This window comes from Anguilla anguilla, chromosome 9, assembly GCF_013347855.1.
Source record: "Anguilla anguilla isolate fAngAng1 chromosome 9, fAngAng1.pri, whole genome shotgun sequence".
Lineage (NCBI taxonomy): Eukaryota > Metazoa > Chordata > Actinopteri > Anguilliformes > Anguillidae > Anguilla > Anguilla anguilla.
Genome location: NC_049209.1, coordinates 40,307,734 through 40,451,912, shown reverse-complemented (window position 1 = coordinate 40,451,912; position 144,179 = coordinate 40,307,734). Strand labels below are relative to the sequence as shown.

Genomic DNA, 144,179 nt, shown 5'->3' with positions numbered 1-144,179 from the left:
ATTATAGGCATTTAGCAGACGCTCTTATCCAGAGCGACTTACACAACTTTTTACATAGCACAACGTTGTCATAAAATCTTTTCCAACCGTGAAAACTGCCTGACTTGTTTTCATTTTGGACAGATGTGGCTACAGAGTAAATCCATCATTGTTTCAGTCGCAGTACTTTCGACACAAGTAATATCGCAAAAATCCTAAAATTTCTTCTTGCGGTGAAGAGTGAGGTGAAACGCCACGGTTGAGGGTCAGGCACTCTTCACGGTAAGAAGAAATTTCAGGATTTTTTCGATATTGCTTGTGTCTAAAGTGCTGCGACGGAAACAACGATAGATTTACTCAGGAGCCACATCTGTCCAAAATGTAAACAAGTCAGGCAGTTTTCACGGTCGGGAAAAATTCAAGGAGGAAAGATAACCTACTGTAAAAGCCAAAAAACCTTAGACAGTTTTTTAAATGTTTAAATGTGCCCAGAATTCCATGGCTTGTTGTAAGATTCAGTATCCAATCAGGACTTGAATAAAAGTTTTTTGTAGAGTGCAAAAACCTTGATATTATTTATTTTAATTTAATTTATTTTGTTGTTGTTGAAATGTGCCCAGCATTCCAAGGCTGTAAGAATCAGCAGCCAATCAGGACTTTTTTCAAGTTTTTTGTAGGGTGCAAAAACTTTGATATTATTTATTTTAATTTAATTTAATTTCTTTTGTTGTTGTTGAAAACACAGCATTCCAAGACTGTACATTGTTGTCAGATTCTTTGTAAGACTCTGCTATGCTGTAAATAGTTGTTGATTTTTTTAAATGTGTGTTAAATAAATGACTTATTTATAACAACATTCACATTACGTAGTCATATTTTCAAATCTCCAGTCAGCTTTTAGCACTGACTTAAGTAGGGCCCTACTGAATCTGTGTTACAGCTTTTTTAAATCCTCAATTCCACGATTCCATCCGTGATTCTGTTATCACAGAAACTATAGGACCCTACCTTAATGCTGCCATCAGTCTGTCGCTGGCCCGCGCCGGGCCCCTGTCAAAAAAGACACTTGGCCGCTAGGCCGCGCCGGGCCCTGTCAAAAGATACTTGCCACTGGGCCTAACAACTTTTCTGGGGGAAACCCTGATACAATACACCAGAAAAGGAGACTCAGTCAGCAATGGGGATTAATCATAAATAAAGGCTATATTCTTGCATCTTTGCATGGAGGGAGAGCTTCACAGAACTTTGATCTGTTCTTCTCTAACTAGTTTAGAGAAGTGTAAAGTTATTATACCCAAATTGACATCACATCAGAAAATGTCTTCAAAACCAATAGAAATTTAACAAATACCTCGCATAAACCCAAAATTCAAATGATTTCACACTCTTCTTGAGTGGCAGCAAGATAAAAAAAATGGTGAACATATGCAGCTTGAGCTGTGGTCTTAATGCTGTACTGAGGTCAACTCAGCTGAGGCAAATAACACTAGTATGTTAAGTATAATGCACACATTGCAGGTTACAACAACAGAATATCATTAAAGGGTTAAGGTTTAATCCCTTCATTATGGATATAGTGTGAAAAAAGGTTTTCAAAGGTTGATTTCACATATACTGTCCTGTTTATAATTATCCAGCAGTTCTAAATTTTCTTATTCTTGTCAGTAGATGTTGCCTTGCAGAAATTAATTACCATGGTGACAGAGTTGGCCAGAGAGGTGAAGGACCTCCGTGAGGCCTTCACCTGGGCCGCCAGACCGCCAGTCCTCCAGCCCAGAACCTCTAGATGTTGGAGTTTTGCCTGTGGGTTTGTCTCTGCACAATATGGAGGAGCTGGACCGTGCAGAGGCAACACTGCAGTCTCCAGAGGCCAAGAAAACAATGGTAATTACTTAAGGGTTATAAAATTCTTCTGATTTAAAACTTCAGTCTCACTGATCTGCCCAATTTGGTTAAACTGCCTAATCTGCTGGAACACACAACACCAGGCTATCTGTGTTCCATCTGAGTCCCATCTAACGCTAGGATGCAAAAAACATTCCACTGACTTAAATACATCTCATGCCAAAACTGCTATTTTTTTGGTGAATCTTTATCAATCTCAGGCAAATTCAGCCTTGAAAATTGGCAGCCCTGCACAGAGCAACATATCATTACATCATTTTTGAAAATGGCTGGCGAAACAGGCCAAACCCTCTTCATCGTGTCAACACACACACACATCACTTAAAATAGTTCTATTTTTTATATTGATAGGTGAGACGCTTCTCTGTAATTGGAGGGACCACCCTGGAGGTGCAAGAGGTTGTTCATATTTGAGCTCAACAGCCAATCAAATTCTCCCTTCCGTGCTCCTGAAGCAACGTGTTGATTGGCTGGAATTGTTTATGGCTCGGCCCGAGCCACCATGTTTGTTTCCCATTTACAGCGCTTGGACTGTGTACAAACACCGGAGGTTTTGTTTGAGCGCACACACTGAACGGACAGCTAGAGCAGTATATACCCTAACCCAGGACCGAGGTTGAGAAACACTGCTCTAGCTGTCCGTTCAGTGTGTGCGCTCAAACAAAACCTCCGGTGTTTGTACACAGTTCAAGCGCTGTAAATGGGAAACAAACATGGTGATGAAGAATCAACATCGTAGTTTGACGTTAATTCAATGAAATTAACGTTGACAGCGGAATGTTGATTTAACATAGTTTCAATGATTGTTTGCTATCTGGGTTTTAATCCATAGCAACTTCCAAGTAGGTGCATCAAAATAAGCCAAGTGATAATATCAACTCTAGCCAACAACCTTAGACATTATTTACACAGAATGCTACAGTCAAGTGGGTAAATTGAGAGCATACCTAAGTGCAGAAACCTGTTGGGAGAAAGGGGGTTAGTATTTTATTTTTTATAAATTTATAGAAGATGCTGTTTGAATAGGTGAGTTTTTAGTCTGCAATGTAAGATTGAGCGGTTTCAGCAGTCCTGACAGCGGTGGGAAGTTCATTCCACCACCGCGGGGTCGGTACAGAGAATAACCTGCAGCGGAGTGAGCTTCCCCCAGGTCCTCAGAGTAGAGTGGCTCCAAGGGGCAACAACTCACCTCTATTAGTGAAGCCTTTTACCCCAGTGGCTACTGTGTAAACTGCAATGCCTGGTTGCAAAAAGAACTTGAAACCCTGCCCACCCAATGTTAAGTCAATGGGGAAAGCCTGAAAAGAGGCCAATTTTTTCTGAAGAAATATAAAGTCAATAAATTTTTTACACAAGAAATGATAATCCCATCCCTTGTAATGTCTCCCCTGGGTCTGATTTTTTTAAAATAACAAAATTCCCAAATCTGGGTTAATTTCAGTGCGTGCAATGTGGCTTGTCCTACTACCGTATGACCATATAAGGATTTCCCCATCCTCGCAGCCAGGCAGAGCGCTTCAGCGACAAGTGTGATGCTGTGTCATTTTATTCCGATTAGCTAGCCACATACGATCTCACCATTTAAAAGTCCAAGGTCCAAAAATGTTGTGTGCTGTACTAACCGCTATTCTAAGGATTCTTCTCTACAGTTCTTTCGGTTAATACATTTGAGACATTTTCAGATAAACAAGGTTCTATGAGAAAACGCAATTTCTGACCATTTCGGGGTTTCAGTTGATTCTCATAAAGCCTCGTCTTTTAGAATTTGTATATGTTGTTGGTGAAATGAGTTTTGTAAGCAGTTTTGAAGCTTCTTTAAGAAGACAAGCTATGGGGATTTACTTAGCTAAGGGGAGCAAGCTTACTGTCTTGTTATCGATCTATCTGTCTATCTAGCTAACTTGCTAGCTAGTTATCTTGTGATATATCTGTCTAGCTATCTAGAGGTCTGCTATCTATCTTTCTATATAACAAGCTAGCTAGTAAGCTAGTTAGCTAGTGATCTATTTTTCTATGTAAATATCTTAACACTAAACGTATCTTGCACAATTAACTTTTCTGAAATGTTATGTCAGTACGGTTCTGTGGTTGCAAGGCCACACTTGTTGTCCAGACATGGGCGCGTCTGCTTACCATGTAAGGTAGTCGGGGTGGATTTTCCTGTAGTCATGGACTCCACTCTTTCGCTCCACTGCACTTGCGTTGGATGCAACGGGCATCTGGGGCAACGTGGCTGCGCCCTAGTTTGGGCTTCATATGCCAGTGAGCACTAACCATAGCAAATCAGTGGGTGACGTCATGAAGCACTTCGTCCATATTTTTTATACGGTCTATGAGTGGTTCTCAGGTGCCCGGTGGAGGCAGAGTGTAGTGCCCGTGAAGGAGTATAGTTGGAGACCATAGTCTGGAGGGAGGATGGCGCCGTTCCCCTTGCTGCACAGAACGCCAGGTCTAGTGCCTTAAAGCAGATCCGAGCAGCAATGGGGAGCCAGTGCAGCTCAATGAGCAGTGGGGTCACGTGGGCTGACTTAGGTAGGTTACAGACAGGACGCTGCTACAACAGCGACGACAACGCCCACCACCAGCATGACACGGCCGCTGCTATCGATGCGATGAGCCAGGGCACCTGGCCCGTGACTGCCCAGCACCAGCGCCCAAGCCCCCGATCGCCACGGCCGGCGGGAAACGACGTGGGGGCGGCGCTGTGAGGAAACCGCTGTCCCAGGAACCCATCCTCCTCAATCAGGAGCAGCCTGCTGCGCCTGAAACCAGTTCGGTCTCACTCGCAAAAGCAAATATTCCATCTGCCTTTGTGAAGGCGGGAACTGAGCAAAGTCCTTCCATTACGAGAGCCAAAAGCAAATTCCAGCCCGTCCTTTTCAGGGCAGGAGAGCAGCCTGCCCTTCTGAGGGCGGAAGAGCAAACCATCCAACAGCGAGTGGGCCGACTGGGGGAGGCGGGCGGGCTATACGTGCATTGTAGGCTGGATGGGCAATCCTGCTGGGCACTGGTCGACAGGGGGGCCACCATCTCCCTGGTGCGACCAGGAACGCTCCCCAACACTGCCTGGTCCCCAACAACCACTCAGCTGCAGTCAGTGACGGGGCAGAGGCTCGGCATGGGGGGCAAGAAGATGGTGAGCGTGGAGGTCGGAAACCGAGAGGTGGTGACGCACGAGTTTTGGATGGCCGACATCAGCCCCACGGTGGACATCGCCAACGCCAGGCTCTCCATCGGTGCCACCACCCTCGCCCTCCAGGCCACCCCCAAGAGGAAACGCAGGTCCAGGAGGACCCGTCGCCGAGCAGCCTCAGCCCACCCTCACCAGCCGCCGCCCCAGCTAACCAACACAGAGCGTGGCTCGTCTGCCCCACTGTCACAACCAGCCCCCCCCCCCCTCTGTCGAGACGGTAAGTGTTGTCCGCGAGCTGTGGCGACGCAGCGGCCTCGACCCTCACCAATGCCAACAGCTTGAACGCTTGCTGAAGGACAATGCAGACCTCTTCGCTGCCCGCGATGAGTAATGCACGCAGACCGAGCTAGTGCAGCACGCCATTGACACTGGTGACGCTACACCGGTTCGTCTGCGCCCTCACTGGTTGTCACTCGCAAAGCGGCTGGGGGCAGAGGAGAAGGTTAGAGAGATGGCCGCTGCAGGCGTCATTGAGCCCTCCAACAGCCCGTGGGCGGCCCCTGCTGTCCTAGTACGGAAGAAGAACGGAGAGTAGCGTTTTTGCGTGGACTATCGGCGCCTCAACGCCGTAACGCGCAAAGATGCCTACCCTCTCCCCCGCATCGAAGAGGCGCTAGACCACATCGCGGGGTCCAGTTGGATCTGCTCGCTGGACCTCCGGAGTGGCTACTGGCAGGTCAAAATGGCCGAGGATGCTAAGGCTAAAACCGCTTTCATCGTCAGGCAAGGGTTGTGGCAGTTCCGCGTGATGCCGTTCGGACTGTGCAATGCCCCTGCCACGTTCGAGCGGCTGATGGAAAGGGTGTTGTCGGCCGTCCCCCGAAGCTGCTGTGTAGTGTACCTGGACGACCTCCTAGTACATACCAGTAGCTTCGAGCACGCCCTCGCTAACCTCCACGACGTGCTCAAGGCGATTCGCCAGGCTGGGCTCCGGCTGAATCCCCGGAAGTGCCAGTTGCTCCGGAGGGAGACGGCCTTCCTGGGGCACGTTGTGAGTGAGCGAGGGGTAGCCACCGACCCAGCTAAAGTGACTGCTGTGCGGGATTAGCCGACTCCAGCAAATGTAGGCGAGCTGCGCAGCTTCCTGGGGTTGGCGAGTTACTATCGGCGGTTTGTGCGGGGTTTCGCCTCCATTGCCAGTCCCCTCCATCGCCTCACCGACAAGTACCAGCCGTTCGTCTGGACCACCGAATGTGCAGAAGCCTTTGCCCGGCTCAGAACGGCTCTCACGGAGGCCCCCGTACTGGCGTATCCCGACGTTCACTGCCCATTCATCGTCGACACCGACGACAGTAACGTGGGGGTGGGAGCCGTCCTCTCTCAGGAGGACAGCGACGGAGAGAGAGCTGTCGCCTACTACAGCGGTGCCCTGAGCCGGGCAGAGCGAAACTACTGCGTGACCCGCCAAGAGCTGCTGGCCGTAGTCAAGGCACTGAGGCACTTCCGACCCTATCTCCAAGGTAGCCACTTCCGCCTCCGCATTGACCGTGCTTCTCTCACCTGGCTCCTAAATTTCAAGCATCCGGAGGGCCAAGTCGCACGGTGGCTAGAAGAGCTACAAGAGTGCGATTTCCAGATCAAGCACAGGGCGGGGCGGCACCACACCAACGCTGACGCCTTGTCCCGCCGTCCCTGTGCTGAGATAGATTGTCAGCACTGTCAGCGACAGGAAGATAAGAGCCAGGTGGAGCTAGCGGTGGCTACCGCTAACATCAGCGAGGTGGGGTGGCTGCCAGTGTCGCAGGAGCAGCTGCGGGAAGGCCAGGAGGCCGACAGCACGCTAAGAAAGGTGAGGGGCTGGCTGGAGGCAGAAACACCGAGGTCTCGGCTGAGGGGCCCGAGCTCAAGACCTACTACGGGCAAAGGAGGAACCTTGAGCTGCGGGACGGGCTGCTGTATCAGCGGTGGCAGGCACCCGGGCTTGGAAGCGACCTCCTCCAACTCCTCGTTCCCCGAGCGCTCCGCCCCCAAGTCCTCGGGTTGGTGCATGGCTCGGTGGGGGCGGGCCATTTCGGGAACAGCAAGACCTTGCGACGATTGAGGGGGCGCTTTTACTGACCTGGGTGCCGCCGGGACGTGGAGCTGCACGTCCTCTGCTGTGATTCCTGTACGGCATGCAAGGGGCCTACCAAGCGCTCCCGCGCCCCTCTGCAACGCTACATGGTGGGGGCCCCGATGGAGCGAGTGGGGGTGGCCCTGACTGCACAACTCGCCATCCTCGCCAGCCAGCACCAACGAGACTGGGACCACCACCTGCCCCTGGTCCTGTGGTCTTACAGAACTGCCGTACAGGAGTCCAGCCTCTGCACGCCCACCGCCCTGATGTTCGGGCGGGAGCTCCGGACACCTGTGGACTTGGTGTTCGGGGCCCCGCCCGAACACAGGGAATCAGCCCGTACAGAGACATGCTACTTCCGCCAGCTGCTGGAACGACTGCGAGTGGCACATGACTTCTCTCGCCAGGCCCAGGACACTGCGGGACTGCGACAGAAGCGTGCCTACGACCAGCACTGCAAGGGGCAGGCCTTCAAGCCAGGTGATAAAGTGTGGGTCCACTGCCCAGTGCGCAAGAAGGGCCTGTCCCCGAAGCTGCAGTCGCATTGGCGCGGGCCTGGCGAGATCTTGGAGCGGCTGAGTGAGGTGACGTATCGCATGCGCATACCAAATCAAGGGCGCCTGATGGTGCTCCACCAAGACCGACTCGTGCCTACCAACCACTCGCCACCGAAGACGCAGCTGGCGGACAAGAAAGACCGACTCGTGCCTTACCAACCACTCACCACCGAAGACGCAGCTGGCAGACAAGAAGGTAGCAGCCCTGTCCCCTCTACACCACCGGCAGCGGAGGAAACGGCACAGCCTACCACGGGCCGACCCACTCGGAAGCGACGGCTACCAAATTATTTAGTTGACTATGAGGTAAATCGTTTAGAAATTGTGGGTCGTTGGAGATTAGCGACCCTTTCGATGGGGGCTGTGTGGCGATCTTGCCTGTGTATAATGTTGTGGTGTGACGTTAAGGCTGCGTGATTGGTTTATCTACTGTGCCTTGGTAGCCAATCACGGCGAACCTGGGGTTTTGTCAGTCTACGAATTGCTGTTGAAGAGATGTCACAAATAAAGCGAAGCTCCCCGGGAACGATTCGAAAGCAGCCAAGCCCGTCTCCGTCTCTACTTCCTCGCGAAAACCACCATATAGACAGATAGATCGATAGGAAGACAGTAAAAGCTTGCTTCCCCTAGCTAAGCAAATCCTGCTAGCTTGTCTTCTTAAAGAAGCTTCAAAACTGCTTACAAATCTGATTTCACCAACAACATATACAAATTATAAAAGACGAGACTTTATGAGAATAAACTGAAACCCCAAAATGGTCAGAAATCGCGTTTTGACAAAGAACCTTGTTTATCTGAAAATGTCTCAAATGTATTAACCAAAAGAACTGGAGAGAAGAATCCTTAGAATAGCGGTTAGTACAGTTGAACGCAGCACACAATTTTGGACCTTGTACTTTTAAATGGTGAGATCGTATGTAGCTAGCTAATCGGAATAAAATGACACAGTATCACATCTGCTGCTGAAGCATTCTGCCTGGCTGCCAGGATGGGGAAATCCTTATATGGTCATACGGTAGTAGGACAAGCCACATTGCACGCACTGAAATTAACCCAGATTTGGGAATTTTTGCGGAATTATTTTAAAAAGAGACCCAGGGGAGACATTACAAGGGATGGGATTAACTAGATAAACCATCATTTCTTATGTAAAAAATTTATTGACTTTATATTTCCTCAGAGAAAATTGGCCCCTTTTTAGGCTTTCCCCATTGACTTAATATTGGGTGGGCGGAGTTTCAAGTTCTTTTTGCAACCAGGCGTTGCAGTTCACGCAGTAGCCACTGGGGTAAAAGGCTTCACTCATAGAGGCGAGTTGTTACCCCTTGGTTTGAATCAGAGACTGTAAAAAAAAATAAAAAAATGTTTGAATGCACGTCATTTAGCTTTGATAGCTACGTTAGGTTACCGTACTATGCTCACTTCTAAATTTGGAGGTGAATTACCAAGCCAGCAAAGCTGCAACTATAAACATTTACAGCAGTTCCCCAGGGGGAGGACATCTTGACGGGAGAACAGATTTAGATACAAAGGCTACTCAACCTCGGGCATCTAGCCGGCTAAGGTAACTAGCTAAAAGTAATGTTACTTACAGGTCCGACAGAAAACAGGCCAACTCTGTGTCACTTTGCATCCCCTTGGTGATGCCATCAAGCAAAAGCAATTCCATGCCCAGAAACATCCCAAACACATATTAGAATAACAAATAAAGGTACAAGGTGCATGAATTTGGCTAAAGTACATAAAGACTGAGACACGATCTGTTGCTAACCCTTTTCCGTACTGGTTTCCCCAGTGCACAACTCGATTCATTGAGCTTTGTGTAATTTTAGGAAGCTTTTGCCTCTGCCAGCATAAAATAATACAGCAGTGTGAACTCACATCTAATTTTATTGTTTTATTAATGGATTTCAGTAGTGAAAACATGGTTGAGAGCTATGTGCTCATGTTTTGACTAGCTATCTGGCTAGCACATTAAATAAATAAAATAATTAGGCCAGCTATCTAGATAGCTAGTTACTGATTGCCTAAATGTCCAGCTTGCTGGCTAGCTACGAATATAATACACAAAAATAATGGTTAAAAGTTCACTTGGCTCGAAGGGTGTTTTATATATCAAATATTCAGAGTAAGCTTATTTTATTAAGCATATTTTATTCTTATTAGATTTCATGGGATAGCAAGATCCACTTGCATGCTAGTTGTTAGCTGCTCTGTTATTTGTAAAAACTGTGTGCTTCAAGTTAGGAAGCATTATTACACTAGCTAGCTGTATATTTCAGTGATCAGTAACTAGCTAGCTAGCTGGTTCTGCTAGTAATGGCAGGAGGAGTCTAATTTGCCTTAGTGTTCTCGCCATTGCTAATTGAACCACCAGCTAGCCTAGCTCTTTCGCATGAGTTGTACTTACAGTAACGTCATAAAATGTCTTCTTACCATGAAGAACCCCTTGCTTGTTAACATTCTTGACAGATGTAACTGCAAGTTAAATCTATTGCTGTTACCATTGCAGCATTTTTTACACAAATGCAGTCCTAAACTTTCTTGACAAACATTGCATATGCTAGAGACAGCTAATGTTACATTTGCTAATGCCATCTAGTAATGTTGTTGGGCTAATCGCAATATGTCGACAGCCATTCTGTTCAAAAGTGTGCAGACTCGATAAAAACGGCACATTAAAAAAACTTAATATTATGCATCATTTCATGACTGCTAGCTACCCCCAGCTTTTTAGCTGACTAGCTTTGAGTTGCTAGATTGCTAACACATTGACATTGATTGGTTTGTGAGACCAAGACTAGGGAAATTGGCATCTGGGCTCACTTTAACAAGGAAATATACAAAATTGGAGTAGATAGAGCAATTATATCATTTCAAAAGTTCAGCAATGTTACTTTTTTACTTTAGAAATCAGGAATTATTATGTGAACTTGACTGTTTACGAGCATTTGTGCCTGCACCAAAATGAGTAGGCTCATTATTTAAAAAATCTAACCACATAGAAGGCATTATTTCTCATTTCACCACAAGAAAAACCCATTGTGAAATGTTTAAAATGTTAATTGGTTATTAGTTATTGATACGTTAGTATATTTAGGTGTCCTAAAAGCTTTACAGCAGCATCCTGAATGACTTCTACAGCCATTTCATGAGCAATATAACACCAAAAAAAAAAAAAAATGGTGCTCGCTATCTTATTCTGAAATGAAATATTAGTCAAATTGTAGCCAATCCCTATTGTTCAATTTCGATTTGTCTAAATTATGCCAAGGAAGAGGCCCTATGAAATGTTTTCTGGCATGTCTAGACAGCTAAATCTCGATTGAACAATAATGTTTTTATATTTATTTCTATGTCAAGACTTTATCTACATTGTGGTATAATGCATTTGCGTTTTAAGAATGGGTGTTTTTTGTAATTACGGTGAAAATTGATACATTCGCAACCCAGCAGCACGAATAGCCGCAGCTAGCTATTACCTGCTGCCAGCGTACATGTTTCTGGTGGCTACGTCACTCGGAAAACATTATATTTTTACATATATTGTTTCTCCAAGATTGTGTGTACAGTATGGTATAAAGGACTTTATTTTTACAAATGGGTGTTTTTTGTTTTATTTTTTTAAATTAGGGTGAAAATGGGGACATGAACCTGGTCGATTCCAATACCCAACTGCAATGGAATTTTGAAGCCACGGGGCCGCTATGTTTGAAACTGACATATTTTGGCACCTATTGCATTTTGAGAGTACACTTTTCATTAAATGACGCATCCCATTTACCAGTAAATGCATACAGTATATTAGTTTTACTTTACGAATACCACAAAATATTTGTTCATGTTATTGAAGTCAAACAGATAACCCCACCCTAAAAGTCGCACAGGTGATGATGCGTTTCCCTCCAACGACAGCGATTACGTGTGGAGGGACGTGGATGGATAATTTTTTAAATCGTATTATATAGGAAACTGTTATATTCTGGCAAATTAGCGATTTATATGTTGTTATTTGATTATACTGTAGCATTTATGACATTATGCATGAAAAATAAACTGTCAAAATATCTTTTCTGAAAGATCGCCAAAACAAGGTTTGACCTCCCTACTAAGACGCCATTTTAGCTTTTGCAAAATTTGGTGTTTGCTAACTAGCTCTTGCCAAACTATGTTCTCTAAAGCTAGCGCTCATCAAAATATAGATTCTGATGTACTTCGAAGAAAAAACTTAAGTAGTCAGACATTAAGCTTTACTTGTGGTTATTACCTTTCTGTCACACACTGAATTGAAACAGTGGTGGTTATTAAAAGAAAGGGCGTCCTTGAGGCAGACTCAAGACAAACAATCAGCATCCATCCGCCGAGATGCAACAGAAAAAGTTATGTCTTGTATTTAAGATCAAAACATGGTATTGTAAGAATCCCCCTGTTTTAAATGAACACCATTGTCTCCAAAACTATATACAGTGCAGACAGTAGTTGGAAGCTTGAAATAAAGAGCACATTTGTACCATAATGACCAAATACCCTGATCCAATGGGAGTTTAACTCAGTAAACATACAGGATATATTTATTCTGGAAAAACAACAAAGAAATCCCTAAATTGTTTTGTATTTTCTTTGTGACTTACATGTACTTCTGATACTGGACGAAACCATATTTCTTTTTCTGATCATACCCCAGGACCAGTGGCGTTGCTAGGGGGTGGGCTTCCGGGGCTGAAGCCCCGGATGTTTTTCGTCCAGCCCCAGACCTTTTGACGCCAAAAAAAAAAAAAAAAGTTTTTTTTTTTTTTTTTTACACCCGAAAAGAAATAGATACAGCACCAAATATCATGTCATTTAATGGCAACCTAACGTAAACAAATCACCCCCTTCAAATCGAGCAGTAAGCACAATCTAACCAACTAGTAGGCACAGTAGGTTGCAATCAGACGATTCGATGGCTAGCACTAGTACAGTAAAGTTCAGTCACAGAGTTCGTGAATCATGATTAACTAAAATTAGGCTATTAGCGAGCTAAAATATGATTTAGAAGTGTAACGTAATAATTATTTGTGATGCCAGCTCAGTAACGTTAGTACGGCTAACGTTAGCTAGCTTGCTAACGTGACTGGCTGGCTAGGCCAGCTAACGTTGTTAGCTATGTATTCTTTTTAGCTTGCCTGCCCAGTTCCCTGCCAGTTTACATGCTAGTATGAAAGATTTTTAAAAAGCCATTACATATCATCACTCACAGCTGCATAGGATAAGCAGCTAGGTAGTTAGCTAGCTATTTGTGGCTAGTATTTTGTTTATTAATTTAGTTAGAGTATATCTTATACATATTCTGGTAACTAAGTGTGTTTGTATAGCTAGTTATATTGAATCACGTAGCTATTTACCCTGTTAGTCTGTTTCTCTACTGTATCATAACCAGTTACATTAATTATGTAATTACATCTAGCTGTCTTCATTCTGCTTTGCGATATAGCCACATACGTACATGTACGGTCGTAATCAAAAGCAATCATGGAGCGCCCTCAGGTGGTCCTGAAGATTACCACATTCAGTTACCTGAAACAGCACTCAATTCCCTCAACAGGGATACTGAGTAGTCAATTAGCATTAAACGGCATCCATTAGCACAACCCATGACGCCGCACAGCAAACGGAATAAGGAACCATGACACAGCCCACATGGTCTTACCACATGGGATCCATGTCATCGAACCCACATGAGGCCCACACAATTTGTCCAGTTAGAGCTCATGCCCACTTGGTACCCACGTAACCCATATGTAACCCATACCGGGCCCATTTTGGCTGGGAACCTAACAGAAACCTTCACTTCATGCCATGAGTATACTCTGAGTGTGAGTGTGGAAAAAGAAGAGTATGTAGGCTCGATCAACACTTTTTCATAATGTTGATTGAAATATGCACAATGTATGTAGATTTTCATGTGTGACATAAGCTTGCCTGCAGAGGTGCTCCTCATCTTGGGAAGGGAAGTCTGATGCTCACAGTTGGTCCAGGGAGGAAAATGCCAGGGAAGAGTACAAATGTTGTACATTTTATGCAGGTACAAGGTCATGCACATAACAACATACGTGGCAACAACTGTTTGGGAACACAGTCCAAAGACAGGTCATGGGGGAACCCACTGCCCTTCACTGTCGGCTCAACTAGTGGAATAATTCAATTTTTTCTGGTACCAACAAGAATACAGAGAAGCATATCGAGCATTGCATTTATACTTCCTGGTCTTAAGGTGGGTGGTGTTTTGTTGTGGATTCCCTCTGCCTCTTTCTTGGTATTATCTTTAATTCTTATTACAGTTATTATTTATTACCAAATTATTGATGTCAGTGGCCATTTATTTGAGATTTTTTCCCAGCAATACTTCCCAATGTGACTTCCCAATGAGTTTCTTCCAAACCCAGTCAGTTTGCTGATCTACTTGAACCATTTTGACCAGCGATAGAGCAATTTTATAGGGGAAACAGTCCCATGCTGGTACCTTGTCACATTCATCATTGGATACTGATGGCATGGTATCTTTGCCATGTCATTCTTGGGCAGAACAGTCCTAGAATCACTAATGATCTCTCTAGGAGCCCTGGCCTTGTTACTGTTAGGTTCAACAGTCCCAGGGTCCCAAATGATCTCATTATAGGGACACTTCCTATTTGGAGCTCTAGTATTCTTGGACGCTGCCATTGTCTGCTTCAGATTTTGATATCCATTAGCCATTGTTGCTGATACTTTTCAAGGATTGCACAGCCCTGAGGTTGTGATGTCTTTGGCTTATCTGTCCCTGAGGTCTTTTTTTCTTTATGTTGTTGCTTTGGCACCACAGAGACTCCAGGGCTGTCTTTGCAGAGCTTTATTGTCAGTGGGTCTTTGATGTTCTTTTCACTATTGTCTTCTGATTCAGAGACCACAGTGCTGTCCTCATCAGAGCCATTTTTTCTTTGGCCATGGCACACTTATTAGGCCCTGCTGTCTGTGCCATTTCTGCAAGTGAACCATTCTCCCTGGGCTCTACTAGGCCAACGGCATTCTCAGTAAAGCGCACCACCTTTGGCACATGGGGATCTACCGTCTCTGAGGCATTGGGGGTCTCACCCAGCTCTACCACGTTGGGAGCATTGTTGGACCCACTGGGCTCAACCATTTCAAAGGTGGACTCACCAGGCTCTACCATCTCGGAAGCGTTGGTGATCCCTCTGGGGCTTGCCACCTCTGTTGCAACAGTGCTAACAGTGGGCTGTACCATCTCTGGAGCGCCAGGATTCGTGCTGGGTCCTGCTACCTGTGGAGTGGCAATGTTCTCATTGGAGCCTACTGCTGCTTTGGTTCCACTACTGGTCCCTTCCACCTCTGAGACAGGAGAATTTACAACATCTCTGAAGTAACAGTATTCCCAGTGGGCCCTGCCATCTCCAAGGTAACAGTATTCCCAGTTGGCTCTGCCATGTCAGAGGTAACAGTATTCCTAGTGGGTCTTGCCATCTCAGAGGTAACAGTATTCCTGGTGAGCTCTGCCATCTCCAGGGTGATAGTATTCCCACTGGGCTCTGCCGTGTCCAGGGTGTTATTATTCCCACTGGGCTCTGCCATCTCCAACATGATAGTATTCCCAATGGGCTCTGCCATCTCCAGGGTGATAGTATTCCCACTGTGCACTGCCATCTCCAGGGTGATAATATTCCCACTGGGCTCTGCCATCTCCAGGGTGATAGTATTCCCACTGGGCTCTGCCATCTCCAGGGTGATAGTGTTCCCACTGGGCTCTGCCATCTCCGGGGTGATAGTATTTCCACTGGGCTCTGCCGTGTCCGGAGTGATAGTATTCTCACTGGACTCTACCATCTCCAGAGTGATAGTACTCCCACTGGACTCTGCTGTCTCTGGGGTGTTATTATTTCCACTGGACTCTGCTGTCTCCAGGGTGATAGTATTCCCACTGGGCTCTGCCATCTCCGAGGTGATAGTATTCTCACTGGGCTCTGCCATCTCTGGGGTCATAGTATTCCCACTGGTCAATGCCTTCCATATGACTTTGGTCAAGATCAGCAACACTGAGGCTGAGCCCCGCCTGTAGCTTGAGGCAACACTATGCTGTGATCCTCCACTGGTTAAGATCCGCAACGTTACGGCAAGTCTTTCGGACACATTTACAGATGACAGGTGTGTGCTCGCATATGAAATATAAGGACGGATGCGGTTCAGTAAATCACTGAATTTGTTGGCCGACATTCTAAAATATTTGAAATGCGCGTCTTCATCTGCCATTTCATGCATTAGTTTAACGAGAATATACTCACCATGCGTTTTTTGAGAAAAAGTAAATTGAAAATTTCTTCCTCCTCCAAAATCTCAATTATTTCACCCAGCGCTGCCATATTTTCATAAATGTAACGTTAAACTGTCAGAAAAACTGTCAGGACTTTGGCGTATTGTCAGGAGTTTGGCGTATTGTTACCATAGAGACAATAGAACCCTGATCAGAGACATTCACAGAAGTATAAATGCAAAAAGTTGTGCAACATTTTAATTTTTGTCGCACTACTCTTGTCTCAAGGGTCGTGCGACGAAGTATAAATCAGGCTTTAGACAGCACTCTCCACCACCATCATCAAACCAGCAAATGACGGAATATCTTTTGGAAGAATGGTGTTCCATCCTTCCAGTAGAGTTCCAAAAACGTGTGGAATCTATGCCAATGTGCATTGAAGCTGTTCTGGCATCTCGGCCCAACACCTTACTAAGACAATTTATGTTGTTTTTTTTTTTAGTTGCCCCTTGTCCGTATACATTTGTGTGTGTGTGTGTGTGTTGGGACAAAGTTTTTTTTTTTGATTTGGCTCTGTACTGAACAATTTTAGATTTGTAATCAAACAATCACAAGTGGCTTCACAGGTGTTTCTGATTAGTCAGGTGTGTTCAATTGCTACCTATCTAATCTTGATTCTAGGCCTTTGATTGTCTTTGGTCCTCGTGTTGACAAATGGCAATAACAGACTCCAGAGTTGTGCCTATGAAAGTCAAGGAAGCCATTACGAGGCTGAAACATGCCAAACCTTAGGCTTAGTACTGGTGGGATCTATGGGCGAAGAATTTTCACCATAATGAAGAAATACCCCAAAACATCTGTCCGGCACATGAGAAACACTCTTTAGCAGGCAGACGTGGTTGTGTCAGTGACTACTGTCTGCAGAAGACACAAAAAGAACTACAGAGGTTACACTGCAAGCACCCGGTGATGTCTGTGGTTCACAAAATTCAAGCAGTCATTGCAGTCAAGCAGTTATGTTAGCCACTGCTACAATTCCATGCTTGTGAGCGGAAGATGATAGCCACCCAATGGCAAGTAAGGACTAACAGCAGCGCAGGATCAAGAAGTTTTTGTAACCTGCCGTAAAAATGTACACTTTGCATAACTCTAAATATGCCTCATACCAGCCTGACATTGTGTTTGATTAACATAAGGGTTAGTTTAATCATCTCCACAAAATATGGCGCGATTACATCGACCTGATCCTGCAGAAACGCCTTTGTTGTATTACAGCTGGCTTTGAACATCAGATTTATGCCACTATATATAAACGGTGGCCATTTTTTCAGCTATTTTTTGGGAAAAAAGTTTCTCAGGAGAGAATACAGAGATAATTTATTTGACTGGATACCACAAATAAACAGTGAAAATATCAATATTCTATTGTTTAAAAAAAATATGAGATCAAATAGTGATTTCTTGTAACTTTATACTGTTACGGAATGAAATATACCTGCGTTGCGATAACCAGGCGTACAATATCAGACGTAACACTAAGCCACTTAATCAACAACCACAACCCGAAAGGAGTACCAGTGAAGCAGTATTATAGAAATTATTAAATGTATATTTATTAATATGTACACATTTAATGATTAGTTCTCTCTATCTATAACTAAAGTCCTTTAAAAGACAGTAGTAGGCTGCGAGGTCTCACCGGGCAGCCAGCTAGCAGTTCCAGACCCTCGAAGATGACAGGGGAGGTCTTCTCCTTTGAGTTCCCAAATTAATTACGATTAGTAATAATAATAATTAATTATAATAGTTAATTAACAACTAGGCGGTCAAACAAAGTAACGCATTAACAAATCTGTAATTAACAATGTCGTAAAGGGAACTGATGGCATTCAGATGGCAACAGCTATATATAGTCCGGCATCTCCTAAAAGCTTCTCCTCGGCGACGGTAGTCAGAATCTGTAAACATGTGTCTCCCCAGTGACGTTGCCTAGCGATGTCCTCATCGCGTCACGTAGACAGCAGGGTTCCCCTGGAAACCACGTGTCTCGCTCCAGCAGGGCCGTGACGTCATCTCCACTTAAAGGGGACACACAAAGAGGCACGGCAGCACGCAAAACCAAAAGGAAAAAGGAAGCAGTGCTAATACAAAATAGAGGGACGTAACACTCCCACCCTTAAGACAATAAATAAATTAAACACCTCCGGTCTCTTAAACCCATACTGTACGTGTATATGAACATATTTACAATCAATCTGAACGTGATAATTTATTTATTGTAACATTCGTACGTCCGGGACAAGGCATCCGCGACAACGTTATCACGCCCGCGGATGTGTCGAATATCTAAATCATAACCCTGCAGAAATAAACTCCACCGCATGAGACGCTGATTGTTGTTTCGCATGCGGTTAAGATAAACAAGTGGGTTATGATCAGTCAACACCACTAAGGGACGAAAAGTGGAGCCTACGTACACATCAAAGTGCTGTAACGCAAGAACCAGAGCTAGTGTCTCCTTCTCAATTGTGGAGTATACCCGTTGATGTCGATTAAACTTCTTCGAGAAGTAGCAAACGGGATGATCAACCCCAAAAGTGTCTTCCTGAAAGAGGACCGCACCGGCACCGCACTCACTTGTATCGACGGCAAGTTTAAATGGCCGTCAGGTTTGTTAACTAACAGACAGGGAGAACTCCAATCGCTCGAACTGGGTTTAGCAACGTTATTCTCCAACATGTAAACTACCTCCTTCTTCAACTGCGCACGTTTCTCTGGGTTCACGCGATAAGGGTGTTGCTTAATTGGAAGATAAACACCCACGTCAATGTCGTGTTCTATCAGGTGAGTGCAACTGGGCACATCAGAGAACAGGGACATGTGCGCAAGAATAAGTTTAGTAATGTCGGCTCTTTCAGATTCCGACAAATGAGACAAATGCACCTCCAAATTTTCCAGAAACTCTGAATTCCGCAACCTCCCTTCTGTTACACTCTTTGGAGGCATAACCACAACCCCGTCTCCCTCATGTTCATCGGAGGGAGATGCAGGAACGCAAGACAACACCACGCCCCTCACCTCATGCGTTTCATCGACCTGACGGTCCCAGTAAAACTTAAGCATGTTAACGTGACAAAGACGGTTCCTCTTCCTGCGATCAGGAGTGGTAATGAGGTAGTCACGGTCACCCACCCGGCGTTCTATTATGTATGGCCCCGTATAGCGAGCCTGTAACGCGGACCCCGGGACGGGCAATAACACCAACACTTTATCACCTGGCGAGAAAGTACGCAGTGTGGCGCGCCGATCAAACCACGATTTCATCTTCCTTTGTGAGGACTCGAGATTTGCCCTAGCAAGCTCACCAGCCCGATGCAGTTTAAAACGGAAATTGCACACATAATCTAGCAGATTCGTGGCACTTCCGTCAGCTAACCACTTTTCCTTAAGTAGCTTCAAAGGACCGCGTACCGTGTGTCCGAAAACTAATTCAGCAGGGCTGAAGCCAAGGGATTCCTGAACAACCTCCCGCACTGCAAAAAGCATTAAATGAACGCCTTCGTCCTAGTCCTTTTCAAACTCCAGGCAGTACGTACGCAACATGTTCTTGAGTGTCTGGTGAAAACGCTCAAGTGCACCCTGTGACTCGGGATGATAAGCACTCGAAGTACAATGCTTAATCGCAAGCTGCTCAAGAACTTGAGCAAAGACCTTAGACATGAAGTTTGATCCCTGATCAGACTGAATAGTCTTAGGAAGCCCAAACAAGGAAAAGAACTTAACGAGTGCTTTAACGACAACTGGCACCGTTATTTTCCACAATGGAATCGCCTCGGGAAAACGGGTAGACGCGCACATTACAGTGAGGAGATATTGGTTACCCGTCTTAGTCCGTGGTAATGGACCAACGCAATCGATAAGTACCCTTTCAAACGGTTCTCCGATTGCCGGAATGGGGTACAACGGGGCTGGGGGAATTTTCTGATTCGGTTTCCCCGTAACCTGGCACACCGGACAGGTCTGACAATATCTGGCAACGTCCTTCTTCAACCCAGACCAAAAGAAGTGCTTCAGCACACGGTCATATATCTTATTCACGCCTAAATGTCCAGCAAGGCAGCTATCGTGAGCAAGGCCAAGTATCTCCTTGCGATAAGCAGACGGAACCACAATCTGATGGACAGTGCGCCAGTCGTCCAGAACTGAAGCGTCAACTGGTGTCCATTTACGCATCAGTACTCCGCCCCTGACAAAGTAACCAGAGGCCACTGATTCAATTTCCACCTCAGGAATTGCAGTCTCAAAGAGAGCAGATATATCTGTGTCTCTCTTCTGCTCTACGATCAACTGATCTTGTGCCAGAGACAGCTTCTCGAGCGCGTCGACACAATCAACCTTTGTGTCCACAACTGCAAACGCTTTGTCATCCCCGTCTACCCCAGTAGGGGGTGACTGCACTCCATGCTCCAGCTTCCCAAAGAACGAGTCACTTAAGTCATAAACGTCCTCTAACACAGGAACATCACGAGACTTGTCATTGTCATTCTCAGATCGCTTAGTCATAGCACGGGTGACAGCACAAGAGGAGAAAACGTCAGGAAACTTCTGCGCAAGTTCGTCAGGATCATTGACAAGAGGAACGGGTGTTACCTCAGGACTAGCCAAAACTCTGCCTCCTGCTAAATCATTCCCCAAAATGAAGGACACTCCTTCCACAGGAAGACTGGGTCGCACACCCACCGCAACGCGACCAGTCACGAGATCCGATTCTAACAGAATACCATGTAACGGCACGTTAAGGTAGCCCATTTCAAGACCCTGTACAAGGACACTCGTGCCAGTGGAGGACCTCTCAGACAGGGGCAAAATATCCTCCAAAATAAAAGACTGTGCCGCACCCGTGTCTCTCAGTATCCTAACTGGTTTAGAAACCCCAGGCTCGTCAGCCAACGACACAAGACCGTCCATAACGAATGGTGCAAAATCCTTAAGAGCACTATCCCTTTTAAGGGGTAACATACCGCCAAGTTCAAACTTAGGCAAAGACGTATTGACAAGAGCAACCCCTTTTGAAGATTCGTTCTTCCTCCTCAGGGCATAACAATCAGCCACGATGTGACCTGGCTTCTTGCAAAAACTGCACACAAGCTTCGGTTTCGCCTCCGAATCCTCCAGCTTTCCAGAAACGGGAGAACTGGGTTTAGACGGACCGGCAAAGCCATTTGAGGAATCCCTCCGAGAAGTGACGTAATTATTACGCGGTGGAGATTTCTCCGAAAACACGCCCCTACGTGTAATGGTAAACTCATCCGCCAGTATCGCACCCTGAGCGATCTGAGTAACTCTTTGTTCGCTCAGAGGGCAACACGTTCAGGCACACAATTCCTAAACTCCTCCATGATAAACAAATCACGCATTTGCCCAAACGTCTCAACTCCCTGTGCAGTACACCAGCGATCAAATAAGTTCTCCTTCTCATGGGCGAACTCAACAAAAGTCTGACGGTCGGTTTTACGATATTGCCTAAACTTTTGACGATAAGCTTCCGGAACCAACTCGTAAGCCCTCAAGACTGCAGCTTTCACCGTGTCGTAATCGAGAGACTGCTCCAACGACAACGACGACAAAGCAGCCTGAGCCTTACCCACCAGCACGCCCTGTAGCATCAGTGGCCAGGCTTCCCTGGGCCAATTCAACAAGATGGCAGCGCGTTCGAACATGGGGAAATATCTATCCACGTCAGCCTCACGGAAGGGAGGAACCAAGCTAGCGTTCCTGCTGACACTAAACTCAGCTGGTTGTGCCCTGCTACCAACCCGCATAGCTTCCACCTCTAACTCCTTCAAACGCACCTAAGCCTCCAACTCTCTACCTCTCGATTCTAGTTCTTTCTCCCTCAGCTCTAGCCGTTTCACCTCCAGAGCGTATTGCTGGTTTTTAGTAACGTCAGGGCTCTCGACCTTAACGCTGGATACTCCAGGGACAGCGTCCTCCTCAGACAGTACCTTACTCTCAAGTAAACCGGTCGTAATCTTAGCTCTGAGGGCCAGTTTGGTATCAGAGCGGAGCACTTCGATTTTAAAATGCTCCGCAATCAACAGAAGGTCAGCTTTCATGCAGCTTTCCAGCTGTTCGATCGTCGGGTCATCAACGAACCTGTCAAGTTCGAACTCCATAGCAACGTATAAAAACGCAGTTCAATTCAAAAGAGAACGTTCTACCACTGCTGTCAACGGCAACGAAATACCGAAAATAAACTGGTATGGGTATATGGTAAATGGCAATACAAACGCTACCAAGAAAATAGCGTAATCAAAAGATATATCAAAACTATTTACTACAGCCGGGACACAATGTTGCAAAAAGCAAAATAACACTGTTACTAAAATCCAAAACTGGTACTACTGTAATCCCCGCGGGACGAAAAATCGTACCAAGCAAAGTAACACTGCTAATTCCCAAAGTAGCCTAACAGCATGAATGAAAACAGAGCGAAATCTGCGATCTATGGTTCAAATCAGACGAGCCCCCATCTGTTACGGAATGAAATATACCTGTGTTGCGATAACCAGGCGTACAATATCAGACGTAACACTAAGCCACTTAATCAACAACCACAACCCGAAAGGAGTACCAGTGACGCAGTATTATAGAAATGATTAAATGTATATTTATTAATATGTACACATTTAATGATTAGTTCTCTCTATCTATAACTAAAGTCCTTTAAAAGACAGTAGTAGGCTGCGAGGTCTCACCGGGCAGCCAGCTAGCAGTTCCAGACCCTCGAAGATGACAGGGGAGGTCTTCTCCTCTGAGTTCCCAAATTAATTACGATTAGTAATAATAATAATTAATTATAATAGTTAATTAACAACTAGGTGGTCAAACAAAGTAACGCATTAACAAAGCTGTAATTAACAATGTCGTAAAGGGAACTGATGGCATTCAGATGGCAACAGCTATATATAGTCCAGCATCTCCTAAAAGCTTCTCCTCAGCGACGGTAGTCAGAATCTGTAAACATGTGTCTCCCCAGTGATGTTGCCTAGCGATGTCCTCATCGCGTCACGTAGACAGCAAGGTTCCCCTGGAAACCACGTGTCTCGCTCCAGCAGGGCCGTGACGTCATCTCCACTTAAAGGGGACACACAAAGAGGCACGGCAGCACGCAAAACCAAAAGGAAAAAGGAAGCAGTGCTAATACAAAATAGAGGGACGTAACAATACAAGGATTATAAATAAAATCAACATATCTTCACTTCAGATGAAGAGCTTTCGCTAAAGCATAAAAAGGCATGAATTGATGAAGTCAGGGGAAACATTAATGAAAAATACAATATATGAACAATTTCTGTCCAGAGAGAGATTACAAAGTGTCCCTACATTACCGCTAGAGAGAGATTTGTATATATATTTGTATATTTCACAAAGCAGCAATTGATGCCAGCCTTCTGAAAACAAGATGTAAAAATGTGAAACAAAAACCTGAAAAATGGTTTGATTTGGAATGAAAAGATATCAGAAAACAACTGAGGCAATTATCAAACCAAAAACATAAACAGCAGCATAACCCAGATTTACGCCTAAAGTATTGTGAAATACGTAAACAATACAAACAAACCATGAAAATAAAGAAACAAAGCTATATCAATAAACAAGTAATCGAAATTGAAGAATAAATCAGTTCTGGGATATGTGGAATAACTTGAGCACAACAGCACCATAAGAATTGGCTTTACAAGATGGAAAGACTATTTTGGAAAGACTATTTTGAGAATCTATACAAAGAAATCCCGCACTGGTACTGAGCTCTGGCTGCTTTCCTGACATCTGTAACCAGGGGCTTATATCCTCTATTCACAAAAGTGGAGACAAACTTGACTCTAATAATTACCGAGGCATTTGTGTAAGCAGTAGTCTGGGGAAGTTGTTGTGCAGCATCCTTAATACAAGACTTTTAAACTTCCTTAACGAGCACAATGTCTTGAGTAAGTGTCAGATTGGCTTTCTACCAAACCACCGTACAACTAAACCCTACGCACCTTAATAAATAAACATGTCCACCAAACAAAAACTGGAAAAACCTTTGCATGTTTCATTGACTTCAAAATGGCCTTTGATTCTATTTGGCACCATGGCCTAATGTATAAAATTATTCAAAGTGGTGTAGGGGGTAATGTTTATGACAATAACAAATTGGCAATAAAAGGACGGAGTTCTTCATGCAAGGATGTGGGGTGAGACAGGGCTGTAACTTCAGTCCAGCATTTTTCAATATATACATTAATGAGTTAGCGGTGATGTTGGAACAGTCTGCAGCTCCTGGTCTCACACTGTGTGACAAAGAGATCAAATGTTTGCTCTATGCAGATGATCTGGTCCTGCTGTCACCCACAGAAAATGGGTTACAGCAACACTTCAGCAATACTGCCAGAACTGGGCCCAGGCAGTACATTTTAATAACCCTTTAACTGACTTCTCAACGATGCGGTAGAGCTGAATTTTACAGTGAAAAAAATTTGCCCAGCATCCTGATTGGTGTGGGGCTCCAACCCCCCTTAATCAATTTGCATAAAGAGTATCTTATTTCAACACAACTTTGTGGAGCAGCAGTTCCCGCACTTTCCCCACTCTGACGACAGAGGCAGCACCATGAGTTACTCCCCAAAGATTAGGGCATAAAGTACGAATTTGGTAGGTAAGGGATAAACCATGATGCTTTTCAGATAGAAGAGACCTTAAAGAATATGATATTAAATATAAAAAATATAAAAAATGTTAAAAATCCATTGTGCCAGGATTTTACAAAAACATGCTCAACCATGCGGTTGATATGTCTGTAAAGGGTAGACATGACCATGAGGCAGGGCAGATAGTAGTTAGTATGGTAGGAAGATGTTTGAAGATGTTTGAGTGGAAAAAGCGAACAAATACAATGAAATTGCATTATATAACTAAAACAATTGTGGTAGGGTTGGTGTGGTTTTGCGTTGGCTGCAGAGAGGGAGAGTGGGCGGGGCGGCTCTCGGACTCTGCGCCACAGCTGTTGGGGATTGCTAATCAGCACCGATGTTTAATTGTTTGATTGATTAACAATGTGCTGATTACCTTGACAGTGAGCCTGGGCGCTTAAAAGGCGGTCTCCGGAGGCAGACGGGGGCTGGCTGGAGACGGAGAAACCGCTGCACAAGACTCCATTGCATATTTGTGTTGTAAACCGAAAGCCGCGTGGCGGCCTAAAAATAAAAGACGCATTTCGTTCTAGAGAAACTTGTCTCTCTCTTCTCTGTCATCCGAGCGGTGGCACTCACTTTGCCACAACAATATTATCCTATTACATTACATGTCAGCATATGCCTTAGTATGCACATATATGTTAAGGGGAAACATGTAGTGCAGTGTATTGAGAGCTCTTCATTGTTTCATTCTTAGTGATGGACACCAAATTTTTCTATGGCAGAGGAAAGGGTAGCAAAGCTGTGGTCCCCCTTGATCCAGAGGAGTCAGACATAGAGGACAGTGATGAGGACTTGGATGATCCTGACTATGTGCCAAGGCACACAGGTGACACAGTTGAAGAGTTACCAATCCCTGAGTTTAGTGACACTGATACACACTCAGACAGTGCCCCCAGGAGAAACGTAGCCAAAAATCAGCTTGTCAGGTCACAGATCAGGTTTCTGTTACCCCCAAAAGTGCTGAGAAAAGAAAATTGTGGAGGAAAGTGGATATCACTTCAGTCAAGTTTCCAGAGCCTATACCCCCAGAAATCATGAAGGTTCAGACACCATTATTTTACTTTTCCATGCCAATTACTGATGAAATGGTGCACCACATAAGTGAGCAGACAAACCTCTACTCTGCCCAACAGCTTGGATTTCCCATTAAAACAAATCCAAAAGAGATTCAAGAGTTTTTAGCCATATTGCTATACACAGGTGTGTTCCCGTTCCAGGCCCTGGAGGATTATTGGAATCAGAGAGCCGCTTTGCTCTGGTTGCCGACATCATGCCACTACACAGGTTCTGGGCACTGTGCAGGTTCATCCACTTTGCTGACAATGCACACTGTGGAAACACTATCGACAGGTTCTATAAAATCAGGCCCATTTTTGACATGTTGAGAAGACAGTGTCTTCTCCTCCCAGCTGACCAAAAACAAAGTATTGATGAGGTCATGGTTGCCTACAAAGGCACAAGAGCAGGAAATCTCTGACAGTACATTTCCAACAAGCCATATTAGTAGGGATTTAAACTATTTTGCTGAGCTAGTTCCACTGGGATAGTACATGATTTCATTTTGTACATCTTTTTTCAATGTCCCACAGTCAGAAGCTGAGCAGTCCATGCTCATGGGGGAAAAAGTTGTGACCACACTCTGCAGAACAGTGGAGTCAAGAGTTGTCTTTTGTGACAACTTTTTCACAAGCTTCAACCTTGTGCAACTTCTGGAGGCCACCACTGGGATAAAGTGTTTGGGCACTGTGAGGAACAACCGGATGTCAGGAGCAGAGAACCACCTGAAGAGTGACAAGCAGTTGTCAAAAGAAGGAAGGGGAGCATTTGACTACTGTTGTTCAGGGGGAATTGTTGCTGTAAAATGTTGTGACAACAAATGCATCACTCAGCAACGCATGTGGGGTGGAGCCAGTTGGTGAGGTCACATGGTACAGCAAGGAGGCAGAGAGGAAGACACCGGTCTCCTGCCCTGCAATCATCAAGGCCTACAATGAACATATGGGAGGTAGATTTATCTGACATGCTTGTGCATCTCTGTAAGACTCTGATAAAATCACGACGCTGGTACCTACCCCTAATTGGCTACATATTGGATGTGGCAGTCTCCAATGCCTGGTTGCTGTACAAGCGAGACTGCCACATGCTGCAAGAGAAGCACATGCCACTCAAGAGATTTAGAACAACTGTGGCCCGCACCCTGGAAGGCATCCACAAAACCCTGGCCCGAGATGGTAGACCACTCTCCTCCTCACCTCAACCAGAGAGACCATCACAGAAGCGCAAAAGAGATGCTGCACTTGTTGATGATGTCGGCTATGACAGTTTTGGCCACTGGCCAGCCTGTGGCCCACAGCGAGGGCGATGCAAACTCTGCCCAAAGGGGGTGTCACGATGGAAGTGTGCAAAGTGCGAAGTCTTCCTGTGTCTAAACAGCACACAGCAGTGCTTTGTCACGTATCATCACAAATGAAAGTTGAAAATGAGGTGAGAAGGAGATTCCAAAACTGATCAGTTGAAAAAATATGTTCAGGACTGAGCATGAACTCAGATACCTGCAATGGGTGTTTTAAAAAAAAGTTTTGTTCATGGGTTTATACTTAAAATAAAATGGCGATGTGCCTGATTATAAAGCAGAAATGCCATACAATGGAGTATCTATACATGTATACAGATGTTTGTTCTAAATCGTAGTTAATGATATGTTCGATATGAAATATGTAATCAAAATGAACTCAATGATACCTGGAATGAATGCTTTTTTTTACAGTATTGTTCATAGAAATAAAATAGTTTAAACTTATAAAATGACAATCAAACAGTGCCTGATTTTAAAGCATAAATGCCATATGATGCAGTATATGTCAATATATACAGATTTGTGTACCTAGCCATTGTAATTGATGGGACATTTACAGGCCAAAAACATGTTGATGGAGTGTAAAAAAAGCAATAAACTGTTTTAAGGTTTTAAAGAGAGATTAAAATGATTGTGTTTCAGGAAAAATGTTCAGAAATATAGCAATTTATGAATAGCATCTTTTACTATAAACTGACATCTCAACCGTACGATAGAGGTCTGTAATTTCTAAAAAAAAAAAAGGGGGGGGGGGGTCAAGTTATGAAAAAAACTGTTAGACATTGTTATTTGGTGCTCTAGTAATAGGTATTTATGGCTAAATCATTTTGTCATCACCTATTTCAATGAGTGACAGTTAAAGGACAAAAATCCTGATTTTTCAAAAGAAGCCCAGATGTCAGGAAAACAGATTAAAAAATAAACTCTAGGTAACACCGCCCTAGAGCACACTCTGAATTATACTTACCTTGGTCTGACTATACCTGCATCACAAAGTTTCTGCATGGCAGTAAATTCATTAAAATAAAAAGCTTGAAGAGCAATATATTCAATAAAGAGACAACTTTTCTAACTAAATATCCCAATTAGAATCTGATCCAAAATGTCTGACAGTGTAATTCTGCCTATTGCTCTTTATGGAAGTGAGGTCTGGGGTCCACTCAGTCAGCAAGACTACACTGCATGGGACAAGAATCCAATTGAAACCCTACATCCTAAATTCTGCAGAAATATCTTACAAATACAAATGAAAACACCTAATAACGCATGTAGGGCAGTATTAGGCAGATTCCCATTGATAATAAATATTCAAAAAAGCTCAAAAATTATGGATACACCTTAAAAAAAGTCCCAATGACACGCTACAATCTAAAGCGCTACAATCCCAAGAACTGAACCCAGAAAAGCGTCCCCTCAGCCAGCTGGTACTGAAGCCTACTCATTCTGCAACCCAAACTAACCTACACCACGCTCAGACCAGCACTGCTTCCCAGCAAACACAGAATGTTCAACTAACGTTAGCCTATGGTTCTCCTATGGTTAGTTTTACAAGAACCTTCTCCCAACGTTTAGAGAACGTTCGCTCCAGGTTATTATGCATCAGAACGTTCCCCAAACGTTTTGGGAACTAAAAACTCTAACATTCTCTTACGGTTGCATTGTGCTTTTCACACAGCATTCCTAATTGGTTGTATTTAGGTATTTATTCGCACAACCATATGAGAACGTTCCTAGAAGATTGCACAGAGGTTGACAGTGTAAAGTAATGGACCAGCACAATTATAGGTTGAAATGGGTTTATTACCATTCTTGTGGTCTAAGACAGTTAATGGGTTTATCAATACACATATTTATACAAACAACACTATTGAAAATGAGCAATTTTTATTGGGAAATTAACAACAAAAACGTCAACAAATAACGGCACAATACATAAAGTATAGACAATGAAGGGTACAAATAATAAATAAATTACAAGCCACACTAACAAAATGGAGCATATAACCTAAACATGACCTCAATGATGCAATTAGAGATGTGGAGGATCTGCTTGAGCATGTATTTGAAGGGAAGAGGATTGTGCTCAGATGTGTATTGTGTGGTGTGCCAGCCAAAGCAATGGTGAAAAAAACTAAACTGTGTTCAGGGTACTATGGGTGCAACAAATGCACACAGAAGGGGCAATGGGTTAATGGCCGTGTTACCTACCCTGAGGTGGAAAAAGTCACGCAAAGTAGATACAAATATGAACAAAATAGTGAACATGAACAACATCAACAATATAAGGAATGGAACAATCAAAATAACATACTGGGATATAAACACATTGATTACTGCAAGGGGCTGATGGCATATTTTGCATCAAAGACAGGCAAACTGTATAATGATCATGGTTGCCCCACTCGGGTGAAATGCAGTTTCAATAGGGAGTTCCATGTGACCTATCCATATGTGGTAAATCTAACCATGACAACTGAAATGGAACAAAATGTTAGACATAATGTGCAGTCTATGTAGAAAGGAGCCTGTTGTGAGGTGGTTCAGTCATTTGATGAGAATGCCACCAGGACGCCTCCTCATGGAGGTTTTCCAGGCACGCCTAGCTGGGAGAAGGCAGGGGGCAAACTTAGAACCAGGTGGGGGTGATCATATCTTTAACCTGGCCTGGTAAGGCCTTGGGATCCACTAGTCAGAGCTAGTGACTTTGGCCGGGGAAAGGGAAGTGTGGGGCTCCCTAATGAAACCTCCGTGACCCGACTCCAGATAAGCAGTTGAAAATCAACGATTGGGTGTCCATAATCCTTGTGAATCGACAAATCCAGGTGCTTCAGATAATTCACTGGAGAGGAAAACAGAAAGAAGGTAAAATACATCTCATTTCTAAAAATGAAGATAGGACACTTGTCTTTGTTGGTATTATGGACGGCTCATGGGACCGCAACATAAAAGAAGGGAGTCGGACAACAAACTGGATTTTTAAATAAAGAAGTGGTTTGTTTAACCAACACAGAATAAGGAAAATAAAGAAAGAAAGGTGACTAGGGGTTATGTATGGGTGAATGTTGGTGGTGTACGGATGGACAGGAGTAGAGTGTATGCGTGTGCATGAGCAGGGCCGGCGTGCATGATGCCTGGGCCCGGGACAAAATTATTTCAGCAGGCCCCACCCCTACCCCAATTAAAATAAAAATACGCTTGACAGCACGCTTGGAATATTCAACGCCATGATTTATTGTTAGGACAACTGAAATGTCATTCAAAAACATTGAAAAAACCGTCAGAGTGACATCTGCCGCACCTTTTTGATAGTGTCACACTCTGAACTGAAGACAGTGTACGGAGTCATATTCAGTTGGTTAATGGAGAGGGCATATCCACCTCCCAGCCGTAAGGTGGCGCTACTAACTGCAGGGGTCTGCACTGTGATAGTTAAATCAGAGATTATCTTCTGTTAATGCTATCTGGAAATGGTGTGGTAATCCGGTGCAGCGAACTCATATATGTCCATTCTCCTTCTGTTTTCAGGTAATGTAATATTCACTCCTGCAATAGGTTAGTGTGTAGCGGTAATAGAAAGTAGAAAGTGATATGTTGATATGTTTTAGTATGAGGTTTAATTGCAACATGATCGTCAGTGAGATTGTGGCGCGAATACACTGTGTTTCTGAACGGGGTCGCCGTCCATTTTGGAAAATATTCGGTGATGATGGTTAAATATTACATTTCGGAATGTAAGCTAAAATAATCGGGTATGGATTGTGAAATATTTATATTAAGCGCGGTTTTGGGAAAGGAACCGGGAGACGGGAAACAGAATGGCCGCGAAAGTGTACAAAGCGTGCGTAGCTTGATAGCCACAGTAGCCGACCAAGTTATTTTACGATATGCTCAGTTACCTGCTGTGAGTAAATTCAGACATGAATAAATTATACCGGGTACGGCGACGTTCCAAAGCCGATGCATCCTGTGTTTATTGAAGGAAGATTCGCGACTTTATTAGTACATCCTGCCTGAGCGAAAGCGAATCTGAAACAATAATTCCCAGCACTAACTCGTTAAGGGAACGTGGGAATATCAGTAGCTGAGCGAATACTCGGCAACTTAATGCATTAAAGTGCACGGATCTGGTATTAAAAGGAACAGTTAGCTTAAACACAGGGAAAATGCACGGAACTGTATTACCCAGTTTCGTGGGGAAATGAGGTTCGTTCAGTATTGCTAGTGGAGTGCAAATAATTGTTTGTCCACTAGGTGGGAGTATTCAGTTAAATGTAGAGCTATAGAGATTAATAAACCTAAAAATCTTTGTTAATTAGTTTTAGTGACTGTGTGAGATTGCTGGTCTTTTTGGAATTGTGAAATGTGATACTGATATATGGAATTGATACTCTGTAAAGAAATATGTTTATTTTGGTAATTGAAACAGGCACAAGGTAACTGAACCGTAAAGGGTAAAGTGTTATCTTTATTTTTTGCGACACTGTGATAGTTAAATCAGAGATTATCTTCTGTTAATGCTATCTGGAAATGGTGTGGTAATCCGGTGCAGCGAACTCATATATGTCCATTCTCCTTCTGTTTTCAGAATTAATAAAATAATTAAATGTGATACAGTGGCGGGTTTATTCCACGTCAGACCTGTAACATATTTTGGTGCCGAAACCCGGGATTCCAGTCATTAACTTCAGCAAGTAGGTTAATAAGAGGACCAAGATAATTCGTCTATTGCCCTTTCTCAGAAAAATGGAGCTGGAGGAGCTGCAGGAACAGGCCAGTGCTGCATTGGGGAAGCTTCAGAGAGAAGAGCTGGTCCAGGTCGGCTTGTGGGCGAAATGTAAGGGACTGGATGCAGTGGAAGGAGAGAAGCAAAGCAGACGGGACCTTGTTAAGCTAATTGAGGCTACCATTGAGGAAGTGGCAGACAACGAGGAATATGAGGTGGCTTGCCAGTTTATGAGAGACTTACTCAGCACCATAGAGGGTCTCATAGGCAGTGGAGAAGAGCATGAAGAGGTGCTGGAGATGAGAAAACGATATCTCACCTTAGAGTTGGAGCAGCAGAAAGCCAGAGAGCAGATGGAGCAAGAGATAAAGTCACTCAGTCAACTCATGTTGGCAGACAATTTGCAGCATGGTCAGTACTCAGAGGTGACACAGGAACTAGAGGAACAACTTGCCAGTGTTCCAAAAACAAATGTTAGTTCAGAGAGGGATTTTGGCATGTTTGACAGGCTACTTAGGGAGAAGGCTAGGGCCAGTGCAATCACAGTTGAAGGTATGATCCTTTTTAAGCAGAGCAGGTTCTGGGAGTGGTTGTCAAGGTTAGATATTGACAGGAAAGCACAGGTATTGTCTGTAGCCAGAAAATCTGTGCACAAGCAAAGACCCACTTTTCGTGAAAGCCCAGGCTATCAGAGATGAGAGGATTAGAACATTACAAGAAACTAGGGCAAGACAGGCAGACAGGGAAGTTAGGGATGTTGCCTGCCACAAAGGAAAATCTTGCACTTGAGTTGTTTAAATATGGAGGCTTGTGGACAACTACTGAGGAGGTAGATGAACAGCTGCAGACTTTAGATCAGAGGACACAACTGCTCGCTGTATCAGCACAGTTAAGATTTAGATGGGTTGTCCTTGGAATTAAAAATGTTTGCCAGTGGGGCACACGTTTGTCCGATTTCTCTGCTGCTCTAGAAGCAATGTCCATCTGCTTAAATTCTTGCTTCAGTAGCTCAACATCACCCTCTCGGCTTTGGCATGGCGGAGACTGATGTTTGTCCGGGGCGAAGGCACTGGCACAGCTGACGGTGGACGTCCATCACTTTGCTGGTGGGGTGCACTGGTACATGGCAATGGTGCAGGAGACTGTGGCATGGTGGGGAGTGTGTTCATCAGCTGTTTCAGTTGATGATGTAGATTTTCATTCTCCTGCTTCATTTCCCAAAACACTGTTACCATGTCAGGAAGCTCACTCACTTTATGGAGCAGTTCATCATTCTCCTGCCTCAACTCACTAAATACAGTGTTCCACTGGGCCTGCACTGTCTGTAGTCAGGCTGTAGTCCTCTAAATATGCTGGAGGACAGATCTGACATCTGAGCCGGACAACAGCGGATGTTGGCTCTTCTCCCTGGTTCTGGACATCTTGTCTTCACTGCAGTAATCCCTTTATCCGACTCGAAGGACCACTTTGTAATAGATGATAGGGATTGCTAGTCTAATGAACTAGGGTGCTGGTTCAGGGGTACTGAATCACTGCAGGCTTGTCCGATAAGAACAACAGCAAGAATGTCTAGAAATCTTTAATGCGATGAGAAGGGGTGCTTGTGTGTGTGGTTATTTAGATGCAGGCACACAACGTATTGAATAGGGATAAATAAAACGCAATAAAGAAATAAAAAGAGCCTTTGGTGCGTTACAATAAGACCATCAGAGTTCTAAGGCCAGGGTTTTGCAAATGTTTTCTACACTCTAAATGTAGATGTGTCCCATCGCTGTCTAAATGATTTAAGCCAATGTTGGGATGCATAATTCAATCATACCCATGTCTGACATAAAGCCAAACATGGCCCCTTTTAGCCTTCATCTGGTCCTTTCAAGGCCGTATCCGCTAGGCGCGGTCTGGCCCCGCCAGTTCCAGCGAGGGAGGATGTCGGAAAACATCAATTTGGTAATTGGGAAATAGCAAATTGATTTCCTTGATATCTGCCTTCATACGTCGCAACAGAGTAATCTTCGTATTTCCATACATCCCAATACTGTTCCCACCGAGGTGAATCACTATCACATGTGGGTCGTCGTGGGTGGCAGCCCGTTTCGAGCGGAGAAGAGGCATTAAGTGCTCCCACCTTCTGCCCCCCTCTGCCATCCCAGGTGATCTGGCAATGTAGCCCGAAGTTCTGGTCCAGTCCAAAAGCTCCTAAATGACCTGCAGCCTGGCGATCAGCGAGCTCCCGATGATCCAAACGCGTGGTAACGAATCGGTCATGATGCCGACAGGAATACAAAACTATAAATGGTGCAAATAGGCTACTTTACTTATAGACCTACTTAAGCATATTGTTTATACAAAAAATGCAACATTATTGGCAAATGATCCACCCCATGATTCTGCCCTCTAGTTGTGAATGGCCGACAGCATTTCACGAACAAAAGCCGATAGGATTGAATAAAATGTATTAAATACCCCCGACAATGTTAAAATAAGTGACAAGAATTAGCAATCGTGTAGTAAATACGATGGAATTTTGATGCCGTAAATATGTTCAGTATAGGCCTATTAGTTTTACTGTACGAATACCACAAAATATTGGTTCACGTTGTTGGATAAAAAAATATAACCCCACCCTCAACGTCGCACAGGCGATGATGCGTTTCCCACCAACGAAAGTGATTACACAGAAAAGGAAGCGGCTAATTTTAAAAAATCTTATTAAAGCAAACAACCGTTATTTTCTGGCAGGTTAGCGGTTTATATGTTGTTATTTCATTATGCGGTAGCACGTATGACCTTGTATATGAAAAATAAACTGTCAAAACGTTTTTAGAAATTATAGCCAAAACAGGTTTGACCTCCCTAAAATAGTATAGATTTATGTGACACAAATACGGCAGTATGCTGTTTGTCATACGTGTCTATAATGTGTGTATATAAGTTGACAGGTTGTATAGTTGATTTTTATTTTATTATTATTATTATTATTATTAATAATAATAATCTATTTTTGTTATTACTGTTGTTATTACTGTTAACAACTGCTTTGGCAACACTGCATGTCATGCCAATAAAGCACCTTCAAATTGAGAGAGAGAGTGTCCAACACTTCAATATTTACATCAATGAATTGGCCTTACAGCTGGAACAGTCTGCTGCTCCTGGACTCGCTCTACATGACACAGAAATTAAATTCTTACTCTATGCGGATGATCTGGTTCTGCTGTCACCCACAGTACAGGGGTTACAGCAGAGCCTATCATACCTACAGCAATTCTGTCTGACCTGGGCATTGACAGTAAATCTGGATAAAATGTTATGGTCTTCCAGAAAAAAGCCAGATTTCAGGGAAACAGGTGCCACTTCACCCTTGGAGCGAATACCTATTGGGACCAAATAAATTAAAAATTCTTCTGAGGGAAGAGGATACCGCATTAGAGGTGACAGTATGTCTCTGCCTGCCATAAATTGAGAGGGTGTGGACTAAATAGTACTGTACACGATATAATCTGTGTTCATTATTAATACAAGTATATATATATATAGTTTAATAAATTGTTATATCACAAACTAAATATGTTTTAACGTGTGTTTGTGTGTGTGTATCTATACTTGCGTATGTGTATGGGGGGTTGTTACTCTTTAGTTTTTTCTTCTTTTTCCCCTCTTCTGGTTGTAGGGGTCTGTTTGTCATTTTGTATGTACCATTGATTTTCCAACACAAGTTTACTTGTCATGCAAATAAAGCACAATTTGAGACATTTGATGTTTTGAAACACTGAATCTTCCACAACTGCATTACATTACAGGCATTTTTAGCAGACGCTTTTATCCAGAGCGACTTACATTGTATCCAGTTATACAGCTGGATATATACAGGAGCAATGCAGGTTAAGTACCTTGCTCAAGAGTACAATGGCAGTGTCCTACCGGGGATTTGAACCTGCGACCTTCATGTTACAACACCAACTCCTTAGCCATTATACCACACTGCCGCTGTATACTACAACTACCTTAAAAACTATCCCTGCCCCTTATTTACAACACACCCCTCCCCCCCAAAAAAAATACAATACAAAAAGAAACACAATACAATGCCCAACCGCCACTGTTAATCTAAACATATCTCCATCTCCTCTTCATTTGCCACACAAACAGATCCCTCAATACACCAAATCCTTTTAAATGTTGGGACATCATGTACAATTTTTAAATACTCAAATTCTACTCTGAGCACGCAGAGACATAACCCTTAAATACCTGCAGTACATCTGTGCATCTCCTGAAACTTTCCCAAACCTGGAAAAGTGAAGGATAAAAGCTTCCCCTCCCCCTCCTGCTACTCCTCTACTGCTGCTCTCACGGTAACTGTGGGGAAAAGGGGAGTCTCTCCTTCCATTGCCTGCTTAGTTGTTCCCATCCCAGCCCAAGCGCAGCCCGTCGTACATCTCACAGAATCCTCTCCAGGACCCTAATAGAGTGTACCCCGGTGCAATGTTGCAGTCTTTGGGCAGTAACTAAACTGCACCCCCCCTGGTTGACGCAGGAGCTAGCTTGCATAGGCCTGCTGCCACAAAGGCTCTGACTGAATCATAGGGTTGTGTAGAATAGCCTCTTCCCAAACCCACAGTCCATTCTCAAGAGCATTCTCAGTAGCGTAAGTGGATGCCACAGGGAGGAAGGATGCCACCAGGTTATTAATGAGAGAGAGAGAGAGAAAGAGAGAGAGAGAATGCCCTAGGTTTTCTCTTAAAGGTGGGGTGTTACAACCCCTGTCGTAAGTTTGTTTACATTTGTCTGTGTTGCTTGTGTTTCGTCTTTCCTGTTCTTCATCTGATTGGCTGTTTCTGTCTCGGTTACTCGGTTTGAAAAAATATGCTGTTTTCCTCTTACCTGTGGAGACTAGCTCTTCAGACTTGTGCTTGTTGTGTCATGTATAGTGATTGCTTCATTTGGCTTGCGTTTTTAACTCTATTTTTGTTTGACTCCGATTCCCGGCTAGCCCTTATGGTTTGTTTGCTGATTAGATCACATGTATGATCATTGACTCGTTCCCTTCGACTCATATTCTTTCCTTAGCCATTCTAGTTTGTTTGTTTGTGTCTGACCATTCGCTCTCGTATTCAGTTCCAATTCTCACCTAGCCCCTTTGCTTTGTTTACTGATTGTATTTCGTATTTGACAATTTGCTCGTTCTCGACCTCGACTCTCATTTTGCCCTCTGCTCACCTTATAGTGCTCCGGTCAGTTAGTGAGTTCCCAGCTGGACTACAAATCCTTCGATCGGGACACAAGTTTGTTATTTTGCTTTGTTATTTTTCCTTTATTATTTAAGGTAATCTGGGTGGAGTTTTGAATCTCCATTGGGGGTATGTCATTCAGACTTTTGGTTTCTAGCTACCGACTAATTGTTCGAAGCTCAGCGTTTAAAGCCGCCTTATGCCCAGTACCCTTCGGAGAATAGCCAGCTTTCAGTTAGACTTCGATCGGCAAATAGGGACCAGAGTTACTGGTTGGTGTGAGATAATTTCCCTTACCCATTTTCCTTATCATTCATCCTGTTATGTCTGACCCTAGCAACAATGGGACATGCACAGCAGGGAAACATTTATATCCGCAACAACTTACAATCTGATTTTGAAAATTGCTGGAAAAATTTGTTCAAAGTTGTACCTCTTGCTCAGAGTTGTTTTTTTAATCCTGTAAAGCTCAAATATAGAAAAAAATGAGCAAACATTTTTTCACCTTTTAGATGTTGTTGTAGGAGGCCTTTTTTTAGGAAGTTTTTAGGGAAATTATGTAATATTGCAATGTTGGCCCTAGTTGGGAGCAGAATTTGTACTCACATTGTCTGAACAAATATACTGAACAACTAAGGGTTCATTTGCAGGGTTGATTGCTTATTTAGCCCCATAACAGTATATATCATGAATAATAATCGCAATAACAGTCATATTTTTTATGGATAGTCATTTATTAATAAATTAAAAAAAACAGGATAAAATTGTATTTACTAAACTAAATTTCATTTTAGTCCCAGTGTTCAGCCATGTTCATTTGCAATGATAGTCCCAAAGACAGTTCTTTTCCTCTGAAAAGCAAAGACGAACATTACACTTGCTGCACAGCGTGTTGGTGTATCCTTTATTGCAGTGTCTGCAGCGTCCTCTCTTCGTCTTCACTGGGAAATGTGCGATTAAATCCTTGTGTACATTCAGTGGTGGGTGTACAGATGACCTCTTGGCTGGGACCCCATTTGGTGGACTCCCATCACCTGAGGATGGTCTGAGCATTCAAAGGGCTCCTTGATGTCACCGTCTGTGTTACTGGTCTCCCATTGCCTGAAGATGGTCGCCCTCGCTTTGGTGTGCTGAGAGTTGTGTTCACTTGAATTGGATTAGAACAGAATCAAGATAGATGTCAAAAATACATTAAGATACAAGTCAAAAATATTATAAACAGTGAAATATTAAAAATATTACAAATGGTAAATATCAGAAATGCATTCTCACCAGGATGAGAGAGGATGATAGCTGTACCTGAAACTATTCAGTATCTCTTTCCTAGAAATCTTGAGAGCTTTGCAGTCCCGCTTGTAGAGGAGCCAGGCATTGATCACAGTGAGGATAATGGTGTGCCAGAAGATGTAGATGTACCAACAGCGGGATTTCATGGGGAACTTGTATTTGGCTGCAAATGAGTCCAACAAATCCACATCTATTTGTTGTAGGTACCCACAATGTAGGGCCTCTCAACTTCAATGTAGGTTTTGGTGGCTTTGTCCTAGCATTGAATCTTCTGCACAGGTTCTGGCCCAGCAAAGGATGACACAAGTGTGACCGCCCTGTTGTCATACTATTTGACAGCACAGATGTTATGGTTCCTCTCCACTCTGATATCAAAGCTTCCTCTCCCCTTTTTCTTCAAGCTCTTCTCGTCTTCAAGGTTACAGTTGGGTAGGTGTACCTGCCTGGCTGTTCCCATGTAATGAATTCCAGGATCAAGGAGCTTAACTACCAATGGGACACAGGTGAAGTAGTTGTCTGCATAGATCTTGTAGTTCTGACCTTCTGGAAGCGTGGAGGCAAGCTTTATCACAACATTACCTGACAATCCAAGTTCAGATTTGGCTCATATTCCGTTGACACTGCCTTGGTACACATCAAGGTCACAGAGCATGCCAGAGATATATTGCTTAATGCTGCTGAATTTCCCCTTGAAAGGAATCATCATCTCATCCACGGAGTTGTGCTCTTCCGGTACCACCTGCAGGCATTTCTCTCTGAATGAATCAAGCCATGGTCTGAGTTTCCAGAGTTTGTCTTTCTTTTCCATCTCCGACATTGTCAAGTTGTTTACAAAATGTAATGATGTCAACAGAGATTGGAATCTGCTGCGTGGCATCACAGAAACGGGTGTACCGCGTGTCTGTCTCCCAATACATACGGACTCCAGACATTTGCATTAGGCCCATCTTCAGGTACATGCCAATCACTTTCTCAATTTCCTTTGTATTGGTGTTTATGGATTTTCCATTCTTTTGAAAGCTGTACTCATTTGCGTTTTTTGTCAGAGCCTGAATTATGTCTTCTGACACAAACTTCTGGAAGTACTCCAGTGGTTTTGTGGAGGGAAACGGCATCATCGGTGATATCTAGACCAGAAAAATCAGTATTGGGAATGATAAAATCCTTTTTCAGCCAGCGATACCTGTCACGGGGCATGGTGTGTTTGTTTGGTTGGGGCTCGATGTCCACATAGCTAATCACCGGCTGGGCAGTCAGTGGGTTGTTGGTTTTCTTTGCCCACTTCACCGGCGTCTTCATCTGCCTCTTCGTCACTCACATCAGTGTCGTCTGATTCCATTTCAAAATCACTCTCTCCATTTTGGCATCAATCACATCCTGCACACTGTATAGAAGACCTCTCTTTGCTGGTGGCATTCTGAAATGGAAAAAGTAAAAAATAATAATAATAAATATGTATAAATAATACATATGAGTATTATATTATAGTATTTTTTAAGTGTGCTAGCATTATTTCCAGAATGCTAGCAAAACATCATGTCATGATTAATGTTAGTACAACTAAATTGTTAAAATAATTTCAAAATAAACATTTAGACATATTAAAACCTTTACTTTACATGTTGTGTCCACTGTTCTGGGAAAAGCCAAAGATCCAGAGTATGCATCAGCTCTGAAATCCATTTTATTAGATGAAAGTGCTCCATTTACCTTTTTTTGTAGTAGTAAGAAACAACCTAGTTTGATATCTTGGTGAAAAAATGTTGAGTATTGCATGTTTTATTCTGGTAATGTAAGGCCTTTTTTAAAAATGTGGAAATGGAACATTCCCAGAATGCCCAACTATAGTTCTCATTCATTACTGGAGAGGGAAACAAGAGTTTCTCTGAATTCTGGCTTTATACTTGATGAAGACTGTCAGAGAGATGAAGGCCAGCAGAGAGAAAACAGTAAAAACATGCATTAAATTTTGTCAACAATTCTAGCCAATCAGGGGATTTTATATAGCTCAGGCCTACATGCCTCCCTGTAACTTGATAGGTTCCACAGGTCAATTTTTGCTGTCCTTCACATGTCAGCCAATCATAATTATTAAGGTTGTGTATTTGTACTTTAGAGTGAATGTTTTTCCTTCAATTGTTATTACAGGCATTTTACTGTTATGTATAGCAGGCTTACTATGAAAATGTATATGCATTCAGTGGGCCTATATTAGTATTATGCTACAGTATCATAAACATTCAGATTTTTGTTTACTATTTTCTGCATAAATGGGCAGTTATTCCCAATGTTTTTTATAACTTTTTTTTATAACTAATGGCCAGCTTACTATTTAGTGTTTATATGCAGTATAAATTCTAGCAATGGTAATCTATCAATTAGTGTATAACTGAAGAATGTATTTCCTATTTCCTTTAAGTGTAGTAATATAGTCCCTTCATATTTTATGCACTAACATACATACCTGTGCAACTCAAGCTTGAACAAATACTGCCCTCTAATGGAGGTGTGCGGAATGCACAGAATTAAAAAATTAAAGGAATGAACTGTTCCAGAAAGTTGCCTATTCCAGTCTTTCATTGGGCATCCATGGCAATAGGCATTACAGAGCACCTCCACAGAGCCATGTTTTATGTATCCAACTGCTTGCGCAGTGTTTTTTCAGCAGAGGAGGCCAAGGTCTTTCAAGACTAAAGAGCAGGCAGATTTGAACAAGGGAACAAGGCAGCAGTATGTCGGAGGTCAGAAAGCACATTTCTCAAGTGGCACGGCCAGAAAGCAGCGAGCTTTGACTTATACATGATATGCAAGATTCTGGAGAGCTGGCCACTGCGCTGGTAATATCAGTCAGACAACCTTCACTACCAACACTGGCCAGTTGATTACACAGTGGCAGTAATGCAAAGCATCTCTAAAGTTCTCACAAGTGAATATGACCGGCGTTTCCCATCCCATTCACTACCAGAGCGAAGACAGTGGGCCAACGTTTTGGGACCAGAAGAGACCATGGGATGACCCCTGCTCATCAAAGACTTGCTCCATGCATTGTATGTGAGGAAAAGCAGCTGAAGGACCTTCATCATCTAACTTGCCTAGATGCTATGTAACGCCAAACATGGATGCCCCAGCTATTCCAAGAAATGTACATATTTTGTACATGGCCTATGGTTCAGTAGCTTTCATTGCTGAAGACCCTAAAGGTCAATTCCAGGTTGCCAGTTCCAGAATATCTTGTGGAATCCTGTCTTTCATTGGGTGGCAATGCCGCTCATCAAGCTGTTCCAACCAGTGTCATTCAGGGGGGGAGCCTATAAGACATGACTGGTGGAATAATCAACTACAACTGGTGTTGAGTTTAACTGGTGAAATGGGTCGTTAGTGGAAAGGGCAGTATTGAACTTAACTGTTGGAATGTCTTGAGCATAACTGCTGGAATATGTTGAGCATAACTGGTGGAACAAGTCAATGATAACTAGTGGACTGTGTGGTCAGTGACAAGGACAGATTCGAGCATAACAACTGGGATGTGTTTTTAGTGACAAGGACAGTTTCGAGCATAACTACTGGAATGTGTCCTTAGTGACAAGGACAGTTTCGAGCATAACAACTGGAATGTGTCTTCAGTGACAAGGACAGTTTCGAGCATAATTACTGGAATGTGTTGTTAGTGGCAAGGATGTAGCATTGGTTGTTACATTAATGAAACAAACATTATCACAAAGTATATACTTTATTCCACAATAAGCCAATTTTATTACATAGAGAGAGATACAATGTAACAGTTTATGCCAACATACATGCACATACATCCATTTTTATAAATTCAAAGATCATTATTGAATATAAATTCATTTTGTGTGCATTTATGAATATCTAAATATGAAACCTTTAAAATGTGTGATTAGTCCTACCACTACATACAGACAGCCAACAGTTACTATATATTCTGACAATGACAAACTATTACATATAAAGTCATGCTTAAGTGATAAAAATATAATTTAGTCTTGTGTAAGTTTTGTAGACATTTGCTAAAACATCACTGTACCATCAATTTTGAAAGTGATACTTTAGTTGCATTGTTCAGCTCCAACACTGACTGGTTGTTTAAACCTCATAGCCAACAAAGCTATGCTAAATATCAAATAAACCATGTCTGAATGCAAAGGTTTAATACAGAACACTACTCTAGATTGCTTCAGAAAATGGCATTCTTTTTGGTTTTCCCCAATATCCATACAATCAACCAAAATTAAAAATCAAAACCATTACATTCCATTCCATTCCATGTGGGAGGATGATCAAGTTTCACTGGGTGAATGCAAAAAGTATCACAGTGATGTATTAAAAGTAACACAATAAAGAAAATAGCTGTGGCTTTGAGGACACCTTAACAAATGTGTGGTGGTCTTTGTTCTTTTCATAGTGTTTTCACCGTGTAAACATCTGACTACAAATAAAGTACTTACTGTCAACAAAGGAAGTGTTTTTAAAGTCATCGTCCCTACACAGCCACAATAGTGTTGTCTTACTCTAGATTGTAAACAACATAAGACAAAGAATTATGGGTGGTGCACTTGTTTTCTCCAAACCCAAATCCTTATGACACAGGTTAAATGCTTAACAGCCATCTTGGCAAGAAAATATAACATCTTGTATTCAAAACTACTAATAAATCTCCCATCTAATAAACACAAATCCTTGAGTGTGTGTGTGTGTGTGTATGTATTTAGCTTATACAAAAATCAAGGTACGTAGAAAATAGTTTTGTTCTTTGCTCAAAAGGAAATAAAATACTCTTTGGAAGCCTTGAAAAAATAAAACAACGCTGATTCCATTGTACTGCTTGTTCACCATGAGAAAAATTACGATACCAATAATTCAGGATTACCACTAAATCCCATATAACTACTACTCTACAAGCCATTTTATACCTGATCCTCAAACCAGCTCACATGTATCTTGATCATATTTTCATATCTGGTTCACTTTCAGGACAGCTGTGGTCTGCCAAATACTGTTCTTGTTAACTGCTTGGTAGAAATGTCTTTTATGCCACAGGGGGTAGTTTTTATGTGGGGAAGTTCAGTAGCCATATTGTACATACTGTAAGTGGTGCCTGAAATTACAAAAAAATAAAAGCACACAGGTAAACAGCCTGTGACTTTTACAAGGTGCTTTCACGAGGAATTTTGGGAATTGAGATTCAACTAGTGTTGCTAACTTTTTTCACGTGACATCGCTACTGATTTTTTGATTTTTCACTCAATGACACAAAACATGATTGTGATCCTATATGTGCTGGCAGAACAGATCCATTTATGTAATCCAGAGGCTTATTACATTTTCAAGTGTAAATGTTTCATTAGTACAGATGCTTCGGGAGGAAAGTACTATTCTAAGTAGAACTAACATTAGTTCTTTTGGAAATTACTATGTTGAAAAAATAGGCAGGTTATTCTGAAAGCCACTAAAGTTTGAACTGTCCTTTATGAAAAAGCCACAAGACAGCCCAAGGGTCACTAGATCTAAAGACAAAGTTATTCAATTTGCACACTGGAATCAAAAGTACAGAGACCCATGTGTAAGAGGGTAACAGCAAGGGGATTAAAGACAGCAGTACAATGCAGCTAACAATACGTCAATCCAATCAATGTCCCCCAGAATACTAAGATTTTAAAAGCACCATCAAGGCAGATGGAATATCATCTAAAAAAAGATGACATTTCTTTTTAAACATGAAATTAAATTTTAATTTTAGGATAGTTCTAGGTTCATCTCCAAGTTGAGACCATATCAGTTACAGACTGTGCTGAAAGTAAGCCTGTGCCACAACTCTCATTAAAATACACTTAAAACCCATCCACAAGATCAGCAACAGTAAAAACGTTACAGCAAGGTTGTTTTTTAATTGAAAACCCAAACTTAAAAGATAAGAACCAAAGAAAGGTTTAAAAAAAAAATAAAATAAAATAAAAAAAAAAACAGGGACAAATCAGACTTAAACAAGACTGAATTATAATGTTAGGTTAATTAAAAAACCTACCCCTGTTATAATACAGTTTTTTTGGCCAAGCCATTTTATTTACAACAAAAATATGCTCATGATTACTGAATATAAATGCATAAAAGATTAAGGACAATTTCAGAACATCTTTCTGTATATAGAATGGTGTTGCAGAAACATATATGTGTAGCGTTCGTTTAACTTCTCAAAAACAATTGAAGGCACTTGGTTTAATAAAGTATACTTCGCTAATCACTGGAGCAGCCAAGCAGCAGCATTTGTAAAATGGGAGAACTCAGGCCTCCCCCACACCCAATCCAGAATCCTACAGCAACAAGCTCCACCCACGCTCGGCCTTCTGACACCCTGACTCCAAATCAGTACTGAGGACGGTCTTTTCACTTCAGCTACATCATTTTTGGATAGTCAGGTTCATAAAAATAAACAGATAAAAAATTGTATTTAAAAAAATGGATCCAAAAATGTTTTGGAATCTGTAGCTCTTTAAACGCTAATAAAATTCCAGCAGATTTGACAAAATAAGTAAAATAAGTCATTACTGTATTTTCACCAATATTCTGAATAATTTCTTCTTTCATATGATTGTACGTTCTCAGTTAGAAACAAATTAGAAATTTTGATTAGAAATTTCCTTGAAATTCTAATAGGATCTGCAGGTGTATTTTACATTTTCCCAGCATCTAAAGAGTTCATGTGTTTCAGATGTGACCCAAGTCTGATGATTGTAGTCAGGCTTCATTCACTTTTATTTGCATAAATTAGGTGACTGCTGTCACATGTATTTGCACACACGTGTATCTGTGCACACACACATACACAACCTTTTTGCACGCTCACTCGCAAACTGAGGCTGCTGCAGAAGGAACTGCGTGGAGGAAACAGGAGGTGGAGGGCTTCAAAGTCTGGGCTCTCGGGTCCCACCAAACCCCCAGGTCATGAGCCAGACTGGAGCGTGTGGCAGAAAAAGGGGTGTGAGAACCCTGCTGTGTGCCGCTCCTTCCACCGCCCATCCCGCCAAGAGGGTAACGCCCAGAAACATCCAGAAGGTAGTGCCTGAAAATGTCTGCTGGAAAAACCAAGGCCATTTTACATCCTTTCAGAGGTGTACCTCAGTATCTGCATGGCAGCAGCAACCACTGTGAGAAAGTGGGAAGGGGGTCGGACGTGGATGTTGGTTGGTTGGTGGGAGTCTCCCTTGGCTCCACCCCTGTCCCACCCTCCTCCTCTATAACCATGTGAGGAAGCTCTCCTTGTCGATTTTGGTAGCTGCCAGCACAGACTCCATGTCATTGAGTATGTCGGAGCTGAGCGCCTCCTGAAGGCTGGGCATCAGCTCCTCCCCCTCCACTGCCATGCTTTCGCTCTCTAGAGTGCCCAGGTCTACGTGCGTGCCTGGGATGGTGTCCAGGTAGTCTGGGAAACGGCTGGGCTGGGTGGCCATGGGGGTGGGACCTACGGAATCACCTGCATGTGAAAAGGTCCATTTACAATGGAGTGGGAGAGTGACAACAAACATGCTTTTTTCACCAATTATTTACCAGCAGTTTCATATATATATATATATATATATATATATATATATATATATATAAAGCTGCTGAATTGATATGTACATATATGTGTGTATATGTACACACACAAAAATATTTCCACTTTAAGATATTGAAATATAACATTATTTCTGTGAAATATATAAGTGCACATAATACATTGCACTATATTCAATTTCTGACTGCATAAAAGGTGGTCAAATGGCATAGCAAAATTTGAAAAAATTACATTTTTGTAGAACATTTTATTCTACTAATTTCCTCCATACTCTACAGGTTTTCATAGTCTATTAAAGCAAGCTTTGACACTCTTCTTTCTGATGACCTCAAAATTAAAAGGCACCAAAAGTTTTTCCTTGTCAAAAAACCGCAAGGGGAGCCATCTTCTCTATGACAAAAAACCTGGTTGAAAAGATAGTTGCCACCATGATAAAATTATTTTGTGATTTTAATTGATTATTTGGATATACATATTTTCAACTCTAAATGAGGACTTGGGTATGTCATAGGCACACACATCAGGACTGCTCTTAAGATAGCAATAAGCCAAATAATGTGCTCTATGGTAAGTCACTCTGGATAATATCATCAGCTAGAGTGCCTTCAGAAAGCTTACTCCCAATTCATTAAAATATTTAAATCGTATTATTTTTTTTACTTCTGTATAATTAACTCTCTATAATGTCAAAATAAAGTATGTTGATATCCTCAGAATAATATTAACAATAAAAACTTATTAATTTACTTAATTTATGTTTTCACTCCTTTTGTACTGGGCCAATTCCATTTTGTATTCCATTTTGAGATCACACTGAATGCATTAATGAGGTCCGCCTTTGTTGAAGTTGAATCCACCAGCGTCCAATTGCATTATTGCAGAATAAATATCACAGGCTATGTGAGGTCTCAGAAACAGCAGATCATACCAGTCACACTGTCACAAGCACTAAAGGGCTGCCCATGGAACTTTGGGTTAATTCCAATTGCTTATTTTCACTTATTGCATCTCTTCCTCGTGTCCTTTGCTCATTCCTTAGCTCCACCTAATAGTAGGACGCGAGGAAGAAATGCAAGGATAACATACGAGGACCGAGGAATCGAGGCAACATGTATTAGGCAAACAGAATGTCCTTGCTTCAAGTCAAGTGTCAGTTTGAAGCTACATCACAATTACAGACGTGGCAGATGTTGCGAGGTGGATCCTTTATATGTTACATGTCTCCTCCAGTAGCCTCTTCACTCGTCACTTCTCCAAGGAGCATTTAATGGATTGGAAGAAGAGCTGTTATATCTACTAAAAGCCTATCTACAGAGTATCAACTTGTTTGGGCTGAATACATTTTTAAATGAGAAAATGAAAAAAAGTGTCATTTAAAAAATGTTGATTAAAAATATTTTTTCCATCATAAAAGTGTTCACTCGTGTTGGTGAAGGGGAAAATATTTCAATTTGGTGTACCGATAAGGTGTAAAACCTTCAAGGGAGTGAATATTTCTAAAGACACTAAATGCTTTAATATATTGTAAAAAAAATACTATATATATATATATATATATATATATATATATATATATATATATATATACAACAGCAAAAATACTGTTGGGCCATTGAGGTCTCAAAATCATAAATTCAAGATGAGGAAAAAATCACATCTCTGAGCATTGCATTTCAGAGTTTTTAAGTGTGGGCAGAAATCAGTGCCAGTAGAAATTAAGTGTGAATTGCATAACTTGAATTAGTATTGCAAAAATATGTGTCACTGTTTGAAATTAAATGTAATAACTTGAGATTGAATTCAGTCTTAATTGCATTTTTAACTTAATTTAAATTAAAAACTCAAATTGAATACACTTTCAAAATTTATAAACTTCATGAATAAAATGAGTTGTTTTATTTATTTTACCTTTTATAATTAACTATTTAAAAAATCTGATATTCTGAGTTCTTTACACATTGTTTCAAGAAGAGCAGAAAACTGGCACAATATGGTAATATTTCTTACAATATGTAAATGATTTATGAAGTTGAGGTAGAATTAAACAGGAATAGTAAAATGTGAAATGATGCATTTTTCAATTTTGTACTTTTTTTTAGTACATTTTTTTTCTTGGAATTCAAACCACATTAATTTTTCATCATTAATCTCAAACAATGCAACAATAACTTTACTAATGGTAGAAAAAGTTTGCAAATACAAACCGGATGCCTAAAACCTGGCTTATTCTGGCTAACTTCACAGAGCTTTACATTGCATAGTTGCAAGTCCTGTCCCTAGTCATCCATGGTTACAAACTTGGCATCGAGCTCCATTATGTTATGCATGTCACCCCAATACCAAAAAAAGTATTTAAAAAATATTGGCTCTGCCTAACGTTCTGATCACCGTTTGCAGTTCGACTGAATCATTGCCTGTTGCTTTTTTAAGTACCCAGATGTGTTACCGAATACTTAAATTGAACTCTAAGATCTGAATTTTAAAGTGTATTGAATTGGAATTTCTATCTTGAAATTAAGTGAGAATTGCAATGAAAGGCAATGAAGACAAAATTCAATTTCAAATAAACACAAATTCCAAGTTATGCAATTCAAATTCAATTTCAGCTGACACTAATTTCTCCCCATACCAGTCTTATCCCCAAAGGTGCCTTGAAATAAAGACCATTGGAGAAAAATTCCCGAACACCTGTGCCAAAGAGCCAGTCCAACAATTACATGTACGCCTTCTGACATCGGCTGAAGCACAGACTTAACAATCTAAATTTGTTTGCTCACCAAAGCTGGGAGGGGTTTGCCAGTGACGTGTTTCCATGGCACCTACCTGTGTCCATCTCATCCACGCTGTTGAGGAAGTCATCGGGCGTGCGGGGGATACTGTAGCTGCTCACGCTCAGTCCGCTGTCTGTGCTTTCGTCCCTGGAGTGGAAGTTACCGCTGGCACTGTAAATTATTTAAGAAATAAAATAAAATAAATAATCAACAGTCACACATATCTGCTTGAGTTCAGACACCTTACAGACTGTCTCCAGGACGAATACCAGAGATAAATATTTTCAGTCATACACTCAGTTTAGCTGTATATTCCCGCTCTATTGCTTTTATTTAAAGGTTATAAATACCTCATATCTGCCTACAAATACAATCTGAATTGACGGTTGTGAATATTAAATGTTTCACGTCAAATCACCATCAGACCTGGGTTCATCTTAAATAGCTGAACCTTAAATACAAATTTAAAAAAAGACTTTCACCAATATTCAAAAGAGTCTGACAGATATATTGGACAACTGATACATTGGATAAATATTTGCATTTTTGAACCATATCAGTATCAGTAGTCAAGGACAATGTGGCTGATATAGAGGACAGATATACATACACAGTGTCCTACATAATGTTTGGGGCTAAGAAATATTTTTCTCTGTACTCCACAATTTTAGATTAGTAATCAAACAATTCATATGTGGTTAACGTGCATATTCTGAGAGTCCCTTAATATTTGTTTGAATAAGGTTTGTCAGGTATTTTAGAATAATTTTCTTTCTTTCAGCACATCTGCGCTTGTGAACCAACTTTCCACTGCTGCTGGAAATAGGATTCAGCACGTGGACCATAGAATAGCTGGCACCCAGTAACAGCAGATGTCATTTTACATGATTTTTACCAAATCGGGGGGTAGTGTGGGCTTATGTTAATTGTTTGCTGAATGAAAAGCCATAATTTGGCTTTATAAGACCGGCAAAGTCAGGATGGTTGAGGCCACAGGGGGCTGTCTGCAGACAGTGCACATATAGCTGAATAATTTCTGTGTACAACCTGATAGGCTGAGAAAACCAGAGGAGTGGCTTAGCCTCGTAAGGGTTCACATCTACCCTCTTTCAGGAATTGGTGTAAAAAAAGAACCTAGCAATCAGGCATTCAATCACTTTCCCAAACTTTATTCATGTATAATAAATTGTGGGAAAAAATGTCATTTTGAGGAAAGAGTTTCTTGAGAAAGAACATCCATTAGACATCTGCAACTCACCAATATCTGCAAATGCAATCAGCATGGTCCAGAATGGAGTGAAAGGAATTGAAATAATAATAATTATATCTTCAAAATAAATTTAAAAGCTGCCGCTCTTGGCTTCAAACACAAACTTTGTTCAGAACGGTACTGTCTCCATGTGGTACACACAATTGAATCTCCAGCAGAGGGGGCTATTGCACAGCTCTAACAGGCCTACGATGAGTCACAACCATGTGCTATGAGTTAGGATTAAACTGTTTACTTGTTTAGCAAAGAACCCTCTATTTCATCATGCAAGCTTCTGTGAATGCTTGTCACAAACTTTTATTACAATATCCTAGCATGCTGACCACTGACATCAACTTCCTGGAAATTTCAGACAAATCCAGTGCTCTCCTCTAGTGATGGGGACTTCAAAAACGTGTGAGTGGGAGTGAAGAACAGAAAAGGCTCTGATTTATAATGAGTTCCTGCTTCACTAACTGGGGTCTACCATTTCTGTGAGGGAACTCTCACAATGGTTTCCTCTCCCTGTTCAATGTTTGGAGGCAAAGGCTTGGTGTGATGATTTGAAATGATCTAGATATTCCCCCAACCAAGCCAAACATAAATGCCTGAAAAAGCGTACATATGCTTCTCGTATGTCATCTCCGTAAAATTGACACCAGATTTGACATTTCTTTTCTGAACATGTGAATTAAACTAACCCAGTGGTTTCCCAAACTGTCCGTGCTCCTGACTCCAATTTTACATAATGTGTTACATTCATTTTTCTAGATGCTCTTACAAGAGCAATTTATGGTGTAGGAGAACATAACTAAATTCATACCTGATTTATTTGAGTAATAATGCCAGAACTGGCAAATTCGCAGACCAGCAGTGCAGTTTGTATTTGGACAGTGATACAATTGTTGTTTTGGTTCTGTACTCCAGCACATTGAATTTGATATGAAACAACAAATATGAGGTAAAAGTGAAGACTGTTGGCTTTAATTTAAGGGTATTTATATCAATATCCATGTAGGAATTATAACCGTTTTTATACACAGTCCCCCATTTTAGGGGACCAAAAGTGATCTTATATAAAGTCATCATATTATTCCAAATTATGACTGCCTGAAATATGGAAACCCATAGATATAATGAGATGCTCGGTATCTTCCCTGAGGTGCGTTCAAGTTCAGCGAACAGAGGCGAACGTTCGTGGCGAACATGTTTTCTTTTAACAGTTAAATTTGAACGGCTTTTTACGAACATTCCAAATTGTTTGCATTAAACATAAACAGACATGGCGATGAGAGCATTTGTACAGCCGCTTCTGTGATCATCGACAAAAAACAATAGCTAGCTAGCGAACAATAATAACACTGGCTAGCATTAGCAGTAACATTATTGAAAAAACTGATCACACTTAACGGCATCTTCAATTGAAATACCCATCTGGGAACATTTTCCTCAGTCCAGCGTCCATTTTTGTTCCCCGCAAACTACCTTCTCAGACCGTTCGCTTATGTTTGCAAACGTTCGCGGCGAACACAAAGCTAACAGAAAAAAGTTTGAAATAGTTTGCAAACATTCGCCTTGTTTGCTGACTTGAATGCACCTCTGGTGATGCTCTGCTGGGCCTGTACTGCAGCCATCTTCAGTTCCGTTTGTTTCAAGGGATGTTGCCTTCAGCAAGAGAAATGCATGTTTGATTGGATGCAGGTCAGGAGACTGACTTAGGCAATCAAGAACTTTCTGGCCCTGAAAAACTCTTCAGTTGCTTTGCAGTGTGTTTATGATCATTAAGCTGCTGTATGGCGAAGTGCCATCCAATAATATTTGAGGCATTTGGTTGAATCTGAGCAGATAAGATGTTTCTGTACACTTCAGAATTCATTCTGCTGCTGTCAGCAGTCACATCATAAATAAAGACAAGTGAGCCAGTTCCGGTGGTACCCATATATGCCCAAGCCATAACACTACCACCACCATGTTTCAAAGAAGATGAGGGGTGCTTTGGATCACTTTTTCCATTAATTCCTCGTGGGTTAGCACCAGAGTTTCAAACTGGATGTGAGCTTGTACCAGGCAGCCAATGAGATGAGGAGAGGTATGACATAAGTAGGTTGGGGCACACATGTCATGTGGAAGCATTCTGCATTAGCTGAAGGAATTTAGTAGCACAGGCAGGAAGACCAACAAGAAGGAAATTATAATAGTTCAGGCATAGGAGTACTAGGACCTAGACCAAGAGCTGTGTAAAGAGGGTGCTAAGGAAAGGGAGGATTCTTTGGATATTGTATAGAAAGAATCTACACACCCAACTCACCGCTGCTGCATTGCAGGAGGAGAGTTGATTATTTAGGGTTACCACAAGACTTTTTACAGTGCAAGTGCTCAAAGTAAGCTCTCCTGTAGCATCAAAACTGAGGAAGAGGTCTTATATAAGGGCCTTGGAGGGCTGGGCTCACCTGTTAAGGAATGGGTCTGAGCTGTTGGAGGTCATGGTCCGGATGTCCTGAGACATGCCTGGTGAGGATACAGGGTTGGGGGTCCCCCCATCCTGCTCCATGCTGGTGGGCAGCTGGTTCCTCAGGGCCAGTTCCTGTAAGTGGGAATCCACATCATTTGAGCAAATGGGGCCAAATAACCTCACCTTTGCTAAATTGCATCTTTCCTTGTTTGGGGTAAAATCAGGATGCCTGTTCCATTTCAATCCAGCCAATTCAGGTGGTCAATGCAATTTTAGAAGAAAGCAACTGATTTCAGTTCATGAATTGAAAATCTCCCACAATGTTCTTATGGAAATTAAATAGAACCAACCTCCAACACTGATCATGAGTTTCACGAGTTTCCAAACCAGATCTGGGTAAAATGTATATTTCAAAAACTCTATAGATGCTGGTAAAATTAGGCAAACTTTAACTGGTAAGAAGTTTCAACAAAAACATGATACATTCTTAAATGTTATTTGTAAATTTTATTAGTGAAGTGAAAAAAAACTTTTCATCAACATCAACATTCCAATATTGTGTAATTGGTACAGCACAACCACACATTTATTTCAGGTAAAGATGTCATATGATAACTGCAAGGTGAACTACAGATTTTTTTTTCTTCTAAATAACATCTAAGGTTGCCCTTTCAAGAACCACAATTTTGAGTATTTTGACATGCAGTTGTGAGTACCAGTGAGCATGGATAATTGCCGCCCAGGCCCAGCCAGGCTTCGATTCTGAACACTCTGGCTGGACCCTCCACTATTACTACCTTTTAGAAGAATGGCTACATATAAAATACTGGCACTTACAGCCTTTTACCCTCCATTTTGTTTTTCACAAAAGTAGAATATTACGCATTTTATTAAGAATGCTAAATTGAACCAGAAGACCCGAGTCTGTTGGGGTTGGAACAAATGGACACGATGTTCCAGTCTGGAGGTTCCCCCCCCCCCCCCCCCCCCCCCAACATTGGCTGTTCAAAATTTATGCTGCTTTTTGGCTGTGAAGATGAATGTTGAAAAAGAAAAATCCTCTGCACTCTTACATCCAAGTAGTGCTGTGTGTTTTGGCTATAGCCACACTTTAACTTGGCTCTAAGAAACCCTGCACATTTTTGTAAGCCGGAGAGATCTGAGCTCAAATAAACGAAAACCAAAGAGACTAAAAATATCTCATAAAAGAGTTCCTTGTATTATACTGTTGAACAATAAGGCCAAACACATTTATAGCCTCAGACTTACCCTTCAGAGTTAAATTAAAATTCCAACTGTTGCCGAAAGGTTGAGTAATAACACACTTTTCTGAAAAAGGCAGTTTTGTGGCATTTTCTCAAGAAATCTGCTTCCTTATGAATGATTCCTAACCCCTCCCAACAGGGTTGCATAAGGACATGTTACTTAAGTGTATATTTGGGCTTAGCAGAGGACAAATAAAACTGAAAATGTCTTGTACACTTAAAAAAATTAAATAAAATTGGATTGTGACAATACCTCCATTGACTCCTGCTACTCGTGGGTGTACGGCAACCCCTGAAATTGTGACTGACATCTTGTTTCTATGGAAACTAATACCTCTTTTCAGACATAGCTGGAAGCGGGCCAACTTGCTTAGCAGAGGCTCTGCATGTTTTATCACTATCACTTTTTAAAAAAAACCTATATTCCCTTATTGAAGTGGTATGTACAGAAAATATATTGCAATAAAATGTATGATCCACACATTGAAACACTTCACAATATGTCAGGATCGGTAAATAATAAAAAAATAAGCAGGGTTTCTGACCTGGGGTCTCACCTGCCGAAGCAGATCCTGGTGCTTCAGCCTCAGTCTCTCCTTCTCCATCTGCAGCTGCTGGAGTCTCATCTGGCTCACTCTTGCCTGGGGGCTGGAGGGCAGGGGCGGGGCTTGCTTCACCGGGCCGCTCTGGTTCATTCGCTGCTGATTCAGAGCTGGGTGGAGCAAGAGGAGGTCGGGGCACATACATTATCGGACCCTTGTGTGAAAGCTTTGGGTCTGGCAAGCACGAGTTTTGGCAACCTCATGTGCATGCTCTGGCCATATCATATATATATATATATCAGGGGTGCACAACAAGGGCCGATCCGTTTCAGGATTTAGTAACAAATTCTCTTCTTAATTATTCAATTAGCTCAATCATATCTTGATCTTAAAATTGCATAAGCACCAGCTACAGCTGCACACTACAAGCATATCCTGAATAGTTTACTGTGCTCAAGTCCAGGAGTTAACCAGCCTAGTTTATAGAGCTGTCAAAAAACTAAAACTAAGGTAATCGGTTGGAACAAAAACCAGCATGAACACCGGCCCCCCAGGAAAAGAGTTGTGCACCTCTGATATATATACAGGTGGTAAATCAAAGAAAAACCCTGAATGAATGAGTGAACCGCAGGAACTAGGGTCTAAATTTAGTTCCGGGGGCTTCATTTTACCCCCAAAAAGGTTCCTGCTCCGGGGGTAGTACTTTCCAAAAGTACAGGAACCTTTGGGGTGGGGCGCAAGCACTGAAAATTTCTGATTGGTCGACTACTTGCAGTGTTATTTTTTTTACTTTCAGCCGCCATGTTTAAAAATCTCCAGCCGCAAACGGATTTATTTTCATAATAACTTAAAATCAAACTTGTATGTTATGCGGCGCAGTAGCCTAGTTTTGGTTATAGCCTGCCAACGTCTTGGAATTATAACGGGTGCTCTTCTGTTATTTTCTTGCTTTACTATTCGTTTTATAAAATGCTAAGCATTCGTGCTGGGACAGCATATTATGTACCAAAACATTCAAACGGATTAATTTGGTTGCTGAATATTTTCTTCTGGATTTTCTTTGTTAGCCCGTTGTAATTGACTCAAAACGTTTGATACAGTTATGTGAGGTATGCGGTAGTTCTGCGTAATTCACATTGGTGATAGCCTACAGTAAAAGCAAATTGGAAATCACCTTCCGCACTTTTTGTCAGGGTACAATAACAGGTTAATTCTAGTAATCGTCCCTTTAGCTTTTTCAGACTGCCGAAATTTTACTCTGCCATTCTTCAATTCCACAAAAAGACCAGGAAGACTATGGACTAATTTATGGTGCATGGTTCGCATCTGGAGGGCACACTTCGCTGCTCGGCTAGCAGTAACTTCGAAGGAAAGCAAACGGTGGCTGTACCACTGCTAATTTAAATTTTCACGCAAGTCCGAGTTTTCATTCTATTCTTGTCATTTTGCGATTAGCCTATATGGAATTGACGATGAGAAAGTAATCAAACAGCTAATTGTTTACAACGTGTGCATGTTTTCTGCTGTTGTTGCCAGTTATATTGGAAATGTGAATGCATTCTGTCGCCTCGGATGTCAAGACATGAAAGTGAATGTTCGCATAAAAACATAATGAATGTGTTTGAGAGGATATATAAAACAGTTACAATCTGACTATTGACCTGTTATATCCTATTTGTTGCATAACAACGGTCCAAGTTCAACTACCAACGACAGTTTTGCTTGACAACGGTAAATTATGCCCAAACGGCTGCAGAAGAATATTTCAATTCCAGGTGATTAAATCGATAAAAATCAATAAATACAAAAGTAACCATATACAGTCATTGTTGGTAGCTCGTTGTATATAAGTGGAATAAACCCCTCCGGACTGTCCCGGTTATTAGAAAATAATGTAGGCTACTTCGGTGGTAGTATGGGGTTACAGAAGAAATCATAGGACAGATGGACCGACGACAACGTCGCTTTTTCATACGTCAGTGGGCTAATTTGCCTAATCTTCGCGGGACTTTAGACCACGGTGCACGGTGGAAACGCAGACAACCATGGGCTGAAGGAACCTTTTAGTTCCTTGAAAAGTAGTTCCTGACTAAAAGTTCCGGGTACTTTTGGTGGAAACGCGGCTTATGGGAAAAACATCAGTAAATAGGGTCGTAAATTGTGGTCGAAAGCGCACATTCGATGACCGTGATGCTTGTGCATTAGTTCGATATGTAAGGAAAACAACATAGGGTGGAATATTATAGTAGTATTGCATAACCCCTCATTACGGAGACAAATGCACATCTGAGAGTTCAGTGGTGAAAAAACTATAGGCACTGGTCTACAGAGATGTGGAAAAAAGTGATGAGATCAGATGAGTCATCCCCCATCATATTCTCAAAAAGGGTACAAGTGCATGTGTGGCATACAACAAGAGAATGGTACAGGCCTGAATGCTTGACCCCTATACTGAGGGGGTCCGGCGGCTCTGTTACGCCCTGGGGGGAATTTTTATGGCATAGTTTGGGTCCCCTTGTCCCCTTAGAGGGGGGACATTTCTTTCAAATTTGTCAAACTAATTTGTAGTGACCTGGTATTTAAGAAAGGATTGGGAGTTGGTTTGCTCGGATTCACAGGAGGTTTGTGTTAGACCGATTACCGGAACTGCTAGTTCCTGGGACCTTTTTTAGGTACCGCATTGGAGGGATGGCAAAATCTAGTTGCAAGAACTATTCACAGTATGCTTCTGTGGGTGATGGAGACACATCCAGAACCTGTAAGCATGGTTTCACGGCACGGTACGGTACAGCAATGAAAAAGGGCCATCACACACACTCCTTTACTGGAGCACGTTCCCCTACACAGACCATGTGCCCTCACACACACTCCTCTACTGGAGCATGTTCCCCTGTACAGACGCTGTGCCCTCACACACACTCCTCTGCTGGAGCACGTTCTCTCACATACACTCCTCTACTGGAGCATGTTCCCCTGCACAGACCATGTGCCCTCACACACACTCCTCTACTGGAGCACGTTCCCTCACATACACTCATCTACTGGAGCATGTTCCCCTGTACAGCAGCTTGGAAAACAAACACGGTCGGCCTGCCTGCCAGCCAGCCTCCAAGGCTCACATGCACCTCCCTTCCGTGTGGCCTCACACCTCGATCTCCTCCTCAGTTTCTCTCCCTCCATCTCCTCCTCCTGCTTCCCCCCTCCCACCACCAAAGGTCTGGAACAAATTAGCAGCTCTGGAGCAGGGAGTAAAAGGACTCTGGCACAGGCTCAAGTCTGTCTGGATGAGTCGGCGGCCCTGCCTTGGGCCTCACGCAGCCAGCAAAGGCCCTGCCCACCGTTAAAGGAGCTCCGCTCCCTTTTCCAGCAGCCCACATGCTACAGTAAGGCTAAGTATGGGGGGACCCTTCCCAGAGTGGCCCCACCTCTGCAACAGGCTGTTGTAGGAGCTCTGCCTATCAGACTGCAGGCAAACCAGAGTATGAGGGGACCCCCACCCACCCCCCGACAAAAAAGAAAAGTGTGTTGTTATGCATATATATTACAGTCTGGCACAGTAAAGCATACCTATGGGAGCATCACAGAAGAAAAACAATGTGCGTTAATGGGGGCATGTATGAGGGCTGCAGAGTGTGCATTGATGAATTGAAAAAAAAAGTGAAAATTGACACAAATTTATGCCACTGAGAGGAAGTGGAGAGAATGTGCTGCCCAGAGGGGGCTGGGGGGGTTGGGGGTGGTGATCGCTAAATCAGTGAATGATGAACTGAGCTTTCTTTCAACCCCCAACAGTAGACAAATGCGTAAATAAACAGGTTTGAAACCCTAAAAACACTGCCCACTCCCCCTTTATTGTGTTGCATCTGACAGAGAGGCCAGCTAGAACCTCATTTCCCATCATTCTGCCTGCTGGTTCCACACTGCTGGTTTTTATATATATTTTTTTAAACACTGGATGAAGTACTTGTAAAGGCGAAAGCAGGTCATTCAGCCTATCCACACTCACCATTTACCTACAGACTACAGAGTACGCAGCAGTGCGTCAAGCCCGGACTAGAACACCCTGAGGGTCTCTGCCTATACTACGTGGCCTGAAAAGCTGTTCCACACACTGAGGGCTTATGGTGCAGGAAAAATAATTCCTGCTATTTGGATAGAATTTCGGAATTTCAGTGGTCCAAGCTCACCAAAACGCGAGTCGAGGCGGGGGTCCAGCCAGGAGGTGGTTTTGTTCTTGTGGTTGATGTAGTAGATCTCCCCCTCAGAGGTGATGGCTTGCTCCCAGCCATCAGGGAGAGGCCCTGGGACAGGAGAGATGGGCGGGATGTTCAACACTTATTCCAAACAGGGGGAGGTTTTGGTTTCCACCTCTGCTGACCTTGAACTGTTTAGATTTTCTGGCTCTTTTCAAATATCAACTAAGAGTTACAGACCATTTCCCACAAAGAACATCAATATCTTGCACGCAAGGAACAAAGGACTAGAAGCTTCTGTTACCAGCAGAACCTCCTAGAATAGTCACATGCATAGGAGTGAAGGAATGCCAGTGCAGACTATCCGACTTCCTCATCAAATCTACGGTTGCTAATCCCTTGTTTAGTCACTCAGTAAAGGCCAACGATTTTTGGGTGTAGATATTTAGTCACTAAAATCTCTGGGAAATTGAAGTTGCACTGCTGTAACATAAATTGTGATGGAGCCTATTGCTTGTTGAAGTAAAATCCAGTATCTCAAATATAAAATATATTCTATATCAATAACTACAGACAATTTACTCCTGCTACTTGAAGGGAACTTTAGAGCAATTTGAAGGGCAATTTATCCATTAAGTTGCATTTATGATTTCACATGCCTAAAATCATTTAAAAATTATAAATAGGAAAAAAAGTGTATGAAAACCCCAGGAAATGCAAAGTACAACGCATGTGCAATGCACACGGCACTTCTGAAAGGCTGGGGATACCCACCTGAACAGCTTTACTTTTGGCACGACTGCCTTTAAAGAGGAGGGCCTTCATTATGGTATGTTACCTGTTGCGGTGCAGGTGAATGATCTATTCCCTCCCCCACCCCCCAGACAGGGATATACTGTGTTGTAACATTTGCCAGGACACACCCTCAGGGTGTGGAGGGGAGAGGCAAAGGGGTTACCCAGCCATGCCAGTTTCCCCAAACACCCCAGCAGACAAGACCAGACATGTTCTGCGACAAACATACCTTTGCCTGGGGAAGATTCTCACACAACAAAGCCGTCTAAAGAGGTTTCTCTGAAGACACAGAGCTGAGGTGGCAAGTGCCAATACAAGTGGTAAAAGTTGTAAAGATACCTTAAATGTGTCCAATTTTGCACATGTGGGACTGCATTTTGCACATGCATGACGACATTTTACTGATTCCTCCCCTCTGCAAAAGTGAGGTAAAGGTACTCCAATTTGCTGCAATGATGATTCATATTGACCATACATCCATACTGACCATAAATCCATATCAGAATACCTAATTTCTCAAAGTAAGAATATTAATTTAATTTTTACTTGTTGGCAATTCTTGAGACTTATTATGGCCTTGGATAGCTATTACAAAAGATGTAATATAACTTACTGCGCTAGACAAAGTAAAAGATTAGTTGGAACATACAACCAGTGGCTGCATAAAACCCCATGTAATTTCACCTAACAAATCCACAATCTACAGTCGCCTTTAAATGCAAACAGTCATCATCCCCAGTTTCTGAAACAGAAAAATGATAAGAACATGTCTTGCATGTTTTGACATGCAACTGGAAGGAAGAAGTCAAAACAAAAGTAACTCTGGCACTCGTGCAAGAACCTGCTAAATACTCACAGAAGATGTTCAAAGACAGCTCTTTCTGACTCAGTTTTTTCTCCTTATTAAAACATTTATAGACATGACTCATTAAGTACACGTACCAGGAGGTTTTTAAGCACACCTACTTTAAGCATTAGAGATACTGACAAGGTAAAAATGAAGATCTGACCAAAGAAAGGTTCATACTTCCAACAGACTTTTAGGCTTTAAGCATAAAGAGAAGGGTTTGGACAAGGCTGCAAGCATGCATGCATGTTATATTCCATTGAAGAAGATACCAGAAGACACCTTGATGACCAAAGCACAACAAAAGAACTCAAAGGCCGCATTTCTTGGACATGAGTATATTACATTACAGGCATTTGGCAGGCGCTCTTATCCAGAGCGACGTACAACAAAGTGTATAACCATAACCAGGAACAAGCATGACGAAAACCCTAGAGAGAAGTACCGGTCCAAGTGCAGGGAACAACCGCATAGTTCAACTTGGACCCTGAAGGTTAAACTGATTAACATTAACACAATACGAGAACAGCAACAACTCAGTCTATGGAAAAATACAAGCAGTAGTTAAGACAGGTGCATTAACTAAAGCCGCGTTTCCACCAAAAGTACCCGGAACTACTTTTCAAGGAACTAAAAGGTTCCTTCAGCTAATGGTTGTCTGCGTTTCCACCGCGGTCTAAAGTCCTGCGAAGATTAGGCAAATTAGCCCACTGACGTATGAAAAAGCGACGTTGTCGTCGGTCCATCTGTCCTATGATTTCTTCTGTAACCCCATACTACCACCAAAGTAGCCCACATTATTTTCTGGAGGGGTTTATTCCACTTATATACAACGGGCTACCAACAATGACTATATATGGTTACTTTTGTATTTATTGATTTTTATCTATTTAATCACTTGGAATTGAAATATTCTTCTGCAGCCGTTTGGGCATATTTTACCGTTGTCAAGCAAAACTGTCGTTGGTAGTTGAACTTGGACCGTTGTTATGCAACAAATAGGATATAACAGGCCAATAGTCAGATTGTAACTGTTTCCTCTCAAACACATTCATTATGTTTTTATGCGAACATTCACTTTCATGTCTTGACATCCGAGGCGACAGAATGCATTCACATTTCCAATATAACTGGCAACAACAGCAGAAAACATGCACACTTTGTAAACAATTAGCTGTTTGATTATTTTCTCATCGTCAATTACATATAGGCTAATCGCAAAATGACAAGAATAGAACGAAAACTCGGACTTGCGTGAAAATTTAAATTAGTAGTGGTACAGCCATTTCCCTCGAAATTACTGCTAGCCGAGCAGCGAAGTGTGCCCTCCAGATGCGAACCATGCACCATAAATTAGTCCATAGTCTTCCTGGTCTTTTAGTGGAATTGAAGAATGGCAGTAAAATGGAGTAAAATTACGGCAGTCTGAAAAAGCTGCGAGTAAAATGCTGCGAGTACTCGACCAATCAGAAATGTTCAGCGCTGCAAGCTCCACCCAAAAGGTTCCTGTACTTTCGGAAAGTACTACCCCCCGAGCAGGAACTTTTTGGGGGTAAAATAAAGCCCCCGGAACTAAATTTAGACCCTAGTTCCTGCGGTGGAAACGCGGATTAAGTCACCGACGAAACAGCTACCAAGTTACAACCCTAAGCTTACAGTCATTTAAGAGATTACAGGGAGGTAGGGAGGGATGAGGAGAGGTGCAGCCTGAAGAGGTGAGTCTTCAGTCGTCGCTTGAAATGGGTCAGTGTCTCAGCTGTTCTGACCTCCACGGGGAGGTCATTCCACCATCGTGGGGCCAGAACAGACAGGAGACGTAGGTGCGAAGAGGGGGAGGTGCCAGGCGTCCTGAGGTAGCAGAACGGAGGGATCTGGCTGGCATGTAGGGTTTGAATATCTTGTGGAGGTATGCTGGGGCTGATCCCTTGACTGCCTGGTATGCTAGGACCAATGTTTTAAATTTGATGTATATATGTGTATATGATGTATTGATGTATATATAGATGGATGTTCTTTATATTTATAAAACATTTACAAAAAGGCCATTCGCTTGGTATTTGGCACATTAAAAAAAAAACACACTTTCCATGGGATTAAAGCGAGTAGCCTACATTAACCCCAAAAGACAAAATTTCAAAACAATACCAACAAACAATTTGTACGACCACAAAAACCCTAACAGCAGAGTCTACTGGTTAGACCCTGCTGGTTTGTTTTGTAAGAATATACCAGGGGAGCATACAGACTTGGCTCGGATTCTGTCTGGCCAGGGCTGGGTGCTGGGTCAGTTGCTCACCGGAGGCAGGGCTTATGATGTTCTGCTGCATGGGCACAGGGCTGGAAGGGGCATTCTGGTTCATCTGCAAGAGGGCCTTGCGTGGGTCCTGCCAGGTGGTTGTCTGGTCCAGGTGGCTAAGGCGAGAGAGCAAGAGAAAGGGAGAGAGAGTGGAGGAGGGGGGGAGCATACCAGAATTAGAACAACTGACATATGCCACTTATTATTGCTTTCAGATATTACATTTTTTTCCAATGCCCTGTTACGAAATATATATATGTAATTATTATATTTATTTATGGCCGTACATTCAATTTCTATAGGGGTGTGGAGATGGAGGCCAGCTCTACACCAAATATGGAAGCCAGTTTTTCATGAAGACAAATCCCATACTAAATATATGCAACGCATACTAGCAATTGTGGTGGCAAATGTGGCAAAACATAATTTGCTATAGTATGAATCACTAAGCCCATTTTCCAGCCCAGACGAGAGATGGACAAAAGACTGACGGCTTTGAGAGCCAAAAACTGCCCCTCTGTCAGACACGCTGCTAACACCCACTCAGCTTTCCACAAATTATGGTATGCACCCCTTAAACTCTCATTCATGTTTGGTTGTAGTTTGGGAAATATAAAATTTTCCAGAGGCAAAAGTTCACCAAATTCGCATCCACCACCCTACTCTGAGGCTGCTTGCTTTTGCAGATGGGAACAAACTGTGGAACTCTCAGTCTCAGCCCTGCAGCACTGCAAGGACTGTACAATAGCAAGCTCAGGGATAAATATTTGGATTCCTGCAATGATACCCAGAGTAATTTCATAGGCTTCACAGAAGCAGACATCAACAATGTTCAGCCAAGAACTGCAAGAGCTATTGAGACCCCTGGTGTTGTCCAATTGAAGAAAACACAGACAATCTCATGCCCCCAGAGGAACTCCAGATTTACCAAGCATACACACATGCACGCACACACATAATGTACACGCATAGATGTACACATATGTAGACATATGTTCGGGGTGACATAGCTCAGGAGGTAAGAGCGGTTGTCTGGCAGTCGGAGGGTTGCCGGTTCGATCCCCGCCCTGGGCGTGTCGTAGTGTCCCTGAGCAAGACACCTAACCCCTAACTGCTCTGGTGAATGCGAGGCATCAATTGTAAAGTGCTTTGGATAAAAGCGCTATATAAATGCAGTCCATTTACCATTTACCATTCATCCACATACAGGTGTGCACACATGCGAATGCACAATCATTCACTCACAAACACCCGCATAAATACGCACACAGTGATGAAGACCCTCCTATGTCAGAATTCACAGCATAAGACCCTCCTATGTCAGAATTCACAGCATTATTGTTTACTGTTTTCCAGTTGGACTAACACAGGCAAGCTAGCTAGCAGCCTGAATTACAGAAAACCAGGTGAACACCAACCAACTTCTACTGACATCCTGACTCAAAACCAGGCTAAGACCAACAAACTTCAGCTGACTGATGGAAAACTGGACTAACAGAGGTAAACTTTGGCAGACTGACTGACAGAAAGCTAGGCTGACACCAACATATCCACTGATATTCAGAGTAAAACACATTCTTTCAAATGATTCCACGTTAAGTTTATGACGTGTGTCTTTGAAAATCCAAGGGACCAACAGGAGCATTTTCAAATTCTATCAGACAGTATCAAAATACAAACATTTTTGACCTTTGACCCATGTCTGGCAACATACTCATCATAAATCAATATTATTATTTTACACTTAATGTTTTCATAATAAAAATGACACGTGCATACTTCAATTGCCAACATCTCATTTTGTCCCCACGCTTGAGTACCATTGTATGCTAAAGCCATGAAACTCAGAGGCTCCAAGTATGAGCATATATTATATTGTGCAGTGTCTGCCTTATAAGTATGTGTGAGTTTGGATGTATGGCTGAGTGAACACCCACAAACACACACACACAATCATTAGCATACAGCCTCTTGATTTTCTTTTCTCTGATCAAAGGAGCTGCCAAGTTCTCCCCCTGCCTTGACCGCACACCGCCACTGCCCCACCTTCATACCCGTCAGTGAAAGCAAGGGAGTACAGCTCTGACACAGACTGAAGGGGCCCCTTCAGGAGGAAAGGAGAGAGGAAGGGAGAACAGGAGGGGGGAAACTACGGAAGCAATCCCTCTGAACATGACTGGCTGACTGAGCTACTGTTCTCCAATTTCATTCCATGATCCCCCCTCTCCTCCTGTCCTCGGTACTGCCCTGCCCCTCTCCACACTGGAAACTTAGATGTTTACAATAGTGCTGACCGTAATATTGGGGGGGGGGGTCTCATCACAGCTCAAGTTTGTCCACATGGCACAAGCTGTTGCTAGTTTGGGAGTGTGGGCAGAGGGGGACAGTGGTGGGATCTTGGAAAGTACACTTTAATTACAGCACAGGAAGTCTGAGGAGGAAATCTCTGCTTAGTGTTCGTTTCACTGTGGGCGGCTGCAATTTACAGTGGCCAGAGCAAGGGAAGTGCAGAGCCACACTGTATTCCAGTCTACTGTGAAGTCAGTTAGCGGCGCAGGCATGCATGCATATGTACATAGATACGTACACGCATACATGCATGTATGCATGCATGAAACCACACAGACATGCGGTCATAACTTTGCACATGCTTACACACATGACTATATACGCATACATGCATGCGTGCATACACAGAAAACAGAAAGACATACAGGCCTAGATACTTTATCTCCTACGGGGAAAAAATCAGTTTTTCGCACAAAGCCAGCAGAGGAACAATAGACAATAGTTGTAAATTTCAATGTGACATCCCTGGTAAAATAAAAGATTACTGGGTCAGTCTTTCGGTGTTCAGTGACCTCCTATGTATTCAACAACAGCAGAATGTGATTGAAATGCACACCCTGGGATGATCGTTTTTTCATGTTTTTCCTAAAGACGTGTGGTGCCTTGACTGATGTGGTGGTGTACTGTTTTTGGGCTTCCACATTCTCCAATCCCAGAGCTCCGTTGCACGGGGGAACAAAATTTGTATACCGACTCCAGCACATACAAACCGAAAGTGCTGCTTTGAAGTCCACTCTAGGCACACTATTTTATAATACTTATGTTTCTTACTTTCTTACTATAATACTCTGTTTCTTATGCAGCTTATCTGAAATTCATGTGAAATCTCTTATAGATCAAAAATACAGCACCAGAGCCTCCTGAAATATTCCATTTATCAGAAGAGTTTGCTATCAGGGTTGGGGTCAATTCCATTCGAGTTCAGGAAATAAAATTCAAATCATGGACAGAAAAATGGCCATTCAATGAATTAACTAAATGCCCACTCATTACTTGTCTTGAATTGAATGACATTATTTGAATTGAAATTCCCTCTGGAAAATGTACTTTGTTTTGCACTGTTTGACAACCAGACCTTTTCCAGCTGTGAGCCATCAGATGGGCTATGCTAAAGGGTAGACATAAATATGCTTCTTTCATTCAATTCTAAAATTTAAGAAATACTGTGCATTTAGGATGGTTTAAAAAAAAATCACATGCATATATGTGTGCACACAAGCACAGTGGAAAACAATCTTCCAGGTGAATGTGTTTGTGAAGTCTGAGTGGTTCTTGAAGTGCATGCCAAATAATTTTAATTAATTTTTCCAAATCATTCTTTCATTTGTCCAATGTCAAGAAGACATGTATACCGCATAGAGGGTATGCATTGACGTCACTTTCCCACCAGAACACGCCCCCTCAGTCGGGACTGAGTGGCAAAACATGCTGCGACATGGCTGTCTTTAGTATAGGAAACAGCAAAACCGGGAGTAAAACAAACTATTATCTGCTTAAATTAAAGGCAGTTGGACTCGACAGCAATGCTTACAACTTACCAAAGAACCAGTGATCCGTGGACATTCAACAAGAAATCGGAGCTATCTTTTGCCGAAAGCCAAAGAAAAGAGAAGCAAATGCATTGCTGCTATTCGCAGAAGCAACTCAAATCCAGGCACTGAAACGTGGATTTGCGGTTGTTATTTTGTGTCAGGTATGTTGGATTTTTGGGTAAAATCATACCTTAATAATTTATATGTTTGGCTAGCTAATACGATCTAACCATCCCCCCTTTGTTTGTAGAACACAAGGCTCATCATCATGAATGTTTTTTAATAAATGCTGACAAAAACTTTACAGATGTTTTTTTGTGTCTTCGCAGCATTCAAGCTGAATGCTAACGCTGTCACTCATAGTCTTGCTGCCACTCAGTGGGTGTAACCGCAGCACTTTTGCCCGTGGTGACGTCATGTGCATACCCTCTATAAAATAAAGTATTACAAATAATAGCTCCATCAGTTAGTCACTGTATTGCTTAGGTAACTGAAAGCAACTGCAGCTCATAATACAACAAGAACTTATTGGGCTTCCTTCAAATGCATGTGCTTTGAAATTCCCACCAGCCTGTATGCTTCAGAACACAGCCCAGTGCGAACCCAGTTAAACTCCTTCAGTCTGGCTGAAATGCTATCAAATAGATACTTTCTCACCCAAAACAAATTGATTTATTAAAATGGCACATGGCTCTGTATAATGTGTTGTGTCATCCTTGTTGTTTGTAGATAGCTTTGCAAAGATACATTTCCACAGTTTTTCATGTCCCTGGGCAGTTAAAAACCAAATTAGTCTTTTGCCCACCCAAGTGAAAATATATACTTCAGCAAATGAGCACCCCTCTGAAATGCTCTTTTTATATTTCTTATGCAGAACAACTTGCTTGTAAACAGCAGAGAGTGCCTTCATCCCAAGCCAAATTTAGTCTGCAAGTCCCATGTCCGCGTAATTTCTTTTTCTCCCACACACCAAATCGGAAATACTCTATATTCAGAAAACCAGGGCTATGACCCTGCATGTATTCCTTAATAACAGTTGCAACATTAGCTAATAGTACATTAGCTTAGTAGCACAATGCCTTCTGACAAAATAAAAATAAAAATGAAGGGTGGACAAGCAGCTTTCAGTTCTGAGGCAGTCTGCTGTTGATAAGGTTTTTCACCCCATGCAGGTCGAAACTACTTAGGTTTTCAGACAGAGACTGAAAGGATCCAGGCCTGGGTGAACAATGTGGAAGCTGATCTAACTTAAGAGAGAAAATATTAACTTTTTCACGGTTAAAGAGGGAAAGCTGTAGCAACCACAAATGTGTAACACCTACATGGCTGATGCCTGGCAGCCATTTTGTGCCAGAGTGCTCTGCCTACCAACTGAGGTGGAGAGGGAGGGGATTGTAGAACTAGCAAAACTAGTAGGTGACCAGGTTGAGAAAGCCAGGTTGGAAATTTTGCCAGGACACCCCTTATGACCCACTATGAAGCACACTAAGATTGTGATGCAATGAAAGTGCTCTAAAAATCAAAGGTATCATTACATTTTTTTTTTATTACTCATGTACTAAAGCGCCATGGGATCTTCAATGACAACCAGTCATTACATTCATTTGGCAGACGCTTTTATCCAAAGTGACGTACAATAAATAAGACAGAAACTTGATTTAATGTCTCACCTAAAAAATGTACATAGCATCTTGGGGGTGGAAAAGAAGTAAATGTGCATTTTTGAACAGATCAAGATAAACTGAATTTCGTTCAGTGCATTTGTACACAGCACACTGAGGTAATTCCAAGCACTTGGGCTGAGGAGTTGGAGTTGCACACACAAATCGAGCCAATCCAGAGAGGTGGGAAAGCGAGCACCAATTTGTGGTCATTCACCATCACCAACATATAAAACATCACACCAGAGGCCTTGGTCTAAAGCAGGGGTGTGAAAACTTGGGGGCACAGCAGGTATTTTTGTGGGTTTTGATTCCATTAGCAATGGGTTCAATTCTTTGAAACCAAGCGTTTAAATTTAGCACTTTAATGTTGAAGCACACCCAGAAACAGACACTGCTGTTCTCCACAACTCTCCACTTGAACAGTCCACCATGTTAGTGTATTGGAAATTTATTTATAGACTTTTCTGTTTTAGCTTTTGCTGGTGTTCCACTAGAAACAATTGTTTTTGAACATCAGCTTTCATGTCTGGATTTCCAAGCACTTGAAGAGTGGGGAAAACTAATTTCAACCATCAGTGTACAGCACCCACCTGGCAGACGCATGTCAGCCATTTTGTGCCAGAATGCTCACTTGCACAGTTGCACAAAACTGTTTAAACCTAACTGCTTTGCACACAATGCCTTACTGTCCATCGAATCACAGTGCTTACAGAACTCAGATAGACCCTCCTCCCTCTACCTTAAGTTCCCCCTGAGAAAAATAGGCAAGGTTTACTTTTTAACCAAAACACAAAAGTTCTATTTTCAGGAGAGCCTGGGTTACCCATCTTGAGGTAAGTGTTTGACCTCGCATTGAAAACACGCACACGCACACGCACGCACATACCTCTGTTCAGCCTTGGGCTCAAAAAACCTGCATTTATCACTTATCTACAGATAACCTTCATGCCATGATTAATATATTGCGGTATTATTATTAGAAATCTTGTCAAAGGTGCAATTATATTTCCCAAAAATTGTTTAATATAAATAAATAAGTAAATAAATAAAACAAACCTTCCAAGAATGTATGATGGGACACAGCAATTTCCTTAACCATTTTGAGGATAATGTTTTGCTAAAATAAGAAGAAAAATACCCTTGGGACCTGCGTTTCATTCAAGTTTGCTGACAAAGGTTAAAAATGGAAATTTTTAAGGGACAAAAGTTCTGAACACATTACCACCTACAATACTCATTTACCCTATAGTACCTTAAGATAACCAGTACAGTATTTTCGTAACATTGACATTCCATAAGTTAACCCTGTTAGCGCTTCTAGTAAAAGATTAGACAAGCATAGAGCTCAATGGAAGAGGAAAACATTTTTAAAAGCCCTTAAAAAAGGTTCCCTAAAAAAGACTGGATTAGCCTGTGTGGAAGTTTAAGTAAGCTCTGTGTACATGGAATCGCATGTCCTTGCTGCAGTGTAAATGCAATGGCATATAGTTACAGGCCTAATGATTATTTTGACAAAAACAAAGCACATTTTTCTCTGCAACTTCCTATTCAGCTTACCAAAACCATAACCTCTCACGATGAAATTCGTGCTCTCCTTCCGCCGACAAAAAGAACACGCAATGCAGAAAAGTGAGGCTGTTGAAAGGGGGGCACAAAATACCAGATATGTGTCCATCTAGTCTAAAACATGAATGCTGTCACTGATGTAAATGGCCTTAATACATCCGAGACAGCAGTGTGCAACAGGCACGAGACTGCACATGGCGAACAAAAATACCGATTCTAAAAATAGAAAGAGAATGCAGCCATCCCGTGCATTTCCATAGCTCTTCCCTCCATCTTTCCCAAATGACTTTACCATATTTCCCACTATAACTGTAAAACAACAATCAATCCTGGTTTGAACTTTTGTCTATAGTGATTTTTCTGGTCATGTTTAGATTGTGGAAAGTGGAAAAGTATAAAATAGTGATTTATGGACCTTTAGCCATGTTACAGAGGGAAGGCCTGCTACCTTGGTGCCGATCCCCCTGGTGGGAGTGCTGGGACCAAATGACACTGACCACTCCTCTATCAGCAGGACATCATCAAACAAGATTGCTGGACAACCTCTCGGGCCCCTCCATAGATGATGGGGTTACTTTGAAGTATGTTTCATATTAACAGGTTGACTGCTAAAGTTACAAATGGCCGCAATTCGAGTGCTGGTTTGGGGGGAGGATAGTTGAGGATGCTGCCAATAAGCACACCACCCGCCAATTCAGAAAACTTCCCTGCATGGCTTTGCGGGGCCAGACAAGATGGTCCATGAAGCTGCAGAAAACTTCCTGCCTGGGTGCTTGGAGTGGGAAGAATGAAACTGCTCCCACCAAATCACACATATCCAATGTATGCACACATGCTCAAGCATCTTCATTCAGTTCATGGATCTTGCAACCAATCAGGTGCGTGAGTTATATTGTGGGACAAAAAAATAAAAAATAAAAAAAAGTTCTTGGCATTCATTTTAGAAACAGTGAAGAGCTCTTCAGCACTAAGAACTGTAAACAACCTTTGATAAGTCATTATCCTGAATGTACTGTATTTCACTGGAGTGGCTCTCCAGTTACAGGGAAGGCACTGAAGTCTCGCGCCGAGGTGCTACAGAGAGACTTCAGCAAACAGCAAGCTGGTTTCCTCACAGTAACATCTGTGTACTGAGCTGACAGTCTGCAACTGAAAGGGGAAGAGGCTCGTCTGTCTGTGATCAACACAACGCAAGAGTAGCAAACACAAAAATACTCTCCTAATAAATGTATCACACATACCATGTGTCAGATGTAGGACCCATAAGTATGTAAGAAAAGCAAAAGAGGGAAAACAGGGTGAATTATTAGCAAAGAGGTGATATTCACACACCAGAAATCTTGAAGCAAAGTTATTTATTTTTGTGAGGTCTTAGGTTGGAAGTACAATACAGTTCAGTGAAAAAGGCCACTCTCCATTCAAAATACACTATACAAGAACAATAAAGACAACATGGACACTTTCGCTTTAAAAATAGAACAAAATCACTGAACATTAATGTTAGTAACTCATAGGATATATATTTTTAAGGACCGTCAAGCGCTAATATACAGACTGTGCTTTCTGGTGGTTTAGTTGGTAGATATCCCACCACTTAAGATGATTATGTAAGTTTTCAAACGTGTCATTCACACATTTACATGTACAATGATTTGTATTTTCATTAAGATTTTTTAAAAATAACATTCAATCTAAAGATTGTATCAAACTAGTAAATTTCATTTAAATTCAGGGGACATTTAACATGCATTGCACACTGAAAGCTCAACTATTTAAGAAATGAATTAGCTTCACTTCACCTAATAAATAGGACTGGTATTTAACCAGATTTATTTTTTAATTTCATAATGCAAAACAGGCGCACTGTCGTTACTGGGCGAGTATGTTGCTGTGAGAGTAGCAAAGACAATTACAAAAAATATTTATAGGGTATATATTACACAACTTGGTATTAACAGTGGACACAGTGCACATGCATTTCACTGTGATGGAATACTAGGATCAAAGCAAACTACTTTTTCCACTGCTTTTTAATACATACGCTAGCTGTATTGGGCAGGAATATGTTGTACCTTTATTTAAAAAAAAAAAATTTAAACTCAAACCTGGGCCTTAAAAAATAAATGCTTACTTAAGTCAGTTCTGGGGTTAAAAGTGCTAGTCACCATCAGCACAGTGCACCTCTGAATTAATGTGCAAATGGCTATCATCAGCACCCCTAATTCTCCCACCCACACCCCCACCCGCAACTCAAAATTGTAGAAGGAAATATCTCCTTGTGCAGCATTGAGGAAGCTTAAAAGCACACGGTAGCCATCTTTGAGAGCTGCTTTGTAAAGATGCCAGGAGATGGAAAGGCAGGCGGAGTCATAACTTGTCAACAGTGTCGGTCCTGTGTTGCTACCTGGCGCCGTCAATCGCTGTTGACAAAGGGGAGAGGGGATTAACGGGTGCTGAGGATCACCTTGGCTAGTACAGGGGTAGGGGAAGGGATTATTTGCAAAGATCTGGCAACCCTTCAAAGGAAGCGCGCAGCAAATGGGACAACGCCGGGTGCCCGGAGGCATAATCCAGATGGAGAAACACTTTGGAGATGCTCAAATTTCCCAGTCAGGGGGGCGGGGGGTCCATTTTTTTGTGTCCTGACAGACTCTCTGAGGTCATCTTGAATCGTAGCCTGCTGCTGCCTCTACAACACGAATAGTAGAAAGCTCTGCCTTCTCCAATTACAGTAGGTGGCTTTTGTTGCAAAATGATGAAAGCATCATAGCTAACAACAACACTGCAAAAAACAAAAAAATAAGCCAATCAACAGTATTTTTGTCTTATATTCAGACTTAATTATATTACTTTTTTGCTAAATAGGACAATAATAAAACCATTGAGGTGGTTTTATTATTGTCAAGACAATTCCATTTGTCAAGCAAACAAACTTAAAACAAGCTAATATTTTCTACTTGAGAGAAAAAGATTTTAAGTCTCATTTCAAGACTAAAACACTTGTCATGACAGACATTTTTTGCAGTGAGTATCAGACTATGGAATTGCATCTTCTGTCCAGACATCGGAATAAGGAAGACGGTGGAGAAGACGCGGTGGGGGGTGTGGTAAAACTTGAGAACACTCTTGCAGATCCTTAAGAGTTTCCAATAAAACATGTATTTTGTGGAAGACCAAATGTGACAATATTAAATAAATGTAAATAATAATTAACTAATAATGAAATAAAAAGGCAATTAAATAGATAATGCAATAAATACCTAAACAATGAAAATATATCTATTAATTATGTTATGTCTCATTTATTTCATGGCATTTTTATTTCCAAAGGACATTATGCTCTCTGACTCTTTTATTAATTTCCTTGCGTATTTATGTCTACTCGTATTTATTTCAAAAACGACTCAGCCTGTCAGTCAACATGAAAGAGGCAAGCCCCAACACTGGATTGGATAATCCTCAACAATCCACCATCTTTAGCTAGCGCTGAGCGTCCTTGTATACCAGGAAACATGACAGACTTGGTAGAGTTAAGGGATGCTGTATTAAGTTCAGCAGATCACACTGAGACAGGACATTTATCCTTTCCTGTAATTCTTAGCCACATTGAGGACATAAGTGACACTACTGGGAGCAAGTGCCCTTGACAACACAAACATCCCTGTCGATTTTTCAGTAACATAGAGATGAATAAATAGGCCACACCCCCACAGTGTGGGGAAAAAAATACCAGTTGCGCCCCAACGTTAGTAATAGCAGTCAGTGGATTATCAAGATTATAAAAATGTTGGAAAGTTGTGTGGTGGGCTGTACAATTAACAAAGCCAAGAACCCCAATTTTCCCCCAAGTGGGTGAAACAGGTAGGAATCCAAAGCTCTCTAGATGGTTAAGTTGAAAGCCTTTCTTGACACATGGCAAGAAAAATTAAAACGTGCTGGACCTACGCATTGCGGCCTCGCGCACCTTCATCAGGCTTACCTGATGAAGTCAAAGGCTTTTAAATTTTACCATCAAGAGTGACTTGGATCCCTACCTGTTTACCACTTGTATTTTTTTGTAATTTTGTTGGCAAACTAAACCCTTTTTGATGCATTGATAATTTCCTCCTTTTTCCAAAGAGAAACTTTTTGGCCATTATCTTAGTCCATGTAGTCCTCCTTCTCTAACCTTTTTGAACCCCAATTGTAAGTTAAATATGTCCTCCTGTGCAAAAAGACCTAGCCAATGAGGAGGGGAAAAAAGCAGAGTTAGACCTGTCAGGCCATTAGACCTGAGGAGAAAGGAAAAATCTGGAATGCAGAATCAAGGAAGATCTATATTTGTAATTAGTTAGTCATTTTGTCACCAATAAATGCTTTCTTTAATTAGCTGTAAATAACTTTAGTTATCTGTTGTGTCAGAAATGGTCATTTGTATACAAGTGGAACTAAACATGCCTAGAAATAACTAAGTTTAGAAATGCATAAAGAGCGGACTGTGCAACCAATGTGCAAAGTGTTTTTCGGAAATAAAAACACCATGAAATAGATAAGCGACATTAAATAATTACTAGATATTTATTTAATTGATTATTTATTTCATTATCTATTTCATTGCTTATTTATTTCAGTATCAATTATTGCTTATTATAGTTAGTTATTTAATGTAGTCACATTTGGTCTTCCGTAGTTATTAACCATATTGTATAATCAACCATCAATTTTGTTTTGAATATTGGTGAAAACAGAATGCATGGCTTTTAAAACAGTCAGTAATCTGCAGGAACTTCACTTGTGTCTAAAAGGTAAATAGCAATATTTAAAATAGAGTAGGCATATATTACACAGGTCTGGTTGGGTTGAACGGAACATTGTCCCATCTGTGCCAAGGTGAAAGATCTTGCTAAACAGCCCCAGAAACATCACTTTCCCATTCCCGTCCTCATAAACAAACACCAAATCATAAATATTACCCACTGGCCATGTATGCTGACAGTTTTGTTCAGCAAGAAACTAAAAACAATTCTTTTGTAATTGTAAATGCAGAGGACTGGAAAGGGAAGTTTGCACATACTAAGCATTTTGAGACCTTGACAGTAACTGACAGAAACAAAAAATACATGCACATGAAATTATATTTCAAATTAACCTTGACCACTAAACAGAAACATGATCCCTCTGTCTATAGCTAGTGTTGCCTGTACACCTACATAATGCCCCAAAGTCAACATGCAGTAGAATATGGGCTATCTGTAACACAATTCTACAACTTGCATAAGTTAGTGGTTTTAGTTGCATCCTCAACATCCTTCTGCAGCAGTTGACAGTACCTCCATTTGAAGTTATAGGCAAAAAACAAGGCTGTTTATCTTCAGCAGGGTATTTGAGGCCCACTGCTTTACAGCTTTATTACCCTGTGCATCAGGGTTTATACCACAGCTGGAGCCAAAAGAAGACACTTCCTTTTTGATGAGAAAAAGCCCCCACAAAAATTAAAAACTATATTGAACTGCAAAAAGAGAGTTGTATCCCCTACGTTCAGGTAAATACCACAGGGAATTTCTCCCCCTCCCCCCAAAACACGCAAGGAGTCGACCACTACTAAAAAAAGATCCCTTGGCCCTGTAATATCTGCCCATGGCCTGTCCTATCATTCCTATGCCGACGACACGCAACTCTTTCTCTCCTTCTCCCCATCGGACACACAGGTCCCTGCCCGCATCTCCGCTTGCCTGAGGGACATACAGAGCTGGATGGACAATCACCACCTGAAGCTCAACCCGGGAAAGACGGAGCTAATCTTTATTCCTGCTCTATCCTCTCCCCTCCTCGACTTTTCCATTTCCTTAGGGGACACCGTAGTGACATCATCACCCTGCGCCAAGAATCTCGGAGTGATGATGGACAACAGGCTGTCCCTCTCCAACAACATTGCAGCAGTAACCCGGGCATGCAGATTTTTCCTATATAACATCCGCAGAATCCGCCCCTTTCTCACCACCTACTCAACCCAGCTCCTGGTCCAAGCAATGGTTCTATCCCGCCTGGACTACTGCAACTCTCTTCTGGCTGGACTACCGGCATCTGCCACCAGACCCCTGCAGCTCATCCAGAATGCTGCGGCTCGTCTGGTCTTCAACCTCCCCAGACACTCCCACGTAACTCCCCTGCTCACTACCCTCCACTGGCTGCCTGTTATAGCTCGCATCAAATTCAAAACATTGGTTCTAGCATACCAGGCAGTCAAGGGATCAGCCCCAGCATACCTTCACAAGATTTTCAAACCCTACATGCCAGCCAGATCCCTCCGTTCTGCTACCTCAGGACGCCTAGCACCTCCCCCTCTTCGCACCTGCACTTCCAGAACACGTCTCCTGTCTGTTCTGGCCCCACGATGGTGGAATGACCTCCCTGTGGAGGTCAGAACAGCTGAGACTGTGAACAATTTCAAACGACGACTGAAGACCCACCTCTTCAGGCTGCACCTCTCCCCATCCCTCCCTTCCCCCCCTGTAAATGACTAAACTTAGGGGTGTAACTAGGCAGCTGTTTAATAGGTGACTTAGTTGATGCGCCAGTCTTAACGACTACTTGTATTTTTATTTATTTTTATTTTTCCATAGATTGCGTTGTTGCCGTTCTCGTTGTTAGTGTTAATCAGTTTAACCACCAGGGTCCAAGTTGAACTATGCGGTTGTTCCCTGTACTTGGACCGGTACTTCTCTCTAGGGGTTTCGTCATACTTGTTCCTGGTTATGGTTATACACTTTGTTGTACGTCGCTCTGGATAAGAGCGTCTGCCAAATGCCTGTAATGTAATGTAATGTAATGTAAAAAAATTCTCAACCAGCGGGAAAAACTGGGGGTGCAAATGAAAGGAAGTCCATTTGTGTCAGGAGTCCTTTTCCCTGGGTAATGACCAAATACAACATAGTTTTAGGAAGGCCTGGCTGAGAAGGCCTGGTTAAAAGACAAGGTAGGCGGGGTTGGTATCAAAAAGCAATGGCCAGACAACTCCACCAGAGCCCCTTGAGCACAGCCCTATATTGGCTTTCCAATGAGAAGCTCATGCATGGCTGTACTTAATGAGTAAACACAAGCCCCTATTAGCCCCACTCTTTCACTAGAGGCTCTAAATGAGAATTCTTTCATTCATTCATGACCCTCCCCTAGTCACCACCATTCCGCTTTCCCCATTTCTCCCAACCCCGGACAGCACCCGTCGCACAGACAGAAAAGAACTTAAGGTGAAGACCCCCACTTTTCTGTCATGTAGACAAAAAAAATCCTAACAAGGCGAAGATTAGGGATGGAAATTTTCAGTGATTTCACAGATCCAGTGACCACATAATGTGCTCAATTCCAAAATGATTCCTATCATAGGGAGGAATCTATTTTTAGAATGCATCTTGGCTGGGCAGCACCACTCGTATAAATGCATGCACATAAAGCACATCAGTACCCAAGTTTTTCCATCATAATAAAGTCTTAATGCTTAGTCTATTGTGTCAATAAACAGTCTGTGTTAAGATATGATAAAGAATTTTATTCTCAACTCACCAAGGTTTCGCACCCACAAAAACAATATACAACTGGTTGGCTGAATATTCAATTCTGTTTGGCTGTGATGAGTGCATTATTTTCCCATATATGCCTCACTATGAAGTATCAGTTACTATATATAGATGTTTTATTTTTATATTTTAAATTTCCTGTATGAAATGTATGAAATATGAATATGGAACTTTTATCCTTCACGGCAAGCATAGCGCAGGGGGTGTTGCTTTACCCATTTCCAAAACCCAAAATTTGTCTGTGAAAGAACTCACCATTAGTTGAACATAAACATTACCAGACACCTACAGATGGGTGACAAGTTAAAGGAAAAACCAGTGGACCAGTAAATGAGTGGACAAACATAACGAATGCAGATGCTTCCATACTGGTGTGCTGCATGGTACAATTAAGCAATTAACATTCTATCATGCTTTGTGGCATGTATAAAAAAAATGCTAACCTCGATTTTGGATCAAGATGGCAAAAGGAAAAGAAAGGAAGTGACATTAAAAAAGGGATCATTATTGGGGCACCGATGGCAGGAGCTTCAGTCACAAAGACTGGCTAATGTTTCAATAGGAACAGTGACTAAAGTGATATCTGCATTAGATCAATGTGAAAGACATCAGTAAATAGGGTCATAAATTGTTGTCAAAAGCACACATTTGATGACTGTCATGATTGCGCATTAGTGCGATATGTAAGGAAAAAGAGCAACTCTTCCTCAGGTGACTGAGAATGTCAATACAGGACACGATCAGATTGTGTCAGCAAGAACAGTCCGTCGACAAGTACATACATAGAGAGGGTTGCAGTTCATAAACCCCTCAGTACAAAGATGAATCCACATTTGAGAGTACAGTGGTGCAAAAAACCATAGACACTGGTCTACAGGGACGTGGAAAAAAGTGATATGGCCAGAGGACTCATTCTACACCATATTCTGGACAAGTGGGCAAGTGTATGTGTGGCATACACCAAGAGAATGGTACAGGACTGAATGCTTGACCCCTACAGTAAGGGGGTCTGGTGACTCAGTTTTGCTGTGAGGGGCATTTTCCTATCATGGTTTGGGTCCACTTGTCCCCTCGGAGGAAAGGGTCACTGCAAACCAATACAAAGTTATTTTGAGTGATCATCTTTATCCTAGGATGAAACATTTCTATCCTGATGGGAGTTGTCTCTACCAGAATGACAATGACCCCATCCACAGGGGTCCCTGAATGGTTTGACAAGTATGAAAGTGATGTGAATCATATGCTATGGCCTTCGCAGTCACCAGATCTCAACCCAATTAAACACCTACAGTACGGGAGATTTTGGACAAACGTGTTCGACAGCGCACTCCATCATCAAAACACCAAATAAGGAAATATCTTTTGGAAGAATGGTGTTCTATCCCTCCAGTAGAATTCCAGAGACTTGCAGAATCTATGCAAAGGTGCATTGAAGCTGTTCTGGTGGCTTGTAGTTGCCCAACACCTTACTAAGACACTTTTGTTTCTTTTTCCTTTTGTCACCTATCTGTATGTGTGCTCAAATTAAAATGATCTGTTTATTTGGTAATATTAGCTACTTTGAATAAATAAGTAGCATGTACTAAAACACTTAAATAAAAAGCCACAGCCTTCAATAACCCAAATGTAAAGTTAGCTAATAAGTCAATAGTTACCATCTCAGTGACGATGTATGGGTAGTTTAGAACCTACCTAGCTACTACAAGTTGGCGTGGTAAAGGTAATACGAGTATGAATACAAGTAATTTAACCTAACAGACAGAGAGACAGATGGAAAAAACATAACTCCTGTCAACTCTGTTGGCTGGAGGTAATAATAATGAAGAATGCGCCATTTTTGTCAAGCAATTATTGTGTTTATTATACTGCAGTTGGCCAAAATGCACTGCTGCATTACAAGCTGCAGCCAAGCAGCTATAGCCATTTATTGATCATTCCTGTGCTGTGCAGAAGGCTACACACACATTCAATGTCATGCCCAGCATAATGATAAATGGACACAATCTTTGTTTTGCTTCGTTTTTTACCATTTGATGATTTCTTCCGTATTTAGTGTTTTCTTTTTATATATATTTTTTTGGCACCATATCAAAGATCCAAACCTTGCAATGTAAAACATGTTGTACCAAAAAAAACTTTAAAGAAATAAAAACAAAATACAAAATACAAAAGGGCAAGCCATTAAAGGCAAAAAAGCTTTATGCTCAGTCTGTCCATAATCAGCCAAAGCCATTAAATGCACCAGCTTATCAGTGGGTTTTACTGGTATTTGTTCATAGCAGCAATTGTCCATTTATTATGTGTCAAGCACGAGTTACAGTTGCTACAACTGCACATGTTATTTTAATCGTTTCCCACTGCTGCACACGAGATCTATTAATTTAGCCTAATTGATTATTGTTTTCAATACACTCAGATTTCTGCAGCTTTTTTCAGTCTTCCATGATTTTCAATAACTTTGCCGTAACTGCTCCATGACTTTACCAATATTTCCCATGACAAATATACAGCCTTAATAATAATTACCCTCTCTAAGACATCTGACCCAAATTAACCTGAGTTGCCCCTAGGTTCCTGCAGCACTGGTTAGTGCTACCTAACTGGCTTATTGTCACCGCCGTTGAAACATCTTACCTTCCGGGCGTGGAAGAGAAACCAGTTCCACAAACCACCATAACCTGTGCTACCACTATGCTGTGATTCAGCCATCACCACACGTACTGAGAAACTGAGGGGACGGCAGGAGTGGTTCTCGTATTCTACCTAGCAGACTGACTGTTTTTTTTTTTTTTTTTTTTTAAATAGTGAACTGTGTACAGGAGAGGAAGATGCGTGGCTGTCCACGTCTGACAGTTACTACACACATCAAAACAAAACTGAGTGCAGGGGGATGACCAGCCAACTGAACAGTGAGCCTACCTCCCCCTGGCACTGATTCATTCACTCAGCACCCCACCCCCTTCTCCTCTCTCTCCAAAGGCTGCAGACCTTGTTTATTAATAGATGCTCCAGCCATGGTTGTGCTGATACTGCACAGGCTGCCTTCAACACCAGATCAGGTGTCTGAGCTTTGATCTGGAGCAGGTAGGAGTCCAGCTTCACTCTTGCTGTCCCAGGTTCACTTCCTAGAGACTGTGTGGCATAAGACGCTCACCATTTCAACAGACCGAAATTGACAAAATTTCTCCCACTTGCTACAAATACTGCCAGCAAACAATTATAATTTTTTTACAGTGGCAAAACTGGTCACAGGATTATGTGACATTACGTTAATTCAATAAGCTGTGCAGACAGAAAAAAACAGATATAATAAGAATTTACAAGACTTTAGACACTCTTATTTATAAAATGAAGAGCACAGTTTTGCACACAGACAGACAGCCGGACTTAGCAAAATCAGTGCAAATTCAGTGCAACTGAAAAGGGCTGATGAGGTTAAAACAAGCCATGCAGTGAAAACTAAGGCTGCTGAACGAGCACACTGTGAAAAAAGATTTTTAATCGTTTTAAATTAAGACCGTACATCTTGGCTAAGAGAGATTACAAATCAAAATATCCGCAAAAATTATGAGCAGGTTTTGTAATGCACGTTGACCTTTCTTATTCTGACGTGCTGCAGATTTTTGCATAGTCCAAATATCAAATGTTGCTCCTGAAATCCACCGTTGTCAAATTCTATTGCAGCAGTGTTTTTTCCCCCACATCAAACTGCTTACTGTTACATTCTTCACCTTCCTCATTGGTAAGACAGACTAAAAAGATGAAAGTTGTTGACAAAACCACATCCTGTGGGAAAAGCAACCGCAGACACAGTCGAGGTCAATGACAACAGAAAACCAGCAAAGTGGATTCTGTGCTCCCATTTGATGCCAAGGCAAACATGGGGGCGGGGGGGGGAGAGAGAAGGGTAAGGATTCAGGACTGGGGGGTGGGGAGGGAGGTAATTTCAAACACCCTGCCAGTTTCTGATTTTAAATGGGCCATGACACAGTTCAGGTTGGTCAAAAGTAATATGTACAAGCCTCTCCCAAATACTATTAGCAATGAGCCCCTTTTTTTTTTACTTTTAAGAGAGGACTCATTTTAAGCTTTTAAATCAATCAAGTCTTGCCACTGTGTGTAGCTGATGTTTCAATGGATCACTTACAACACTCAACAGAAATGAGAAACTGGTTTAGTCTAGACTTTCAATTTCCAAACAAACCATCAGTATTTTATCGTTGCACTGGTCTAGATACCACGGTTACTGGGCTTCCAAGTGTTGTTCTCTCAAAAACACTTTCGTTTCTTTTGTCTATTACCATACAGTTAAATGCGAAAGTATTGGGACCGTGACACTGTTGTTGTTTTGGCTCTGTATTTCAGAATATTGGATTTAAGAACAATGAATATGAGCAGATTGTCAGCTTTAACTTGCGGGTATTTGCATCCACATCGGCTGCAGAACAGGCGCAGGGGTGGGGGGGAGGGGGCATGTATAAAAAGGGCTGTATTCCTACACTGATCACCTGACATGGATGCAAATAACCTCAAATTAAAGATGCCAATCTGCACTTTAACCTCATGATTCACCATTTTATTTCAAATCCAATATGCTGGACTACAGAGCCAAAACAACAAAAATAGTCTCACTGTCCCAATACTTCTTCAGTTAACCGTAGCTTTAGCAAATATTTTAATAACTTCATTTTTTTGCCTCATTAAAGAGAAGGATTGCATCTAGCCTAACATATGGTTCCAAGACAGAAGAAGTCTTGTTTACGGCAGAATAACATAATTCCTCATTGATCCCTTTCAGAAAATCCATCTACATTTTAACATATGCAGTGCATTATGTAGCGAAGAATCGAAATGCAATGATCAGACTTAAAAATAATCTAAGTGGCTTTAAAATAATGTTGGGGTACCATAGTAGCAACAAAGGTGGAGGGAGTGGAAAGTGATTTTCAGTTACTTTGGAAACAAGATGTGAGATGTATATGATGGGTGAGAATCAAAAGGCTTCTTTCTTTAAACAGAGTCTTTGGTCCAATTTCAAGGCAGTCTCATACAAAGACCTTTAATCTCACATTTCCAAGGTTCATCATGTTCAGGGAGGCCTGAGAACTAGCAAATGTGCTAAGAGATCACTGCATATTATCAAACTGTGTGCACCCCCACCATTTACTTGAGCAGAACAACCCAAATGCACCAGATGTCCTCCAGATGTTTCATTTAAAATACAAAGAAACCATGTGGTTCTGAACACCTTTCATCCAAGTAAATTTGCAGAGTAATAATATGTGCCTGTAACCAATTGGTCAAAAGATTGCCAATATTGGACAACTACCGAGACAATGTGGGGAAAAAAGAGAAAAAAAAGAACAGAAGGCATTCTGTAGAAGTCAGAGCAGGTCACAGACTGCACGCTACCATGCCCACAACCAGGCAGAGGGAGTGCGACACAAGAACTTGCGCACAACTGAAACTGTTAAGACAAGCTTTCCCAGTGATGTAAATAAACAATACTTTGTTGCACTCAAGACCAGCTTTTCCAGACCTCCAGACATCCAACATCAGTATTTCCCTTTAAAATTCACACTGTCAAGAGCCAAACTGGAGCAACCAACAAACAAGAAAAAAACTGTTGGAACAAAATATCCAATTACAGCAAATGTTGTTAGCTCATTATCTAACAAGAAGTACGCTGTGATAGATGGCAAAAATGTACCTGTTATCAACATGAGTAAAAACTGTTTTTTTTTTTTTAAAGACATTCCAAAATGAACTCATAATCACAACGGACAGATAAAGAGCAAATAAACCAGAATGCTAAAGATTAAAATGCTAAAAGATAAAAATATCTCATGCTACTTCACAAAATCACTGCAAATGGAGGGAGTGTGAAAGGAATGAAGCCTCCTCAACTCCAATCTAGTTTTCCAGATACATCTCTGGTATTAAGCCTGTAAATCCTACACAATTATTGGAGGCTTTTAAAGAAACTATACTCAAAACTCACTAAACTTGGGGCATGATCATAGAGAATATGCAGCTCATACTCTAAATGGAATGATTGCTCATTTTCACCCTTATTTTCACCCCATAGAAAATGATGTGCTCACTGTAAACATTGCCTACAGAATCTATTAAATATCACCTGCAAGGCAGCAAAAACAGCATTTAAGGCAAAGATACAAAACACAAGTGCACCTTTCATTCAACTTGAGTCGCCCAGCCAGATTACAAATACAACAAAGAATGTTTTTCACCAATAATTCTGTTCCCAATTACTCTAGATATAAACAGTAACTGAAAGTAACCAAATAGTGATATATAATTTTGATAAAGGCACCAACCTTACAGTTACCCAATCGGTACTTTGCACTGATCAATTATTACAACAAGAGACCAACAAAGAGTACATTAAGCAAAGAAAAGCACCTGCAAAATGAACACTCCTGAGAACTTTCATAGTTCCCCTTTAGGAAAATGTGTCCCTGTAGTAGGTCATTCTGGGAACTAAGCATGAGCAGCATGCCTGGACAACTGCCTCAAGAGATTATCGCAAATGGCAAATGAGGCCCCATCATCTGGCAGAAAGTTCTGTATGTGCTTAGTTGGAACGTTAGCATGAAATGAAGCCTTAAAGGTCCAGGAAACAGAAATCAGTGAATTCTTTGCTGATATGTTGTTTTAATACTTTTTTGCATTCAGAAATGGCTAAAAAATATTTTTTAAATGATCCTTGCAAAGCCTGTGCCAAAATTGGCTTGCTTTCCCCCATGGCTAAATGGTTTTCAGTGGGTGGGATTAACTAGGTGTTAGTTACATAACGAAAAAAAAGGCCAGCAAAATCCCTTCTATGTAATATGTAAATGCGCTCTTGCCACTTTTGTGCGGGTAAGGCAAGCGAAGTTGAAAATGACCCTTTTGTGGAGAAAGCACTATGCTTTTTTCTTTTCACAAAAATGGAGACCTACAAGAAATGGGTTTTATTATTGGAGCTCACGGGCACTGTAATATCGTAATAACCCCTACAGTTAGTATTTGTATTGCCCATTTTTACCAAGTAAGTTGGTAAGTAAGCCAAACGTTAGCTAGCAACAATTAAATAGCTTTCAAGCTTAGACGTGTGGAATCAAAGACTTTATTCGGGTGCAATGTCCGTAGTTTGAGAATGCTGTAGAGTCTAATGTTAGTGTACACAATAATCTAATAGTGTTTATTACAATTTAATGGTTAAATTTTGGTTAAAAACTTGAAATATTAAGACAATTGTACGTCTGGGGAATATAACCACAATGCCTGGACCTTTAACAACGAAGAAGAGCATCTGGTAATATGTCTGAATGGCATCACATTGAAGAATATATCGCAAGGGATACACATGTCGTCCCATATTGGAAAGTTTTTCCTTTTGTTGTTGTTTTTTTTTTTTTTTTTACAAATAAATACTTTACCCCAATTAAAGGGCTAGTTCACTTTTCGGGTTCATTTCAGTTTTAGGACAGAAATGTTTTTCCATTTACCTGTTTCTTTATGTGCAAAGAAGGCTATTTTCAATATTTAATTAAGTTTTGGATGATCTGACAGCTTTATAATGGCTGACATGGGCAATAAAGGGGTTTGTGGAAAATGCACTACTGGGTCCATCACATTTACAGAAAAGTTTGCTTCGCTCTTCGTGGCGATAAAGGACATGATGTCATGTAGTTTGCGCAAAATGAAGCCATTTTTCAGAGGTTGAATAACCTAAAAAATGGCTGTGTTTGTATGTTCCACTCGACTGCTGAATTTAACTACTATTTTACATTTTGAAATTAGTTTATAGCAACTACCAAACATATCTGTAGAGGTTATACAGTTACCTTACCATTCCAGCGAATAGCTCTATTCAACTTTTTTATAACTCCTCCCACAAATTTTGTGCAATTTTCACCAAATTTGGCTCAAACAATATTGTAAGCATCCTGACAAGGACTATTCAACAGCTTTTTGATATTTCAAACTGTTCTCCTGTAAAAAGCTAATTAAGCCTTTGGGTGGGGCCTGGGTGGGACATTTCCAACTCACAACTCACAACTACAACTCACAACTTTCCAACTCACAACTACAATGTCCGGTTTCCACAAAACTTAAAAGCTTTCATGAACACAAGACATTGATTTGCTGTATCAAGCTTGGAAAAATTACACCAAGGGGTGGCACTATAACACATCCTTCTGTTTTATTAGCATGAAGTTGAAATTGCAATAATTAAACAATCATAACTCCTGCACCGCTTGACCTAAAGACTTGAACCCAGTGCAGGGTCTGAAACTTTTTGTTGAGCCAGCCACAGTGCCTGGTGGATGAAAACATAATTATAGGCACTCCGACATTTTACCAGACACCATACGCACGTGTATGTGAGACTTCTGGGTAGCTGAAACAGTAAACGAGCCGCTTGCCACTCATGAATGAGCACCACTGTCTCGGTTCAAATCCGACCCGTGCCAGAGCCGACTGTGGCTGGCAGCCCTACAGGGGCGGCACATAATTGGCTTCACGTCAGTCAGGGATATTGGAGGAATACAGTCGGCAGGGCAACTCTTGCTGTCCGGTCGCCCATGACCAGCTCTCTGTGCACATGTCTATGACAGGGTCTCCTCCGTCCCTATTCTGTGTGCACAGCCTGTGACTGTGGTGCTCCAAATTTGGGTGGGATTGAAGAATTGAAGATGTCAAATTAAAAAAATATATATATAAAAAATGAGTGTGTAAAGTGTGAGTGTGTGTGTGTGTGTGAGTGTGTATTTGCATGTGTGCACATGAGTGAATGCACACACATGTGCACGTGAGAGAGAGAGAGAGAGAGAGAGAAGTTATTTTAACTGTGATACTGGTCACTATATAACACTGCATAAAATGATAACCCAAAGACAGAAATACCCTTCTCTTGTCCTGGCTAGCCTCTCTTCCTTCGCAACAAGATCAGCCCTCCCTTACTAGACAGATGCAATGTTTTAAAAAAGGCTAAATGGATAAAAAAAGAATTTTATCTTTTAGTACGGTGTATTAAATATAAAAAGTACATTACATAATCTATTTATCTGTAAAAAATGCACAAAATCATTGATTTTGTCATTCAGTAAGATGGACGACATCTTGGCAAAACAACCATTTTGTGTTTCTGAAGAACAATGCCATGTTGCTGAATGATAAATTTCCTACATAATCATTCATAATAGGCTATTGCTTGGCCACCTATATGCAAAGTCTGCTCTGACCATTTTTTTTAAATATATAAATTAAGCCTATAACCACTTTCTGGACATTGTTTTGCATGACAGACTTTTATTCGCCACTTTGTGCCAGAATGTTAACAGGTGAAATTATCAAAAAAGTAATTGCCACTAATTAAACACAGATGATGACGGACAGCGATGTTTGCAAGCAACACGCAGGTGTTGAATTCAGTTCAATTACTACCGTAGACATGCTGCAGTATTTTTAAATATTGTGAAGCGGCATGATGGGCTTTCTTAGAAACAGTGGGAAATTCCCTCATTAGAAATGAGACATACAACATTTAACTTGCACAAAAAAGTTCACGATTCAATTAATTAACTAATCATGGTCTTCAATCAAGACTAAGTAGAATCAGGTATCTTAGTGCTGGGCTAAAATGAAAAACCTGCAACTGCACTGTCCCTTTTTGGATAATATTGGACACCAGACCTGGGTCAAATACGTATTTGTTTTGGATTCAGATACTTTTCTATGCTCTATTGATCTTGCCTGGTGTAACTGAGACGGCAAATATGACCAGGTGGGGTTTGCACCTTTTGCAAGTATTTCATTGGTTCCAATACAACAGACAAGATCAGTAAAGCGTAGAAAAGTATTTGAATCCAAAACAAATACATATTTGACCCAGGTCTGTTGGACACCCCTGCTTCATATGGATGCACTTTTTTTCTACTGCAGTGATAGTCAATCATAGTCCTGGAGAGCCACAGAGTCCGCTGAGTTTTGTTTTTTCCTTAAGATCAGTGACTGATTTGAACATAGAAACCAAGTGACCAGAGTTAAATGTGTAATCAACCGCTTTAGTTCATCATTTTCACTGCTACTCAACTTCTGAGTAACAACGAAAACCAGCAGACCCTGCTAGGCTAGTTGGTGTTGCCACCCACTAATAAGAGCTGCAACGGCATGTGCTGGGAGAAACCAAAGGCAAACAAAATCCCACTGTCTTATTTAATCAATGATGTCAGCGTTTATAACAGTTTAATCCTTCTCATCAGGAAACATGTCCAATTGTTTTGAGTTGGACGTCATAACATCTTGCTTATACAGTCACTTTTGTCAAGTCAGACACTGACAGTTGAACTGTGGAGCTTTTTTTCTCAAATGATTTAAATGACCACATCTTGCTGAAAATTTCAGAAAAAAAAGGTATCAATATCACAGAAAAGCTGAGGTTGTCTAGTTCACAGCCATATACAAAACTGAAAATGTGCTTCTGGGTCAAAATTACAGGGGGGTGGGGAATAGCTACATTAACCCTGGCCCAATGATGGGATGTACCAAAGACCCTTTTCCTGCCAAGACAAGCCATGAACATATTTCATTGCACACAGAGCTAGGTCAATCAAAAAAATGTTACATTTTAAATAGTAAGAAAAACAATCTGAGAAAGGGGACTTGATTTCCCTTTGTAAAACCTTGTGGTACTCAACCCATTTCAAGCCATAGCCAGAAAGTAAGGACTTCCACTGCACAACACACACCTTCCCTGCTCATACAAAGGTCAAAAGATACATGCCCTTCTCAGTTGATATTATGTGCATCTCAATGTTATATACAAGAGAAGACAAGAGAACTATGACTTAGCTTGTTGTCAACTTGTTTTTTATAAAGAAATCAAATTTAACTATTTATAATTCAAATTCTTTGACTAGTTAAAATTGGATTTTTGATAAAGAATTCGTTTTCAACTATTTCTAATGTTAGTGAGCTTCATTTTGATGTGTGAATGAAGACGGGGTAACATTTGCATTGTGGACTTTCTTAAAGGGCCAAGCACCAAAAATCCACTTCATGAAAAATAAAGCCAACAAATTCTGGTTTCAGGCCATGATCCTTGGGAGAGTGGAACAATGTACAAAAGATCATGGGGTAGCTTTATAATTATACATTTTAAAAGCAGACTTGAAAAATGCAAATAGGCTGAATGTACTGACATCTTGTCCAGTTTGTCCAATGTAGCGGTAGTAGCAAAAGAAAAATGTGAGCATAAAGCTTGTCAACTCTTCGAAAATAAAATTATGGATCCTAAGGACACCATATCAAATTATTTTAAAGGTTTGTTGGCACCAAGACAAATTGAATTAATAATAAGGATCCATTAAGATATTACTGTTCACTACATTATACTGAGGTGGACCAGCTATCTTGTCATGTAATGGTTAACTTGGCTAACTAGGACTAATGCTGCCTTCAAGTTGTGTCGGATTTTTGGTCTACACAAGTTTCCTGCCAGAAAGGCCCACATGAACACCCTATGTCAGATGATCAAGATGGGAAAATTGGGATTCTAGCTAGGTGCAACATGACCTGACTCGGGAGAAAACTAGCTATGACCTGACATCACTATGTTTTGTGCTTATTCATGCTGGTAAGACATGCGATATGTATGCCATTTTTCAGATAGCTACCCAGATAGCAAGCGACTCTGGGTCTGACCTGCAAAGTCAGATTTGACGCAGCTCTGGCTCTGAGTCGCTAGCTAGCTATCTGCCAGCTACTGAGTCGCTAAACATGCCTATGTGCTATAAACAAACATCGGTCAATGGTGTTTCCCATTATGAATTAGCCTGCTGATGCTAACTTTGTGGACGCTGCTTAGTTATCATTAACAGTTAGGCAACTTCATTAATTGCAACTTCTGGCTTTTGCGTGTGTTGAGTACTAGAGAAAACATTACCTGATATGAAATGGACATTTCAGACATGAAAACTACAAATGATACCATCAATGACTTGAGTTTCAATGACTTGAAATGTCTGTGCGTAGCTTCAAAGGGGGTACTCAATGATAGTATTCAATAAAAATGAAGGCCCTACTTTTGGCTATTTCCAACAGCACAAGACATTTTGTCAGTGTTTCAGGGACATAGCTAACTCTCTCCTCATCAGTGTACTCGTTTTCTGCCACCACAATGCATGCGCAACTGTCGTGACCTAAACGTAACGTACGCTCCAAAATGGTCCATTGACCAGTCAACTATAATTTTGCTAAAAGAAAGTTGCTATGCACTTAACTCAGAAAGATGAGGCAATGATATCACAGTGCTCTGTAAACAGCAAGAAAAGAATTTGGCTACTGTACACTATGACAAGTGAAATTTAAAAATATTGTGTAAATTTATGGTTTTGATAAAGTAAGTCAGAGGTATCAATCTTACTAGGGAATTACACTAGTTACAATTTTTTTTAATTTACTTATTGGTAAACTACCTTACTAAAAACAGTTGCATTCAGTTACATTCAACAAATAAAATGGTAGACCTATATTCATTTAATTATGGCATTTATTCAAACAAAAAAACAAAGTCACATAGCCTAGTAATGTAGGATAGGATACTAGAACGTAATTTTACAAAAATGTTAGTCTAAAGTTTTTGCATTCCAAAGTGTCTTACAAACTGCTAAAACAAATAGATTATTTTGGCGACAGTAACCATTCATTGAGTTTAACATTCAAAGTTCTAATCCTCGTTTGTTACACAAGATATCGGCCAAGTGTTAATATGATTTATTGTTAAATTCAATACACAGGGAAAATAATCAGCCTTTAAATAGGTTTTAAAAATATAGGATATAACTGGGAATGCCATGCTTTGTTGCCAGAATGCTCAGCATTAGTTATAAAACTATGAATAATAAGGGAATGTGATGTTGTGCATGAACATTCGTCAAACGTGATGAGGCTTTTCTGTCATTGCATCCTGGCCCTCTGAACAAAGTTAGCTATGTGCTCTGCAAGGAGGCATGTGTCCAGACACATTCTTTGTTTCCCAATGAAAACTAGTCTTGCTCCCATTATCCGTTCACTACACTGCATATGTGTACTAACCAGCTGGTAATTTACAAACACAGCTTATTAGTTTTGTCATTAAACAATAGCAACTAACAACTCAGGAGTCGAATGAGTCCGAATTTCACAAAAGCGCAATAACATTGCCTGAATCATCCAGACCCCTAATCACCATGTCAGTGTCATTGTTTTCCCGACTGAAAAATAAAACAATTACATGAACACGGCAATTTTAGGGCCGGAGCCAGGCTAACAACATATATTGTTGTCTCCAATATTGTTTACTCAATGCTTATGTCATATCAATTAGTGTATTATGGCTGAAATATAATTATTAAACTGTTATTTTTGGTACGGCGGATATTCTATTGTGGTGGGCCATCACTAATATGCACACTGCAGCTAGGCTGTGGGACACATTGACGTTGGACGTTTGTCTGGATTCTGGTCTATGCAAAAAAATTATTATTCCCAATAGAGAATTGAATTTTCACTAGTTACAATTGGAATTATTGATATCAAATTCAATTTTAGAATTCAATTTGAACTAGTTCAAATTGGACATTTTAATTTTAATTAGTTAAAATTAAATTATCAATGTCAAAAATTCCTATTTTAACTAGTTGAAATTCAAATCTGGACAACTAATTCTAGTTTTAACTAGATAAAATGCAGTTCCTGAAATCAAAAATGAAAGGCCCCACTGAAATGAAAGGGAAAAATGCTTTGATCATAACTACTTTAAATGTAATTACTGATAAAGAATTAAAATTACAAATAAAAATTTTATTCTTCATCAAAAACTAGCAGAATAAAAGCTTAAACAGCTTACCATAGTGAACCCCTCTTTGAGAATCAAACCTTGTTGGAACCCCAAAAAATATCTTCAATATGAGCTGGAGAATGTTTGACATGACAATAACAACTTTGAGCTGCAAGCAAGTTCTCTTAAATCTCCCAAGTATTCCCCAGAAAGCTGCAGAGGATACAGATTTGTCACTATAATTTATGAGTGCACTGCAATTTGAGTCTCTGTACTGCAGAATAATGTAGCACTAGTTCAGTTCACTGTCCTCCCTCCAAAGCAACAGAAAAGATCCAGATATAATGTGTGTACTATAACGGTTCAGGAACGGCTTGAAACTCAAAGTTTGCAGGCTCAATTCCCAGCTGAGGTAATGCCACTGTATCCACAAGGTGTTTAACCTGAACTGCCTCAGGAAAAAACCAACCTGTATAAATGATTTTCATGTAATTTGTGAAAGTCGCTCTAGAGCGTTTGCTAAATGTCAAAATGTAATGCTGGTGCTATGCAATTATAATTTCAGCCAAGCAAGGTAGCATTTATGTGCAAAAGTGTCTGTTGGATTTGGTAGTGGGAGGCTGTGGGAAAGGCTGCACAATCTCTCACAAAACCAGAGGGAAAAACTGAAAAGAACGGTTATATACAGCACAGAAAATGCCAAAGTACTGGCAGCACACTCACTTAAGAAAGTATCTCTGTCCGGAAGAGGTCTTGGCCATTTCCCACCCCGGTGGGAGTGGTATGTCATCAGGGATTTCGAAGGAGGACTGGAGGACGTGCTGCGAGGAAGGGCCAGGAGGAGGGACGCTGCCCATCGGTCCAGGTGACAGTGTCCCCAGCTGGAGGGAGGCGGGCGAGGAGTGCGCCCTCACATGCTGGGGAGTGAGGGCACCCGCAGAGCCGGCATCTGTGCTGGCCTGCAACGGGAAACCAAATGTGCGAGAGTTTGAGCTAAGCAATCGAGCCCAGGTGCCTACTTAATATGCAAAATAATACAACTGCATGCAGTTAAAAATGAAACTTGCCACACTTTGCACAAAAAAAAAAAAACACATTTGAAATATATATCCATTTAATAATTAAAAAAATTTTGAGGCCATGGCAGCCAAAACTTTTAGTTTCTTAATACTAAAGTAAATATTTCCTAGGAGCAACTGTTGCACTTTATTTCCCACAGCAAAGGGAAACAGCAACAGGGGGCAAGGGAGGGTAGGGCATCGTGGGGGGGGTGGGGGTTAGATTTTGCACACTTCACAGACTGGAGTTCCATGCTTGGTTTGAAACTAAATTTATTGACTGCAAGTATTTAACCTAAGGGTGTTTACAGTGGAAGGGGAAATGAACAGCTCCAGTGGCCACTGTTCCCAAAATCTCTGGCAGACTTCCTCTGCCCACCAAGCAAGTAATAATTATGTAGGCCTACAGCATTTTTTTTTGTTTTTGTTTGATTGTTTGTTTTGTTTAATATCAAAACATTTCTTGCATTCTAGGAATCTCCTCCGTGATAAAATATGGCCATATTAAAAACGTATGTGGTGATAACAAAAACATGTATATTATTTTAAAATGATGAACATGTCCAGCCACTGTTTACTATAGAAAAGGAGGAGCAAAACGGAAGCATTCCAAAGGTTAGCACTGATTTGTTCCTAGGAAGTTTGTGGCCTAAGGCTGCACGCACGAATGGCACTAACTGACTCGCCAAGGAATCAGAAATAACAGCAAAATACAAAATATCTAAAGCAGAACCTCACTTTCTGATCTGCGCCAGTTGTTAAAATGCTTAAAATAAAAACTCGTAACCAGAGCCCCACACGTCTACCTAAGACTACAGTGATCCAAAGGCAATGAAGCACAGAGCGTTCTTTCACTAACTTCCAACGTTTCAGGAAATGAATGTCAGTAAAGAGTTGCGTTCATACACTGGCATTGGTTGGTAATTTTGAAATAAATACAAAAATTGTAGGCCTACAGTTACAGCAAGAAATATGGGAAAACAGTCTGTGATTGATACAACTAAGTTCTAACCAATATTTAGAGGATTGCATTATAAATCTCTAACTTTTAGTTTAGTATGATTTTGGTTATGCAATTATTTTCCCTCGAACTGGCATCCTTTATTATTTATTTACAGTTAGCCTGCATGCCGCATATCCCAACAGAAGAACCCGAATGCCATTTTGCACATAAGTTGGCTAGTTATTTCGCCGTTTTAGAACTTCCGTCCATTATGTGGTGGAATTTAACTTGCTAGGAAAACAAAGGGCCTTAATTCGCAACAATTTGGCAGAACACGTTTACGTTACATTTTCTTAGTATAAAAACCTTGAACCAACGAGCCAAAATGTTATGAAAATGAAATGCCTTCCTATTGCAAAAGAAATTATAGTGTGCTCCCCTGAACATCGCTCTCTTTGGAAGTTTCGTCTTTCCTTTGCCCAGGCAGATGAACACAATCTTTATTTGATGGCTATGGTGTTCCTACATTGCAGTGAAAAAAGACTCAACTCGAGTGCTTATTCTCAGCGAAAAGGGCCGCTGGCGAAAATATGGAAACACTCAAGTTCGAGAACTTGGAAAAAATGAAGGCGGGGGGATGGGAAGTAGAAATTGGGGCTTACTTGTCTGGAGTGCGATTTTGGCTCGGGCTGTTTGAAGAAGGAGTCGGGTAGCTTCCTCATCCTCATTGGTACCGTGGGGGGGACGTTGGCATTTTTTGGGTTCATCACAGCGTTGAAAAGAGCTTCCAAATCAGTCTCTGAATCGCCCCGGACGTGGACGATTTGGTGCCCGGTCGGGGGGTTATGCTGGCTCGGATCCATAGTTCCGAAAGGAATGCAAATAACTCGATAACTTAAAAAAAAAAAAAAAAAAACTCAAAATTAATCCAAACGTTTGGAACGCCCAAATGTTGACCTCTCGACAGCAACCATATAGACACTTTAAGGTTACCGAAAAGCCAGGAAAAGTGTTTAAATTCCTTCGCTATTCCCTTAAAACCAATGAAATCGTGTGGAACAGCTACAGTATTTACAGTTTTTTATTGTCAACTATGTCCGGATTAGTCGTGCTAGCTAACGTTCGCAAATTTGATAACTAGGCTTCCAGCACGGGTCCAATCCAAGGCAATATCGAGTACTTTAAACAATTCTTGTGAAAATGAATGCCGCCGTTTGCAAAAGAAAAGGGAAAATAAAAAAGCCCAGGGGCAAAACACTAGCTGTAAAGTTTTTCCTCCTGTGTCTCCAAACAAATGTACAATTTAATTCCGATTAGCCTACTGCCTTAGACCGCCTACGATAGGCAACTTCTACGGGCCGCCCGAACAAAACGAAAAACTTCGCCGTGCATCGCAAATCACTGCTCTTCTGAAAATTACTTCGTTTTCCAAAACTTCGTCTTCAACTTTTGCTGTGACATCAAACTTTTATGACTCATGTGATCTGTGACTCGGAGGAAGGCGGAGCGTGTGTGGTCGATCAAGGAGGGTAAGCTTTAAAGCCGCAACATTCATTTCTCTGTGGGAAAAACACTTTCTCCTGATGCAAAAAACAAGCTCGGACATTTGGACTTACTCAGTGTTTTGCTCCATCCAATGATAATTTATTTGAAAAGTAATATATCAATATGTGTTGATGTCACTATCATATGGATTTGGCCTAGTTTACCTGTGTAGGCGTAGGATAGTCTACACGCCCAATATGCAGGTTTTTAAATGCAATTAATACACTCTGTAGCCTATACCTCACTGAAATCAAATTATTCTATAAACTATGCTAAATCAAATTTTCCAGTGCACCTACTATCCTAAGCAAATCTACGGTTTGGCTGGTTAACTACACATAATAAAATGTATTTGAATAAGCATGTATATGTATAGTCATAGAGTGGTATGCAAAGATATGGGCACCCCAGGTCAAGTTGTATGTATTGTTGAATTTCCTAGTTTTAAATAAAGCAGTGAATGTGGTGTGTGCAAAAGTTTGGGCACCCTGTCAGTAGTAACACCTCCTTTGGCAGAAATCACAGCTTCCAAATGTCTTGTTGCCAGGCAGCTAACAGCCTTTCTATTCTTGCTTTTTTGGAAAATTTTCCAACCAGTCCCACTCATGCCACATTTACTGATTATGTATTTTATTTCATTTTATTAGTTGTTGAATTCAGCAATTCATTATAATTTGCAGAAATATGTCATGTTTTGTTCCCTGCAGAAGTTGTGTTAACTTCCTTTTAAAAATATGCTATTTGACTTGGGGTAATATAATCACCTGCAGGCTGTTTTAAATTGAAATTGAGTGGCTCAGTAACTTTTAATGCTAATAAGCTATGGTGAAAGAGAAATCACTGCAAAAGAGAAACAACTGAAATATTAATGTATCTATCCTTAATGTATTACTGATATGCAAATTTACTAGTAACAGTACCATTCATTTATAATTTTGGCCACAGATTAAGACAGAGCAATAGCAAAAATATATTTTATATTTTATTCATAAATGCAATTTCCAACAGTTTTTTATTTTTATTTAGTTGCAATATTTTGTACTTCAAGATGTCTAGCTGAAGCTAGCAACATGCTGGTTAATACTAGATCAATGCTAATGTGCTCTCGCTCTCTCTTTCTCTCTCTCACTCTCATACCCCCTCCCCATGAATCCCCATATACATTAAGCAATAGCTTTAAACTGAATACAAATACATAGATCACTATTTACCAAGAAATTAGACCAACTTGCCTCAAAACGGTTCCAGTGTAATAAATCTCATAAATATGGTAAGCCAGATGAAATGTTAAATTTCAAAAGAGCTGTGAAATTCACTCAATGTGAATATATGGGGATTTTACCTGAGAAATGCATTTTTAGTCAGCAACATCCATGTTTAAGTGAAGTGTGTTGCTCCATTTTTTTTTTGTTTTTTTAAAAAGCCATAATACAAGTTTAACATGAAACATTTAAAAGGCCATATGAATAATACAAATTACACTCTTAACATTTTATATTTATTAACCTGAGATCATGCACAGCATAAACATGACAGTCATTTTAACAAACTGATTTTTAATCATTTTATTGTGTCACTGTGGTCAATACATGATAATCAATATAAAGAGCATAATTCTTAGAGACAATTATTCTCTGCAGTAAGAGAATGCATTGAGTGCATTGCCATAAAACAGTAAAAATGACCATACTAGAAAACAACAGGTATGTGGCTTTACGGAAAATGAAACACAGCTATCACAGACATTCATTATGTACTGACATAATTTCATCTTTATTGTGAGTGTATATTCAGTGCATGAACTTAATTACAACATCAATACCCATGCTGTATAAGTCACTCTGCATATGACTGCATGTGAAACAGACAAATCTTTACAGAAATTGAAAATATTTCAAAACATGTGGGTATAGAATAAAAGGAGAGGGCATATAAGATTAGCTTGACCAAGAAATTAACTGCATCATATGTTAAATTAGATTATAATATAAAAGCGTTATTAATGAGAGAACAGTTGAGCAATTCAAAGTGGAGAGGAAGGTATCATTTTAATATCCAACCGACAGCTTAGAAAAGGGGGGGGGTTATTTTTGAGGGATGAAAAAAGCAGTTAAAATGACTCAGGTTAGGTCGTTGTGGGATAAGGAGGTGGCTGGCTTGCATGTAATATTTTCCTGTGAACAGGATTATCAAGAAAGAAAAACTTAGTTCGCGGAGCTTTCTAAGTTGGAAGTGGCATAATTTTAACTGGAGACTTTGCTCAGAGGAACTGAAAACCAGCCTTTAATAATAAAAAAAAATGTTGCCATTTCTTTACTGTATTGGCCTGTTTACTAGAATATGGGCTACATTAGATGGAATAAACATTAGTGCAGTGGTTTTCCTGGGGACCCTTGTGTATGCTTGTCTGTGTTCAAACCACAGTTGTAATCCCATAGATTTAACAAACTGTTAATTTGTCTTAATTACAATTTTGCTGTTTTGAGGGATTATTTACCCTTAGCCACAGTGTCAGAAAGAGCTATGCATGCCATGAAGAATAAAAATCCCATATGTACATAGTGCTAGATTGCAAGTGCTTACATAAAGAGAGGTCATTTTTTTAACTGATCAAATTAAAGAGCAAGGTGAATCAATTGGCTCCTAATTGCTTTGAAAATGATAATGAGCCAAACCTGCATTGTGTAACACAATGTAGGTTTGATTTATCATTTTCTTTGAATTCTTCATGATCAACCAAATGGCTTGTTTTAGCGTCCACACTTCCACCAATTAGGAGCCTGTTGTTTCACCTCAGTCTTTAATTTGATCAGTTAAAAAAAAAAAACCTCTCTTCATTTACAGTAATCATTTGCAATATAGCACAATGTTATTAATGATAATAATTATTTCTGACATAATATAGTTTAAGAGGGTATATATTCCCTCAAAACAGGAGAAGTATAATTAAGAAAAAAATATATCTTGTCAAAACTATGGGATTGCAGATGTGGTTGGAGCAAAAACCAGCATACACAGGGTCCGCAGGACTGAGTTTGAAAACCACTGCATTAGTGGCTGTTTTTTAACAGCGGAAGGCAGCAATACACTGATGCATCTAATCTGCCACAATAGAAAAACGAATATTTGAAAACATTTATAGTATAATTCAGTACTTCACAATACATTGAACATATACAAATTGCCAGGAAAATTTTTCATATATTACACTGCTGCAAAATAGATTTTCTTTATATTTTCCTGACAATAGGTAATGACCAAGCACAGCAATAACTGAGGAACAGCACTTTACATTGAATGTTTCTGTCAAAGAAAATTTTGAGGTACAGCCATCAGGTCCTGATTTTCTTGTGGAGACACCTCCCAGCCCTGTTGGGACCATGCAGTCTATTGGCCAGGGGCCCTATGTAAGATCATAACATAATATATACTGTACAAGGAAATGTAAGAATAAATAAAACACTGTTCTTGTTTTTTTGTGGGATGAGTGTGACAGAACCATTCCATCATCTTTTATGAAAATATTAAATAACATGTCTATACTTTAAGATAGATAAAGTAGTGGGAAATTAGTTTTTGAATAATACATATAGGCCACAACAAGTTGGACTAAAAACTTTGGACTAAAGAGTTGTTTGTTGCTTATCGGACTGTACTGCCTTTTTCTCTTTCCCCAAATAATTTATTGGACCAGCTCAGTGTGAGACATATCTCTATCAGTGTCTGTAACCACCCCAATTCCATAGGAATGGTACAGGACATTCACATTCCGTTTGAAAGGGTCAACAATTAAGTAAGCAAAGGTCTGATCATCCTCTGTTTCTGATGGGTAGCACAATCCAGAGTCATCCTGAGAGAATTAATAGGAAGAAAGGTTACTGTTGTGTATCATACACATACACACATGCGTCCATTGACAAACAAACATACACATAAATATACTCTCATAAGCATGCATACACACAAATGCATGCAGGCACATACACACATGCACCTGCGTGCAAACAGAATCAGAAGAATGGGTCATGGTCTTAGACTTACAGAAAATCATGATGATAAACATGAAATTACATTTAAAGTGTAGGCATTCATTGACTCACAAGAATGTTACAGCAAAAGCAGACAACATTCTGCTTGTCATAAATTTATACCTTTATACAAATAACTATGATAAAGTAATTTTATAAAGTTCATATGGTAGTACTGGCAGTACTTACATAGGCTGTGACTTTCAGAACTGTTGAGACAATTTTGATTTCTTTTGTTTCTGGATCTTTCTGAACACTGGAAATTAAAATATAACTTTCATGCTGTCAATTTTCAAACGATTCCTATTTAATATGAAATTACTTTGAACATGTAATGTAATTCCTTGTGCCGCCTGGTTGTTCTTAAAAAAAAACAAAAAAAAACTTCTACCCCTATTTTCTTGAACTAGACCCTAGGTCCTGTGTTTCTGCTCATTGTTCTAACCTCCTCTAAAAACCAAGATCAGTAAATAAAATGTAAAGGAGACAACTACTTTCGCGTATAATTTCTGTTCTACTGTTGTTCCGTGACAATAAGCTATTATTGTCATATTATTACTACTATTATTCCATAACAGACAGTCCAAACAAACTTGCAAGAAAGGGTGGTTATATTGTTACACATGCATAGGGCCAGATTGGTGTAGTTCCACTTGAAGTCTAAACCTTTTAAAATAAGACATAATTGGCACACAACCAGGAATATATGCAATATCCTATGACAAATTCAGGATATGGTCAAGTTTTCCAGCAACAGATGACCCACAGCAGATGGGCTATAATATTTTAGCTTCAGCTTGGTGCACTTACCTGAGAATATCCTTGTAAATTAATCTTGTAGTTTCAATATAATGGGTGACAATGTCCTCGTACTGACAAAGTTCCCCTCCTAAGCAAAGGTGTTTGAACAGCCTGAACAGAAATTCCTGTCGATCTTCTCGACTGATTATTTCATAATTTTCAGAGTCTTCAATCATCAGCATCTTCAAGCAGAAAACCAAAAAAATGTTTTGTACATTGTTTATGCTATTCTGTTTAAGGTAAATTGTCCCAGAAAAGGAAAAAAAATCCCATAAGAGAATGAATAATTACCTTTCTTAGTTCATCAAAGTCTGCATAGTACTCGTGAAAGCATTGAGTTATGTGCCCAGTAGGTCGCACGATTCCGCAGGAATAGAGGGGATCAAACATATCCACGGAAATCTTTGTGCACGGCACCGTTTCCACTGTTACGTTAGTCACTTTCCTTCCTGCAAAGAGGGAAAACATGAAATAGTACTTACAATTCACGTATTTCAACAGTTACGATTATAACATACGTGCATGTAATGATACGATTATGTATCACGTGCATCTGATGAGACGTCCAAACAAATTTCACTGTGATGCAGACGACAAACATACATCCTTAAATCATTACACTCCAGTCCATATTCATGTGTCCTAGCTAATTTAGAGATACGATGAAGTGACAACTATCGAAACGAATTAACGTTCGATTTAGAAGACGGATGAGCATGTCGACATACCTAAATTTTTCCATAATCCAGCAGCTCCTACCACTTTCAAATTGGACAGAACACATGGATCTTTGAAGAAATCCTAAAATACAAGTACACAAGTTATTAGTGCTAGCTGTCACAAAACGAAACAAGAATGAGGCGTCATTTAGGCTATATAAGTGACTTGCAAGTGCATTTCCTTACCGACACGAACTCGTGTGATTTGTAAGGATGGAATGGCTGATCAAAAGTAAAGGCTTGTGCGGTTATTCGCCCCAGCATGGACCTGGATTGGAAATTAACCCAAGAACATCACTAAAACGCAATAAAATGCATAGAATGTTCATATTAACCAGTTGGCCAAACGAAGTATATCAGTTGTTAAAGTTATCTACATTTTCCCCCAAATCTCACTCAAAAAAGGTCATTACGTAGGCTAACGTTAGACTATGTTTACCAGAACATAGCAACGTAACGTTGTAGCCAACAGCGTGAATTTATGCCCGGCAGACTAGTTATAAATGCCCTAACAAGATTGCACGATTAATACTGAAATTATAAATGAATGAAAAAGTCATTACCATTTCATCAAGAGTTCTGTAGTATTTCTGTCTTGAAGAAAGGAAAATGTTTTACAATAAATTAAATTAAAGGTGAATTTTTGTTCCAACGAATCTCCCGCAGCCATGTTAGTTGTCGCTGAAGTCACTATGGCAACAAACTCAACGACTTGCTTGAACCTCGCTTGAGTGCATTGCTTGAACCGCTATCAAGCGTGCACAAATTTACTGATCTCACCACATAACTCACAACATAACTGTGGATCTCAGTGACACCAAGTCAACTGATGCGGGGTTCGTACACATTCTAACAATTAACAAACGCAATGGGCGCAGCAACATTGGATTGCAGTTCACGAGCATACAAATAAAGAGACGTATGTTATAATTAGTGCTCAAAAAAAATCTAAATAGAAGTAGATAAAACCATTTAGGTTGGGGTACTAGCGCACGGGACCACTTTTGACCCCCTAATTCGGGAGTTACAGAGATCGTTCTGTCACTGTTATTAGATATCAGCTGCTAATCAGACTCTAAATTGCTCATAGGTATGAGTGTAGGAGTGAGTGAATGGTGTGTGTGTCCTGCGATACAGTTGAGGCCATAAGTTTTCATACACCTAGGCTAAAGATATTCAAACTCAGTTTTTCACAACTCTACATATTTCATGTTACCATAGGCCCTAGGCCTACATTTCCTTTGGCAAGTCAGTTAGGGCATCTGCTTTGTTCACATCAGAGGTAATTTTAAAACAGTCGATTAGAGACAGATTTATTTCAGCTTTAATTCAAGGTGTATGTAAACTTTTGGCTTCAACTGTAGATTGGTGGCCTGTCCAGGGTGTATTCCGGCCTCTTGCCCAGTGCATGCTGGGATAGGCTTCAGCACCCCCATGACCCTGCCCAGGATAAGAGGGTATAGACACAAACGTATGTCTATGGGTATAGATAGGCCTACTGGATGTATGGATAAAGACACACATTGTAAATACTACAAGCATTGTTTCTCCTGAATATTTTTTCCATTGAGTTCAACAGGAAAATTAATCAGGATATATCTACTGCATATCTGGCAGCAGCATGATGGTTTGAGGCTCATTTGATACCTTGGACCCTTGATGACTAAAAGCCATTTAGCCAACAAATGTGTTCCATACTGTATCAGCATAATTTACAGCTGAATCTAGTCCCACCCCCCAATTCCCATAGAGATCCATTCAAATGCAAATAATTTTTATATCGCTTGTAGGACAACCTGACAATAAGATATCCAGACTCTGATGATGTTGATAGGTCACAGACATCAGGAAGTCATGGCATGCAAAGGATACGCAACCAAATACAAAACATGACTCTTTTATTTGACATTATGTTAATGTGTCTAAAACACTGAAATGGGGGACTATGTATAAAAAGTGCTGTAACTACTACATGGTGAAACCAAGATGTATAAGAATACCCTTTAATAGAAGGGTTACATGTCTTGTTACATGTCTCCATGCAGACACATGTTTCCACAGTACAAGAATGTGCACCAACCCTGCAGGCTGCAGCTGGACCTGGGATGGTCTCACAGTTATCAACCACACTGGGTGTGTCTCCATGCAGTGCAACAAGGACATTTGGTGAATGACTGTCATTTTTGGGGTATAAGGAACCCTTGTAAATTAGTAGAAGATCCATGTTGTAACGTTGCAAAAGGTAATGGATTTGTTGTATTAATCTGGAAGGATCCGAGCGTGTCGGTTGATACAGAAATAGGTTTCATATTATCTGGCCTAAAAATTGTTTGGGTTTCACAGAATTAGAAGGATCTCTCCAAACTGATAAATATTATAGTGTCACAGAGGTGATGTAATCAGAAGACATAAGGATCTGCTCTTTGATACTGCAGGATGAGTGGGAGCCACTGGGTCCACAGTGAACACCATTTCCATGGCTATGGAATCTAATGGGCTGACAACCTATTGGGCTGACAACCTATTAGCAACAGGTACTATATTGGTGGCAAAAGGATGACTACTTTCTAACCAAGCTAGTTGCCATCTTGCTTCTGCTACACGATACCCTTTTTCTTAAGCATTTGCTTGAAAATAGTACAGTTTATGAGACAATTTTTGTGGGAGAGAACAAGCACCTGAGGATGGAGAAGATGTGTTACTGAACTGGCATGGAATTCAGAATAGAGGTGGCAGCTTTGACAGGTGACCTTCTCTTGTCACACAAGGTTGGGTGTGGTCAGCAGTCCTTAAGAATACAGAGCTGGCATCCTGGGTGGCGGCGGGGAGGGGACCCGGTCAATAGTTGGGGTTTGCCACAATGGTGAGACCATCCAGGGTGAGGTGCTAATTCCAGCTTTTATTAAAGGGTATTTTTATGCATTTTGGTTTCACCACATAGAAATGACAGAACTTTACTTCCATAGTCTCCCCATTTCAGGGCACCATTAATGTTTGGGACAAATGGCTCCACAGGTGTTTCTGTTAAGTCAGGTGTTCAATTGCTTCCTTAATGCAGGTATAGGAGAGCTTTCTGTAGAGCTTATTCTGTGTCATTTTTAAATGATAAAACTGCACACTGTAATTATATGGATATACATGTACTTATAAAAACAACTCAGAAAATACATCTAAATATAAAAATATGTTTATTCTGTTACAGTATTTATTCTTAAGTTAGAATGCTTGACAACTATTATGGTGTACTGCAAAAAAATCTACATCCAGTATATAAGCTGATAAAATGTAATATGGATGAACAAAAAAATCCATATAATCTCATTTACAGTACAGTAGCACCACTGACTTCCACTGGCAAGGCTGGAATGCCTTCAGCAACATATCACATTTCTTCAAATGTTTACGTCCTAAAAAAGGTGGAAGTCAACAGTTTGTTTTAATAAGCAGCAGAGAGTACAAGATTAAAGTGCTTGGTGATAGGAAAGGAGGTAATGTGGGTTCTGGGAGAGGGGAGGAGAGACAGGTGCAGTGGGATGTCCAGTCAGTATCGCCTCTCCAAGCGGGAGCGGCTGTCCGCAGAGTTGGCGCGGTAGCGCCGCTGGGCCATGGCCTGCCCCTCCCCCAGCTGGAACAACAGGTTCTGTTGGGGGTGAAAATGGGTGGCTCAAAAATGTCCCACGATGAAGAAACAGCCCCAAACTGAACTGAGGTTGGGATCACCCTGATCTTGGTCAAATATATGCTTTAACCCCTTCTTGCAGGTGCCAAATCTAGCTAATCCTCACCCATTTAGGTAGCGTTATATTTATGACTTTATAACTCCAGATGTGAGCATCACAGAGGCTTTGCGCACAGGAAAATGGCCTAGATGAAGCAAGACACTTGCAACATTTCCAATACTAACAATAGATCAGTTTATATTCATAATTTAGGTAGAAATTAAGTTCCACAAATGCAATTATCTTGGCAAAAATGAAGTTGTTCTCCTTTAGTTTTAAATTAAATACAGAGAGATCACATATATAAAACATAGGTCCGCCACCTACATGTCCTGAACCATACACTCCTTGACCATAGGTGTACAAAATCTGAGGGTGATATGCAGAACTACAAAAGATCTATGAAGAAAAATGTAAACAGTGTGTCCTCATGTCCTTTATTGTCTCTATCCAAAATGTCTAAATTATGCGTTACTGTATATCATAACATAATCATATATTTCACTACAAATCAACAGTTTTGACCCATGAAACTCACATCATTTTCAAATGGGAATTACTATCTATTTTCATCAGTATAGGGGTCTAATCCAAAACCTCTCCGAAAATGAATAAAATGCTTTTTGTCCATTATAAAGCATATAAATTGGACCTTTATGATGGTTTTAGATAAAACATAAATCACACTGAAATATAATGTAAAAAAAAGTGTGACACTGTGGTACAGATACTATTTATGTTACCAGTTTGATATGAGATGTGCCATATACCGTTGGAAAGCTTATACCTTCCTCTCCTGGATACAAAAGTTCTCAATCAAACCAGAATGAACTGAAAATAGTTAAAAGGACATAATCAGCAAGTGGGGCTTTCGTGTGTTTGTAAATGCCTAACTCCGCTTTCTATTTGCATATTTATTTCTCAAACAGATTGTTCAGGACAATAAATGACCAGCAAATCTTGACAGGAACATCACTATGTGTAAAACCAATGGCAAGATTGCATATTTATTCCATATTTAGCCACAGATATTGATAGAATGACATCACATATATACACAAGAATTCCTCGTTTATTTTGCTATTCAGGAGCAGTGTTATTCACTGCTATATTGGCATACCAACGGGCTATTGTTGACTTTACCCTGTTGTCATGACAAAATACTAATTTTTGGTGGGGACTGAATATTTTTATGAACTTTCAGATTGATTCTATTGTCCAGTGCCTCATGCTTGGGAGGTATAGTTGCAGATGAGGCTGCAGAGATTGGGTGCTTGTTAAATGGATGACCAACGCGACAATGGTGGCACTTAGAGACTCCATATTCGGCATAGCTGTTGTATATGATCCACCAATAAAGCTATAACAGTGTTTATAGTTTCCAGTAGCAGAAGCACTGAATTGTCGAGTTCAGGAATCTTAGGACGCCGGTGTCCTAGCCACTAGGGGGCTTGCGTGAAGAGGTTAATTTTACATCTGCTGCTAAAAATTCAGGAACACTGCTGCAGGTCCCCGAATTGTCTATACTATCAATGAAAGAAGAATTTAGCATTAAATGCAGGTTAAAATCGATTTTTCTTTTAAAATAAAAAATCAGTGATCTTTTATTTTAAAAGATTTTAAAATAATATTTTTGTACTGATATCTAATGGGCTGAAGTATTTTAAATGAAGTCATTGATCTACGTCTGGAATAGCCCAATGTTCCCTCTGGAATACTCACAGTAGGAGCGGTGACCTGCAGGACATTGGGAACAGAAGCATTTCCTGCTGCAGCCTCCTGTACACCTGCAGGACATCAGAAAGCAGTTATTTAAATCTCTCAATTTCCCTGAAACATCTCTGCTATCCCCATCTTTAACATCAACAACAACTTGTTTTATAATCAGTAAAAGTGCACGCTCGTTACGCCTTACTTCAAATGGACTGCATTTATATAGCGCTTTACAATTGATGCCTCTCATTCGCCAGAGCAGTTAGAGGTTAGGGGTTAGGTGTCTTGCTCAAGGACACTTCGACACGCCCAGGGCGGGGTTTGAACGAGCAACCCTCCGACTGCCAGACAATCGGTCTTACCTCCTGAGCTATGTCGCCCCACTTCAGGAAAAGCATGCAAAGAACAAGTTCTAACTAGGAAAGAGCTTAGTTCAGCCCACAGCCTAGTACTTCTGTCTGGCCAGTGTTTCCTAGAGAAATTAGCCAGATTATAATGAGATGTCTACAGTCAGATGAAACTGCTGTTTTCAAAAGAGAAACTGACAAGGTTTTGTACATATACTGTATAGGTCATACAGAGAGAATGCGTTGGTGTGATTCAGACTATGCAGCTCTGCCATTACCTTTGAGAAACAATAGCAAGAATTATACTTATTCAAATTCTGTTGTCAGGAATATAAAATAAACCTCCAATGACAATAAGAAGTGAAAGATAATTATATAAAGTATGTGCATGTGCGCGTGTGTGTACTAGCGCTGACTACATTTTGTCAGTCAGTTGACTGTATAGTCGAAACGCTCGTCTGACTAAGATTCTTTTTGTCAAACAACCGCAGTTATTTTTTTTTAATGCAACCTGCTGTTCTGAGTAAGTAGATGTAGCTAGCTTGGTCTATAGAATAGCCTAATGCCAATGTTTGGATTACTGCAATTATTGTTTTTAGCAAGTCTAAAAGCAATTTATTGCCTCAACATTTATGAATGTTTTTCTTTATTTATTTAGACCTGCATTGATGATATGGCCTGTGCTGACGTTCATTTATTATTCTCTTTCCACACAAACAGGCCTTTTTTAGTTATTTATGTTATTTTATGGCGATATTAGTAGTATATCTGGTTCTGAAGAATGGGCTTTTAAAAGCCTTTTTATGGCGATGGCATATTTATTGTTCTGGGGAATACAAGCAGTTTTAATTACCATTCAACTTGTTGCAGTTGCAATTCATAAAAGAAAAAAAAAAACTTTTGACACAGCTTGCACTAGGACATGACTAAACAGTATGAAAACATGAATAAATAAATAGTTTATAAACAATAAACTAGAAAACAAATTATTAGATTCCTATCAGAAAATGCATTATTAGAAATCTATTTTATGGTTTGGCTTAGTACTCAAATGATAAGGCAGTCAATTTTACATATCCTAAATCCCGCAGGTCAGTATGGACAGAATCAGCGTGGTGACATTCCAAATGCTTTGGCATATTTTCGGTTTCTGAGCTGTCTCTCTAGTGTAAACCTTCATAAACTGCATCAAAAGGAAAAGACAACAACAGTAAATACAATGGAATTAATGTAAATTAATTGGATGTCTTTAAATACGGAGGAAAAAAATGCTAACCGATTCTTAGTTGAAAAAACTGGCAGTTAGTCGACCAAGATTTTCTTTATTCAGACAGCCCTAGCATGTACGCTCCAGTGCATGTGTGTGGTGCTCTCACACTGCAGCCTGTAGTTGAGGTGGTCCAGGGACAGCAGCAGTCTCTGCTCCTCCAGAGATAGGGCGCTCATGCTCGGGCCCAGCGGCTGGGGGCGCTGTTGCGGTACGGTCTGCTGCACCTGTGCGTGTGCCGTCTCCATGGCGGCCAGGATGTCTTCATCCGTCGCAGAGCTATCTGCCAGGTTCTCTGCCAGCAGGAACTGGGCTGTGCTTTCAGAAACTGTCATAGCTTGGAGACACAACAGTATCAAGCATCTCAATGCACACAACAAAGTTGGGGGGCAATTAGAATTATACATTGTAAATAAGAATCAATTAGAAACCATTTTTTCTAATTCTTTTCCTGAAACGACTGAACTGAAATTAAACTTTACTCTCAACACTGGTATCTGAAAAAAAAATGTACGAAAATGAAGAAGAGATGCAAATCGTTGATCAAAGAGAAAGTTGCATTAGCAGGCCAAATCAAATGAAGACACCAAAAGAACCTGGGTCTCAATGATATTTTCTAGATTACCCTGACAAAAATGGAATATCAAAAATGTTTAATCAAAATGTTAATTTCCTCCAAGTTTAAAGGCATACTATTCAGGATTTTCACCTTGAAAATATTATAAAACAACCATGCTCAGTCCTTACTACGATGCACGGGAAATCTGTGTCTGTGTGCCCAGTCCTTGCTAGTCTGTCTGTATTTGTCATTCTAAAAAGTGTTTGGGACATTTCTGGCCATTATCCTTTTTCTTTGTGGGCTGTATCTGAAAAGCATGTGACCAATAGAAAGAGGAAAAGAAGAGGAAACACGTATTAACTGGCTACAGTGAGAGGTCTGTTTTCAACAGGGTTAGACCTAGAGAGATAGGGTGGCCTTGGTGGCAAACTTGCAAAACTGTCCATGTGGCTGGTCTGCGTTCAGGTTAGGCAGCTACTGTTATTAGCTAACTGAATTCAGTTATCTTTGCCAATGTTAGCTGGCTGGCCATGATGGCCCGAAAATTTGCTGTGGGTCCTATATTTTACAAAGTAACAATTTAAGGCTGGAGAGTAAGATTCCAATCCACTTTTCTTGGCTCATATGGGCTAGCTTGCTATTGTTAGCTAGGTAACAAGGAAGTCCACCAGTCGGAAAGTCCTACTACCTCATATACGTCAGGTATTTCTTTCCGGATACGACTGCAGTTCAACTAGAACTGATCAATATCCTTGGTCAGAGAGACAATGAATTGATGTGTTTGTGCATATATGTGTTTATAAATAATTTCACCATGCAGGCTAGAGACTGAAACCCACTGGTGCTATTCTAGCAGTGGCTAGCATGGGTCTGTTCCATCACCACTAAGCAAAAGCTAGCTACTTCGTAACTTGCGAAGCAAAATGCGAAATGGGAGTTTTTGCTATCAGATGTCAGTGGAGCATTTTGGCACACTTGTGACAGCTTAACTGGTATGAATGCAGCTATTGCTGTATTTTTGAAAGAAACATGCAATACAATGTTAAAAAGCTTACCAACATAGCTAGCCTGAGCAAAATATTTGTTTTAATGGCGCTCCATCATTTTGGGAGTGTAGGCAGGGTTGAGAAACATTTTTTATTGCAAACACAAAAAGAAATCCAGCACAGCATGCCTTGAAGCACCCTAAGTTACTGTATGTATATTTTTTCCACTAGGCCCCTCCCTGTTCTTTACCCTTATGATTCAGACCTTTAAAGTTCATTACTGAGAAGCAAGACATAAATTTCTAGTCAAACTAATTTGTCACACATGTATGCATTGTCCCACAAACACATATACACACATGTTCGTGTACCTTCATCTTGAAGTGCACCTGCTATCTGGTCAGCTTTACTGCCCAATGGACTTATCTGCACAGTGGTCTGAGTAGGAAAAAACAAGAAACAACACATATGGTACAAATAGTCCAATGACCAGGCTATGCAGCCTAAACCAATACAGAACCTAATGTATTTGCAGCTACCTTGTTAAACTAAATACCTGAAAAGTATAATATTTAATAATAAAATTATAAAAAATGTGAAAACAGAAAAAAAAAGTCCACTGGACAAACTTCTTCTTGAATATGAGCTTATTCACAATGGAGGCTCACTAAATAAGAAATCCAAAATAAAAACAATATAGAATTAAAATATATTACACGGCGTATCTTAAAAATACACACTGCCACATCCATGTATGCAGTTGTTTTCTACTTTGGCTCATACAATTCCTAAAGTAAAATAAATAAACATATAATAACCAGCAAATGGGAGGTCCGTACAGTAACATTCCAGTGTTATTTCAATTGCAATCTATTATAGTAATATAACACTAAATAGGCAGATTGCTTACTGATAAACATGAAGCAAGAGAACGAACAAGAACTTTTTAAACAGAAGGCTCTTTTATTTCACTACATTACAACAACTATTGTCCCTCATACAAAAAAAAACAGGCTCATAAATTTCAGCCCGACCTGGCATGAGTCCGCATTCTTTTCAGCCGAAGCCCGAGTGCTGTAGCATTTTGAAAGCCTGACCTGATTTGAACCAGCATTTATGCGCCAATAGCCTAGAGAAGATGGATCAGAGGATGGTGTACGGCGATATTCCTATGCAGTGTACCGCATGGTGTAACAATGTTCCTGTTTTACAGCTACTGTAGGCCTATTTAAGCAGGGCATCAGCAGAATTTCGCTCATAACAGCCTACCTGATTTTGGGCTTGTTTTTTATGAATTCACTTGGAAAAAACTGGAAGCCACAGATTGCTGTTTTTTGGCTTGTTTTAAAAAAAAAATCTGTTTGTTCGTTTAGAAATGTAGCCTACCTGTTTGTTTCACATTTATGGTTAGTATTGTTCAAGGACTCTAGCTAGCTTATTAATTTAGCTATTCAACAAACCCGCCGCCCCTTCCCATTCAGATCTGCAATCACTCCCCGCTTGTTCAAATTTGTTTTTGATAGTCAGGTGGCGTGCTTATTTGTCTCCCGAAAGTTGGAAACATCTGGGTACTCAGTTTGACTTAGCATACGTTAGGCCATAGTAATGTTCACCATGTGAACTGGACTAAATGTGTTCATGGCTATGAATAACTGTACAAAATGAGTATTGTGTATTGAGTATTGTATCGGATCTGTGTTCTGTGGTTGTTCCAATGACCTTTTGTATGCACTTATTGTAAGTCGCTTTGGATAATAGTGTCTGCCAAATAAATGTAATGTAATGTTTCACAGTAGGCTGATGGCCTACTTCACTACTAACTCTGAGGCATCCTTTGCTTTTTGTGGTTTGTGTTCAAAATTCAAAGGGCCCGACCCAAACCAAGCCCAATATAAACTGACAAAATAAGGACCTGAACTGAACCGGAACTTAACTGAATTTTCAAGCTCAAGTGAAAATTACAAGCTGCCACATCAAGGATTCATGGAAGAAAATATGTTATAAACTGGTCAGGGTGCAGTTTAAGCTAGGGTGGCTGAGGAGTCTCAGCAGAACACTGGAGGTCAGAGAAGGTACTCCAGCACAGAAGTCAGCCAGACTGCCAGCTGTAATGTATATCGCAAGTGTGCTAAAACCTGGAAACTACAGGCGAGACATGATGGCAGTCCCTTGACCTTGAAACTTGTGAGAGGAAAAGGGTGGGGGCACTGAAATATAGGTCGCACAACCAAACAGTGTGAACAAGATTATTAATGATGTTCATCAGCCACCCAGCAATACAGGGTTAAAAAGTTAAGATCGATTGTCTAAGGGCATTGGCTGCACAGTTCATGTAATTAAGGGTATACTATAGAAGATACTGAAGACATGATTAAATCTCCCTTTTATGGTTTACATAAACTTGGTGTTATTTTGCATTTTTGTTGTATTTTATTTTTTATGCTATTTCAGCAAAGTAAACACTGAGGATTCTCTGAAAGCAGGATGGGTCAACACTGATGATACTTCTCATCACATCACATCCCCTTTTCCACTGACAGAACCAGAACCAAGCAAAACTGTGAAGTTCTGGTTCAGGGTGCTTTCTGTTGGGCTACTGAGCCAATCTTGCGCCACAGAAAGGGGAGCAGCCCACCTGTCTAGTCATCACTACCTTGCTCAAGTGCCCAAAATCAAACTCTTCGTCTCTTCTTGCCCTCACAGCGAGTAAACATTTCTGCTGTTTCTGATATAATTCAGGGAATACTGATTTATCAGAATGTAAAATAGGCCACAGTCAATAGATTCAAAGTCAAAGTTGTTGAATGTTGAAAGTTCAAATTATGGTTCTAATCCAAAATTACAATTCTGCTTGTCAAAAATGGTTAATAAAAACACAGCACCTCACCAGTTTTCCAGTTAAAAAAGAAAAGCACTTCTCAACTCCTACATGAGAAGGGATGTTTTGAACACTAGAAGATGTGCCTAGACAGAAGGCAGTATATAGTAGGTATTGGCTATAATGCACCATCTAATGACCAGTTATTTAAATCTCACAAGTTAACGAGCACATATTTTTACTGGAATACTTGATATAATTAGCAATCTATTTGCATATATTTGACAAGAACATTAACTGGTTTTTGTTTCTGTACCAATACAAATGCATCTCTCGATCTCCTCTGATTGGTTGAAGCTGCCAGTGGTGGAAGTTGGAGGGAGCAATTCTATGATGGTTGTAACAAATATATTTTCTGTGACCCACCCTCTCTGAAAACGTATCCTTTGACACAATGCTTCCAAATACAAAATTGAAATGCTTTTTAACATGTCAAAATAACTGCTACGTACACTGTAAATAGCACAGTAGTCCACGCACAGTACCTTGTCTAACTTTTCAACCCCAGTCATAATCCACCAGTGGTCCCTGAACCCCCCATTAGGACTATAGTAGAGGAGGATTTTCAACCAATTCTTCCTGGAGAACATATTCTTTTCAATAACGGACATGGATCAATTTATAAAACAGTTTAAGCATAAGATGTATCCTGTATGCGTGTCAATTAAATAGATCCTTTCAAAAAGTGTACAGCAACATCAGCTTTTGGCCCATCTCTGCCAACTTCACAATTTTAAAAGATGCGAATTGGGGTTGAAAGTGAGAGCACTGAAGAGAAGAGGGAGGAAGTAGAGGCGATATAACCAGTCGGTAATGCCTCATAGGCACATTGTAGGAGCCAGCGAGGGGGAGAACAATCCCTTGCCTATCAAAAAGAAGTAGAAAAAAGTCCTGTGTCTGTCACTGTTCTGAATAGGGACAGGGACCGTAGATCAAGTTAGCTGTAATTGCTCTTTTATGCTAATGTCAGCAAATTACTTTGAATCGCCCTTTCCTAAAGATCAACAAAGGTATTTTGGCAAAATAATCTGAATAGGACTCCAGATGATCCAACGGTGTCATCTTCTATCTTATTTAATGCCCTGGTAAGGAATCACGTCAACTAAATCATGAGCCATGACCATGAAAAGTACACTAACCTTAGCTAGCTGAACGGTGTAATTAACAATGTAATTTGTGTGTAACTTGGTAGTGCTCTGACAGCCATGGACAAGTGAAACCTATACTACTAACTAGCTACTAACTACTTACGAACTGCTAAAATGCCAAATATACATCCAAACAACAACATAGAAAATGGAACTGTAATGGAACAAGGAAAGACTAAAAAGGATTTCTAGCTAAATCACTCTAGTGACAAAAACACTGTCTAGGCTGTCACAACTCGACTGCAAGCAGTCTGAAATCAGCAGGGTATTTTGTGAAGTCCTATTAGATCCGTTTGAATACATAATACTTACCCATCGATCAAGAAGAGATGCGGCTACCTCTATGTCACGGATGTCGACTGGGCTTTCTTTGGGTGGAAGTGCATGTCTATTTTTGTAAGTTGACATTTTATTATTTTTTCCCATTTGTGAAAAGTATTGGCACGTTATTGGCCAATTAATATTGTAATGAATCAGTGGTGCTAATGAAAAATGATATGCTTTGTCTCCAAATTAAGATATTATTGGCTATTTTGTTTTACAGAGGCTTTGTACCATATTTTGACATTTTCAATAAATTCATCAGTAATGTGAGCTGTACTTTTACTGACTTTGAGACACCAGTAAATGCACTGTGTACCCATCTGCTTATTAACAGCATGTCATGGGCAAAAGCCTAAGAGCTTATTGAATTTTATTGTTTTTGCTGTGGTTCGGCCTGTTAATGCATGCATTTACAGCCTATTACGCTATACATTCTAAAAACAGAATGTTTGAATTGATCAATTAAATTGATTAAATCCTTCCATTAATCGATCAATGACAATGATTGAAAATGGCCATCTGTTGTTAGTGGGAGAGATGCTGATACTGTGCAGTTGTATAAAATATTGAGACTATGTCCTGTTCTACATCTGAATAATACCCTTTTCTTCTCCTCAATGATCAAAGGGCCAAGTGTTCAACACTGGTGGGCTGCATTTGTCTCCCAGGCCCTCAAATGAACAGCCCTGCTGTGGGTGTGCAGGTGTGAGAATGTGTACCTGACTGGGGAGTGGTGGTTTCCTCATTCCTGACCCAGAGTTCACCCGCCTCTGCTCCAAAAGTGCTCTGTGCTTTGTCCCAGTACTGTCTGCACTCTGTTTCCTTCTAACCGTACTCTTCGTGGCTGCAAATTAAGACAAATGGAGTACATTCCCTAGGTCTGCGGGACTGGCAACCCTGGCCCCAGAGTGGTTAGGGTGTTTCTGCATAGGCATATTCACATAACAAATTTCTGAAACGGTGAATTTGAAATGACACCCAGGAGTACTTTCTTTTTAGTTGTAAGTCCCTCTGCTCAGTTAATGTAATGCTATGTAATTACTGACTTGTGTATTTAGCTGAATCCGGGCGCTACAGCAGTTTAAAATGGCTGCAGAATTACATGTTAGCCTTACCGTTGGAAGTGGTGACAAAAAACCCCCCCATCCTTGTCACCGCTTTGATGCCACTGATCAGGCTGCCACCGTCAATGGTGACATGGGACAGGTTGGCACGGGCCTGGGAAGGCCCAGATAACAGGCCATTAGAAGCAGAAAGGGTTCGAGGTTCACCTAAGTTAATACAAAAAAAGAAAAAAAAAAAACATTGTGACAACGGTCTGTTCCTCATTTAATGCACATTGCCATTTTTACTCTCGCAAAAAATAAAGGCACTTTCTCTCACCTCAATAAAAAAAATACACAAAGTGATCCTAGGAAAAAGGAAATATATTTATTTCATATTTGAGTATTCTCTTTGTGATGCCAAGTGCATGGCTGGATGTGGCATTTAGTAGCAGACAGAGCCTGTGAAAGCAGAACCTACTGAAACAGCTTTAAAAGCTTCAGAAAAGATGCTAGGAAAAATATCCCCAAACAGAGTTACGGTGTTGGAGCTCACACACACACAGTGTGCCGTTAAGATTTCTGTAGATTTTCAGTCAAAGGAAACATTTGTGCTGGCCCATTTGCATGAGGAAAATATGATTAATTAAACAGGAACATACAGTCCACATTGTACTCGTGGACTGTATGTTCCCCATCAAAGTTGTTTAGTCTGCACTGCAGATATTAAAAATGTTGGCAGGGAGGAGTGAGGGGAAAATACATTTGACTGATGTGTATTAAATTACATCTTGGGTTGTTCTCTGGAAAGAAGTCAGTGCTTTACATTACTGTTATCCCTGAGCATAAATAATTTGAACATAGTAATTAGAAAATCTCTGTAGAGTTTTATGGGAAAATGTGATAACACAACAAAAGATTTTATTACCATCTTTTGGTGCTAAGGCACAGCGGACTCCATGCCACAGCTGGGAGATCTCCTCATCAGTGGGAGTCTGTGCCAGATTGAGGCCACGCTCTACATACAGCGGCCCTCGTCTGCTTGCTCCTCCCAAGGCATCCTGTTGGCCATTGCCCACAGCATAGGTGGCCTTGCTGATGGTTTCATAGGTGGAGAGGGTGTACGAGGGTGGGAAGGGAGTGATGGTCACTCCCCCAGTAGTTGTGAGGATGGAGTTACCCAGGGGAAGGGCGTAGCCTTCGGGGGCATCTCTCTGCTCTGCTGGAGGACCCACCCTTCCATGGACATCACCAAGCATACTTTTGGCAGCACTTGGTGCCCTCCCCTCATCCACAGTGCTCGAATCCAGGGCTGGCCTGCCATCAGGGGAAGTGGATCTAGGCGGAGGGCGCGGCATGATGATCCTCCCCTGGGTGCCCTTGTGCACCTGGCTGGCCTCGAAGGCTGACTGTGGCCTCACTGCCACGCCCTTCCTGATTCTGGGTGGGGTGGGGCCAGGCCGGGTCCTGGCAGAGCGCACCCTCCGGGGGCCCCTGGGTCGACCCCTGCGTGGGGTCCCACGCTCCGGACGGGCCTCCTCACCTCTTTCCCGCTCTGGACCCTTACCATACCCCCAGGCCTGTTTTGTCAAGTGATGACCCACAGGGGTTGCAGGGGTCACGGGCGTCACCACCTGTGGGGCTGGGGTTGTCTTCCCCAAACCCAAGGCCTGGACTGGACCCTCCTGGTGTCCCACTGAGACACTTTTACCCTGAGGAGGGAATGAGGGCTTGCCCGGTTCCTGCACATCCTGGAGTGGCTTGCTCTCATCCTCCTCCTCGTGGTAGCACACTTCATCAAACCAGCGCAGTTTCTTCTTCACGCCCTTCCCAACCTCCACATCTCTCTCCCTCTGCTTCACCACCTCCACACTGTCCTTGACGGACACCGAGAAGTGGTTGGTTATAGCACAGTCAGCCGGGGAAAAGGTTAGCTTGGTGTGGCACGTGGTTGCATATTTTGATTCTTTTTTGAGTATCCCTTTAACAGATTTTGCGCTATCAGCCTTGGAGGCTGAACTGGAAGTGTAAGCTAAGGCTACTCTAGTTGGCGCCTCATGCTCATGACCTTGGTTCACCTTTATGAGAGACCTCTTAGAGGTTAGATCACAAGGGTCTGAAGGCTTGGTCAGGGTGTTTCTGGTCTCACAGTCATCCTTATCGCAGCTAGTCTTAGCATTGCAGGCCAGATCAATCTTATGCAGGTGACTCATCCTTTCAATGGATTTGGTGACAGAAGCCTCCTGATCTGTGCTTGTCTGGCTCACAGCACTTGGTATAGCACTGGGATCTTCAGAGCTGTAGCCAGAGACCTCTCTATCACTGCACAAGCTGGAGGGCAATACAACCTGAGTGGCTTCTGTGTGGTTTCTAAACCTGTCCGTTTGAGTTCTCATCTGTTCATAGACGTCCCCTTGAGTCGGCCATGAGAATTCAGGGGGCATGGGGTCCGGGCTACCCCATGCTTTCCAGGGCGTGCCTGCGGGGGCCTTCTCGGGTTCACCCAGGAATGCTGGGTGGACTACATTATCCCCTATTGCTCTTTGGGTGGGTGTGGCTTGATGACTTGGAACAGGGGCTGGTTTCTGTCTCTCTGTGATTGGCTCCCCTCTGGCCAGTGTGGTCTTATCGTACTCTCCAGGCTCCTCCGTATCCTGCGTTGGGGGACAAGAGTCCGTGACAGCCCCGTTCTGTTGCCTGTGCAAATTATTATGACTGTTGAAGTGTTTCCGTGGGGACTGGGGCCTGGTGCAGTTCAGGACCTCGGAATTCTCTGATGAGGAACAGGACGTGAATCCGAGGCTCACTGCTGGTTTGTGGTGGGTGCCCTCGTTTTCCAAACTATCCAGACTGGACAGGCTCTCCGATTCGCCGATTTGACCAACTTCTCGTTGAAAGTCCTGGAAACAAATTGTTTGATAATATGATTATTTTGCAACAAATCTGCAATTATAATGTCTAACAATGACTATAATTACTCACTAGGAACTATTAATTCAATATTAACTGCCCCGAACCTAACCCTAGGCAAATAATTAACATTACATTGTAGGCAGTAAGCAGAGACCCAGTTCCCTAACCATTATTCTACATTGCCATCCATAAGCCCATGAACTAATAGCGTTATTGTTACCAGTGCTATCATAACAAAGAGAAACCAAACCTGGACTGGAGCTCAGGGTGAACTCAAGGTCAAGTATTTTTACTCTGATGTGTAATAACTTAATCCAATTGTTAGAAGCCCCAGCACAGTTGTTCTCATAAATATATCTATGGATATTTTTTTTGCACTTATAATGAGAGACATTCCAGTTAAGTTAACCAAGTTATCTAAAACCTTGTCCTCTGAGCAGACATATCTTCTTCCGGCCTTACACAAAATTAAGAGTTACAGTGGTTCTGATTTCAGAAAAAAGGAAAAAGCCTTTGAGGGAAATTGTTTCCGTCTCATTTTATCTGTCAAGCCCACTGACGTTCTAAACTGCCCCTAACCGAGAATGTGTATCACAAAGAATATGGTTTTTCAAAAGTGGTAAGCACCCACAGATCTTTAGGAAGAAAATGAGTGTAGATCATAGGTTAGGCACACAAACTACCTGTAGGGGCTGAATGAGATCAAAAAATCATTAGCAAATGAGACAGTATAGAGAATTTTTGAGAGGAATTCTGTTCAGTGGGAACCATCAAGTTTGTAAAATCGTATAAGGCTAGGCCCTTTTGTTTTCATGTTTTGATGTAAACTGGATAGTCTGTACCCTGCTACACTGAAACATGTTCGTTTTTTGATTTTTTAGTGTACACTCGCCAGTTTTGTCTGGCTTGGTAAAGCAGTTTTAATCTGAACTGGTCTTAAGTGTGCAGTTTTAAAATCCTGAGTGGGGCATTATCGTTGAATTCATGTCTGAGGAAATATCAAGATGTGAACTGCATCAAAACACTCCTGATATAATCACAACATTCTGATGGATAGTTATGGCACTAGAAGCCATTCAAATTCCATTTTCCTTCCTGTGGCTTCAACAAGTGAAATGTATGTTTTGGCCAGCTGTTTTTATAACAATTATGAGAGAGGGAGGGAGCCAGGAGGGAGGGAGCCAGGATGCTGTAAGGTGAGGCCTACAGTACCTGCAGGCTGTTGATCTGCCGCTCCTCTAGAAGGTGCTGTTTCTCCTGCAGCTCATTCTGAAACAGCAGCTGACTGTTCCTCAGCGCAGCCCCGCTCCTCTCCTGCATGAGCTTGGCGTAGGCCACTGCTGCCGAGAGCTGCTTCTGGTAGCGGGATCCAGCTGAGCTTGCCGAGGAACTGGGTGAGGAAGCATAACTCCTGTGCGAAAACCAATGCCAGGGTAATAGTTGGGTTATACACAGGTCTGCAGGCAGGTCAAAAAACAAACCTGAGTCATGATTCTTTAGAAACCTGGACCTGCATTCATTAAGTGTCTCAGAGTAGGAGTGCTGACCTAGGATAAGGTTTCTGCTGTCCATACCTTAACCTTATCCATCATAAGCTGGAAGGCAAAACTGATCCTAGCCTCCTGTTCTGAGACACTTATGATTATGGACCTTGAATTAGTTCATCACATACTTAAAGAAAAAAAAAACTCATATAAGGAACGTTTTTTTGGCAAACAATACCACATCCTAAACTGGGATTTTGTCTTTTTTACCTTCAACATGTTTAGGACGAAGGAATTAATTAGCATTGGCTCAGTGATGTCATAATGCGGGCGGCAGTATAGTATAATGGGTAAGGAGCTGGTCTTGTAACCTAAATCTGTATAAATTAAATGTAAATGCCATGTAAAAAGTTGTGTAAGTCATTCTGGATAAGAGCATCTGCTAAATGCCTGTCATGTAATGGAATGTAATAATGCCACCTACTGGCTATACTTCAGAACACACACTGTGTCGTGTGGCTCCATTCTGTGCTCATTGGTTTTGCTATATTGTGAGTTAACAACAAAAAATGATTTTCTATGTCAGAAGCAGCAAACAAGCAAAACTAACACAACATTTTTTTTTTACTCAAAGCTAAGGAAAACATACATGGTGGCTAGAGGTTTCTCACCCTTTATAAATGGTAAGGGTCTCAATCTCATGGAGGGTCACAGCATCAGAAAGTTTTTGTGCTTTCTTTTTATTTTCAATCAGATGCCAATTTAGGCTTGGAAAAAGGTATGTAGACTCTTCAGCCAAGCAGTGACTTAAAACACACTGAAACACACCAAAAGATCAGCACAAGCTGAGTCACTCCAGGACTGGAGTTTGAGATCCCTGATGTAGCTGTGAAATTCTGCCTCCACTACCTGTTACTGGTGGGGCTTCGGAAGAATGTGGATTGTAGGGCAGAGGAGTTGGAAGAGCCTTGAATCTGATATAGAGCCTCTTCTAGGTGAGGAGTAGCCCTTCTGGAAGCTGCAAATACAACTGTTTAGAAGCATACAATGTGTGTTCTCCTAAGAAGGGACACCGCAATCTAAGGCAGTTTTTTTTGCCTGCTATTCAATGGAAATATTTTTCTAACATTCTGCCATGTTCTGGGAAACTGCTAGCCCAAATGCCACTTGCAACTGTCACAATGTGAGCATTACATATTTAATTACATTTGACCTAAAGTCTTTGAGGGTTTCATTTCATTCATATGCTTTCAACATCTTACTTACTAACCACAACTGTGCTGAAATTTACTGAATGAAGTTACACACTGTCAGGAATAATAACTTTTAACTCAGATATAATTGATTTTCCTTTCAAATAAGTAACATGTGCAAAAATTATAGTCTGTGCCATCTGTTGACTCATTTTTGACCGTCTTTTCTTACTGCGGCTCATTAAGGCTAGGAGTTGTGACCAGAACCGTTTTATGGCTGCTTTGCAAGAGATAAAATGTGTGTAATATACTTCATGCCTGCTACTGGAATGAATAACAAAGAAATTAACACAAACACACACACAAATTGAGCTAAATATATGAGTAATTATTGTCTGCTCATTGTATGAATGAGACACACATGTCAGAACACACACACACACACACACCACGGGGGGTGGAGTGCAGTGGAACGTGAGACCTTGTCTCTTCCTCTGGGAGGGGGGCAGATGAGCCCTCTGGAAGCGTTCAGTGACATCCTGCACCTCGTGCCTGCGCTGCTGCAGGATCTCCTCCCTCAGCCTCTGCTCCCGAATGTCCTCCTCCCTCCTCCTTTCCTCCAGAGCTCTGCATAGAGCAGCACAGGCCGGTGACACATCTCAACCCCCCTAATAAACACTGACCCCGCTGTGTGGAAACCACTGTCTTAAAGGATTGTGTAAAGGGCGTTTTTTCACACGAAAGCCTGAATATACCACACTAGCAAACTTATTTGGTTTGACACAGAGCAAAATGTTCAATGGAAACTTTTAATCCTGCTATTCCCACAAAGTGGAATTAGCTAATTAAGTGGGAGGATATCATACCTTGTGCTTAAAAGCCAGAAGAAAAACAAGACCTCTCCCGAAGGTCGACTTTTCAACAAATTCATTTGTCACATCCTCAACTCTCACCCAAGTATATCAAACCTCCCAGCTTGGAGAGATATCTCCAATTGCACATACATTACTCATAAACCATGGGTAAGTACGACATAAATCTACATAAGAGTGAAAAAATAGGTTTTCCAAAAAGGGGGAAAAGGTCACACTATGTGATTCTATTGCTGTATCAATTTCGTCTTAGTGGATCATGGTAAATCCAAAGCAATGCACGTGTAAAAATACCTTTATTAAATGTGCGAGAACATAGCTACAAATTGCCAATGCACCAACAAAAATGCAGGTGATGTGTTCTTTCACTTTCATGATTTCTAGTCTGTGAAACAGCCTGCCTCTACAGATCAGAGACACCAAAAGTGAAAACATTCTTTTTTACATTTGTTTTCACTTGATTTCTGTTGGTTTTGTTGTTTTTACACTGATATTATTTCTAACCATGTTTTTATTCATTGACCAAGCTTTTATATATTTCTGATCCTTTCAGTATTTATTTATTTATTTTTGCATATTTACTATTTATTTTACAATTTTTTAAATTGGTTTTTACTGTATCGTGTTTGTTTTTTGTCTTGTTTTCTATACTTTGGGCTGCAAATAACTTACATGAAAATTGCCATATTCTTGTTATTATTATTGACCAGAAATGACAAGTCACATTGGGTGACATGGCAGTGCAGTCACTAGCATCACAGCAAGAAGCTACTGAGTTCAAACTCTGGCAGAAGGCTTTTCTGTGTGTACTTTGCATGGTCACTCTGTGTCCATGTGGGTTTCCTCCAGGTACTCCAGTTTCCTCTAGCAGTCCAAAGACATGTAGATTAGGTTAAATGAAGAGCCTAAACTGTCTCTGGTGTGTGAATGTGTGAGTAAAATGGATTGGTGACCTGTGCAACGTATATTTCTGCCTTTCACCTAATGCCTGCTGTGACCCTGACCAGCTGTAAGCGGTTTAGAAAATGGATGGATCAAGTCATATATAATGTACAACCATCCAGGTGCATGGTTTTTTGTGAACGCTAAAAGAATGATGTGCTCCATTCATTCCTTATATCTCAGAACAATGTCTGTAGTCTATACGTCTCTGTGGATAGAAGGATTTATTTCGGGGTCCACTGTAATAGGCATAGACAGCATAAAAAATATTCTCAGGCCATATGGGGTTATTGCTACAAAAATACCTCCATATTAGATACGCTGAATTTTTTCTAGTCCACCACTGCCTGGGTTGATGGAACTGGGTTTGTACCAGTGTGTTTATGTATGATTTATGTTTGAATGGATGGGTGATACTGCCTATTCCTTAGTGTACCAAAAATATTTCAGTTATGTGTTGAAGGTGCCTAAAATTTTTTTAGTTGGACACAAATTATGTTCACATTTCTGTGCCAGCCCAAAGTGACTATTGGCCACCCCACTGATAATGTCCTGTCTCCGCCACCTTTTGACACCTGTTGCCTCATATCTAATATAGGTCTGTTTGGTGAGCGAGGCTGCTTTTCTTTAAAAAAAAGAAAAGAAAAAAAGAAGCTTCCAGACACTTTCAGATTAAGCCTACAGTATGTTCAAAATGAAAGACCTACATTTACCGCTGTTCTTAGCTACTGGAGATTTACCAGGTGGATTTGTCGGCCATTCGCGCATAATCGCAGGAGGAACTGTTCAACATTTCTGTTTGGCGGTCTCAACAAAGGCTGTAATATACTGCATTAGAAACAGTGGTTAATCGCTCTATTTCCAGCAGGCAAAGTCCCGCAGACAGGTTCAGTGTTGAATAACAGGATCTCGCTCCTGTCTTTTAAAGCTTTCCGACCGTCTGCAGTGTTGCCTTAATCGGCAATATAAGCTTTCACCTTACGTGAAGGCAAAGGCCAACGACTAGACGTCGGACAAGACAGTGGTGATATGACTTCCCTTTTACCCGCATAAAGAAGTAGGTAAATCACATGTTTCATCGCTCCACCTGACACCTTTGCGATACTACTCTGACTTTCTTCTCATCACAACGTAACTGGGAAAAATAAACAAATATAAAGGTGAAGCTGAAACTTACTTCCGGCGGCGATTTGTTTCCAGGGAGAACTTGCGGGTCCTGGAACGGCATGTTTTCTGCTCCTCCACTAATATGTGATGCTCATCTTCCAAAATCAAATCGAAGTCTGCCCTCATGTTTCTGATATCACGCCCAGCTAAGGAGACATATGCAGCTATCCTCGCGACGCGTCGAATCTTAAGTGCAGGAACAACTACACGCAAATTCACAGTAGGCTACACTGCCATACAGAATGTGTTGATAATAATCTGATAGTACTAAAGTTTACGGTCCAAAAGCAAGTAATTTAGCCAATGACTGTTGGCAGTCATTTTCCAGTTACATAAAATACGAGGCCAGCTTTATTAATACAATTTCTGTAAATAAACGTTTGCTTTAATTTGTTGCCATGTACTAGATGTAGGGATGGTACAGCTCGTGATACTTCTATATCTATATTTAAACAACTAACGTTATCTCTCTCATTTCCACAGACAATCTAGTAAGCCAGTGCGCTAGCTGACTTACTACTTCATGACGTTAGATAAGATACAGATATCTAAGTTAACGTTACTTAAAAATCGGACATATAATGACGACCCACACATATTTCTTTCACAGAATTCCATTAATGGGTTTGCTTTAAATAATCTGACAACTAGCCACAAAAAATATCTCCATAAGGTTACTCAGCTATGGCTTATACTTTCGAAACAAAATCACGAAAATTGAAGGAATGACAGCGAATAACTTTCCTTAGTTTTCTAGGGTTTGAGTTTTACCTCCGATGAAACGCAAACATCAAAGGATACATATGAGAACTGCCCTTCTGAACTTGCATCCTGTCGAATCCCCAGGATTGGGCAGTCCTTAAAAGTCCGCGGAGTTGACGACAACCTTCATTGAATTGCGTTCAGCAACAGCACATGCCTCCTAGTATATACTGTTAGCAGCACGCTGTAGTATTTTAAGAAGCAGATTAACCGAGACAGTAATGTACAGCAAGCTAGCTAAGTGTTAGTTAGCTAGCTAACCTTTTCTAGCTTCATATTGTCCACTCTCCACTAGCAAGAGTACACCAAAGTTAGCTAGATGGCTACAGTTTAAACGTTTAATTGGCAAGCCTATTGGAGCAGGGTTGCAAGCTATCTTTTCTGATATAAATCTAACTAATTCTGTAACAGATAATGTTCATCTGGACCTAAAATTTAGCTGTAGGCTAACGGTAATTGCAATAACCCCGCCATCTTGGCAACCACCGACGCGCTTCCTTGACAACGGAAACCTTGGCAAATTCAACGACGCTGAAGTCGGCTCCGGATTCGCAGCTCCCGATTTGACATTCCAGATCCACCTTAAATCGGTTGTGTTTTACGACTTCATGCTTTCACGGTCTTCCTTTGGATTTTGCAAATGCTGTAATTTGCTTCGAAAAGAGAGCTAAAACTTAAAGGAGAAATTGCGGTGGTAATGTGGTAATCTTTATATTATTAATTTAGGCTACGAAGTTGCATATGAAATGGAAAGATCAGATGCCCAAGAGTCACGCAATTTTTTTCTCCCCAAAATTGAATGGTATCAACATTGTATCACGTGTGTATTAGAACAGGAAATAATGTACATCTGAAATGAAGGATTACTGCACCATATTGGAGTGTTTTCAAATAACACTCCAAACTGTCAATATAAACCAATACAAATATAAGCCTATTGAAAAGGGGACATTGGATTGCGATTTCTCCCCGAAAAAGCTTGACTTGATTATTACTGTATTGTTTTCAAATAATCCCAGTCAAAACTGTTTATGTAATCCAATACAGACCAATTGAAAAAAGTGAAAATATGGATTGGAATTTCTCCCCAAAATGAAAAGGTATTAAACTTTTTACACCCTGAATATGTCAGAAGAGATGTTGAAGAAGCCACGACCTGATTTCTATGCAAGTTGAGCTGTAGTCTGTGGTGTGAAAAGAACTAGTCAGAGGAAGATCTGTTATATACAGCTTTGACATGCAGTCTACATGTGCCCGGTTTGGATCATATAGACAGTTGGATCATATAGTGGGTTTTTGAAAACGCTACAGTATGTATCTAAATCGGGTAAAAGCAACTCAGCACCTGTTCTGTCATAAACAAGTGTCAAACGTTTGAGACCCAGCCGATTTAAGGTGGACCGAGAATTTCTAATCGGGAGCTAACTTCAGCGTCTTTTAAATTCAACAGGTGGAACACATTGGTGGAACCACAGAATTTTGTACCAGACCTCTGTGCTGTGAGCAGCAGTTCAAACAAAAGTTTATTAGAACTTTTTGATCACTGAAAATAGACGTAATATTTTGCTGTTTGCAAAGAATAAAAAGCTATATAAAATGTTTAAAAAGTCTTTTATGCCTTAATAACAAGGACCATGATGCAAAGACTCAAGTAACAGGATACAAATGCCATTGCATTCATACACATTTGTAATTAGTTCTCCTTAAATTACTAGATAATGTCTTAGTTCTTTCTTTTTTTGAACATACATTTTGTTGTGGTTTAAGTTAGTAATGTTATGTGTTTTATTTATACAACAGAGGATGTTGTTTCTGCCTTTAATCACAAAATGTGTTGTCATATGTACACGCCTCATATGTTTTTTCCTTACAATTTGTGTATTGCACAGAAAGGTTTATTTCAAAAGATGAGACAGAGACAAGGGGGATTCTGGGATGACACTCATGCTTTATTCAGATGGCAGAGACTGTTTTCTGACCAGAAACAAGCTAACTTAACAGGGGGAAATGACCAACAGCCATCCTCTGTTCTGTTCACAGTTACAACACAGAATAAAGTAACATGGTCAATAATAAACAACAAATATGGCAGTGTCCAGAACATTAACCAGCCAGGGGCTAGCTAGTTACATTGCTAGCCACTGCCATACCACTCCTCCCCTTAAAAACCTGGCAATGACCCTGTTAGACTTACATATTAAAGACATATTTACAAAGTCCATCATCCATGTAGGATTCCTGCAGAGCCATGTACCCAGATGGGGTAGCAAAGGCCATGAACTGGACCCCAGTACCGGAGCAGGGGGGGGGGCTGACTCTGGCAGGCAGCTGGGGCAGGAACAAAGCAATAACAGCAGTGCTGAAGATTACGGTGCTGAGGTGGAGGGCTGGACCTGGCTCCCGTAACTGGAGAAGACTGGCGGGACCACTGGAGTGCTCGTTAAGGTCAGGAACTGTATCCTGGAGCTGGAGCAGGCAGGCAGTCATCTGGGGGATTGCCAAATACCAGGTTGACTGGTATGCAAAACTCCTGACCACACCTCTGTACAGTAGGGCTGCAGCCTGTTGACTCCTGCACCGCAGATTTGCAGGTGGTACACAGACAGGGTAGTAGGCTCTGCATGATAGCTCCATACACCTACTCCCAAAACCATCTTGCTGTGGCTGTACAAGTTTGCAAATGTTCTTGCATGTATTCCCACATTAATTTATAGATTTGCAAATCTGTTCTACAGATTTGTGAACCCATTTACAGATTTGTGAATCCCTTCTACAGATTTGTGACTTGCTACAAAAATACCTCCATAAGTCATTGCTTTCTCCCACTGTACCAGTAGAAGCTGCCACAGTCATTGTCTGTTGGAGGCTGCTGCAGCTGTGTCGATGTTGTGCTGGCTAATGTTGGTTGGGGTGCAGTCATTGTCTTTTGCCGCAATCAGGGATTTGAACTCAGGGCAGAGAGCACACAGCTGGTGGCACTTTCCTAGATAATCTGAAGCTGTTCCTGATCAAGCTGGGTCTTGCTGAAGAAGCTTCTCCCTCTGGCACTGGCTGCATGATCCTGCTGGACCTGCTGGTGGTGGGCTGAGGCAGGTAATGACCCTGCCTAGATGTGTGGATAGTCATCCCGGTGGTGGCTAGGGCATCCAAACCTAGGATGCAGTGGTTGGGCATGTGAACCTTAAAGGACTTTTGCTGAATGGTGACTGGGCCCAAGTTCTAATTGAAGGGGAAGCTTTAGTGACCGTGCATGTTAGCTGCTTCCCCAGTTCTTTTCTCTAGCTAAATGTCCATAGTACCCTGAGCATATTACTCAGAAGCAGCCCAGTCTGCATAAGGCTGATGGTGGATCCCATGAGTGGCATCAATGGGACCCCAGCTGCCTTGCCCCAGACGCAGAGGTTGACTGTCATTCCACTGCCTGCCCACCGTTTTTGTGTCAGGCCCACAGTCTGGTGATGCCCCATCTAGGCCAGCCTATTCCTCTTTCCCAATGGGTGCTCATTATTGCCTTTTTCCTGTGGCCACCCCTTGCACTCTCAGGCCAGGTATCCCCTTTTCCTGAACTACCAGCAACAGAGTTAATGCAGTGTTGCCACTGTCCTGCTTGCTGCTGTCTCTGTCCCGTCCTTGTGCTGCATATAGTGCGGTGTCGGTCTGTTAGTCATTTAGGATTGCCTCCAGAAGGATTGCATCAAGAGCCAGGTTGTGACAGACTTGGGCCAGGAGCTGACGGTATGCCTACTGGGTCACCTATTGGATGTCCACTGCAAGTTTTCACTGGGCTGCTTTTCCCTGCTGCGTAATTTTCCCTAGAGTTGTCCCTATATAAGTACGCGAACGCAGATGCTTCAAGCTACGCAAAGTCCTCCTTACTAGACACCTCCTTACTACGTGAGCTCTCAATCACGGTTGATGGCACCACAGTGACTGCCTCTCACTCTGCTAAGAGCCTGGGGGTGGTCCTGGATGACCAACTGGACCTCAAGGAGCACATCAAGGCAACATCACGGTCCTGCAGATTCCTTCTGTACAACATCAGGATTCGACCATACCTGACTACGCACTCTACCCAGTTGCTCGTCCAGGCTACGGTGACCTTCCGCCTTGATTACTGCAACTCTCTCCTTGCAAGCCTGCCAGCTTGTGCTATACAGCCACTACAGATGATTCAAAATGCCGCTGCCCGACTCATCTACAACCTTCCCAAATTCTCCCAAGTCACTCCTCTGCTGCGATCACTCAACTGGCTACCGGTCGCTACCAGAATCCGATTCAAAGCCCTGACCCTCGCCTACACTGCAGTCAACAGGACAACCCCTATCTACTTGCAGGACATGATTCGATCCTATACGCCTGCTCGACCTCACCTCTCTGCAGCAGCAGGGCGCCTTGTACCCCCTCCCACCCGAGCAAAGGGATCACAGAGCTTCTCCACCCTAGCTCCCCAGTGGTGAAACGAACTCCCTGTCCCTCTTCGAACCTCTCCCTCACTACCCACCTTCCTCCGTGGTCTGAAGACTCATCTCTTCAGACTATACCTGGACTAACTACCACCACTCTGTATATTTCACTCTAAATCCACCCCTCCCCCTTTCATGACACTTGTTACATGTTCCCCCATCCCAGCACTTTTTGGTAATTTGTATTTGTCCTAATACTGTAGCTTGTTCTTCTGCCTAGTTGGCTTTGCAGAGGTTAGGTCCGAATAGTGTTCACTGTGTGAACTAAACTGCGTTCTTGGGTAGAAATAGCTGTACAAAATAAGTATTGTATCTTATTGAACCTGTGTATTGTAGTTGTCCATGACCATGAAATGCACCTTTTGTACGTCGCTTTGTATAAAAGTGTCTGCCAAATAAATGTAATGTAATGTAATGTAAAGTCGGTTTCACACATCGTTGTATTCCAAAATGTGTTACCTTAAATTCTTAACACAACGCAAGTGGGAGATACAGTGCCAAGCATTGCAGCGAGGGGCGCTATGGCAGACAATGACAGGATGAAGCTGTCTTCTTTGATTTGTGCTTTCTTCTGCTCAGACTTTCACAACTGTCCTGGATGACCTCCTTGAGGTGTCAGGCTTGTTAGCTCCACAGGGACATAAGATCGCACGGTTAGTCTGTACAACCAGGATGCACGTGTGCAGTGTTTTGACCTGGTGCTGTCATTTGCATTCTCATACTTGCATAGGGTATGTGTCAGGGTTCTGTGTCTTCCCCCGGTTATTCCTGGTTGGGCCGCCAGATGGCGGCACCTCTGCTTTGTGTCCTGTTAATTGTTTTATTGTTTCCAATTATCCCATTATTAGTTGCTTATTGTCTCGTGTTCCCTTCCCTTTCTGTGGCCTGATTGTTCATTGTGCCCTCCTGTGTCTCGTCTGCGTCAGGTCTATATAAGTCTCCCTTTTTCCCTGACTCAGGTGCTGGATCCTTGTCTTTTGCTGCCTGCTCCTTGCCTTATGCCTGCCCGTTGCCTGTTACCTGTTCCCTGTTCCTTGCCTGCCCGTTGCCTGTTCCTTGCCCGCTCGTTGCCTGTTGCCTGTTCCTTGCCAGCTCTGTTCTCCACGTTTTTGGGACTTTTGTATTTCTTGTTTCCCGCATTTTGGAAGTTTTCCTGTGTTTGTTATAACCGCCCTGCGAGGCTTTCTGTTTCCCTTTGTTCCCCGTTATTTTTCAGTAAAGTCTTTGTTCTCCCTACTTTTGGAGTTTTTGAGTTTTTCCCTGCACTCTGCGCGTGGGTCCATTCCCGTGCCCCACCCTGACAGTATGTTCCTGGCCTGATGCACTGCAAACGCGCATCCTGGTTGTACGTACTCAACGTGCGTACTTATGTCCTTTTGGAGCTAATATACCCATGTAATAAAGCCGACACCTCAAGGAGGCAATCCAGGGCAGTTGTGAAAGTCTAAGAGAAGAAAGCACAAATCGAAGAAGACTGCTTCATACTGTTGTTGCCTGCTATAGTGCCCATTGCTGCAATGCTTGACACTGCAGTTCACCCTTGTGTTCAGGTAACACATTTTAGAATGCAACTACGCGTGAAATCAACTTTGCTTAGCTTGAAGCGTCCACGTTCATACGCTGGCTATGTTTCTGGCCTAAGCCTACACGGATGTAGTAATACTGGTAATTTTATTCACAATTAAAAAAGTAAAAATAAAGAAATTAATAAAAGTGCATCAGAAGTTGCTGTTATTAAATAAATATAAGCATAATATATTCACATAATGTTCAATACCATCAGGTAAGCTATAGACAGTTATCCTCACCTGCCTGTAGGTGAGTAATAAAATGATTTTCATTTGCATCGTAAAATTGTGCATGTTTTATCAACATTATTTAAAACTGTGGATACATGTACTCTTCATTCTCCACACTGACACTTGGAGAGTATTCATGGCAAAGAACACACGCAGATTACACAGGTTGGATATAATGGATGTAATGGTTTCTGTTCAAATGAAATGTTCTGCCTAAACAAATGCTTGCATTTACATTGTCCAATTAGCTATATTTATTTAATCAACAATAATCAACATTGGAGCTGAGTTTTTAAATAAAACAAATTTATGTTTAATATCAAACTTTAATGTCATTATTTTCTTCAGAAAAGATGTGTTCACACAGCTGGGCATTGCTGTATGCACATTTCACATGTGCATACAGCAATGCCCAGCTGTGTGAACACATCTACAGGGTACAGTCATGCTAAAAGGGACATCCACTGTTACAACTGATGTGTTGTCACAAACAATCTCTGGGTAAGTTACGAAGTATTTTATAGTCATGACATTTATTGTAGGCAGGGCATTAAATGCAGCAAAAATTGAGTTAGGACTGAAATGTGACTAAAATACTCCTTTTGTCAACTAAAATAAATATGAGCATAGTCCATTTTTTCTTGACTAAAATTAATGAAGAATGCACGACTAAATTATGACTAAGACTAAAATACATTTTGGTCAAAAGACTAAGACCATCACTAAATCAAAAACTGATGGCAAAAACAACAGTGCTGGTACCCCAGGGATAGCAGCTGGCCCTGCACTGTAGACTCGCTATTCAGGGCTGGTGGTTACTGGTGGGGCAGACACTCAGCCCCTCCACTGGTAGAGAAATGTACTCTTTTAGAAAGTCTAGCTCCCATTGCACCACCTCTAAACTGTTCCCCATCTTTCTGTGGAGTTGCTAATTGAGTCTTCCTCTGTGTTGCCAGTCTCTTCCAGTTACCCATCCCCTCCAGTCTTCTCTTTCATTGTCTCGGAAGTTCTGCTTTGATCTGGGATAACACCCATGCTCCTTTATTCAAATGGTAATAGTTGTTATCTGAAAGAAATTATAGAATAATTGCAAATGCTCCCTTGTGGTTTAATCAACATGCAACATTTCAACCAAAGAGATCTTCATCAGGCATAATATACTCAGCACAAAAGTGCAGATGATTAAACTCACAAATCTGTTTATATTGTGTTGGCTGTTGACTGATAGCTCATGTCAAATGGAAAGCTGTTTAATATTGCCTACGCTATCCAATTTGTTTATGTTCGAATGTGTACTCCCCCAATCAAAGTGTTTTACTCACTGCAAAGTTGTAGGCTTTGGCGTTTACTCTACAGTTTCATTTTAAACAACAGTGGTGGGCGGCATGGTGGTGCAGTGGGTAGCACTGTTGCCTCACAGCAAGAAGGTTGTGAGTCGTATGCATGTTCTCCCCATGTCCACGTGGGTTTCCTCCGAGTACTCCGGTTTCCTCCCACAGTCCAAAGAAAAGTAGGTAGGCTAACTGGAGACTCTAAATTGCCCATAGAGTGTGTGTGCCCTGCGTGTGCCCTGCGATAGATTGGCGGCCTGTCCAGGGTGTATTCCTGCCTCTCGCTCAATGCATGCTGGGATAGGCTCCAGCATCCCTGTGACCCTGCTCAGGATAAGTGGGTATAGATAATGGATAGATGGATGGACAACATTGGTGGGGGCTGAAAGCAAACAGGCAAACTAATAAAACGCACATTGTAACACAAGAGAGGGGACACTGCCGATGTGGAATAGCCCTAGGTTCTTTGTATGAAAGCCTCCCTGACTGAATGTCTAGAAATTAAAGGTGGGCCAAGGAGTTATTTGCAAGTCTCGCATTAGAAACAGATTAAACACTGCAATAGTGCTAACTAACATGCACATTAGGAATAACAACACAGTGGTTGTTGTGCATTCCATTGGTTACTGCTGTTACTGTTACCTTGCAGGACTTCCTTCCAACCAGAAGCAGACTTTGGCACGAGCAAACCATGCAATTGTTTGGGGCCCTGAAGATTTGGGGGCCCCCCTGCTGGCTACAAGCTGTAACCTTTTTAACTTTGAATATTGGTAAATATAAAATTGAAAAATATCTCGCCAAATGAAACACATTACATGGGTAACATGGAAGAATTTCGCTTTATGTACTGTAGCTTTTAAATGGCTTTGAAAGGGGTTGTGAGCATACTGTCAGGAGGAGTTTTGGGAGCACCAAAACTGAGCTTTGGATTGGGGTCCCAAAATTGATAAATCCGCCACTGCTTCCGACAGGCCACTGGGTTGGGATGGCAGGTATGCCATCCAGCCAAGTTACGCCTTGACGGGGCATGCCCCATACATATACAGCACCGAGAGTAAGTCATTCATTCAAACTGGCAAAATCTAGCCCTGCCATTAAAGGTATTGATATTACATTACATTACATTACAGGCATTTGGCAGACGCTCTTATCCAGAGCGACGTACAACAAAGTGTATAACCATAACCAGGAACAAGTATGATGAAACCCCTAGAGAGAAGTACCGGTCCAAGTACAGGGAACAACCGCATAGTTCAACTTGGACCCTGACGGTTAAACTGATTAACACTAACAACAAGAACGGCAACAACGCAATCTATGGAAAAATAAAAATAAAAATAAATAAATATACAAGTAGTCAGTTAAGACAGTTGATGCGCCTAAGTCACCTATGAAACAGCTGCCTAGTTACAACCCTAAGTTTAGTCATTTACAGGGGGGAAGGGAGGGATGGGGAGAGGTGCAGCCTGAAGAGGTGAGTCTTCAGTCGTCGTTTGAAATGGGTCACAGTCTCAGCTGTTCTGACCTCCACAGGGAGGTCATTCCACCTTCGTGGGGCCAGAACAGACAGGAGACGTGTTCTGGAAGTGCAGGTGCGAAGAGGGGGAGGTGCTAGGCGTCCTGAGGTAGCAGAACGGAGGGATCTGGCTGGCATGTAGGGTTTGAATATATAAAAATGACACCAAGTTGCTATACTATAAACAATATAGGCTATCTTACCTAACCAAAATTAAAGAAGCTGTATTCCTAGGCAATGTTATCCAATGTTTCCTCAATTGATTCAAGTCACTTGGCTGTGTTTTTTAAACTTACCATCTCACAATGTTATTGTGGCAAACACGCCTGCCACAGGCCACCGAAGTGGCTTTCTTTAGGGCCCTCCAGCACAGAGACACAGGGAGATGATGTTCAGACAGTCCACATTTATTCCACGAGGGTTTGGCAAGATGGTATAGCCAAATGAGCAGATGTTAAACCCTGTCATGACAGAGAGCTGCCTGGTGTGGGTGGGGATGGCAGATTTAACCTGTGCGCAGTGATTACCTCACTACGCACAGGTGCAGCCACTCCTGTTCCTGGGTCCAATTAGCCTGGCCAATTATCTAATTCTTCACCAATTATCCAATTGGCCAGGTCTAATTAGCTTGACCCAGGGCAGGTGTGGCTGCTTAAACCAGCCATCCCCACACCACATACCCCCAACGCCAAACTGAGGCCAGGGAGAATCACTGGCCGAAGCCTACCCCCCCCCCCACCCCCCCCCCCCACCCCTGCACTCCCAACAAAGCAAAAGACAAATAAAAATAAACTCTAAACACGCTAATAAAAAAAAGAAGTCAGGGTGGGTGGCCCCGGAACAGTCCAGTACATGCTGTGCCCCTCCTTCTGACGACAAGGCAGCCCTTCTTCCTCCTCCCTCCCGGAGCACGGGAAGTCCTGGGCTGCTCTGCTGGCTGGTGGGGGCGTCACCGGCTTGGGCTGTTCCAGGGGCTGTGGTGGGGTGGCTGGGCTGGTGGGCTGGTGGACTGGCCGTGTGGTGCTGGGGACCAGGAACCCTCGTGGCTGTGGTGGCCGCCAGTCGGCTCTGCTGGCAGGCGGCTGCAGGCTTATCCCCTCATGGGCTCCGGGCAAACCAACCAGGCCAAAACAAAGAACTAAAAACAACCAAAACGGACGAGAAAGGAAGCAAAACGGCGCGGCCACCGCTCGTGCGCCGCCCGTGGCTGACCCGCCTTCCCGGCCAAGTCCAGCTCACGGCGCGACCACCTCTCGTGCACCGCCCGTCGCTGACCTGCCTTCTCGGCCAGGTGCAGCTCCTCAGCATCCCAGCTGAGGATTGCCTCCTTCCCCTCCCTGGTCATCTTCAGCTCCCCATTTTTGGCCCGGAGGATCCACCCGAAGCCCTGTCGGGAACACCTCAGCCGCCCCTCCTCCAGTGTGCTTCCTGGCTGGCCCTCCTGTGCCTCTTTGCTGTGCCGGAGGAGCCCCACGTTGGGCGCCACTGTGGCAAACACGCCTGCCACAGGCCACCGAAGTGGCTTTCTTTAGGGCCCTCCAGCACAGAGACACAGGGAGATGATGTTCAGACAGTCCACATTTATTCCACGAGGGTTTGGCAAGATGGTATAGCCAAATGAGCAGATGTTAAACCCTGTCATGACAGAGAGCTGCCTGGTGTGGGTGGGGATGGCAGATTTAACCTGTGCGCAGTGATTACCTCACTACGCACAGGTGCAGCCACTCCTGTTCCTGGGTCCAATTAGCCTGGCCAATTATCTAATTCTTCACCAATTATCCAATTGGCCAGGTCTAATTAGCTTGACCCAGGGCAGGTGTGGCTGCTTAAACCAGCCATCCCCACACCACAGTTATCATTCAAACTTTGTCACATCAAAGTGTCAAATAACTAAAATTGCCTCATGCAAGACATGTAAATGAATGTACAATACTGCTGGTGACTACCTACAGAAAGCATATTCCTCCAGACAAGATATGTTTATACTTGGTTATCAAGTTCATTTCACTAAATGTACAAGTTCTTGTATATTTGCTACTTACAATAAATACTGAATGTAAAATAAATATTGTACATACATACATAGAATACTCATTATCCCCATGGGGACAGCATGTAACATTCACATTTACAAACAGACATTTATACCAAGCAACATACAATCATTCACGCTACCGAAAGGCTGGGAAGCTAAATAATACATACACATAAACAGTGGACATATTGAGGCCTATTCAATCCATCTTGACTTTTACAAACCTATCCACACATGTTTAGCCTGTCAATGTAGGCTACGGTATTTTTTACAGTCTCTGGCTTGTACACACAGGGCCAAGTGACTTGAAACAATTTAGGAAACATTGGATAGCTACAGCTTCTTTAATTTCGGTGAGGCAAGATAGCGTATACTGTTTGTAGTAAAGTAACTTGGCGTCATTTTGATATCAATACATTTAATAGCAGGTCTAGATTTTGCCAGTTTGAATGAATGACTTATAGACCGAGCTTTGTATGTGTGAGTAACTCGGCATTTTTGTACGTAGAATACGTGTTTTTTTATGAAATTAAAAGGTATAGCCTACTGAGCGGCATGCACGTGTCCAGTCCTACTGTTTTCCACCTCAACAGTTTCCACCTCGTGCAAACTACAGAAACACACGTCCGTTCTCCATCTGGTTTTCATTGAAAATACAGGATGCAGTCAAACAACGTGAAACGTCAGCGCTTTACAATTGATCACACATATCCCGGGACCTCTGGTTGGTTTCATTACGTCTGAAACTCCGAGCGAAAATCCATATGTTCTGTATGTTTTTGTTGTGCACGAGCCAACTGAGCAGTCTAAGTAGGTTAGATGAAGCTTTGGGGCTGAAGTACCTCCTGTTCTCTTCGGATCAAGTATTTTCATGCAGCTGCAAGACGGAACCGCGTCCTAATAACGATGGAGTTTCTCCTGATCGCACTTTTGATATCAGTTTTTCCACTCCTCCAGACATCACCGAGTAACTCTTTGGTAGGTGTTTTTCCATAACGTTTAGTCTTTTTGACGTAATACATACATTTAGTCATGTATTGTCTTTCAGCAACGTGAAGCCTAAAGTTGCGTAGTAACGGGCATGGCAAATATTTAAAACTACCAAATTTGCTCGACACATATAATTTGATACCTTAGTGCACTGTTTTTTACCCCACTCTTCACATCTTATGTGAAGGGTTAACTCTCAGATTTACTGTAACGTTGCATTGTTCAGTATTTAAAATAAGAGCACAATTCTAATTTTCTCAGTTCCTTTCATTACGTGTTAACTAGTGTCACAAATATCCAAAAATATTTTGGCAGTGCTTTACAGCACTACCACTTAATCAGTATTTTGCTACCTGGTACATTTAACGACCCACACTGGCGATGTTAACTAAATAGTAAGTTCACATGTTACCCAGTTTTAAAAGCGAATATTAACCATTTGTCCCAGTCAAACCCAGTTCGAGGTTTGAGCTTGAGTTCTGAGCCATCAACGTGGCTGTACTTTTGTTTTACATTTCGAAAATAATCCAGTCATGACTTGAGTGTTTATGTAACTGCATGCTAGACTAATAACGGCTAGGCAAATACGGTATCTATTAAAAGGAAAGGCGTCCCTTCCCTTGTCTTGGTGAATTCTTACTCTCGGCGAGCACAATACTATAGATAAAAACGAGAACAGCTGTTTAATGACAAATCTTAAATCGTCCTGCATGTCTTTGCTGTTTCTGCTGAGAGTAGACTTTGGCATATGATTTAATTATCGGCTGTTACTGTTATCTTTTTTGCAGGATTCTGATGAAAGCAATGCAACACTCAGCCAGTTTGAAAGCATAACAGATGAAATCAAAGGTGCCAGTGCCAAAGCCGAAATCAAACTGCCCACCAGGGTTGCCAGTTCGGAGAAATGCATGATTCCCTGTGAACTGACAGCAAAGCTCATGAAGGAGGAGAAACAGTCCCTGTGCGGTATGTATTAAATGATTTCCATGCTAACATTAGGACTGCAGTCCCATGCTATCCTTTATCACCCTTAAAGTACACTTCTTCAGCCTAATCACTGTCTTTACTTTTCCTTTAGTTATTTTTATTATCCCCTTAACAGCAGAAATACATGTTTTCTCATGACCCACTAAGAAAGCGATCAATCCAACATATTTTAAATTCCTGGATAGTGTCTCCTACTTACTGGTCCAGTATGAACTGCATTGAACCCATTGAATATTCCATTTTAAATGTAGTGTGTCAAGGATAGTGATATATTCGTATGAGGTTAATAATAGTTTCTTTGTTAATGTTAATTGTTGTTAATAACCATTTAGTAAGTGCTCCATTTTACTGAAAATCCCCTCAGTCAATGTAATGAATATGAATTATAAAAATTAATATTATTATCACTACTTAATACCGTGTGTTTGTCAGATTTGGAAACTGTCTGTACAAAAAATTGAAAATGATTCCCTGGTGAATGTTGTCGGAGCCACCGTGTTTGTTCCTTATAAAGGTTCAGGTATGTCTTTTTTTAGGAAACCTGCAGCACTCCCTTGTCACTTACTCAAGGAGCACCAGGAAGCTGATCAGAGACATGATGGATGAGCATCATAGATCAATGGAGTTCCTCTCAACTCAGGTGGAATAGAGAGTGCTGATTGCTTCAGGTTTGGGGGGAATTGTATTTCAGTTCATTAAAGACAAAGACATGAAACTAAAATTGTTGTTACAAGGATTTTTCACTTAATGAGTTTATTTATAATTTATGAGTCTAATACATGGTTGTAATGCTCTACAAGGGTTTTACCAACTAATGTATTGAATTTCAGCTAATTTCCTGAATGGACTGTATGAATTTCCTACTGAATGAATCTTTATTTCTATTACTGGGGCCACCATAATGTCTTGATCACATTACCCCCATTGATGTAAACTTTTATTTCAATTGCTACCCTTCAGGGGTCCTTGTAAGCACTCAAATGGTACAGCAAAGTGACAAATAATACAACTGAGTAGCTAATTGTGACTTATATAAAACAATGAGTTGACCTAATAGGGGGAGAGTTGGATGGAAGGAGTATAAACATGGACGGATTCTGAATGCATTTACTGCAAAAATCTGAGTAAACAAGGGCAATAAAATCCACCAGGTACACTACACACAGATTAAATTTATATTACATAACTTTAACAAGAGATAAGAATGTAGCAAAAAAAATCTGAGATCAGCCTCGAGGGGTTAATGAACTGTCAGCAGGGGAAAAGGGCCTTGAGTGGCAGCTAGATGTCAGTCAACATTTAACAACTGTGTTTTTTAGTTCAAATGTTCCACTGGAGAAAGTGGTTAGCCCAAATTAAATGTATTTTTAAACAAGCATGTCATAAATATTGGGGCCTTCCATCAGCTAGATAGCTTTGACAAAAGCATGTGATAGCTGCTACATGAAATAAAAATGAAAAAAAAAGTCAAAACAACTGACAGTATATCTGTGGATGCAGTAAAATCAATAGATGGTACAATAATGTTTTTCCTGCAATGGTTTTTTATGCGTGTGAAAGTGTCTGGAAGCATTTAAATTTGTCAGACAAATGATTGAATTCCTGGCTGTATCTATTATGTATGTGTCCATTACAGGCAGGTGTGTTTAAGAATGTGTCATACCATAATCATGCATTATTCAAAACATGGAACTCCTGCAGATGGCTTCTTGATGTGGTTTTGATCCATCCAATAGAATTGTTGCTTCACGCCTATAGAGCACGCCAGCATTCTGGTGGGTGATTTTGGGTGATAACAATAATAAGTTCCCCATGTGCTTTTTGAGTTAAAGCAAGTAAAGTGACATTTTTGAAATTGTAAGAGCCGTTATTTAGGTTCTAGACTATAGCTATTTATTTATGAATCAATTGACCTTTTTTGTCAACAAGAATGTCCAGAAAGCATTGAATTTCACAGCCTGATCATTTTTATTGGCCAAAAACCAGCAATTGCTGGCTCAAGCAAACTGTGTTTTACATATTTATTTGCTTTTCAAGGAAAAGCTATCACAACTGATTAAAAAGTCTTTCTTTGTGTGCCTTACTGCCCTGAATTACCCCTCAGTTATGAATGGCATGAAGAAATACTAATAGGTAAGGTTGATTTTATCATTTTGAGTGCACTTATGTCTGACAATGCTGTTATATTGCAGGTAAAAAGATATCCTTGACAAATTGAGTACATTTTGCTTGTAATGCCTACATTGTGGCATTACTGAGTACTACTTAGGTGAGTAATTTCCATAAAGCTGATTTGTGGCCACTATCAGCAAAGTTTTTAAATATGGTCCAAGCTTTATGCACTACATATACAGCATGTTAGGAATACAGGTACTGAGCAAGGTTCTTATGTGTCAGTAAAACATCACTGGTTCCCCTCTGTTGCAAAGTGTTTATTTATTTATTTATTTATTTTTACTTTAAAATATAAAGTAAATGATATAAGTGCTCCCACTTAAAAAAAAATATTTCTCACTGCTTCAATCAAAAAGTAATATACAACATTTTCTGTTCCAATTACTGCTACATGTCCATGGTGCAGTAGGGATAATTTAATTTGACATACAGCCTCACATAAAGGCTATCAGCATCTTTTTGGCAGAGGACTAAATTACATGTAATTTGAAGTACATAAATGGAGATATGTATAATTATTGGTAGGGGTTTTTAATTGCATGTTTTTGTGTTCTTGTGTTCTAAAGGTCAGAGAGCTGATGAACAAGGTCCAGGCAATTAGCAGTGAGGCTTTGAGGAACAACGCTGAGATTTTATCTTTCAAGCCGGTGCCATCGCATGGTAAATACAAAAATATCCTTTACTAACAATTGAAAAGAGTGAGGAGCTCACTACAGAATACTGTGCCACAGAGGTTTTAAGTTCAGAAACATCCAATGTTCATGGTGTTGCCTTCATAACAAGCAGGTGGCAGACAGTACCCAGATACATATAAATCAAGCATTTATTTTACAACAGGCACAAAGAAAATAGCCTTTTGCTTGGGCTAATCATCTCTATGGATTTCTAAATGACACACAACGAGAGCATGCAGGCCCAACTCATTGCATGATGTAATTGTGGTTCCTCAAGATTGTAAAAAAGTTCCAGGGTTTTCCTACTGTGGGCAGAATAGGAATTGGAGGAACTGTGCTATAGAGCTTCCTAGAAGATCCTGTATGGAGTGGGCTGGCAGCAAGGGCCAGGGTTATGTAACAGGCTTTACAACCTGAAGGGTCCAACTTCAAAGACCAGTGACCTCTTTTTTGACTGTATGCACAGAAATGTTTGGAAAACCGACCATGCATTAATTTTCAGCGTGGAAAAAATGTATAAAGAGAAAAGCTTGACAGAGATTAGCTGATCCCAGGGGCAGCTGGAAAATGTCATCATTATCAGATAAAGTAATCATGTCCATTAAAATCCACGCCAAGCTTACTGTAAAACTGATGTGCATTTATGCACTCACAATAGTAGGATCATTTGTAATCTATCAATAGTGACACTGAACACATGTGTATTTGAGTCACATGCATGACAGATAAATCTATGCAGTTTTGTGTGTCCAAAATCGGATAAATGTGGCCCCTGGGTGTGACATTCATAATCGTTGAAATAAACCAGCTGCCTGACCTGAATTTCTCCAGTAAATATCCATCTTTGTGTAACTAGATAAATTTAGAACCTCAACTGTTTTCCACGGTGTCCTTCTTTCTTGGCTATTTATTGCTTTGCCTTATCGGAAGGGTCAAACAGTTTTTGAATGAGTGCAGCTGTAGTAGAATTTTTATGAGCACTTCCAACATGATGTGTAAAAAAAATCCCCTAAAACAGTGTTATTTTTCTAAATAGGCAGAGAGGTTTCAGTTTCAGATAGCGACCTTCTGAAAAGTTTGGAATTCCTGACAGTTGGTATAATGTGCGTGTTCCATTGTTTGGATATCAAGGGAGTGTTTCCACAATGACTTGCTGAATCAGCCTTGCTGCCATGGCCTGAGATACACTGTATGGTGCATAGAAATGGTTTCCTTCCAAAGCCTGAGGATGAAAAGAACCAATATTAATCAGACTTTGGTCAAATAATTATTTGAAATGCATTAACATCTTTGGACACCAGTAAAGGTCCTTCTGATTTTTGACCTTTTCACCAAAATTCTGAAACACCAAAACAAACATTTTTTTCTTATGGTCATTTGTAAGTTTTGGTTTCAAAATATATTTTGATTAGTGTTTCACTGAAAAATTATTTCAGATACATATTTGACCTATGACCCCTATGACCCCAGGACTGATGTTAATCTGAGTGTGGCGAAGAGGAAGGACATCAAGGGTCCATCATGTGACCTATGGTTTCCTTAACATTGTAATGTTGTATATTTCCATTCCTCATTGCTTTTTCTGTATCTCCAACAGGACGGGACTGCAGTGACATTAAAGATACAATGGATGCTGTATCCAAAATTCCCAGCGGCATTTACATAATACAACCCGAGGACACTGATTATGCCTTTGAGGTAAACATCTCAGTGCCCTGAGGGTTTCTTAGGATGAATGAACCATAATTTAAAAAAGGATACGTGTTACGACCCCTATTGCAAGTTTGTGTATACATTTGTCTCTGCGTGTGTTTCGTGTTTCTGGTTCTTCATCTGATTGGCTGTTTCCTTATCCGGTTACTCAGCTTGAAATAGCCACCGTTTGCCACCTACCAGTGGACACTACTGTAGCTCTTTGAACTTGTACTTGGTGTGTTGTGTATAGTGATTGCTTCATTTGACTTTGCATATTTGACCCTGTTTTTGTTTGATTCCGATTCCCGTCTAGCCCTTCTGGTTTGTTTGGAGATTAGATCTCATGTATGATCACTGACTCACTCCCTTCAACTCTGATTCTTGCCTTAGCCCTTTTAGTTTGTTTGCCCCGTGATTTTGTGTTTCTCATTCACTCTCATATTCGATTTTGATTCTTGCCTAGCCCTCTGCTGTGTTTGATGATTATCTCCGCCAGGCGGAGCCTGGAGGGGATCATGCGTTTGGGCGCGTGTGTGTTTGTGTCTCTTTCCGCAGCTAATCTCGCATACTACTGGGCCGATCAGCCTAATATTTGTTGTGCATGCTGACAGCAGGCCAAGGACCTGAATTCTCGAATATATTGCAAATCGGTCAACGACGAGTAATTTATTTGAATTAATTTCCATCATTGTTGTCCATTGAAATAGATTGAGTACTAACTCCTAACCGGCCGCTAGGGGTCGCAAATGATCAACAACTGCTTCCGTTTGGAATGCCTGGCGGAGATCTGCACTCTACTGAGTGCACTCTTCTAGTTGGATTTTGTGTTTGACCATTTGTTCATTCTCGAACCTAGACTCTCGTTTTGCCCTCTGCTTGCTGTATAGTGCTCCGGTTAGTTAGTGTGTTCCCAGCTGGACTACAGATCCTTCCTTTGGGACACAATTTAATTATTTTGCTTGGTTATTTTTCCTTAATTATTTTTGAAGGTACTCTAGGTGTAGATTTAGCACTCCATTGGGGGTATGCTATTCAGACTTTTTGTTTCAGACTATTGTCTAACTGTCCAAAGTTCAGCGTTCAAAGCCACCCCGTGCCCGGTATCCTTCTAGCCAGTTTTCAGTTAGATTTGGATAAGTAGATTGGGACCGGAGTTACTGGTACATTTCCCTTACCCACTTCCCACTTATTTCCCTATCATTCACTCTGTTACGATTTGAACCTAGATCGCATCGTAACAATAATAATATGTAATTGGTAGTAAGGAAACATTGAGGTATATAAAAGCAGAATAAACTGGAGCAAAGGAACGCATGGGTCTCATTTAGTCATACTATTTGAAACAAGAACATTATCATAAGGGGACCTCATCTAACACTTCAAGAACAAAATACAGAATGATGCTGCTACAGAATTCTGGACAAATACGAATTTGATAATAATAATGAGTAAAAAAAGGAAAAAAAAAAGATATCAAAAGATTGAAAATAGCACAATGAATACTGTGTATAACCACAGTAATAACTAAATATATGCTTGTCCTGCTGTTAGCTTTATAGGAGTCGATCATGTCCTCTGGCTAGTAGGTCCTGTTAAGTGGGATTGCCTTTGTGAACCTGCGGAGAATAAGTGGAGCATTTATATGAGATTAAGTATCACATGCCTGCTGTGGAGTGTCAGAGGAAAGCATCCTAATAAAATGAAATTACAGTCCTTGAAGGGAAAAGTTTGTGTGTTAACAGGCAGTGAGGTAACTGTGAAAAGGAATGTCTCTCTTTCCCTCCAGGCCTTCTGTGAGATGGACTACATGGGAGGGGGATGGACAGTCATCCAAAGGAGGACAGATGGACTGACAGACTTCAAGCGAGCATGGATTGACTACGTTGATGGATTTGGGCATCTACCAGGTAACCCAGTTTGTTCTCATCAAGCAGTATACTGTCATATATGGTTATAGATGTCAGTATCAGGGAAAATGTGAAATCAGAATTGTGAGCAATTTTTGAAAAGCTTCACAGTAGAAATGCTCATATTGTCAGCTCTAGTGTTGACTGTGTAGGCCCTTCACGTGATGCACAGTTGCTGGTAGTATTGCCCAGGGTTAGTGAGATTTCATTTGGCAGAGCTCCACATATCACTGTTCCGCAGTGACCCCTGCTAGTTGATTGGGTGGCTGGAAGTCTGCCTGTTAAACTGCATATTCTTCCACTGACCCAGTGGTGTGCAAGTCCACCTTGCAAGAGTTGTGATGTGATAAGAAGCAAATCAATAGCCAAGGGGGCAGTTATGAGCGCTGATGCACAGGTGGGCATTTTTGGGAGAAAAGGTGGGGGGGCACTACTGAATTTGCTACTATGCTGTTAAAAAATTACCATGGTTATGGATGAAATGTAAAAAGCAGGGCAATGTTTTTAAAACAGGGCTCCAAACCTAATTCCTGGAGTTCTGCAGTGCCTGCAGGTTTTTGTGGTTTCCTGTCTTTTCATTGGAAAATTTAGATGATGGGAACCTTTAGCCAAGCAGTGACTTAAATGTATAATTTAAGTATCGAAACACCAAATATCAGCAGGGGTCTCAAAGACTGCAGGAGTTTGAGAAGTCTGATTTAATGCTAAGATAAAACACAAACGCATTAGTATGCCGATTGAAACTGGGCATCTGGGTCTGACAGGAGAACACTGGCTGGGCCTGAGGAAGCTTTTTAGCATCGTGAACCAGAAGAACACCCACTTCCAGTTGCACATTGCCCTGGTCTCCCAGGATGACACCACTGCCTATGCCTCGTATGACAACTTCCGGATCGATGATGAAACCAAGTTTTTTGCGATCCACCTGGGGAGATATGCTGGAAGTGCAGGTAAGACGAAGGAAACCTCCCTCTCCTTGTGTATTTTTTCACCTCTCCTCTACATAGACCTACTGTAAAACAGGGTACTGGTGAAGAACTGAACTCCTAACCAGAAAGGTGGAGAAATAAAATCCTAAGTGGGGCATTACTGATGTAGACAAGCATTTTGCCTGAAATGCATCAGTAAAATGCCCATTTATGTAAGATGCAAGAATGTAATTATTACTGTTTTTAAATTATTACTGAAATATAATAAAACAATTCCCTGAATAAGAGCATTTTCTAAACTAGGGTTGTCCAACCCCGTTCCTGGAGATCTATCCTGTCGGTTTTCACTCCCAACAAAGCACAGCACAATATCTCGCTGCTAATTAGTAGAATCAGAGGTGCCAAATTAGGGTTGAAATGAAAACATATAGGATGGTCTCACCAGGAACAGGGTTGGGGAGCCCTGTTCTAAACTAATGA

General features: G+C 41.3%; 4 protein-coding genes across 10 annotated transcripts in view; 1 reads left to right on the top strand and 3 right to left on the bottom strand.

The window, feature by feature from the left end:
- Positions 1-42,033: 42,033 nt before the first annotated feature.
- LOC118235599 (transcriptional coactivator YAP1-like) lies at positions 42,034-94,269 on the bottom strand. Of its 4 annotated transcripts, none has more exons than XM_035433095.1 (8): positions 93,451-94,269; positions 91,511-91,746; positions 62,296-62,411; positions 58,352-58,465; positions 54,168-54,334; positions 52,356-52,489; positions 48,709-48,827; positions 42,034-45,801 (listed from the first exon to the last, which is right to left on the bottom strand). In XM_035433095.1, exons 1-8 carry the CDS (start codon positions 93,649-93,651, stop codon positions 45,563-45,565), a joined length of 1,326 nt encoding a protein of 441 aa, XP_035288986.1. In that variant the 5' UTR covers positions 93,652-94,269; the 3' UTR covers positions 42,034-45,562. The 4 variants fall into 4 exon arrangements, with proteins under 4 accessions (XP_035288986.1, XP_035288987.1, XP_035288988.1 ...); XM_035433096.1 differs by having other exon boundaries at positions 54,180-54,334; XM_035433097.1 differs by lacking the exon at positions 58,352-58,465.
- Positions 94,270-95,817: 1,548 nt separating this feature from the next.
- Positions 95,818-100,624, bottom strand: cfap300 (cilia and flagella associated protein 300). 2 transcript variants are annotated; one of them, XM_035433122.1, is made up of 7 exons: positions 100,445-100,624; positions 100,068-100,149; positions 99,891-99,963; positions 99,454-99,611; positions 99,172-99,344; positions 98,551-98,617; positions 95,818-98,183 (listed from the first exon to the last, which is right to left on the bottom strand). In XM_035433122.1, exons 1-7 carry the CDS (start codon positions 100,549-100,551, stop codon positions 98,016-98,018), a joined length of 828 nt encoding a protein of 275 aa, XP_035289013.1. In that variant the 5' UTR covers positions 100,552-100,624; the 3' UTR covers positions 95,818-98,015. The 2 variants fall into 2 exon arrangements, with proteins under 2 accessions (XP_035289013.1, XP_035289014.1); XM_035433123.1 differs by having other exon boundaries at positions 100,068-100,178; positions 100,445-100,563.
- A 2,424-nt stretch (positions 100,625-103,048) lies between these two features.
- On the bottom strand, positions 103,049-123,779 carry LOC118235585 (centrosomal protein of 126 kDa-like). Of its 3 annotated transcripts, XM_035433063.1 has the most exons (12): positions 123,238-123,779; positions 122,447-122,566; positions 119,937-120,082; positions 119,172-119,280; positions 117,991-118,189; positions 114,794-116,765; positions 113,938-114,093; positions 113,542-113,666; positions 108,844-108,910; positions 107,037-107,264; positions 105,323-105,387; positions 103,049-103,521 (listed from the first exon to the last, which is right to left on the bottom strand). In XM_035433063.1, the coding sequence occupies exons 1-12, from the start codon at positions 123,264-123,266 to the stop codon at positions 103,423-103,425; spliced, it is 3,315 nt and encodes a 1,104-aa protein (XP_035288954.1). In that variant the 5' UTR covers positions 123,267-123,779; the 3' UTR covers positions 103,049-103,422. The 3 variants fall into 3 exon arrangements, with proteins under 3 accessions (XP_035288954.1, XP_035288955.1, XP_035288956.1); XM_035433064.1 differs by lacking the exons at positions 122,447-122,566; positions 123,238-123,779 and having other exon boundaries at positions 119,905-119,970; XM_035433065.1 differs by lacking the exons at positions 119,172-119,280; positions 119,937-120,082; positions 122,447-122,566; positions 123,238-123,779 and adding an exon at positions 118,934-119,049.
- Positions 123,780-134,905: 11,126 nt separating this feature from the next.
- The window catches only part of angptl5 (angiopoietin-like 5), a 10,286-nt gene continuing 1,012 nt past the window's right edge, over positions 134,906-144,179 (top strand). The window contains exons 1-7 of the mRNA XM_035433099.1: positions 134,906-135,320; positions 136,121-136,298; positions 136,856-136,959; positions 139,061-139,154; positions 140,766-140,866; positions 142,650-142,770; positions 143,535-143,720. Of these exons, the coding sequence (XP_035288990.1) occupies positions 135,249-135,320; positions 136,121-136,298; positions 136,856-136,959; positions 139,061-139,154; positions 140,766-140,866; positions 142,650-142,770; positions 143,535-143,720 (856 nt within the window). The 5' untranslated portion in view covers positions 134,906-135,248. The remainder of the gene's footprint in view (positions 135,321-136,120; positions 136,299-136,855; positions 136,960-139,060; positions 139,155-140,765; positions 140,867-142,649; positions 142,771-143,534; positions 143,721-144,179) is intronic.

Excerpts from the sequence above, each read along its gene's own strand:
- LOC118235599 (XM_035433095.1), bottom strand. The coding sequence starts at position 93,651 with ATGGATCCGAGCCAGCATAACCCCCCGACCGGGCACCAAATCGTCCAC. Across the intron at positions 58,466-62,295 it reads CATCATAAGCCCTGCCTCCG|GGCCTCTCCCTGATGGCTGG; the intron begins GTGAGCAACTGA and ends CTCCTGTCCCAG. Across the intron at positions 54,335-58,351 it reads CCGCCTCGACTCGCGTTTTG|CTCTGAATCAGCAGCGAATG; the intron begins GTGAGCTTGGAC and ends TGCTCCACCCAG.
- cfap300 (XM_035433122.1), bottom strand. The coding sequence starts at position 100,551 with ATGGCTGCGGGAGATTCGTTGGAACAAAAATTCACCTTTAATTTAATT. Across the intron at positions 99,345-99,453 it reads ACTTTGATGAACTAAGAAAG|ATGCTGATGATTGAAGACTC; the intron begins GTAATTATTCAT and ends TTCTGCTTGAAG. Across the intron at positions 98,618-99,171 it reads ATTTACAAGGATATTCTCAG|TGTTCAGAAAGATCCAGAAA; the intron begins GTAAGTGCACCA and ends TTTAATTTCCAG.
- LOC118235585 (XM_035433063.1), bottom strand. The coding sequence starts at position 123,266 with ATGCAAGTTCAGAAGGGCAGTTCTCATAT. Across the intron at positions 120,083-122,446 it reads GAAACAAATCGCCGCCGGAA|AGCTCTGGAGGAAAGGAGGA; the intron begins GTAAGTTTCAGC and ends TGCTCTATGCAG. Across the intron at positions 107,265-108,843 it reads AGGTGCACTTCAAGATGAAG|CTATGACAGTTTCTGAAAGC; the intron begins GTACACGAACAT and ends TGTGTCTCCAAG.